Source organism: Dendropsophus ebraccatus, chromosome 5, assembly GCF_027789765.1.
Source record: "Dendropsophus ebraccatus isolate aDenEbr1 chromosome 5, aDenEbr1.pat, whole genome shotgun sequence".
Classification (NCBI taxonomy): Eukaryota; Metazoa; Chordata; class Amphibia; order Anura; family Hylidae; genus Dendropsophus; species Dendropsophus ebraccatus.
The window spans coordinates 34,139,597-34,283,775 of record NC_091458.1 but is presented as its reverse complement, the minus strand read 5'-3'; the positions used below and the strand labels follow the sequence as shown (position 1 = coordinate 34,283,775).

Genomic DNA, 144,179 nt, shown 5'->3' with positions numbered 1-144,179 from the left:
ACTCTTGGCTATTAGGCCATGATAATATGTGATCTGATAGAATCAGCTGAGAAACAGAGTTACTGGGAGTTCTAGATAGGATTGTGCGGCTCAATCGGTTATTGTCGAGTGATAATTCTTCTTTATGATCCCTCGCACATAGTATTGGAATGTATGCCTGCACGTACAGCATCCATGGAATTTAGAATTGGGTGAAGACTCTATGTCACATGTCTATGGCTCTGGTCTATAGTTCTACTCCTACACTACCTACATGTTCAAACTATTTACACCCTGGATCAAAGATGTAGGGTTGAGGCCTAATAGAAAAGTTTGCTATTAGGACATATTTTACCAGGAACACTAACAGCACTGGAACTCAATAGGTGGAAGGGTCATGATCATTATGATTTCCAGTCTATCCTGACCTCTTACCGCTCCTCATTTCTGAGGCTACATAAAGAAAGTCTGAGGCCAATTTAATAAAATTGAGTCATTTCTATCAGATTGAAGCTTCTTTTGTTTCTGTGTCTACCATTTCCCAAGATATAGGGATTCCTAAGAGCTGTATCATACAGGCAGATAGCTGCACCAATAAAACACCTACAAACCCTCCAAGTAATATGTCCATATATATATATATATATATATATACACTCACCGGCCACTTTATTAGGTACACCTGTCCAACTGCACGTTACCACTTAATTTCTAATCAGCCAATCACATGGCGGCAACTCAGTGAATTTAGGCATGTAGACATGGTCAAGACAATCTCCTGCAGTTCAAACCGAGCATCAGTATGGGGAAGAAAGGTGATTTGAGTGCCTTTGAACGTGGCATGGTTGTTGGTGCCAGAAGGGCTGGTCTGAGTGTTTCAGAAACTGCTGATCTACTGGGATTTTCACCCACAACCATCTCTAGGGTTTACAGAGAATGGTCCGAAAAAGAAAAAACATCCAGTGAGCGCCAGTTCTGTGGGCGGAAATGCCTTGTTGATGCCAGAGGTCAGAGGAGAATGGGCAGACTGGTTCCAGCTGATAGAAAGGCAACAGTGACTCAAATAGCCAACCATTACAACCAAGGTAGGCAGAAGAGCATCTCTGAACGCACAGTACCTCCAACTTTGAGGCAGATGGGCTACAGCAGCAGAAGACCACACCGGGTGCCACTCCTTTCAGCTAAGAACAGGAAACTGAGGCTACAATTTGCACAAGCTCATCGAAATTGGACAGTAGAAGATTGGAAAAACGTTGCCTGGTCTGATGAGTCTCGATTTCTGCTGCGACATTCGGATGGTAGGGTCAGAATTTGGCGTTAACAACATGAAAGCATGGATCCATCCTGCCTTGTATCAACGGTTCAGGCTGGTGGTGGTGGTGTCATGGTGGGGGGAATATTTTCTTGGCACTCTTTGGGCCCCTTGGTACCAATTGAGCATCGTTGCAACGCCACAGCCTACCTGAGTATTGTTACTGACCATGTCCATCCCTTTATGACCACAATGTACCCAACATCTGATGGCTACTTTCAGCAGGATAATGCGCCATGTCATACAGCTAGAATCATCTCAGACTGGTTTCTTGAACATGACAATGAGTTCACTGTACTCCAATGGCCTCCACAGTCACCAGATCTCAGTCCAATAGAGCATCTTTGGGATGTGGTGGAACGGGAGATTCGCATCATGGATGTGCAGCCGACAAATCTGCGGCAACTGTGTGATGCCATCAGGTCAATATGGACCAAAATATATATCCTACAACTACCACATGCTGGACAAATAATACCAGAAGATTATTACAAAATAACATTTTATTGAATCACAAAAAAGAACAATATTAAAAACCAATTAAAATGTTACCCTTGATCTAAATTTAACAGTGACCTGCAGCGTTGGGTGAGTGTCTCTGTTAGGCACCAGGTTTATATGTATCCTTAAAGTGACTCTGTACCCACAATCTGTCCCCCCCAAACCGCTTGTACCGTCAGATAGCTGCTTTTAATCCAAAATCTATCCTGTGGTCCGTTTGGCAGGTGATGCAGTTATTGTCCTAAAAAACAACTTTTAAACTTGCAGCCCTGTGTCAAACTGCCATGGCCTAGAGTGTCTGTGCCCTAACTTTGCACCACCCCTCCGTCCCTCCTCCCCACCCTCTTCTTCATTAAGAATGCCAATGGACTGGAAAAAATACACCACTTCCTGCAGGACGTACAGCAGTTGATAAGTACTTGTAGACTTGAGATTTTTAAATAGAAGTAAATTACAAATCTATATAACTTTCTGAAACCAGTTTATTTGAAAGAAACAGCTTTTCGCTGGACAACCCCTTTAACTAATATATAGCAAAATGCTAACATCATAGCGCTCTGGAATTAAGGGCGCTCTATAAATAAATAATAATAATAATCATCATTATCATTATCATCATCATCATCGGCTAGGAATAAACCAAAGAAGACATGGCTGCATATCTCCACTTCGGATACAACTTTAAAGGTTACGTCTTCCCACCCAGCTCCCGTCTTTCATTGAGTTTAGCAGTTTTGGCACAATAGTCCATGTCGCCCAGACAAGTACACAAATTAGAGCTTCTATAGTTCTCCTCAGAGACGTAGTTCAACAGAACCTGGATTTTGACCTTGATGTAAGAGAAGAATTCCTGCAGATGGATGCTGGAGTGGCCAGCCTGTATTTATCCCACTGACAGAATACTAATGAAGCTGCTCATGTTGAAGTTGGCATTAAGTAAATCACATTCCCTTGGCACAGCACAAACCCCTCTAATGAAAGCTGCCCGTGTAATTACCGGCTACAAGCTGGATGACACAAAGAATCCAGGGGGACGAAGGCTCATTTATTCTGTACGTGGCTAATCATGGGCTTCAAAGTCACCAAAGTATATATTGCTGGGTGCTCAGTCTATTGGTGGCCAGAGACAAAGAAGCCTGTATTTCTGAAAGTTAGCGGAGGTGTTAGGTGGAGATATTATACATAGCTAGTACCAACTTAGATTGCAGCTGTGGAGGCCGTATGATGGTTCATTCTAGCTAGAACAACCTGTGGTGCCTGATCGGAACCAGTAGTGGATTATAATAGGGGCGTTTCGGGCGGTAGCCCGGGGCCCTGAGCTCCTGGGGGGCCCATGACCACCCAAAAAGACATACTTTCAGTGGTGTACTGTCTCCTGGCTACACTTCCGCCATGATTTGCAAAAAATCACTGTTTTTTTATGGCAATTTTGCACAAATCAGGGCATCATGACATTATTTATCCTGTACAAGAACGCCCGGCTAGTGCTGCCATAGTTACAGTGTGGTGGGGGGGCCCAGGCTTGGTGAACAGCCCGGGGCCTATGGTAAAGTTAATCCGCCCTTGATCGGAACACTTGTGATTTGTTCAGATTGTTGTGAAGTTGCTTGTAATCTTCTTATAAGTAACCCTATTGTGACGGCGGCCATGCACATAACATAATGGTCATTACCTATAGATGTTTACTTAAAGGGGTACTCCGGCGATTTGTTTTCTGTTGTCAGAAAATCATATAGATCTGTAATTTACTTCTGTTAAAAAATCTGAACTTTTTGAGTACTTATCAGCTGCTGTGTGTCCTGCTGAAAGTGGTGAGTTCTTTCCAGTTTGACACAACACTCTCTGCTGCCATCTCTGTCTATGTCAGGAACTGTCCAGAGCAGTAGCAATTCCTCATAGAAAAAATCTCCTGCTCTGGACAGTTCCTGGCACAGACAGAGGTGGCAGCAGAGAGCACTGAGTCAGACTGGAAAGAATCCACCACCTCCTGCAGGGCATAAAGAAGCTGATAAGTACTGGAAGACTTCAGATTTTTAAATAAAAGTAAATTACAGATCTATATAACTTCCTGACTCCAGTTGATCTGATGTTTCGCTGGACAACCCAATTTGTTAGCTATGCTCTGGTGGATTCCTCAGGGTGGGAGAAATGTGTTGGGATAGGTGATGGGGTCAATGCAGAACTGATAGGTGACAGCTATCAATAAATAGGGCAGCATTATTTTATTTAGAGCGCATAATCCACTTTAAGGTGGGGTCATGAAGGGGGAGGACGGTGCTTCTTCTAATTCTCTTTTTGCCATATACTAAACAAGATACCCGTAACCCATTGGTAATTTATCTAGGGATATTCCGCCACAACACACCAATTGGGAGGCAATCAACTATAAGTAGAGTAGATATATTTAATCCATTTGCATGTTAGAAAAGTCGTCCCTCCTTTAGTGGATAGTATTGGCACCAGGGGCGTTATCTATAAGTTGGCCGTGCTTTTATAACATTTACCGGTAATGAATACATTTATTATCTTGTCAATGTTGTTTTAATTGGTATTAGCAGCTGCTATGGGGTCAACAAATGAGGGGGGCCTATCTCCACTTACTTATTATTCTTGTACTGTGACACCATGGGGGAGATTTATCAAACTTGGTGTAAAGTGAAACTGGCTCAGTTGCCCCAGCAACCAATCAGATTCCACCTTTCATTTTCCAAAGAGTCTGCGAGGAATGAAAGGTGGAATCTGATTGGTTGCTAGGGGCAACTGAGCCAGTTTCATTTTACACCATGTTTGATAACTCTCCCCCTATGAGTTTATTTTACCTAAATTATATCATCTTTTACCTTCTTGTGCTCTTGATTTTACATGGTGACTTTTGGATGTGTGTGCGCCCGATGCCATAGTGTACAATATCCCCATACAGTACGATCTTTGTATAATTCCAGTACTGGGTGCATTATTCCTGTGCCATGACGCACCAGAAGGGACATATGTTGCCTTTGGATCCTTTAACCTTGTTGTCTTTTTTAGATCGATTTTTTTTTTTATTTCATGTAGAAGATATTGTTTATTTTAGGCTACTGTATGTTCTCACAATGATTTTCAATGGCTGTGGACACACTGAGGAATTGCAAGGAATTTCAAGCTGAATCCGTGCTTAATTTATGCGTATTCTGCTTGAAATTTCTCCTGTAAAATATGTACAGAGAAATGTCCCATTGTGATCAATGGGATTTCCGCTCTGTTGTTCACACAGTGGAATTTGTGCACAGAATGTTCCACCGCGGATTCACTTTCTGCTCAAAGAATTGACATGTCAATTCTTTGGGCGGATTCCGCTAGAGAAATCCCATAGAAGTCATAGGGGCTTTACATTTCTGCTTTACGCTTGAATTCCACATCAGTTCCACTCGAATTCTACGCCAATTCTGCCAGAGCTTAAAAAGAGGAAATCTCAAGCAGAGAACTTTCCTCTTCAATTCCTTGCCTATCCCTCAGTGTGAACATAGCCTTATTATAAGTATCAAATAATGGCCACTGTTTAAAATACTACGGCGGCCGCTACTGCAATGATGGCTGCTGGTACATTATTCTAGGTAAGGTTTAACATGGCCGTTTTTTCACACCCTTTTAGGTGTGGCCATTTTAAAGTCCCATTAAATATTGTGGAAATGACGTTGAAAGGAAAGTGAAAAAAACAAAAACAAATGTGTGAAGAACGTAAAATAAGAGACGCTGTTCACGCAATAACGGCCACAAATTAATGACACGAACATTAATTTGACGGCCTCTGCGAACAGTATTTTAAATATTGTGTCAACCAACGGCCGTTGTTTTCATAGACTTCAATGGAAATAATTAACAACTGAAAACTACGTCTGTTTTTTTTTTTTTATTAAAATGGTGGCCATTATTTTACACTGTGTGAACACTGGATGATGAGAATCTTACTGCAGGTTATTATATATCTAAGGCTCCAGACGTGTACATCTGGTACTGAGGGAAATACATTGCATTAGTTGCTCTTTATAAACTCTTTCTGGCGGAAGAACTAAAAGTGCTTTATAAACAATTTCCATACAAGAACGTACAGTGACTAGCGGTAATAACCTTGTGATGCTTGTACATGATAAACACCATCATCCTACATAAAGTACATATCTGTAGGTGTTGTAAGATAACGCATAGCATCAGGGGAATCTATAAACAGAGAGCACTTTCCCTTGGGACTTTGCCTTGCTGTGTGGTTCACATTAGAACTGGGAAATAATTGATACCAATGCACCATCTAAGTACTACACGACTATCCCTGCCCTCTGCAGCATGCAGCTGCGTTCCCTGGAGAAGAATACGTTGCAGCCTGAAAACAATCCCAGTTCAGATCTAATTAGAAAAAATGTTGATAAATAATAATACATGAGTCACAGCATTGCTATCGCGAGTCCTGTGTACACACATTGTAAACCTTAAAGGGGTATTCCACAAAACTTTTCATATGTTGCTGCCCATGATGAGACTAACAATTCCTTCCATACTTGCTATTATCTGTTCAGTCTCCTTCCCCCAGTTTTGAGCTACTGCTTTCTGCTGAAGACACAAAATCTGCGTGTGAGCTGTTCACTCTGTCTCCCCCTCCTCCCTCCTGAGATCACTGATGTAAACAAGTCCCTGGCAGGCTTTATCTGCAACTTTGGAGTTTCTCTGTAATGCTAGGAGGTCACGTTGCTCATGAACTGTGATTATCCCTCCTGGCATTACAAAGAAGCTACAATAGCAGATAAAGCCTGCCAGGGACTTGTTTACATCAACCGTCTAAGAAGGGAGGGGGAGGCGGAGAGAAAATCTCACGCACAGATTTTTGTGTCTTCAGCAGAAAGCAGCAGCTCAGAACTGGGGCAAGGTGACTGAATAGATAATAACAAGTAGGGAAGGAATTGTTAGTATGGGAATGAGAAAGGCAATATTGTAGAGTATAACTCCGAATCCGTGATGGACAACATAACAGCAATGGTAAATCAGAGACCATCCCCACAAGTGGAATATCATGTGGACGGCATGAAGGAGAGTAAGAACACCAAGGGTGTGAGGAGGATTTACAAACAAGCTCTGATAGTAGACAGAAGGGAGAGCCCACAAAGGCTGGAGGGAGGGAGGAGAGCAGATAGAAGGCAGTCTGCATGGTAGAATCAAAGTGTAGAAGTATAGAAAAAAATACATTGCATATAGCACATTGTAGAGGCTGTAGAAGTTAAAGTAAGCAAAAGTTTGCATAAACACCTATGGAGAAAATGTGTTTTTGTTTGTAACATATGTAGAAAGCAAGAATAAAATTTGTTTCCAAGGTGTCCATGGCCTTTAGCTATGAACTGGGCAAACTGGACCACTGTGACACCACACTCAGTACTTGCTCCATATTGGTAGACACACACACATTTGGACATTTGGAGCGACCTTGTATCCTCTATCAGCAGAAATCCAGCTTCTGTACCTTCATGTGAGGTAAACAGTGAAAACCTCAAAGGTCTTTATACTCAGCACCCAGAGGTGACCCAAAGCCAAACCAGCTTGGTAGCACAGAAGGTCTATATCCATTGCCTATTGCAAAAACAAAGTGTCTTTTATGCCAATTTTATTTCCTCAGCCACTACTATTAACTATGAGCGACATCTCTGGTAGCCAATCAGGACATCTGAGAGGAATGGTCGGTGAAGTTCTCAATGGGCACTTAACATGAAGGGTCTGCCTCCTGGGCACTTGTGATAGCAGTGGGCAGGGATAAATATGTTTTTCTTAGTTATATAGCCAAAACCCACATATGTTTCAATCCTTTTATAAAGTGCTGTTATGTTTGCAGGCTCAAAACTGTTGACAGAATCTCTTAAAGGGTAAGAAACATCTCGGCAACATGTGGGTTAAACTAATTCTTTGCCATAAACAATAGTTGCCGATTCTGATTCTCCAGCAGAATACACGGACTAATAACTCTGGTATGTATGACACAAGGTTTGTAATACATTGCAGCTTTGATGGGTTCAAATCTCGAGAGATGTCTGACTGCCAAAATGTTATTTCCATTGAAAAGTTAGTAAGTAATCTTTGTCTGATCAGTCACCATGTAAAACATCTTAAAGTGGTTTGCTGGAGATGGGAACATTGACCTTATGGAGTCCATGGAAGGATGTGTATGCCGCAATGTGGGAATGTTTATCTCAGCTGTATAATGTTATAGTAAGGTAGTAAACTTTTAGTTGCTTAAAGAAGAGTACGGCTATAAACAATGTATGAGCCCCCTATGTGATCTATTGTCAGCATCATCCTGGTGCATCACTTGGTTTTGAATCCATGACACAGAAGGTCAGCTTGAGTGGCTTTGTATGTGTGGTGTCTGGTGCTCAAATCTGAACCTGGCTGTTATATACTCTGTGTTATTCACAAATAACTAAAATACTTAATGTTATAATGTACAGAATCTTCCAGTAAAATGTATAGAAAATATATAAGTGGCTTCTGGTGTTTGAGATTGATTTTGTCATGGTGGCTAGGAGTGGCAGTACCCAGGACACATGGGCACTGGTCCTTCAGTAAAACAGTAGTGAGGTGTAAGGTGGTGCAGGTGCGCCACAAGGAAGATGTTAAAGGGAACCAATCACCGGAAAAACGCATATAGAGCTTTTGAAATGTGCTGTTAGAGCACACAGCACACTTGCCACACGTGTTTCCATAGCCTCCGTGCCTTCCCCGTGTAAGCCGCAAAGTAACTTTATAAAACTGGCGCCCTGTATGCTAATTACCTGAGGTAGTCACCTGGGCGGTGTTCGGCTAGCAGGTAGTCACTGTCCCCTAGGCGTTCTTCCGCTGTAATCACGCCCCTCTGGGCGTGATTCAAATGGCTGAGTAGCTGTGACATTCTGATGCCTGACGCCGCGGCACATGCGCAGTGCAGCCGCTTCCATTCCGGCGGTACTGCGCCTGTGCAGAATAGCCTCGAATAGCCTGTTAGCCGGAGTTCGAGGCTATTCTGCACAGGCGCAGTCCAACCGGAATGGAAGCGGCTGCACTGCGCATGAGCGGCGGCGTCCGGCATCAGTGCGTAAGCGCGCAGACGTTGGGCACGGCGCGCTCCCGAATGACGCCACAGCCACTCTGCCATTTGAATCACGCCCAGAGGGGCGTGATTACAGCGGAAGAACGCCCAGGGGACCGTGACTACCTGCTAGCCGAACACCGCCCAGGTGACTACCTCAGGTAATTAGCATACAGGGCGCCAGTTTTATAAAGTTACTTTGCGGCTTACAGGGGGGAGGCAGGGAGGCTATGGAAACACGTGTGGCAAGTGTGCTGTGTGCTCTAACAGCACATTTCAAAAGCTCTATATGCGTTTTTCCAGTGATTGGTTCCCTTTAAGAGTCCAGCACTTAACCAGTAGTTGATACTTTGCTTAGTGAAAAAGTAGTATAACACTTAAGGCAGGCTACAGGTAGAGGTTTAAAATAGAGAAAGACTCAATAGCGAGGGTAGGGTCCCTTGTCTAAGTAGTATAGTACTCTGCAGGGATTGTAGTGTAGATAGTTGAAAGAAGAACATCTTGTACTCACGTATATATATATGGACTTAGCATATATGACTGCCTTCTGCCTACACAAGTTTGCAGACCGCCATGTGAGGTAGTACTAGTCCTAGGTCTCTGTCTCTAGGTGAAGCTCTCACTGAAGATTGCCCCAAGTGAACGAGCATTGTCAGTAAGATACGTCGGCACTTAGCAGCTTTGTCTTACTGGGGATCAGTCCCTCTGCCTCTCTTCTAGGTGGTGACTGTCCTGATGTTTAAGAAGATCCATGGCATAGACAAGGGTTACCCCACTTCTGTAGCTTAGCACTGCATTCTAGTGGTCTTAGTCTCTAGCGAAGGAAACAGCTTCAGTCCCTGTTAAGGGCTCTGGTGTCAATTTTTTTTCAAAAGAGCAGGGGATGAGTGGCTGAACATAACAACATGCACCTGGATCTAGAAAAGAGGTCCACTGTTCCCTGCTCCAATTTCCAGTCCTCCAGCCTCTTCCTGGACTGAGCGAGGACCTGGGTTGTGATGTGTCAGCCCCACCCAGCCAGTCACCGGCTCCAAAATGGCAATCAGAATAATCCCTGGATCAGCGTCCTATCACATGTAATCTAGTTCCCATGACTTATAACATTATATTTTTCAATTAAAGCACCCAGGCCTCCATTATTTTTCCTGAGCCGTATCTAACAGCATTTAGTGACTTGCTTTACATCAAGCCTCTTGGACACAGACACAATGAACATCTCCAGACCCTACTATTTGTATGGGACACGCTTGTAAGCATGCTCGGTGATCTCTGTGTCCTGTTCAAAGGTCATTCCACAGATAGGGGGAAGCTATTGTCAGGTGTTAACTTTTACTGTAATGCTATACAGATCACTGTCCCAGCAGCCCCTACAGACAGAACAGGAAGTCTCAGCTTAGGTTTAAAGGGAACCAATCAGCTGAGTCTCCGGCGGTAGCTTTAGATCAGGGAAAAGTTAGTTTTAATCCAGCCGGGAGAGGGACAGCAACTAGTCATCTGGGCGGGGAGCCACCTATGACTAGTCTCTGCCTCTCAGAGCACAGTGCGAGGATGATTGACAGGCAGAGAGGCCACTAACGGGTCTCTCTGCCTGTCAATCATGCCTGCAGAGTGCGCTGACAGACAGAGAGCCTCGACTAGTCACAGATGACCAGTAGCCGCCCCTCTCCTGACCCTTCACGATGGAATAAAACTCCTTCTACCTCTCTGTAAAGCTACTGCTGCAGATGCGGCTGGTAGCCTCGGGGAGCTCTATACTGTGCAGCTGAGAACCATATCAACACAATTGTGCTGATTGGTTCCCTTTAATCCTGAAAACTACATGATTTCAAGATTATTTTATAATATAGATAGTAAAATTGAAAATTTGAAGAAAAAAAACCCTGAAATTCCAAGTCATAGTAAAGAAGCACTTGATGTCTGGATTTATGGCAGAGCAGTTTGCATCACCATTCCCTATACTAGCATATATTGATTTCATCAGCCTTAGGAAGGCTGCGTGGGGGGGAACGTTAGAACTGCTAATCCCATAAACACACCACTGCCGACCTCAATCTTGAGACATTATAATGCCACCCACCCACCCTTTGAATGATATAGCATTAAGCCTTGGAGGTCCTACTTAAAGGTTGTTTTTTTTTTAATTGTGGCAGAACTAAACCACAGTGGGCAACAACAACTGGCAAAGCCTATAAGTAAGCCACCATCTTCGTAGACTTTTTTCTTCCTACATGATGACTTTTGTTAAACTCAAGCCAGTTAAATGAATGGTGCATCTCCCGCTGGTTGGTCTATTATGAAGAGCTTTCAAGTTTCCATTAAAGTCCTCTATATCACACACTTTAATTGAACCCCTAAGAGCCAGGTCCACGTAGAAATGAAGCAATTAAGAACAGACGTCGTACGTGAAACTCCCACGTTCCCATCAGTCACAGAAGGCCGAGTTGTAAATTGAACAGACATTTCTGCAGACAACATAAGCCGCCATCATTTGCCGACCTCCCACAGAAAATTGCCACATACAACATATCCCCCCATGTCTCTGGGCCAGCAGAACTGGAGAGCTCATAAGTATAGCCTGTAAGTGAAGAGGGATAAATACCGATACAGCTGATGCTTATGTAGGAAGAACTAGAGGAAACATGACACATACTGTATCTCTTCATAAAAAGAATTATGAGAATTAAGAATAGGTCTAAAGAGTACTTGTGATTTTAAGGAACTTTTTTAGGATCAGGTGTTGTGTGTGTACATATTTCTGAGCATAATATAACATATATGATCAGATTTCTGCTCTGCAGGCTTCATCTGTGATTTTCTGTTGTCCCTGAGCTAGAGCATAGAGCCTAGCCTTTATGATATCTACCATAAACTGTACACGCACAAGAGAGGGGATACTGCTCTTATATGTTTCCATACACACCCTAAGAAGTATCATCATCACGGAGAACATTATAGAGAAGTATTGAACAGTCTAAGCTGTGGCTCAAGCTCCGGCATAAGAGCTAATACTTATCTCTCTGCAGGCTCTCTTTGTGTCTTGGTTCGCTTCTAGTCTCTGGGCTCACTCTTCCAATCTCACTTCTCCTATGGCCCTAGACTTGAATAGCATTTAACGCTCCCTAAGTTACAATTTTAAAAAACTGTGAGCTCTTCAAGCAAAACGCGCTTAATCCAAGTTACTCTTAAACCAAGGTACCACTGTATTTACCTTCCTTGCTTCCCTGTGCCACTGTACTCACAGAGCCCCTGGTTCACCTGCGCAGTGCTTCTGGGTTTGGGGGTCAGCTTGTCACTCCTGATAAAATGTGTCATGTTATATCCTAAACATCTCAATAAAACATTAAAAACACAAAAAGTGGCTTCATATCCACCCATGTCTAGAGAACAAGAGTTGAACCACATTGTAGCCAGGTTGTAGCAATTCATATGAATCACCAAATATTGTGATATTGTGGTTTATTTAACATAGTGGGTGCATATAGCATTCCAGAGCGAGAGGGATCCCAGCTGTGTCTCCGTGCCTTGGCCGCCTTTCTCCACATACTTTCTCTGCTTATCACGTTATAGTCTTTTTGCCAAACCGTTTTTGCTGCAGCGGAGCTGGATCACACTTTTATCAGGCTGCTATTTTGAGAAGTGTGATAAAACCTCTAAAGTAGAGACAGTCGAGAATAACGGTAATAGTCTACATGTCAGATGCCACATACAGGACTATATCCTCTAAAGATAGCGGTGATTATGTACCAAATAACTACATGCCATATAGTGGCCGCTCTGTACATACTCGTGATAGGAGGACTTGTGATAAATGTATTGTTTTAAAGGGGAACTCCAGCAATCCTATAAAAAAATAAAATGCTTAAAAACCATAAAGATGCGCTCACTGATCCCCCACAGATTGATCGACTCCTTTCCCACTTGTTTACGCTGCTCCTAGCCTCCGATTCAAACTTTTATAAATGATCCCAGTTTAACATTATGGCACCTGACCGGGAAACTACACCTCCCAGCATGCATTGTGCCTCAGAGCCAACTGCCAAAACCCCACCCCCTGTCTTGTAGTATCTGCCCAGCCCTGGATCGATCTGCTTCTATTTTACCCAGTAAAGATAATATCTATGTTTCTATCTATCTTCACATCTATATAGATAGAAAAGAGAAAAAAAGAGATAAAACAACAATGTCTTCTTTTCCCTATACTACTCAGAAGAGGCTGTTCTTTCCCCTCCATTGGCCAAGCGATCATTATGTGATGTCATTGGTGGGCGGGGTTTCAGATGACTTGTTACAGCTTGCCTGGCAACAGACCTCTGTCTCAAAAGGGGGGGGACAGAGAAGTGGAGACACAATGGACCAGGAAGTAAGGATTTTCAGCAGCTTCAGGATGTGAGTCAGGACAAACTGACCAATTCATGTAATAGAAACCTATTTTAAACAAGCTTAGATTATGGGTGGGGATTGAACAGGGTTAAATCTTTCTTATCTGGAGTTCCCCTTTAACAGATTTACTGTATATGTAATCTTATAGGGACAGTATTACAATTTCTCTTCTGCTGTGTTTAAAGGGGTATTGCATCAAGTATCAGCCAACTCATAGGTCACAAATAGGGATGAGCAAATTTACAGTAATAACAAAGCCAAGCTTTTTATTATCTCTGCAATCTGCTCATCAGCCGGCTGCCTTTTTACTTATTGCGGCTTCTACCCGGGTGCTGGGAAAAGCTGGATCCTACCTGGGAAACTTCTCCCACTTCCTTAGGACTGGATCCAGGTCTGGGTTTGGCCATGTGATCACCACCATGTGTTACCGGGCTTAATCAGATTGTTATGAATAAAAACAGCAGTGATAAAGCCTGGTAATGCAGATGTTAAAGCCCAGACAGTCAATGCAGACAAAATCCCATAATCAATATGTACACAAGGAGCCTTACTGAAGTGTCTATCCAGTCCAGCCAATCAGATGTCTGTAAACAGAATATTTTATTTATATAGTTGATTTGTTTTTATATCTACAAAACCCCTATCTTCTCATATTATAAATTACAAGCACCCAGCACATAGGAGGATTTTCATTGACTTACTAACCAGAGTTTATAGTCAATGAGGATGATAATTACTGGTAAACATGATTGGATAGAAGGTGATTATCCTAAACCAAGAAAACACATCCTCCTTGATGTGAAAGCCTAGTAAAATCCGGAGTAATAACTAATACCCTTGGGGATAGAGGCGACCTGGGATTTGGCATGTTTATGTGCCTAGAAACCAACCAAACACTCTGCACAGCAAATTACAGTATAATCTGCAGATAGGAGACTGGAAGTATATACATTATGCAACGCCTCAATTACCACACTGATCAGCCATAACCTGAACTCAGCATGCGTAATACTGTGTAGGTCCCCCTTGTGTCATCAAAACAGCTTTCACCTATTAGGATATTGACTCCACAAAACTGGGGGGGGGGGGGGGAAGCAATTTAGTAGGGAGATTTTTTTTCTGATTTCCACTGATTTGCTACATTTATTGTATGGGTCAGTACAATTCCAACAAATTTGGATCATTTTATTAAAAATAAATAATAAGGCTATGTTCACACAACGTATGTTTTCGTAAAAGTACGCGGAACAAAAGGGGGCACAGGCGCCTCGTGTGATACCTTAAGAGAATCAGATGTTAGGAAAAACCTGATGGCCACTTGATTCAAATGCATATCACCCCGTCAGGGGTATCGCTGATCCGGATAGATAGATGGATCCTCCAGTGCCAAACGGCGTGTCAGCACGCAAGTTAATCAAAAAGATATAAGGTCTGCTGAGCTGGCTGTACCATAAAAGACAAGATACTCCCAAAAGGGGCCCGTATATTGAGACAATAAACAGCTTGAAAAAAAGGAACATATATATTATATGGATAGTGGTACTCACAGTATCAGCACTGACCATAAAGGGATGTTGAAAAGAAGCTCCAAAATTAAAAAGCAAATACAAATTTAATAATTAGATAAAAAATTTAAAATGTACATCAACTGAATAAGCACTGTATAACGCGTTTCAGGAGCGTAAAACCTCCCTTCATCAGATACAGAATAGTGCACTGTGATGACTTTTTTTTTGACTGTGTCTGTGTTGTCAAGAATGTGATCATTTAACAGTTTAGATAATTCATTGTGTTGTTTTTTTTTTTAATTAAAGGAGGCTTTTATATATATATATATATATATATATATATATATATATATATATATTAAAAACAATTTTTTTTAACCCTTTTATGGCCAAAGATCATTGATGCACGGATCTCCAGATCACACTGAAGCAGCGCTCTCTTCCTCACCTTCCTCACCAGCCATAACCCTTTTCTTTTTCCACCATATTGTCACCATATTGGTGTAGATGAGTTTTTTTTGGACAAAAAGATGCAATCCTGTTCACCGTGCAGGAACAATATCATTATATTTTAATAGTTTGGACGACTCCAAATACCAAATCAGTTCATTGTTACTTTTTCTTTTATGTATTTTTATTTGTAAGAAGGGAAAGAGGGTGATTTAAAATGTTATCGGGGAGGGGCTTTGTATCATTTTTTTAAAATGTTATAATTTTTTTTACACTTTTTAAGCCTCCTAGGGCGCGCACGTTGGGCGTCTCAGATTTAAAGGGCCAGAGCACCCTTGATTGGTTATGTACCCAATCACTTCTCCTATAAAGCTGCTCCTGCCTTCTCATTCCCCATTGGAGCCTCTGCATGCTTTTCATAATGTGTGGTTCCAGCTCACTCGAGATTCCTGCTCATGGTTCCTGTTGCCTGTAGTAAACCAAACAGGGGTAGCAACCTAGGGGTCGCCTGCCTCAGCAAGTCCATCCCCCCTTGTGGTGGGTGCTGGTGTAGACCAGCGGCTTCTTAGACTCCGTTCCCTGGTGCAGTTTACACCATCGCTAGCGGTGGTACATGGGACTCACGACGCCAGTTGTTACAAGTACCACTCTTGTGTTGGGCCTAGCATATCAGGTCTGCCTAATTAGAGTGAATGGGGCTGAGCTGCATTACTTCATATAACCTATAAGCAACAGTGTCTGGCGGGTGGATCTCATTTTTTTACCAATGCAAGTTTATGGTCCTTGACCAATTCTGGCCATTAATGCCCTGTAGTTTGTAGTTGGTAGAGGCAGGGGCATAGGCTAGGATTCACGGGGCCCCATAGCAAAAAAATTTTAAGGGGCCCCCCTCCCCTTAGTACAACACAAAGCACTGTGTGTATATAATCTATATCTATATATTTGTATATATATCTGCTTTACTGCTGGAGTACTGATAACCCCTGACCTCTGCAAGGAGCTCTGCACATTTTCCTTTCCTACTTGATTGCCAGCTGGAGAACAGAGGTCAGGGGTTATCAGAGCAGTGAAACAGAGATCTCAGTCTTCTGCTTGTTAACCCTTTTTTTGTGTTGCAGCATGTAAGTAAACATTGGGTCGCTTACACGCTGCAATACATAAGTGGTTAAGCAGAAGGACACACGCTCTTACCTTCCCCTCCGGGCCCCCCTCCTGCAGGGCCCCCCCCCCCCCCCCCCCCCCATAGCAACTGCCTACCCTGCCTCTATGGTAGCTACGCCCATGGGTAGAGGACTGGCATCCCTAGCTTTAAAACTGGAAGGTGTAAACTAATGTATAGATAAAGTTAGGTAACATAGAGATGAACTTAACCCTACTGTGGCCTATAGGGGGCAGCTTTGGTATTTTCTAATTCTAATAGCCAGTCCTACCTTTGCACTGTGGAAACAAGGTGACTCCTACACCTTCTTTTAATGACTTTCACTGACTGGTTTCACTAGACGGTTCAGCACAGAAAACAGGTTGACCAGGAAAGCATTACATCATACCCAGTCTCCGTCTTTGTTTGCATCTCTCCCAATTTACACATAATGGGTTCTCTACATTTACAGACCTGTCCACACTTCACCAGACAACATCTAATGTTCCTGGATAATTCACTCTAAATGATTTAGTTTTTTTCCGTGTTTCTGGCTCATTTCGTTTTACATCTCTTTTATAGCGCTGCCTAGTATTAACCCCTTCCCATCTCAGGTTTCCTTTACACCTCCTTGCCTTCTAAGAGCCGTAATGTTTCTAGCTTTCTGTTTAACCCGTTACTGACCACCGCATCGGCTTCTTACTGCAGTCACTACTGGGCTTTATTCTGTCCCCGTCCACTTTTTATGGCGAGGGCTGAATAAATGCTACCGCAGGAGATCAGCTGTCAGTATGACTGCTATATAAAAAAAAATCCCCCCCAGCCGTCCTTAATAATAAAAAAGCTTTATATTCCCCATATATAATAAACCGATGCATAAAACCACCTGAAAAACACAAAACCTATACATGTTTGCTATATTCACATCCGTAACAACGCAATCTATAAAACAATATCATTAATTATATAGCACAACACGGGCAGAAAAAAGAAAAAACAGCACCAAAATTGCTGTATTTTATTTTTTAGGGGTTTTGTTTTACCACATTTGTGATGTTTTTATTTTGCATTTCCCTTTACAAGGGATGGGAAACCAGGCATGATAGAAATTGAAGTTTGAGGCCAGCTGGAGGGCTTAAGTTTTCTGATTAGGGATGGTCCGAACCGAATTCGGTTCGGGTTCGTACAAACCCGAACTCTCGGTAATGATTCCCGCTATCTGCCCGCTCCGTGCAGCGGGCGGATCCATCGGGAGGACCGCCTGGAAAACTGGGATACAGCCATAGCCATAGGCTGTATCCCAGTTTTCCAGGCGGTCCTCCTGCTGTATCCACCCGCTCTACGTAGCGGGCAGACAGCGGTATTCTGATGCCGAGCGTTCGGGTTCATACGAACCTGAACCTTGGAGGGTTCTGACCATCCCTATTTCTGATCCCTGCCCTATACCAACCCCTAGGCCTTTTTTTCCTAGAGCTGTGTGAGGGCTTGTTTTTGTGGGATAACCTCTAGTTTTTATTGTTGCCTTCCACAATCCATGTTTTTGGGAGACAAAGAATAGCAATTCTGGTACTGGGTGATTTTTTTTTCACAGAGGGCATTTGCTATAAATGACAATAATAAATAACTTAACCATTACCAGTTCAAATATTTCCACATACAGATTTTTTTTATTCATATAATATTTTATTACTTTTTTTCTGTTTTCAAATGTAAATAATAATTTATACTTTGTCATCCTAGTGATTGTTTGCACAAAACACTGCGCTATAAATATATTATATTGTATTGTGACATGGGCACTTTGATGGGATCTGGCTGTCATCTCTGCTGGCACCCTGCAATTATGCTGCAGAGGGCAGAGAGGACTGACAGCCAGAATCTAACCATTAAGGCACCACGTTTTCTATTAACTATGGCACTCAGGCGGTTAAATGGTTGGAATCTTGAATCCCGGCTGCTAACAGAAGTTGTCAGCTGCAGTTAACAGCTCAGCCTGCTCCATACTTACTTGCCAGTATTATGTTATATGTGTAGATTAAATGTAAGGAAAGACACAAAAAAGATCAGTTATCATATGGTATATGCATATGTTCCCTACATTTATGTTGTAAAGCCTTACTGATACAGTACATATTTTTTACATTGTAAAGCCTTTGGACTTTTATTTCCTATTATTATTTGCACACTGAAGCATCAAGTAGCTGCTTTCTCTGTGAGTCATTATTTTCATAATAGCATCAGTCAGTCACATTCTCATATAGATATTAGTAGGCACAGACAGTGAGAAGGGAGGAGCGGGGGGTGCAGGGTTCGTCCAGGCTGCCCACTGAAGTCAGTGGAGGTCTGCTGCTGCCACTTTCTATTGCACAGTGTGTTGTGTTCGTGTCATTTCAACATGCTGAAAGACAAAGATCAGCACATCCTACAGTGATTTACTACATGCAGGGCTGTTTCTAGGGCTGGGCGAGCCGGGCCACCGCACGGGGCGCCCACAGCTAGGGGGTGCCCAGTGGCACCAGACAGTACCCGGCCACACCCCCGCATCATTAGAGCTTGCCCAGGGACCTGTAATCTAAGTTCCAGATCCCCTGGCCAGAGCGACCTTTAGCTTTGCATACCCACGCCCAGCTAAAGGAAACAGCAGGCTGGGGCAGAGACACAGAGGCTTCCTGTGCAGGCTGCCTCTGTAAGACAGGTGGCTGCCTGCACCGGAAGCCAGAAGAGGACGGAGGGACCAGAAGAGGAGCTGGGGGCATCAGGGCAAGAGGTATCTGTTGGGGGCTAATAAAAAGGTGGGTGGGGGGAATCCTGCACAGAGGGAGGCCCAGATAAGTCCCGATAATCCTGTGCCCCCCCCCTGTGATAAGCCCCGCCCTTAGCGCCAAAGTTTACAGGTCACCCAGCTCTCCTAGCATCCTGTATGTCAGTGTAATGGAGGTCACCCAGCTCTCGCAGCATCCTGTATGTCAGTGTAATGGAGGTCACCAAGGCTCTCCGAGCATCCTGTATTTCAGTGTATAATGGAGGTCACACAGCTTTCCCAGCATCCTGTATGTCAGTGTAGTGGAGGTCACCCAGCTATCCCAGCATCCTGTATGTCAGTGTAATGGGGGTCACCCAGCTCTCCCAGCATCCTGTATGTCAGTGTATAATGGAGGTCGCACAGCTTTCCCAGCATCCTGTATGTCAGTGTAATGGAGGTCACCCAGCTCTCCCAGCATCCTGTATGTCAGTGTAATGGAGGTCACCCAGCTCTCCGAGCATCCTGTATGTCAGTGTATAATGGAGGTCACACAGCTTTCCCAGCATCCTGTATGTCAGTGTAGTGGAGGTCACCCAGCTATCCCAGCATCCTGTATGTCAGTGTAATGGAGGTCACCCAGCTCTCCGAGCATCCTGTATATCAGTGTAGTGGAGGTAACACAGCTATCCCAGCATCCTGTATGTCAGTGTAATGGGGGTCACCCAGCTCTCCCAGCATCCTGTATGTCAGTGTATAATGGAGGTCACACAGCTTTCCCGGCAACCTGTATGTCAGTGTAATGGAGGTCACACAGCTTTCCCAGCATCCTGTATGGGACCTTTGTAGGTGGGAAAAGGGATGGAAGTTGCTGGAAGTGCAGAGGCCTGAGATGTTTGTCTGGCAGGTTCTAAAGAGATGAATTATAGCTGCAAGAAACCATCATGGAGGCCGGGGCCGGATGGAGAGGAAAAGGAAAGTGACGCCTCAGATCAAAGAAGATGTCACCTGTGAGTCGCTGAATAATGATTTTGTATTCAGTAGAACACTATTTAGTAGGAGCGCTTCACTGCTCTATGCCGCAATACACACACTGCTTCTTCCTAATAACCTGAATCTTGATAATAGCCCCCCTTCCTTCACCAGGGCTGAACTGAGTGTGTGTGTGTGTGTGTGTGGGGGGGTGCTTTTATCAAGATTCGCCCTGTTGGCAAAGTCACCTAGAAACTGCCCTGACTATATGGTAAGGGTTATAATGCTGCAAAGCCCCCTGACAGGTGAAAAGGCCAATCTTTAGTCCTCTGGCCAGAGGTCAATGGAACCTTTGGCTAGATTTGGTATATAGGCCAAATGTGATGTATATGTAGACCATGGTGCGAGCATAGTATAAATCCTTCTTATAGATAGAGTCAATGCATCATGGAGATTGAGATATAAAGATAGGGATTTATACATCTTGACCTTATCCATTGGTGTCCTGTTAGAATGCTGTAGTACGTCTGCCATCATTGTGAAACTATTTAATGGTGTTGATGGTGTTTGATTTTTCTATACTGACACTAAAGTGGTTCAGGCTCTGTCGTTAAAGGGGTACTCTGGGGAAGAAAAATTCAAATCAAGAAATTTATATAGATTTGTACTTTACTTCTATTTAAAAATTTCAAGCCTTGAAGTACTTATCAGCTGTTGTATGTCCAGCAGGAAGTGGTGGATTCTTTCCAGTCTGACACAGTGCTCTCTGCTGCCACCTCTGTCTGTGTCAGGAACTGTCCAGAGCAGTAGCAAATCCCCCCCAGAAAACCTCTCCTGCTCTCTACAGTTCCTGTCACAGACAGAAGTGGCAGCAGAGAGCACAGTGTCAGACTGGAAAGAATACACCACTTTCTGCAGGACGTACAGCAGCTGGAAAGTGCTGGATGACTTAATTTAAGTAATTTACAAAGCTATATAACTTTCTGACATTGGTTTATTTGAAAACAACTTCTTTTTACTGGAGTTCCCCTTTGAGGGTTCAATTCCAGCCTAGTAAGGGACAGCAGGTATCTCTCTAATGGCACCATTTAAGAAAAGTAAACTTTAGTAGGTTAAAGAGCTCTCCATCTAGTTTAGTCATTGGAAAATATATTTTTATTATGTTTTTTTTGGATGTCCCACACACTGCTGACAGCGCTTCCCCCATCATATAGCGCTGTCAGCAGGTTTACATTCATTATTGTGCAGGGGAGGGACGTGTGTAAATATAGTGAATAGCGGAGAGCCAGTGCTTGCTGCTTTCTACCTTCTCTGGTCACTTGTCTAGCAGGCAGCAGATTGCAGGCAGGGATCTGATTATCATCACAGTAATTCGCATCAGATGAATACACTCCCAGGTTGTTCTGTTGCTTTGGTAACTCTTGAAGTTATAAACTGTTTTGCATATGTATGGTGACCGAATACAATACCGCTTACTAAATAGGCTGCAAAAAATATAAAAATGCCTCCCAAACCCCAAATCATCCAGTTGATTTTTGTAGTCCTATTATTTAATAATAAGAAAACATGACGGATCGGGTAGTGGTGCAAGCAATGTAAACAATGTCATGACGCAAGCAATGTAAACGTTATGATGCAACAAAGTCAAGATGCCAATGGGAAGACTTGTGATTTTTAAATAGAAGTAAATTACAAATGTATACTGTATAACTTTCTGATAGCCTATTCAGTCACCACCATGTAGGTTTTCGAGGTCACCTGACCTTAGAGACACCATATCCAAGAGAAAGTGATTACAGGGAAAGGCAAACATCAAGGTAAGTCTATAGCATTCTTGTACTCAATGATGGAGACATTATATATTTGTGAAAAAAATTACTCTTGACAAAGTGGCCCTTAAAAATCTGTGGCTGAGAAAACAGACATCTTATAGAGGAGACTTCTTCATCTTATCTATATGGTGGTGACATGTATAATGACTGGTACATAATGGAGTCCTTTCCTCTCCAGCTTTATCAGAACCCAAAATCTCAAACCTTTAGATCGGCTAATTGTCCATTATTCTGAGTTATGTCTCAAGAATCGATGATTATCTGTCGAATGGCGAGACGGCTGTCTGTACTGAATAAGAGCACCGATACAATGTCAGAAGCAGATAAGTACTAGAAATACGTCCATTTAGACTGGGTTCACACTGCGTTATTGCAATCCTTTTTTTATTCATCCATTTTTTGCAAAAAACTGATGAAAAACGGATGGAAAAAAACGGATGCATTAGTGTGCATCCATTTTGATCCGTTTTTCCATTGACTTCCATTGTAAAACAAAAAAAACGGATCAAAACAGATCCGTATTTTTTTAACGGACACAAAAGTAGTGTCAGCTACGTTTTTGTGTCTGTCAAAAAAAAACGGATCCGTTTTGATCCGTTTTTTTTTTTTTTACAATGGAAGTCAATGGAAAAATGGATCAAAACGGATGCACACAAATGCATCCGTTTTTTTTTTCATGTTTTTGGCAAAAAACGGATTGCAAAACGCAGTGTGAACCCAGCCTACTTACATGTTTTAATGTTTGAAAAAAAAAAAAAAATTATATATATTTTTTTATATATATATATATATATATATATATATATATATATATATATATATAATCGTTTTTTTACTTTCTGTCAGTGGTAAAGTTTGGTTAATACAATCAGTTTTTCTTGAGAAAAATTCTCAACTTTTGTTAAAAAAAATTAGTTTTTCTCGATTATTATTATTACTTATTTTAAGCACCCTTTATTTCAGACCACTATATATGATAAGGGGTTAACATACAGAATGTATGAATTTAGTCACTGGATGTACAGGATCTATACGGTCACATATCTGCCAAAGTAAACTATATGGCCGCCATCTTGGGATATTAACGTTACTTCCCAGCTGTATCAGTCTGACATCACAGAGGTCATTAGGTCTTAAAGGGACAGTACACATGCAGATATGCACTCCTATGCAATATTTGGCTACATTTGTGAAATCACTCCTTCCAAGACATAGCCAGCCTTGTGATGTCACAGTGGTCATTTACCCTTAAAGTGTAGCTGTCATGACATATAAAAACATTTTTAAAAAGGCAAATATATAGTTAAGCTTGCACTGCATGTATGCTATCCATTTTGCTTTTGATTTACTGCTCCTCCAGTCCGTTTAGTGCCCCATTGTGCTTCTCATGCTTCAGCTTTGAGAAGCTCTGAGACTCTGAGACAGGCCTTTTTTATCAGTTAGTTTACTCATCTTCAGCAGTGCACAGGGGAGTGTATTGGGGAGTATACAGGGGCGTGTACAGGGGCGTGTATGGCTGCTGGCCAATCAGCATTCATCTTTTACTGGGCCAACTGACATCACTTTCTGCATTTGGTCTCTTTCTTTTTGTTGTTACTAAAGACCAAATGGCCTTAGTGATGAAGCCTCAGCCTTAGTGTTCACGTAGTGAGACATCTAGTGGCCAAATGTATAGCAATGTATGTCATATAGAAAATGGGCAAAGAAAAAAAAAAAGCAAAAATTCAGTATTTCAGTCATTTTAGTGACTTTCTTCTGGCCTCCAAAGATGATCTTGGCGTTTTTTTTTTTTCAGGGAAAAAACGCCATAAAAATAGCATACACATAAGCACTGGCGTTTTTGAGATGAACAAGCAATTCCATAAATGTCTATGGGAGATAAACACCACAGTTTGCCAAAACGACCCCCCCCCCTTCCCCTCAGCATGCTGCGTTTTAGCAAAACTGCCACAGAGGCAAAAAAAAAAACAGAGAGGAGAGAAAAATGCCACAGAAAAAACACCAGGGTGGCCCCCTGCTGCACACTGACGAGGTAGCCAGAATCCTGCTCCACACTGACGAGGGGCAAATACCCCGAAACTGCAGTCTGTGGATGGATGCCTAGCCTTGGTGACCCTTGTCTTATGTCGTTATACTCGCCACAGAGTTAGACTTTGACTTACGGGCCCACCTTGTCTGGAGAGAGGGATATCTGGCTATTCCCGTGTTTTGAGACTTGCAACTGAGACTCCACAGACCCCTTCTTTGCATAATTATGCATTTCCCTATATACATAGAGGATAAAAAGGGGTGATCCAGGGAAAAAAATAGTTTCAACTCAATTGGTGTCAGAAAGTTATATAAACTCTCCTGCTCTGGACAGTTCCTGACATGAACAAGAGGTGGCAGCAGAGAGCACTGTGTCAGACTGGAAAGAATACACCACTTCCTGCAGGACATACAGCAGCTGATAAGTACTGGAGGGACAAAGTTTTTTAAATGTTAGTCATTTACAAATCTATATAACTTTCTGATACCAGTTGATTTGACAAAAAAAAATGTTTTCACTGGATAACCACTTTAAATCTTAATTAGAAAAACTGAGCTCACTGCACTATAATAAATGTGAATTTACAACCGTAAATCATATTCAATGGAGAACTCCTCTAACCGGCAACCTGAAAGTTCAGAGAACTGCTTAGCCATTCATGTCACGGCCGGTCGGTGACACATCCTGATTTCCATGCTCTTCTGGAGACCATGCATGTGTCACTCACATTCACCGGGTGTCCTGGCAGGGTGTATTGATGTGTGCCCTCCCAGCACATCTCTCCCAGGACAGAAGGGATTCAGCACTAGCCCCACTTATGGGCCAAAAATAACTTCCATAGGGGGCCTGGGAATTATCCCGCAAGAGAACTTCATGTCTATCCGCTTGAGTTTCTCATTAACAGTATAAACATGTTCCTTCTTAACTGGATCAAAACACGAAATAAATCCGTTCAGGCATATGGAGTAAGATGACAATGTAGTGATGTAAAATATAGAGCCGAGTGTATTAATATTTAATTTAGAGGTCACTGTATACATTACACCTACCCACACATGTACCTTCTCTTCTATTCTGTCAAAACTCAGCAGCTCCCCCTGGAGGCTGAAACCTTGTCATTGCAGGTGCAAAAAAAAAAAAATAAGTTTTTAATGCAGGAATTAAATATTTTACATGTCTTAAAAGTGTTTACAGGTGTGCATAATATATTTAATATTAATTATTTAATCATTTAAATATTTAAGACTATAGAATATAATGTAACAAGTATCAGATCCCTGCTATACCAGTGGTCTCCCTAGTATATAGGGATTATGAATTGGAGATGGCTCACTGACTATAGGTGGCTGATCAGCTTTATAAATGCCTCATTGTCAGAATTTGTTCCGCATAGTATAAGTGCTGAACTTATAGTAAGATCCGTCTTCTGCATCTGTAGAGTGTATCATTCCCCTCCTTTACGCATTGTTCGTATATCTCGCTGCCATGCAGTGCATGACACAATCGCTTCGAGCAGGATACAAGGAACAATAGCATCTGCACATTCACTGAAAGAGGCTTTAGTATCAGAATAGCCAACAGAAGCTGCATTTGGGGACTGTAGAACAAACAGCTATACTGTGCCATAAAGATATCCAAAGAAAGTCCCTGCCAAGTCCTAGTATCAGGTTCTTTGCCAGCAGAAATTAAACTATGCATAATGTGATGATGAAGCAGAGCTACATGTGTTATTAGCTGTTTGGGCTTATTTATTGTGCAGTGTGATAACTGTGGATAGTAGAATGATTGCATTAAAGAAGCAGTCTGCGTTGTTTTTTTTTATTCTTTCCCCCCGCTGCAGGGTGGCACATATACTTACCCATGATGATCGGTGTCCCACGGCACAGCTTCAAGAGGACCTGTCACCAGGGAGGATGGCGTCGACCCGCCTGACCCCCCAGTGGAGCCCCAGATACCTCCGCTTTCCTGCAAGTCCCGCTCCTGGACCCGGTCACCGGACGGAGATATTGGCGCCGGAAGGTGAGCACGCGTTGTATGCTAATTACCTGAGATGAGTCTGATGCCCATAAGGAATGACTGGAGCCGTCGTTCTCTATGGGCATCTGCTGAGCGCGCGCACGGCTTCCAAAGGCGAGATCTCTGTCCCGGAACTGGATCCAGGTGCGGGACTTGCAGGAAAAGCAGGGGGGTCGGGCGGGCGTCATTCCAGCTGACAGGTTCCCTTTTATTATGGTCCTACGGCACCACTCCTGCAGACCCCACGTGACCTCTTCAGCTTAAGCTCTGCAGCTCAGGAGGCCGGAAGTCAGGGTCTACAATGGATTTCTATGAGAGCGTTCTCACAGAGATACATTGGAGACCCTGACTTCAAGCCTTCAATTGACCTTTAGGGTAGCTTCACACACACCGTATCGCAGTGAATTTTCTGCTGCAATACGCAGCAGATTTGATGTAAATAACTGAACACAGCATCAAATCTGCACCATCAAATCTGCTGTTGATCTGCTGCGCATCAGACGTGTGTGTTAGCACCCTTAGAAAGAAGAGGGGTCAGAAGAGCTGTAACATCACCACCAGTGGGATCTGAGCTGCATCGCAGGATCTGAACGAAGGCACACTGCCGGACACCATTCATTGGTAAGTATATGCACAAGCCTGAGGGGGGGGGGGATAAAAAAAAAAAACCAACAACCTGGACCGCCACTTTAAATTGTCTCTATCATGTCAAACATCTTCCCTCCATGTGGTAGCCGATGTGATTCTTAACATATTTGTAAGTCACTTCATCACTTCATTTAACAGAAATAACTCTTTAACCCAGAAATAACAGCTCCAAAATCTTGGCCACTAGGTGTCTCCATTCCCTGTAATCTGCTGTCCGCTGCCTGTTTCTAGAGAAAATCTGTCTCACAGTTATACCCTCAGCAAGTGGTGCTCTGTTCTCTGTGCAGGCATCTCTGAATGTCCAGAGGATTTGCACTATCCATGTAATATATATCAAGGCTTTCCTCTCATCTAAGTAGCAGCAGGGCTTAGTGTAACCCTTTCCTTACTCTGCTGCTGCTGAATTATTAACCCCTTCTTTCCCCACATACTATCTATGGTATAATATATAAAGCATCCCCAGCATAATGCCAGCTTAGTCAGTCATTAGGGTAAACCATTCCTTGTCCTGCGATTTCTTTCATACCTGCTCACAAAGCAGCCTGCAAAAACCCAGTGTAAGAGTAACCTCTTCTCCCCCACATGGCATCTATAGTAGTGTACTGTGTAACTCATAAGACGAACACAATGCAAGACTCTTCAGTGGACTTTCACCAGCACCATACCATGGCATATGTAATGTATGGTGAGGGAGGAAGCAACTATGTGTGTACTAATAGCAAACAGTTCAGCACTGGTCCTGCCATATGGAGTGATAGAGAAATAGCTGAGCACCATAGAGAGCACTAAAATATTTTTTTCAATACTCTTAGGGTAAATTCACACACACTTCTGCCAGGAGTTTTATGCATGAAATCCGCAGCTAATCCTCAATACACGTATTATTCTTATTATTAATACGTGTATTGCGGATTAGCTGCGGATTTCGTGCGTGCGGATCTGCCCGTGTGAATTTACCCTTAAAGCTTAAACTTGCAGCCGTGTGTCAAATTGGCGTGGCCTAGAGTGTCTATGCCCTAGGCCTGCACCACCTCTCCATCTTTCCTCCCCACCCTTTTAATGATTAGGAATGCCCCTGGGCAGAACTTCTCCTAATCACCACCTGTCTGAACACTGCACATGAGCCTTAACGATCCAGCACATGTGCAGTGTTCAGACAGGTGGTAATTAGGAGAAATCCTGCCTGGGGCATTCCTAATGATGAAAAGGGCGCGGAGGAGAGACAGAGAGGCGGTGCAAGCCTAGGGCACAGATACTCTAGGCCACGCCAATTTGACACAGGGCTGCAAGTTTAAAAGTTGTTTTTTAGGACAATAACTGCATCCAGGGCCGCTTTAACCAGAGGGCACATGGTGCACGTGCAACGGGCCCACTGGTTAAAGGGCCCCCCCCCCCCCGAGCAGGCCGGCCGTTGCTATGTGCGACCGGTGCGGTCGCACAGGGCTCCGGCCACCAGCCTGTCAGGGAGGAGCGCCATGGATGGGTAATCTACTTACCCCTCCATGGCGATCCTTGCAGGGCCCCCCCCCCCCGTCCGCCGCTGCCTCCATCCGCCCGCTGCTGCTGCGGCGCTTCAGCAGCAGCGATACTGACAGAGAGAGAGCCATTGGCTCCCTCCCTGTCAGTCACTCTTGTGGCAGCACTTCCTGCGGTCACAAAAAGGCCGCACTCTCCCTCTAGCGCCCGACGTCACTGGAGCATTGGCACGAGGGTAAGGGAAGTGCAGCCTCTTGTGACCGCAGGAAGTGCGGCCACAAGAGGGAAGAGAAGAGGAACGCGTGGACCTAGGTGAGTAAAAGTTTTCATTTTTTTCAATGTTATATGGGAGGGGGAGCGCATATACTATTGGGGAGCACAGGGGGCTATATACTATGGGGGAGCACAGGGGAGCTATATACTATGGGGGAGCACAGGGGGGCTATATACTATGGGGGAGCACAGGGGGCTATATACTATGGGGGAGCACAGGGGAGCTATATACTATTGGGGAGCACAGGGGGCTATATACTATGGGGGAGCACAGGGGAGCTATATACTATGGGGGAGCACAGGGGGCTATATACTATGGGGGAGCACAGGGGAGCTATATACTATGGGAGAGCACAGGGGGCTATATACTATGGGGGAGCACAGGGGGCTATATACTATGGGGGAGCACAGGGGGGCTATATACTATTGTGGGAGAGCACAGGGGGGCTATATACTACTGGGGAGAGTGCACAGGGGGTCTATATACTAATGGGGGAGCGCACAGGAGGGCTGTATATAACTGGAGGAGCACATGAGGGTCTATATACTACAGGGACACCTTAAAACTATGGAGGCACAGAGGGGTGTAACTATGTAGGGACACAGAGGGGTGTAACTACTGTATAAGGGTACAAGGGACCTAACTACTGTATGTGTTGGAGCCTAAAATATTTGTCTGGCAGATTCTGGAGAGAAGATTCACAGCCGGGGAAGACTTCAAGGTGGCCCAGGCTGGATGGAGAGAAAAAGAAAAGGTGACAGACTCTGATCGGAGAAGACACCCCCAGTGAGTCACTGGATGTAACTGCACTATGTTATAGGGTTGTAGTGTTAGGGTTCATGATGTGGCGGTATTATGTAATGGTATCATTGGTGATATCTTTCTGTTTTGTTTAGTGGAGTTTTTATGTAATATGTAATCACTGTATGGTGGAAATAGTGTTATAAGGTAACTACTGTATGTATTGGGGCTCTTGATACAGTGTGGGGGCAAATTCAGTACATTATACAATGTGCAGAAAGGGAAGGGGGGGGCCCACTCTTGAGGGCTGTGCAACGGGCCCACTAATGTATTAAAACGGCCCTGACTGCATCACCTGCCAAACGGACCCCAGGACAGATCTTGGATTAAAAGCAGCTATCCAGCGGTACAAGTGGTTTGTGGGGGCAGATTGTGGGTAGAGTCGCTTTAAGGGTTAATATACGAACAACATGCAGATTTTAACATTTTCTTACCCTAGCAATCCCCAATCACTTAATTATTCCTTATCCTGTAAATATTGGAGTACCCTTTTTTTTAAAAAAAAACTTTAATGCCTCTCTGTAGGAGAGAAATAAAAAAAATAAATTCTGAAATTATTGGAAACGATCAGTGCAAGTCTTAGTTATTTAATGAATCCATGCATCCAGTACCTGGTTATTAGTCACGTGTCAGCGGTTGCCCATGAAATAACATCTTTCTATTAGTCACAGAGGACACAGTCAATTAGTTACCAGGCCGCATAGTAAATAATTACCACAGCACCAGCGCTTGGCCTGACCAGAATAAGTGATTCATTGGGTAAATAGCGAAATGTTTTTTGTCATTTGGTTTCACGTAAATGACATCACTGGCTATGTGCAGCTATTGCTGTATCCTGGTACAGATCCTGCTTCTAAATGTATTGGTTGCAGTGCTGGTACTGTGTTTTATTACATTCACCTTACACTGTAATTGCCAATGTATTATACTATTGGATTGTGAATTTCATACTCAGCTAACATCTATTGTCAGAACTTGTAAGTGCCTGTGAGAAAGCCCAAGGAACACTGATAGTTAAAGGGTTTATTCGCAGTTACAATACATGGCCACTTTCATTCAAAACAGCGCCACACCTGTCTTCAGTTGTGAGTGATATTGCAGCTGAGTTCTAATGAAGTGAATGGAGCTGAGATGTAGTATCACATATATGGTGAGGCCAGGCGTGGTGCTTTTTGTGGAAGAAAGCTGCTACATTATTCTAATCCTGGATAACTCTTTATTAGAGTAAGAATTTCCATAGTGTATAGCCAAGCCTCCTTCATTGCTAGAAGTCGGGAATTTGGTTTATCATACATAAATTATACCTTCTAGTTTGTACAGACCAGCCCTGTAGGTGAGGTCTCCAGAACTGGACACAGTATTCCAGATGTGATGTCACTAGTACTCTATACAGCGGGATCACAATCTCCCTCTTCCTACTGGTTATACCTCTAGCTATACAGACCAGCATACAATTATATATACAGTCCAGCATACCAATATATATATATATATATTTTTTTTTTTTTTTTTTTTCTATTATCATAATTCAAAAACTACATACTAAATCCACCACAGAGTAACATACATTGTAAGAATTTAATTTATATACATATTTCTCTCTTCAATTTTAATTCCTTAGCCGACACCAACCTGGAGAGCCACTTCTTTCCATTAATATATATAAATAAAAAAAAAAAAAAAAAAAACACACACCCAATAAATAAAACAAAAAAAAAAGACAAAAACAAAAACCCTTTCCTCCTTTTTTAAACCGCATCATAAGAAATAAAAATAGATACACACACACACATATACCTACATACATTCTCATTAATAGTAATAACAAAACTAGAAAAAAAAAGAGAAGGGGAAAAAAAAAAAAAAAAAAAAAAAAAAGGGTTTATCCAGAAGGAGAAAAAAAACAAAAAAAAACAAACAAGAAATAAAAATAAATAAATAAGAGTTTTTATATAGGGAAAAGAGACAACTTCCAATTGTCTCCCCTGTGTTATGATAGTTGCAAAGTAATTCATGGTGCCTTGATTCGCACCCCCATATTTACTTAAAAAAACAGAGCACAGTGCAATATTTTTAATTATACGGGTCAGCTGAAGGTGGGACTAATGTGCGTATCTCACGCCCATCATTCCCCTTAGTGCCCCTACCCCTCACAACATTCATTCCTCAGTTCTTCCCTCTGCCCACCCAAAGAGTAGGGGTTAGGAGAACCGGTATAAGTAGTAGTTAGTCTCTCATACCTTGACACCAACTGGGAGAAAACATCCATAATGCCCCTCCCAATTGGTAATCCTCTTTTATTCATTCATACCTCTGGTATTATCCAGGTTTTTCATTTATTTTCTTACAACCTATACTCAGATTGAGCATTTAACTCTTCTCATTTCTTCTCACAAGAAAAGGGGAGGAGGAAAAAAAAAAAAAAAAGAGAGAAAAATAAATAAATAAATAAATAAAATAAATAAATAAATAAATGAATAAAAATTATGGATTAAATAATAATGATTAAAAAAAATATATATACATATACATACATACACACCCACAAATATACATACCTACATATATACCCACCCAGCATACCAATATATATATACAGCCCAACATACCATTATATATACAGCCCAGCATACCATTATATTTATACAGCCCAGCATACCATTAAATATATCAGCCCAGCATACATATATATATATATATATATATATATATATACAGCCCAGCATACTAATATATATATATATATATATATATATATATATATATATATATATACATATGTATATATATACAGCCCAGCATACCATTATATATACATATATATATATATACATATATATATATATATATATATATATATATATATATATACAGCCCAGCACACCATTATATATATATATATAATATATATTTAGCCCAGCATACAATTAGCTTTGCCTACTGCCTGGCTGCCCTGGTGACTCCTTTTAAGGCTGTTAGAAATCACTACCCCTAAATCCTTCTCTTCTGAAGTCTTTGCCAACACAGAATTGCTTCTCCTCATGTGCATTACTTTACATTTGAAAACATCGAATTGCAGTTTCCATTGTTTTTTTATTGTATTGTATTTTTTTTCTTTTTACTGACACCTCAGGGAATACCAACCCTATTGCACACTTTCGATCCAGTGATTTTTAGAATTTCAGGCCTTTTCTTTCTTGTTGCAATTTCAATGTTGTGGAGTATATATATACTATCTATCTATCTGTCTGTCTATCTATCTTCTATCTACTGTAGCCATCTGTATCTGTAGTAGTAGTAGGATATCAGAGCAGCACTACTTGGTAGCATCAGTTGGTGCCAGCAGATTCCTCAACCACGGGTACACAGTAGGGATGTTCCGAACCTGCCGAGGTTCGGGTTCGTACGAACCCGGACTCTCGGCAATGATTCCCGCTGTCTTAAACCTCTGTGGAGAGGGTGGATACAGCGGGAGGACCGCCTGGAAAACTGGGATACAGCCACAGCCATAGGCTGTATCCCAGTTTTCCAGGCAGTCTTCCCGCGAAAACATCAGAATAGTGATAACATGCCGCACAAACGCAACGTTTTGATAGCCTCTACGCTATAATTTTCAAGCGTGAAAATGATAGCGTAGAGGCTATCGAAACGCCACGTCTGTGCTGCATGTTATCACTATTTTGATGTTTTTGAGTTGATGGAATAAAGTTACACTTCACCTAACTTTTGGAGTGCTGCGGATTATTCATCATTTTTTATATCTATCTCTCTATCTATCTATCTACTCTATCTATCTATCTACTCTATCTATCTAGACACAAAAGTATTGGGACACACATTGAATTTAGGTGTTTCATTCAGTCCCATTGCCACAGAAATATAAAATCTAGCAACCCACCAATGAGTCATTCTGAGGAGCTCTCTGATTTCCAGCGTGGACCTGTAATAGAAGCCACCATTGCACCAATCCAGCTCCTGAAATCTCTTTTCTCCTGGATCCACCACCATTAGTAGTAGTATTGAAAAGTTGAAGTTTTTAGGAACAACTTTGACCCAAAGTTCAAAGTAGAGATCACGTAAAGTTTCCTAGCAAGATGGTCACAAACGCTCGGCAGAGACCAAACCTAATCTGACACCTGCAACAATTTCCATGACTGTCCTATTTATAGGATTTTCCGTAAAAGAATTTCTGCAGCTAATCTGCCACGTGTGACATTGTTTCCTTATAACCAAGAATTACCAAGAAGAACAGCTCAGCCTGTGGTTTGGGAAAGACGAGACAGTAAGAGTGACATGCTGAGAAATTGGTATAATTTATTTCCTATCTTATTTCTACATCTTACTGCACCAGCTGAGACCTCGGCTGTATCTTCTATCACTTGCTATACTGTAGAGCTGGGCTGATGTTTTTCCTACATAGCGGCACTCTGCTCTGTATGTTGTAGACCATATTCTGGATTCTTTATGTCTCTAGGATATCAAAGACATCCTAAAACACCTGGGGATTCTGGACAGGCCTCTTGCCGATTCCATTGTCTCAGGTCCATGTCTATTAGGGTCTGTTCCCACTACTGAATCGGCACTGAAATTCTGTGTGCTATGTGTTTCAATGGAAGGCCTCGTGCGCCTCCAATCTCCGCGCCTCTCCGCTCAAAAAATTGACAGCGCCGATTCCGTAGTGTGAACGGACCCTTATACTGAACAAAATTGGCCCATTCGGCACTCTTGTTTCTATCCTCTCACAAAACCTAAGTCCAGCAAGATTGCTAAATGAATGTATTCAGAGAAATATTTAACTCGACAAGTCCTACAAGTTTGTCTATGTTAGTTGTGATTAAAACACCCCATTAATATGAGCGAAAGAACAAATAAGGATAACACTGGCCCTATGGATTAGATATGTGTCATCTGAACCCACCAATTTCAGTGGGATGAACTAGTCTCATGTGTATGGGGGCCTCCTGATTGTCTCCTAAAGACAGATTTCAGAGAAAAGACGGATCAGGCATGTTGGATTTCAACTTCCTCATCCTTTTGTTTTTGGGGAGATAAGCCAATGAGAGAAGAGTCTGGCAATGGTTTCTGAGTATAAATGTATATGGGGGCCATGGTGGGAGATAGCTGGTTAGTCTTTTGGAGCCAATATGAACAAAAGACCACCCTCACCTCCGACATTTCCATCTGGGTGCATTATTTATTTTGGTCAGGTAAAGTTTATTTTAGTGGGACCAACACAAAGAAAACTATAATAAAAATCGAAAATCTGTTTAGGGTCTCATTCACACGTCAGTATATTTTTGCTGACTGAAATTTGTGTCCACATTTTGGCATCCGCAATATGCTAAAAAACCAACTATAGTGCACATCGGTAGCATCTTTGTTTGTTTTTTTTTTCTTTTTTTTTTTGCTGATACTGTACACTACAGTGTTCTGAACTAGCGCAGCGGACAGTTTGCAGATGGTTTGCGTATGTGGAGGCTTTAATAGATTTCTATGGGGAAATGTGGTGTAATTGCGGCGGGCTGCACGACGTGTGCCTTTTTTTTTTTTTACACAAATGCAGAGACAAACAATGTGGACGTGTGAATACCCTTATTGAAAGCAATGTGATCTATCTTAGCCTTTCTGTGGTTTCAAAAAGGATCAGCAATTTTTGGCAATGTTCACACACTGTTGAAATATAGTGGATAGCGCTATTTAATGGCAAATAATTGCTATGGTGCACCAGATTGTGGCCCAGTTTTCTTTAGTCCTCCCACTATGTGTGACCCAGCATTGTACACCAGGGTCCTGGAGCATCATATTACGCCTCCAGATTATAAATAGAATCGTTCTATTTATTTACAGACTCAGAATGAGGTTCTCATTTGTTTTCAAGTCAAATAATTATCGAATTTAAACAGAATTATAAAAAAAATATGTAAAACTTTTCAAAGAAGCTCCATGTCGGCCATGAATACAAAGTGTGGAGCGAAGCTGCTCTGTGACTGATTAATTGCGTCACCTGGGCACGTTCCCAACAACATGGAATTGTTGATGAAACTATGAAGAAATTCAACCGGAAAGATGGCCTCTGTGCCTGAACAATTAATGGTAAGTCATCTGGAAACACAGGCTACGCGCCTGAGTGCAACTGAGTGCAAGTTTTTAGGAACCACATTACAATACGTTTTTAGCTGCCGTTTAAATTCAGTGAAAATCCCCCCCAACTGATCAACTGTTTTTAAAGGGGTTATCCAGCACTACTAAAGCCCCTATTACAGGCGTCGGCAGCAAGCAGGTAAGTGCTGGGGGGGGAGCTGCCCGGGTGGGGGGTGGGGGGGGTGGGGGGGGTGGGAGCTGCCTGGGTGATCGCTAGATCGTCCGGGCAGCCCAAAGCAGATAGCAGTGGTCTGCTGCCGACACTCCTATTCCACGGAGCGACAGCAGCAGATCGCTGCTATCTAAGTCGTTTTGAAAGACAAACGACTGCAACGATCAGCTGATATCGTTCATGTCGGCTGATCGTTGCCTTCTATTACACAAGGCGATTATCGGCCGTAACGGCCATTAATCGTTTTGTGAAATAGGGCATTAAAACATGGCCACTTTCTTCCAGAGACAGCACCACTCTTGTCTTCAGTTTGGGTGAAGGTTTTGCAACTCAGTTCCATTGAAGTTACGGGAGCTTAAAGCGACACTGTACCCAAAATTTGCCCTCCCCCAAATCACTTGTACTGATGCAGTTATTGTCTTAAAAAAATACTTTTAAATTTGAAGCCCCGTGCCAAACGGGAGTATCTGTGCCCTAACTTTGCACCACCCCTCCGTCCCTCCTCCCCACCCTCTTCATCATTAGGAATGCCACTGAAACATTTTCCCCATGCTGAACATTGCACAGGTCCTTAACGATCCAGCCCATGTGCCGGGCTGCCACAGGTGGGGAATAGGAGGCAATCTGCCTGGAGCATTCCTAATGATGAGGAGGGACGGAGGGGTGGTGCAAAGTTAGGGCACAGATACTCCCGTTTGGCACAGGCTTCAAGTTTAAAAGTATTTTTTTAGGACAAAAACTGCATCACCTGCCGAACGGACCGCAGGACAGATTTTGGATTAAAAGCAGCTTTCCAAAGTGGTTTTGGGGGGGGGGGGGGGGGGGTCAGATTGTGTGTACAGAGTCGCTTTAATTGCAAACCGCACCTGAACGAGAGACAAGAGTGGTGCTGTCTCTGGAAGAAAGTGGCCATGTTTTTCTAACCCTGGATAACCACTTTAAGGGGGAGATTTATCAAACTGTTGTAAAGTACAATTGTCCAAGTTGCCCCTAGCAACCAATCCGATTCCACTTTTTATTCCTCACAGATTCTTTGAAAAATGAAAGGTGGAATCTGATTGGTTGCTAGGGGCAACTAATGGTCCTTTTACACGGAACGATTATCGTTCGTTTTTGTACGATAACGATCTCATTTGAGCGATAATCGCTCCGTGTAAACGCTGCAAACAACATGTTCTCAAATCGTCGATCGTTCGCAAAAAATTCGCAGATCGTTCCGTGTAAACATTCTTTCAACGATTTCACCCGTGTGAAATAGGCATAAGCGATTGCAAATCGTTTCATCTAAACGCTGATCATTATAAAAAAAACATTGTTCATTCAATATCGTTAATCGTGCGATCAGGCGAATTATCGCTCCGTGTAAAACCACCATAAGACAATTCTACTTTAAACCAGTTTGACAAATCTCCCCCTAAGTGCTAATCTCAATTCAGCAAGTTAGGCTGGGTTCCCACTGTATCTTTGCTGTCCATTGAACGTATCTGTTTAATGGCAAAAAAAAAAGATTGAAAAATGGATTAAGAAAAAAGCAGATTATAATACCATTATAAATAAAGCGGATCAAAACAGATTCTTTTTTTTTATTTAGCGTACACAAAAATGTGGTTATTCACTTCAATGGAGTTGCAGTACTGCTGTTTCTGAAAGAAAGCCGCAATGTTTTTGGATAACCCCTGTAACTCCCATGAGAGTTGGTCCAAGACTGTACATATGAGATAGCCATCCAGTTCCAGCAAGTGCCTATTATTATATAATTATATATATATATATATATATATATATATATATATATATATATACACACGTTACTACTGAGGGAAAGAAAGGGAAAGAGCAGAGAAAGGTGACAAATCTAGCTCACTATGTGAAGGAGCTCCACAGACAAAACATGGAGGCTAGTAGGAAGCTGCTCAATGTTGCATTTAAATTATAAATGCAGATGAACAATAGTAATAATAATAATAATGATGATGATGATAATAATAATATTAATAATAATAATAATAATAATAAAGTACAAAGTGTTCATTGTCATAGGGGCCCACACTAGGCCACCCATATCAAGAGACTGCACATACTGTATCCCGTTGCTATAAATGGCTGCTCTGTACTTGTATTAGGCAATGGGCCATCTATCTTAGCAACAGCCCTGACTATTGGGTGACCTCATGTCTTTGCTGCAGACAATACTTTTATCTGGAATAGCATGAAAATTGATTTGATTGACAGATTGAATGTCGGCCTTTGCCTTCCACAGTGGAAATTCTCATTCCACATGCAGCTGGGTGGCATCGTATGGTGATTTAATATGTATGTGCAAATGCATGAATCTACATGAAATAATTGTTCTTTATTCTGTATTATCACTAAATAAAGAGGCATCAGCAAACCGTGGACACGTTATTCCCCAAAGGATTCAGAGGAAACAAATCTCTTTTAAAGGAGCATATTTAAAGGGGGAGCACCTGAGTCCTGGTATTTCCTCCAATAGAAATACTATAAACGGCATAGGGTGGTTGTAGGGGTCTGCCTTAAATCTGGCTTATGGGTTTTAAATAATGTTTCATTCTCTTTAAAAGTAGCCTGTTAGAAGGTTTGAGCCATCAAAATTGCTTATAGCCCTAAACAGAATTCAGGAAAGGACTGGAACAATACCTCTTGTTTAAGGGCCCTATTCCATGGGACGATTATTGTTCAGTCGTTGGAATCTAAGCGATAATCGTTCGGTTGAAATGCAGTTAACGATTAACGACCGAACGAGAAATCGTTGATCTCTTTATAAGACCTGGACCTATTTTTATCGTTGCTTGTTTGCAAATCGTTCGCATTGAATAAGACGTCGTTCAGTCATTCACAGTAGTGATTAACGCAATAGCGCCGACAAGACGACCGCAAGAACGATCATAAGTAACGATTATCTTTCCATGTAAATGGGTGAACGATTTCAGGTCTTTCGCAATAGCGGCCGTTTGAGATCGTTTATTGTTAACAATTATGAAAACGATAATCGTCCCGTGTAATAGAGCCCTAAATCATGCAATTTAAGGCTATGTTCACACTACGTAAATTACATATTAATCACGGCCATTGTTGCCGATTAGCAACACAGCCGTGATTAATACTTTACTTACATTTTGCTGCAGCTAGAGGGAATCCTCGCCAGAGTGTATACACATAGTATACACTCCGGCTAGGATCGCTAGCGGCGCTGCAAAAAAGTCGCGGTTCTTCCCATCTTTATCAGCTGCTGTATGTCCTGCAGGAAGTGGTAAATTCTTTTCAGTCTGACACAGTGCTCTCTGCTGCCACCTCTGTCCATTACAGGAAATATCCTTATATAAAACCTTTACTGCTCTAGACAGTTCCTGACATGGAAAGAGGTGGCAGCAGAGAGCACTGTGTCAGACTATAAAGAATACACCACTTCCTGCAGGGCATAAAGCAGCTGATAAGTACTAGATGGTTTAAGATTTTTAAATAGAAGTCATTTACAAATCTGCCTAACCTTCTGACACTAGCTGATTTGTATAAATAAATAAATTCTCCGGAGTACCCCTTTAATTTGCAGCATAACTCCAATAAATGTTGGCTTTTACTGCACTGTAGCTTGCTGTTAATTTCCAAGGTATAATCTTCAGTAAGAATCACAGTATATCTGCCCCGTGTGTATTTGCGGTAACATTGCTCTATACATAATCTAGCTATGCCAGCACATTTCCTATATGTATACACCTGTCTGAGTAATAAGGTTTGTTCAGCAGTTTTCTAATCTCTTTTTATTACATGTCCCTGCGGAGCAGCAAAACAAGAACTAATGATTGTAGTAATGACCCCATTTCCATCCCCTGTAGGTGACTATGAGTTAGGGAGGCCGGTGATACTACAATGGTTAGTGTTAGAGGACACTGCTGACATATGGAGGTGCAGTCTGGCCTCTCTGGCCTGTTCACACACATTAATATGCAGCCTGAGTGTCAGCACAGTGTGGGATATGGACTAACATGCCTACATAGCACTCATGTGCCAGGCCGGTGCCCACACATTTCACTCCCGGAGACGCGGAGCTGTTGCTTGGGAAAGACAAGGGCCCTGTGCTTCTGTGGCCACTTTCCTTTCTTCTGAGCTATTATAAAGGCGGATGGTTTTGGCAGACGTCCTAATGTACTTAGGCGGTTATCGCTCCAAGAACATTGGCACCAGCTTACTTTTTGGCAATGACATCAGTGTGTGGAGGCATTATCCCAGTAATTGTGCGAGCCATGTGTACTGGGTGACTTTCTCCTCACTGCTGGGGAAGATATGGCATTGTTCTCCGCATGGAATAGAAGGTAAAAAAATGGGTGCCTTTACACAGAGAGATTTATCTGACAGATTTTTGAAGCCAAAGCCAGGAACAGACTATAAACAGGGAACAGGTCATAAAGGAAAGGCTGAGATTTCTCCTCTTTTTCAATCCATTCCTGGCTTTGGCTTCGAAAATCTGTCAGATAAATCTCTCTTTGTAAAGGCAACCTAAAGGCAGTTGTTTGTCATTCAACATGTTGAAAGACAAATGACTAATATAGCAACGATCTGCTGCCGTCACTTTGTGTAAAAGGAGTGGTGGCAGCAGACCGCTGCTATCTGCTATGGGCTGCCCTGACGATCCGCCCCCCTCCACAGCTCCCTGCGCCCCCCCCCCCTACTCACCCGCTCACTGCCGATGCGTGGAATAGCGGTGGCAGCGAGCAGAGAATGAGGAGCAAGCGAGCACTGACAGCGCTGGTTTGCTCCTCTCTGTCGCCCTGTGTAATAGGGACTTAAGGGTCTTTTTACACACACTGATATCGGATCAATTTATCTGCCAGATTTTTGAAGCCAAAGCCTCGCTGCTGGGGAAGATATGGCACTGTTCTCTGCATGGAATAGAAGGTAAAAAAAAATGGGTGCCTTTACACAGAGAGATTTATCTGACAGATTTTTGAACCCAAAACCAGGAACAGACTATAAACAGGGAACAGGTCATAAAGGAAAGACTGAGGTTTCTCCTCTTTTCAAATCCATTCCTGGCTTTGGATTCAAAAATCTGTCAGACAAATTTATCATATATCTGTGTGTGTAAAAGGCCCCTTAGGGGGCCTTTACACAGAGATATTTATCTGACAGATTTATTAAGCCAAAGGGATGGATTTGAAAATAGGATAAATCTCAGTCTTTCCTTTATGACTTGTTCTCTCTTTATAGTCTGTTCCTGGCTTTGGCTTCAGAAATCTGTCAGATAAATCTCTGTGTAAGGGTCATTTTACACACACACACACAGATATCTGACCAATTTATCTGACAGATAAGCCAAAGCCAGGATTGGATTTGAAAAGAGGAGAAAGTTTAATCTTTTCTTTATGACCTGTTCTCAGTTTATAGTCTTTTCCTGGCTTTGGCTTCAATAATATGTCAGATAAATTGGTGAGTTATCTGTGTGTGTTAAAGGGCCCTAAACAATAATATTCCTCCCCCTCCCTTCCCTTCTTTCACAGTCGTTACCCTAGTAGCAAGCTTGTATTTTCTACTCCCCGATACTACCTGGCACCCTACGGCCAACAATCGTCTGAAGTGTGATACAAAGTCCACTAGACCATTGGGCTGTTTGATTGACTCAGTACTGTGCTATGGATGACATGCAGAGGGAGAAGGGGGATCTTAATTTACAAGCTTTGCAAAGTGCTATGTGAACAGAAAAGAAAAAAGCAACAGCAATAGCACAGCAAGGAAGGGGTTACACTAAGCACTGAACTACTGCTACTGCTGCTGATGAGGCTGAAAACAAGCATTCAGACTATAGGGAGGAGACTGAAGCACTGTGCCCTGAGCTTATTGGTGGTTGAAGATGAGATGGAAGCTTTGATTTACCTTCCAGATACAGTGCAGATCATCTTCAGTTGGCAGAATGGATCAGCTTGCAGGTACACACAGCCCAGACTTACTCCTCCTCTCCTGCACAGAGCACATGCTAAGCTCCAGCCCTCCTTCCTGTGTCCTGTCTTGCTATGTATGTTACTAGAGAAGGAATTACAGGCAGTGAGCAAGATGGAGAAGAGAGACACCTAGTGGCCAAAATGTTGGAGCTGTTTTTCTAAGGTAAGGGGGATTTGTGGTAAATTAATTGATTTAAAAATACTCTATGGAGGGAAAGGTTTTTTGTCAGCCACATTGCAAAATTATTATCAGTCTTCCATCCACCATGTTCCATTTAAAACGCTAATGTTTTCTGTGAAAGAGGCTCCTTTATAACTACTCTAATTGCCATCTTACTGTGGCACCTTAAAGGGGTACTCCAGCAGGAATCTTTTTCTTTCGAATCAACTGGTTTCAGAAAGTTATATAGATTTGTAACTTCTATTTAAAAATCTCAAGCCTTCCAGTACTTATCAGCTGCTGTATGTCTTGCAGGAAATGGTGTATTCTACTCAGTCTGACACAGTGCTCTCTGCTGCCACCTCTGTCTGAGACAGGAACTGCCCAGAGCAGCAGCAAATCCCAATAGAAAAACTCTTCTGCTCTTGACAGTTCCTGTCTCGGACAGAGGTGGCAACAGAGAGCACTGTGTCAGACTGGAAAGAAAGCACAGTTTCCTGCAGGACATACAGCAGCTGATGAGTTCCAGAAGTCTTGAGATTTTTAAATAGAAGTAAATTACAAATCCATATAACTTTCTTAAACTAGTTGGTTTAAAAGAAAAAGATTTTCGCCGACGTATACCTTTAGGGTAGCTTCACACATACCGTATTTTCTGCTGCAGATCCGCAGTACATTTGACTAAATGAATGAACACAGCATTAAATCCACACTGTAAAATCTGCTGCGGATTTTACAGTGCGGAATTAATGATGTGTTCATTCATTTAATCAAATGCGCTGCGATACGGTACGCGTGAAGCTACCCTTAAGACAAATGGCACAACATACTTGCCAACAATCCCAATATTGGGGAGACGGTCCTACAAAACTGGTTACAAAGGAGCAGCGTTAGTGCAAATGAGGGTTACTGGGGAATTTAACCAGGCTTAGGAAAACATGGACGCTTTCTTCCAGAAACAGCATCTCTCCTGTCCTCAGTTTGGGTGTGGGTTTTGTAGCTCAGTTCTATTGAAGTAAATGGGGATGACTTGTAATACCACACAGAACCTGAGGCAAGGGTGGCGCTTTTTTTCCAAGAAAATTACCATGTAGGAAGCCAGCAGTATTATATAAGACATAGAATAGATGGGGCCCGGTTACAGACTTGGTATTGGGGCCCAGGGGCTTCAAGTTCTTCCTGAATATATTACATTTCCATAGATTACAATGTAATGTACCTCTCTCAGGTGACCTCATATTACATTCCTTTCTGATTAGATCTGTGTTAGTCAATATGTTAATTATCCATGTTTCCTGAGAGCGGGCCAGAACAGTGAGGCAATAGATCATCCACACATAGAGGAAGCCAAGCTCCGCAGTATGGTCCTGTGCCAGCGCTGTGTGTAAGAGGACACATAGAGGTGGTAAATCACAGGAAAGGTCCCCCCTGGTGAACCCAACTGGATGGGGCTGTGCAGAGTCTCCGCCATGCTTTATATCCTCCGATTACACGCAGACAGAGCGTACAGTTACAGGAACTAAACAGCTGTTCACAGAACATCAACCATTTACTCTTCACAGAACGTCCATAACATGCATTGTTAATGAAGAAGCCAATACATTCCTAATTTCATTTAGAAATATGAAAAAAATATGGACAATAACGGGAAAAGCTTAAAATGATATATAGCTATTATAGTGATTGTAAATGACAAACTATATAATAATACAACGCCAGTCAGGAGACCATCATCTATTTACTCCTTCTCGATTACTCAAATTTAGATTCTTCACTCATTGCCATGTTCTTTCTCTTATTCCTTTTTTTTAGTAGTATAGTAATTGGCATAGAAGTGATTTTTTTTTTCTGGTATTTGGTATGACCGAAAATCAGTAATTTTGTTTTTTTGGCAGGCTGTACTAGCAGATTTGTCACAGCAGCCATGGAGGTCTAGACAAGAACTCCAGCTGCCATGACAGACAGCCAGCTCACTGTGATTGAACCATCAATGATGCCCTATATAACTATATAGATGAATACTATTGATTGTGGCAGCTAGTGTCCCAGCACCGGCGTGCCACTAAGTCTTATTCCACCTGTCCAAAGGTAACTCTGTCACTTGTCACACTCTGGGATGATGGGTGTCATTTGGCATCATCACCACTTGGTGTCTCACTCTCCCCTGTCCGTTTGCACAGCTGAGGGTATGGAAGGGTTAACTTGTCTGTTGTTCTGTTATATGTTCACCCATTACTAGCTTGGGTGCCACAGACTCTCGTCCTATCATACTCTTCCCTTCTTTCCCTTCTAGCCCTTTGCCCATCCAAAGGGTTTAGACCTGGTCACCCCCATATAGGTGAGTTAGTTCTTAGTAGGAGGGTATTTTGTCTGGTGTATAGAGAGAGAGAAAGTCCTGCTGAAGCCTATAACCGGGCCTGGCCCAGGGCCAGGGCCCTTGCAAGGAGCCACAGCTTAAAGATTCTTTGAGAGACTTTGAGAAAACCACTATGCAGTGCTAAACCCAAAAGTGGGGTAGCTGTCACCTGGGTTCAACCTTGCCTGCTCCAGGGATTCTTCAACTAGTCAGGACTATCCCACACTAGGAATAGTCTGCAGTGGAGCAAATAGTATAAGCTTAAGTAGTCCATTAGATCTTGCCCATCGCTGCACCGTTATGGGAGGTTTACGGCGTGGGCTGGGTAGATCACTGACTTGTCCTCCTGTAGGGGTATAACACTGCATAGTGTTTGTAGTTATAATCTTGAAAGGAAAAGTCTCTGAATTCTCCATACACGTGTGTTTTTGACCACTACACAGCTGGTCTGGCCAAGTACAACAGGGATGCCTGTTCTGTGTGTGTCCTACTCCTAAGAGAATCAGAGAAAACTGACGCTACACTTCCTCTCCCCAAATGACTACTTCCTGCAGGGTATGTAAGAGTCCCTGTGAGTGGTGGAGAAGAGAGTGCACAAAGACAGAGGTACAGAGATACGTAGAGAAGAAAGAAGTATCTCCCCTGGTCCTCAGAATCACAAAATACAAAGAAGCAGTAACCCTATAGTGAGTACAGCCGTGCAATACATATATACAAGTTCGTACATAGAATACTGACATCTGGTGGCAAAACTCACAAACATCTTCATCACCACCTTACTTTTGAGTATAAGGCTTTTGCGACAGGTGTCAGACAAGGAACATCCGTGGTGGGACACCACATTATATTCTATGTTTGTGATTATTTTTTGCACTCATTTTGCCAGTTTTATATTGCACTGAAGATTTACTCAGTAAAGTGTTGCTCCTGTTTAGGTGCTGGACTCTGTGCTCATTACTCTCCGCTGCACCTATACCCACAAATTGTACTACCCTTTTACAAGGCCCAGTGCCAGTGTGTCTGGGGTGGGTATCATCACTCCTGGCCACCGTGACAAGTGCCCAACTAAAACACCAGAAAGTCCACTACTGTTACCAACTAGCAACCCCTGACGGGTGTCAGCTGCCGACAGCAGCCAGCACCCACCGAGTATGGAAGAGGCTTAGTTTCCCAATTTTATGTAACTAATAGAGATGCGCGAACTGGGTTCAGGTTCGAGTCTATCCGAACCCGAACTTTCGGTATTTGATTAGCGGTGTCTGCTGAAGTTGGATAAAGCTCTAAGGTTGTCTGGAAAACATGGATACAGCCAATGACTATATCCATGATTTCCACATAGCCTTAGGGCTTTATCCAACTTCAGCAGCCACTGCTAATCAAATCCTGAAAGTTCGGGTTCGGATAGACTCGAGCATGCTGGAGGTTCGCTCATCTCTAGTAACTAATAATTTGGTATAGACACAATAAGCCATACTGCATAATAAGGCCCTGTTCACACTATGGAATCGGCACTGAAATTCTGTGTGGAACCTCCCTGCGCCAAATCCTGCCCTCTACCAGTTTGAATGGGAGGGCTTGTGCGCCTCCGTTCTCCGCTCAAACAATTGACATGTCAATTTTCTAAGTAGAGAGGTGTAGAGAACAGAGGCGCGCAAGCCCTCCAATTCAAACTGATAGAAGGCAAGATTCATCACCTAGTCTGTGTGTGTGTGGGGGGGGGTGTTCGCAAGGAATCTTGGTGCCGATTCCGTAGTGTGAACTTGTTAAGGGTGGCTTGTAAATTAAGAGTGCCAGGACATCACCAAAGCGTCAGTGGGAGGACTGACAAGGTGCGTAATGTTTTTTGTTTTTTCAGTTTTAATTTATTAATTTTTTTTTTACATTTTTTTTTAATAGCCAGATAGCTATAACTTTCTGCATAGCTTGTTATAAGCTATTGCTCTCCTGTGTCAACCAGTTCAAGCCTGAAAGCTGCATTTGTATATAGAGCACATTGGTCCCTATAGTCCCTTTATGGAATATTAAATCGTTTATTAGGATTTGAATGTTAAACTACAGCCGTATACCTAAAGTCTACCATCATGTACTGTATAATAGGTTCTAGATCTATAAATGAGGGCTGCATATACACCCATTCTAATATCTACTATTGGGACAGCTCTATTATTATAGCACAACCCTATACCAGATATATATAATGCTATAATATAGGGTCCAGGTAAAAGTTGTCCCTTCTTTCTAGAAATCACTGGGTGTCCAGCTCCCCTATGGGACAGCCTCTTCAGTGTCAGGAGATGATGAAAGGTGGATTACCCCATGATAATAGAAGCCTCGGAGTGATCAGCCGTTACGGCCGCTCCTGTGGTTTTATTCTCATGGGGGAGGCTTTGTAAACTGAGCGGCAGAAGAACCAGTTAAACAGTAACAGTAACTTGGTTGCTAAGTAACATCCGCTCCATACAACGTGTTTCTATCATTTCCCGGTTTACTCATTGCACCTATATTTTGGTGTTAATCATATGTGTTACTGATTCTCATTGAATGTGTATATACTGTATATATCTACAGAGTATTTTCGCCCTAAACAAATGTGCATCTGATTCTAGCAGAAAACTAGATGTTCTAACAAGTGAATTATGATCTGATGGTGTATTAGGATCTCACCACACAGTATGTAGCATGTGCACAGTATATATACATGTAGCTACTTACTATATGAGTGGAAACTCTACATGTCAAAAGCCTATAGGCCCTCTGCTCTACTCAGCCAGTGTATTAGATGCGGTTTAAAGTGATATTGTCACCCATCCTTTTCCCGGTGATGTTGTATCAGAGGATAGGCGAGTCACTTGCTAGATGGTTGAGCCGGACCTTACAGGACAAGTGCCATGAAAAACTTTTTCCTATTAACTGAAGCAGATTACAAAGTTATATAACTCTGTAATGTGCTTCAATCACCTATCTGCTTCCCTTCCCTGTCTTTTCCCCCCTCCACCCCCCACCAGGAAGCGTCCTGACTCACACAGACCTAATTACTGTCGTCACCGTCACCAAGCTCTTCTCTCAGCTCCTTCTCCTGTTACAGCAGGGGCCGGTTGTACTTTGTTCCACTGTGGACAGTGTCTTGCTGGGCTGCTACGGGGTTCCTTGGGTTAGTGTAGACACGGATAGCCAGAGTGGTGTAGTGACCCTCCCAGACTGTTGGAACTGCCACCCACAGAGAGAGGAAGTGTCCCAAGGATGTGGTGGTTGCTGTGTCGGTGCGAGTTGAAGAATCACAGAGTCTCTTTAGCATAAATTATCTTGTTTTTACTTGAAAGGTACGGGATGTTGGAGGATGAGGTAGAAGAATACTTAGAAGAAGATGAGAATACTTGTGTCCGTGTGTTAACCTCTGAGTCTTCACACCACCTAATGCCCACCAGTGTCGGGTGACCAGTCCTATGAGGGTGACACAAGGCCCCAGACCTTGTAACCTGGGATGAGCGGAATGCTGAGGGTTCCTTGGTGACAACCGCGCTGCGAGATAGGGTTCCTAGGCCTTAGCAACTTTGCTCTATCCGGATCAGTTCCTAGCTTACTGCTGTCTGTGGATACTGTCCTGCTCTGTGATTCTCCCAGTCCATGGCGTGGGTTGAGGTTGTCTCTGACTTGTCCTCTCTTGAAAGGGGTTTAACACTGCATACTGTTGTGTAGCGTTACTGAGAAGAAACTGTGAGCTCTGTCTTTCTTCCTACCCATACGGGGTTCTGACTGACCCTTGAAAGTAGGGGACCTGGTAGAGGGCCAGGGAAAAGATTCATGCACTTCCTCTACCAATGTGACTTCCTTGCTCAGCATATCTAAAGTGCACTGTGAGTGGGTGAAGAATGCAATAGAAGAAGTAAAGAGATAAATGATAGGAGAGTAGAAGAAAAGATTCCCATAGGTTCCACAGATCCATGTGACAAACCAACAAACAATAACCCTTTACACATTTCAGCTGTGCAGGATCTGAATACATACATCTATAACAACGACACCTAGTGGCGAAACTTCATCACTACTTTCATCACCACTTAAACAATAAGTACAGGCTTTTACAAAGGGTGTAGCCAATAGCAACACCCGTGGTAGGACACCACATGTGCAGTTTTCAGAACCAATATGAAGTTTACATTCTGCACATTTCATATCTACCTGTATAAATCAGGCTGGGATTCATCCTCTGTGGCGCAGGCACAATAAAAGTAGATAGGGATCCGGAGACCTCACTGCCTAGCGGTGCCTGCGCCACAGAGGAGGAATCCTGGCCTTCAGAGCAGCCCATTCCAATGACATCACGGATATCACTTTAAAGAGGACCTGTGGCCTTTATATAAAACTACTGCCTAGCTATTCCCTAGTTATTGGGAAAGGTGTGGCTTTGTTGAAAGGAACATGGCATAAATAAGTTATCCAGGATTAGAAAAATATGGCTGCTTTCTACCAGAAACAGCACCACTCTTTTCCTGACTTTGTGTGTGGTATTGCAGCTCAGTTTCATTGTGGGGCTATGTTCATACAACATAAGTAAATTATTAATCACGGCTGTTGTTGCCGATTTGCAACACGGCCATGATTAATCCTTTACCTACATTGTGCTGCAGGCTGAGGGAATCCTGGCCTGAGTGCTTACACATAGAATACACTGCGGCTGGGATCCCTAGCGGCGCTGTAGAAAACTGATATGTCAGTGCACACAATAGAGTGTGCAGCTCCGGCCGCACGCTCCATTGTGTACAGCAGCAAATTCAGATGCGGGCGTGCACTGATGCGCCCGCATCTGAATTCAGCAGCAGTGAAGATCATCCAGCCGGTACCAGCTGGGATGATCTTCTCTGACACCGGCCATTCCGTGTCCCGGTCGGGTCATGGATCGGCCGGTATCTTATGCCATGTGAACATAGCCTAATACCGCATACAACCATAGGACAGGGGTGGTGCAGTTTTTGGACCAAAGAAACTATGTATTTATAATTCCAGATAATTCCTTAAAGGCTGGCCTCACACTGCCTTAAAATATTGGGAAAACACCAGTTTTTTTTTTTCTTTGCAAAAACGCCAGTGGCGTTTTAGAGGTCAATAGAATTTTCCGCTGTTTTTGAGGCTCTTTGGCAGTTTTTCAAAAGCGCAGCATGCTTCGAGTTCGGTCTTTTTTTGGCAAACTGGCTTTTTTTTTTACCATCGACTTCAGTGGGATTGTTATGGTTTTTTCAAAAATGCCATTGCTGTGCATATGTCTTTTTTTTCTGGCAGTTTTGTGGTCCAGCAGCTAGGTCACGTGATGGAGGGAAGAGGGAAAAAAAAAGTTCAGTACACAAAATCATTAAACCACAAAAAAGATTCTTCACACATACAGTAAAGTCAAAATTGCTAGAAAAAAATCCAGAAAAAAACGCAAATGCATGGAAAAAACGCAGACGAAAAGTGTAAGTAAGGGTACCTTTATATGTGTTTTTTTGCAATAAAAAAAAGCATCACAGTTGTGGTGCACAATTTTGACATAAAGTAAAGTAAGCCAACTATTAGGGTATATGCACACACTGAATACTCCGTGCGCCATCCGCCACACGTCCCTGCGCACTCCCACTGCCCTCTCCACCAGCTCCATAGACACCATTATATGCTTCGGCGGACTCCGCTGTCCGCCCAAAAAATTGTCTTGTGAGAGTATATAATGGAGCCTATGTGACAGGCAGAAATTCAGGTGGGAGCGCAGGGGAGTGGGCAGCGGATTCCGCGAAAAATTACTCCGTGTGCATATACCCTTAGATGGTCTAAACTTGGACTTGACAGATGCACCAGATTTTCAAACAGCCTCTCCAAGTCACTGAAACTAATCTGTGACAATGTTTGTTTTGTATCTGCTCCAATATATAGAGCAATGAAGGGGGTCATGATGTAGATAGTCAAGAAGCACCAAAGAATGGATGCTGCCCCATTTCCCAGGCTAAAATAGTGTATTTGTGTAAAGAGAATCAGTAGGTAGACACATTGGACTACTATTGGCCTAGACAGTGTCGGACTGGCCCACCAGAGGATCCTTCAGTGGGCCCCCAGCTTTAGAACCTGCACAAACACTGACTGACATGTTGTTTCTCACTGGCTCTTCATTGGTGGGCCCCCAGGATCATTTCCTCTGGTGGACCGCAGATGCCCCAGTCCAACACTGGGCCTAGAAATAAAGAAGGTGCAGATTCATATTGATTTGTGTTGCTTGTATTGATTATACGAGACCAATTGGCAATAATTGGCAAACTATGTGAAGTGCTGCGGAATCTGTGTGCGCTATACAAATAAAAGCATTATTATTATTCTGTTTTTGTAAAAAAAAAAAAAAAAAAAAGAAAACACTGAATCCATCTTAAAAAAAAAAAAAAAAAAAAAATTAGTCGGACACAGATAAAAACTAAAGGAAAACTACCCTGATTTGACTCTTTTGAAAGCGATTATTCCGTAAATCTCATTTTACATAAATATTGACACAAACTGTCGGAGAGACCAAGGCTGATGGTTTCCAGAGAACCGATTCAGGTTAAACTCTTCACCTGATGGGGCCGCTCCACTGTATGAAGCCTAGAGCTCAGGTTACACCACCATAGGCACCACTGTTACAGAATTTAAGCAGCATCAGACCAGATTATTTAGAAAAATAACTATTTCTTTTCTTTTTTAAAACAAGCTATCACTACATTTTGGAGTTTGGGCAGAAAGTCACATAATCATGGAAAGAACATATAAATTCCATACAGTTATCTTTGGTTGTATTCAAACCTAGGACCCCGATGCTGTACTGTGACATAACTAACCACTGAACAACCAAGTATAAAGGTTAGATTGCGAAAATCTCTTTTTATCTCTTCCAGTACTTATCAGCTACTGTATGTCCTGCAGGAAGTGGTGTATTCTTTCCAGTCTGACATGGTGCTCTCTGCTGCCACCTCTGTCTGTGTCAGGAACTGTCCAGGGCAGGAGAGGTTTCTATGGAGATTAGTAAACTAATAGTAAGCTAGTAAGGAGATGGCAGCAGAGAGCGCTGTGTCAGCCTGGATAGAATACACCTTTTCCTGAAGGACATACAGCAGCTCATAAGATTATCTGTTGGCAGATGTTCAGGAGACCACCATACATCTGGCAGACAGCCACAGCTGCCAGATTCAGCCAACTTTGGTATACGGTGTGTGAGCAATGTAATCCTCAGCTGCTACAGGACCGGAGGCTGGTAGAGACTTATTGCTGTCATCATTTTCAATGTTTTCTATGGAAACTGGAAGTTTAGTTTATGCAAAGCCATGCAAGGACACTGCAGTCAAATAATGTATGATATTTAGTGATGAGCGAATACTATTCAAGCTATTCAAATGCGTTTGAATATTTGAATGCCAACGCAGTAAAAATTCGATTTTTCCAGCCAATAAACATGCGGGGGGGGGGGGGGGGGGGCACTAGGAATAGGCAGGACTTTAAAAAAACACTAACTGTGATTGGCTGGCTAAACCATGTGACCTCCTGAATAAAAGAATAGTGATTTCAGAGTCGTGTCACTTGCTGGTTGGAGCTAGAGAGGGACAGACTGTATACCAGGGAGAGAGAGCTTTTAGGTGAAGTTAGGTAGGAAGGGACCCCCAAAAGCCCTTGTTAGGGCTCAAAGTATAAAAACCAGAGATTTAGAAGCTGTTGTGAGACAGGCAGTGTGTTCAGACATCTACTGATAGTGTATACGGCTGTATACTGTGAGTGTGGGATAATAGCTGTTATCTTGCTACTACTGATTTGCGCAGTCTGCGTCCTGTAAAGGCGTTGAAGAGCCCTTTAATTTTATTATCTTAAAAACAATTATATATCTGGTATACGGCTGTATACTGTGATTGCGGGATAATACCTGTTATCTTGGTACTACTGATTTGTAGTTATCGTCAATTTTCGTTATTACGCATTTTACACTGCACCTGATACGTACGCAAGTGCGTACTGCTAGACCAAAACGTACGCTTCTACTTTACGTTCATAATTTGTTAGCGAATCTTCGGCGGGCACTTGGGAAAATTGGGATGTTTTCTCATCACTAGTGTTAGATGCAGCCAGGCATGCTTCCACTGCTGTCCCATATGCATTCCAGAGATGTTGGCATCATTTCCTGAGCTGTCATTTTGCACTTGGTGACCTCCTAGTGGTTGAATATTGATTTCCAGGTCCCAAGTATTTTTGTCCCATAGAGTATAATGAGATTGGATATTCGTTCAAATATACGAATAATGGGAGCTATTCGAATCTAATTTTGAATTATCGAATATTTCACCATTCGCTCATCTCTAATGATATTATACACATTACAGCAGTACACAAGATGTGGTACTGGGGGCTCTGTAACATACATAGGAGGCAACATAACCCTGATCTCTGCTATGGGGCTCCCTCTATGTACAGCACAGCATACATGTACATGTACTGAGTAAAAAAATATGAATTTTTATGAAAACCAATTTAGGCTGGCTTCACACTACATTTTTGCAACCCATTTTATTCCTTACGTTTTTGCAAAAAACGGATTAAAAAAATGGGTGCATTTGTGCGCATCCATTTGATTCCATTTTTCCACTGACTTCCATTATAAAAGAACGGATTAAAACGCTTTTTTTTTTAACGTACATAAAAACATAGCTGAGCTTTATTTTGTGTAGGTTAAAAAAGGATGCGTTTTGAACCTTTTTTTTATAACAGAAGTCAATGGAAAAACGGATCAAACGGATGCACACAAATGCATCCATTTTTCCATCAATATTTTGCAAAAATGGATTGCAAAAAGGTAGTGTGAACCCAGCCTTACTTGCAAATTTTGCCTGAATAGTTCTAAGGATTTTTACAAACTCAAATACCATCTGGAACTAGCAGGATAGTGTTATGGAAACTGACGTTATTAAGAACGAACCACCTCCAGATATTAAGGAGCTGAAGTACCAGTTATGACTCTCTTAAGTGTTTCTTCTTGGCTATCTCAATTGCAGACAATTGAGCTCCAGTCTACTGAGTGTTCAGAGTACAAAATGTACAAGAGCCCGGTGTACAGTAAATATGCCAAATGCTAAGTAAAAAAGGAAAATCTACAGAACAAAATATAGCAAACAAGCCCTGATGAATGGTTCCAGGAGTGCGTTGATGTACGACAGGAGAAGGGGTTAAACCTACTTAAAGATTGAAACTTTTTTGAAGGTGACCATGCAAATATGACAAATGTTCCTGTGGTGAGCCCATGGTGTAGTGTTATATCGGAGGAGTGGCCGGTCACTTGGTAGGTGGTTAGGTGTGACTCCACGCCGGTGGTGGTTGGCCGAGATACAGCCGGACCTTGGAGTGCACACCGGTGTGAGGGCACGCCTGCTTTTAGTTTACAAAAGACTAGTTGTACCTTTTTCCCCTGTGGTCAGTGTCCTGCCGAGTTGCTACGGGGTTAGAGTGATCACGGATGGCCAGAGTGGTGTAGTGACCCTCCTGGACTATCGGAACCACCACCCACAGAAAGGGAAACTGTCTCAAGGCTACGGTGTGTGCTGTGTCGGTGGAAAGTGTAAAATCACAGAGTCTCTTTAACTTAAATAAGCTTGGGTTTTTACCAGAAACTGCTTGCTTGCAATAGGTTAAAAGATTATGATGACTCTCTTGATAAAGCACGTGGTGATACACTTGACAATAGTTACAGACAAATACTTGACAATACAGTAACTGAATCTTGTAGTAGGAATACTGTGTAGGATAAAGTCATGCCAACTGAGTAGTGTGCTGAGTGATACAAAGAAGCATACTAGCAGAGAGGAGGATGCCGCGAGAGTCTCAACCCAGGTAGTACTGTGCTCTGCCAGGATGTTGGAGGATGAGGTAGAATACTTAAAAGAAGAAGAAGAACACTTGTGCCTGTGTATTTACCTTGAATTAGTCTTCACACCACCTTATGCCCACTAGATTTGGCTGAACCTTGCTACAGGGTGACACAGGCCCCAGACCTTGTTACCTGGGATGAGCGGAATGCTGAGGGTTCCCTGCTGACACCCATGCTGCAAGATAGAGTTCATAGGCTTATTGCAACTTTGCTCTATCCGGATTAGTTCTTAGCTCTTTGGCTTAATTGTGGATACTGTCCTGCTCTGTTACTTCTCCTAGTCCACAGCTTGGGTTGAGGTTGTCTCTGGCTTGTCCTCTCCTAAGAGGAGTTTAACAGTGCATAGTGCTGTGTAGCCTTACTTGTAAGAAAGTTGTTAGAGGTGTACTGTCTTGCTTCCTTCCCATACGGGGTTCTAGCTAAGACTGGGCTGAGGTATGGGGACCTGCCAGAGGACCACTGTGGAGAGCTATCTAGCTTGCGTCCTTACTCAACAATGTCCAACACGAAGAAGACCTTTTTGCACCTCCTCCCCCCATGTGACTTACTTCCCTAGGGTAACTAATGTGCACTGTGAGTGGGTGAAGAGTGCAACAGAAGAAACAAGGAGAGAGGTGATAGGAGAGAAGAAAAACAGATTCCTACTGGTCTGTAGATTCAGGTGACACATATAGAAACAATAACCCTTTACATCCTTCAGCTATGCAGCTTTTAAATACACATATACAATACAGTGACATCTAGTGGAGAAGCTTTAGTACTACTTTCATCACCACAATAAGTACAGACTTATAACTGTAACACCCGTGGTAGGACACCACATTCCTGCATATGGGGAGGACGGGAGAATAATTATTTGACCAACAGTTATTGAAGGTGACTAGAGATGAGTGAATTTACAGTAATTACAAAGCGAATAGCTTCATTATCTCTGTCATCCATTCATCAGGCTGCTTTCAAACTGAATGCCGCTTCATGCTGCTCCTCTCCGGGGGCTGGGAGAAGTTTCCCAGGACTGAATCCAGCTTTTTCCAGCACCTGGGCATGAGCTGGACAGAGCCGCTACCTTTATTCCTAGTTCACTACTCTCATTCTTTGTTCACTCCATTGCTGCCCCCTCTCATCTATTTTTTTTAAACTTGAAACGTTTTTGCAAATAATGCATACAAAACAGACACAATAAGTACAGAAGATTTCTAATGCTATTCCTAGTCATGCATAGGTCTCCCTCTCATCTCTAGTCCCCAGTCCCTTACCTCCAATGACTAGGTACTGTAGAGTCAGGTCCGTAAAACCTAAACCTAAAAGACCAACTTACTACTCCTCTTCCACCCTGAGGGTGGGTTCGCACTACAGAACTCGAGCTGAGAATTTTTGCCGGATTCCGTAGCTTGTACCCATTCACAGCCGCGCACCTCTCCGCCCGTGCCATAAACACCATTTTATGCACGGGTGGATTCCGCATTCCGCCGAAAGAACCCGTGTGGGACACCAAAGGCCCTGTTTATGGGGCACTCTATGAATGGCACTGTTTATGGTAGTACTCTGTAGTTGGCACTGTTTATGGGAGTACTCTGTAAATGGCACTGTTTATGGGAGTACTCTGTAGTTGGCACTGTTTATGGGAGTACTCTGTAAATGGCACTGTTTATGGGTGTACTCTGTAGTTGGCACTGTTTATGGGAGTACTCTGTAAATGGCACTGTTCATGGGACCACACTGTGGATGGCACTGTTTATAGAAGTACTCTGTGGATGGCACAGTTTATGGGGGCACTCTGGCTTAGTAAACATAAGCAATCTGTCTGTCATGTGTAACCAGTAAGTGAGGGCAATGCTTATGTGCAAAAACTATTTAAAAAGGTAACATCAGAACAATGAATGCCCTAATAATCTCCCAGGAACGCTGTAATCACCCTTTTTGTACCCTAGTTCCTGGAATTGTCTGTATGCTGATCCTTGTTCTCCTAAAGCTGCACCATGAGAAGTTGCTCCAGACTGGTCTTTAGCATAGCTGATATCTTCCCACAGGCCTAGACTCTGACACATGTACATTGCAATGGACTTATATCTTGCACTACTGTAGTATCTTGCATGTCAGTGCACCAGGTGTCAGCTGTGGTGGGGGAGGGGTAGGTCATGATTTTTCTACAATCTGCTTGAATTTTTTTTTTTTTTTTTAGCTTTAGCTAACATGGAGGGTGGGAGTCTGCCTTATATATCTGTGTCCTGTAAAGAAACTTTCTTAGTCAACACCTGGTGAGACTAGTTTATAACCTTTCTGCCATACATTATATGGAGAGAAGTATTGGGACACCTACAGGAACATTCCTACCATCCCATTCAATATCCATAGACATTACTATGGCATTGGCCCCCGTTACAGGTATAGCAGCTTCCACTTTTCTGGGAAGAATTCTTGGGAATTTTTGCTTATTCACATTTGTTACGTCTCATTTCAGGCAGGCTGGTAGGGCATGGATTTAAAGGGGTATCCAGGATTAGAAAAACATACAGTAACTGCTTTTTACCAAAATCAGCACCACACCTGTCTTCAGTTTGTGTATGGTATTGCAACTTCAGTGGGGCCAAGCTGCAATACCACATATCGACTGAGGACAAAAGTGGAGCTGTTTCTGGAAGAAAGCCGCCATGTTTTTCTTCTCCTGGACAATCCCTTTAAATGTTGACTATTTCTGACTATGTATTATTCCTCTATAGATTGTATAGACTTCCTGAAATCAAATAGAAGGGTCTCCTGAGAGATGAAGAATCCTGGAAAGACTCTACAATGTTTGCTGACTGTATTTATCCTCTTCTCTGGAGAGCGTAACACAAACTGAGGTCAGCCGTGATATAATCAGGTCTCCCAAAGCTGCGTCCAGACATCTCCAGCTGGAAGCTGCCAAGAGCCGTCACCCACAATGGAAAAACGGTGTCAGGGCCCTATTCCACAGGACGATTATCGTTTGGAACGATTTCAGATTGTTTATCGATAACGAATATCTGACCGATAATCGTTCTGTGGAATAGGGCCCTTACTCTGTCTACAGTATATCAATCCACAGACACAACCAGGGCCACCTCAGATGCTGCTTTTTTATGACCTGTATTACAGGTATTAAGGTATGACAGGGTATAACCTACACGGTAATAAGGCAAGCTGGGGGCATACACTATAATGGAAATTATCACAAAAACGCATTTGTAGAAAATGCTAGCAGACTAGAAGACTTTATTGCTGAGGCGCCATGTGGCTAGAGAGGCGTGATGATGATGATAGGTCGGGGCATTATTTAGTTACACTTGCTGGCCCTTTAAGAGACAGGGAGAGAAGAGGTGTGCACCCTATAATAGACAATAAATAATCATCGTTTCTGATTTACATGCTGGAAAAAACTATCCGGAGAAGAGTTGAGACATAGGCGCCACCTGGTGTTCAAAATGTATATCAATGTATATCAATGTGCATGACCAGGCAGTAGCATCATGAGTGTCCGTAAGTGTAATGTAAAATGTTGGCTCTCAGGCTGCCCCTCTTAGGGCCTTATTACACAGGACGATGCAAAAAATCGTTAAATCGTTGGAATTTAAACGATAATCGTTCTGTGTAATTGCAGGAAACGATCGAAAAATCGTTTGTATGTCGTTGATCGTTGATTTAGATCTGAACCTAAAATTATTGTTAATCGTTCGCTGTAATTCCACATTCGTTCGCTCAAGTTCCACATTTGTTCACTAATCGTTCAGTGTAGTTGCACATTGTTCATAGTTTTGCTGGTATCAGAAGGAATAAACGATCGTAGTAACTATTGAAATAACGATCGTAGTAACGATCGTAACTAACGATTATTGTTCTGTGTAATATGGTGAACGATTTCAGGTTGATGATAAACAATCTCGTTTGCGATCGTTTATCGTTATGGTGCGTTTACACAGGCAGATTTATCTGACAGATTTTGGAAGCCAAAACCAGGAATGGATTTGAAAAAAGGAGAAATCTCAGTCTTTCCTTTATGACCCATTCCCTGTTTATGGTCTGTGCCTGGCTTTGGCTTAAAAAATCTGTCAGATAAATCTGCCTGTGTAAACGCACCATTAGTCGTTAATTGTTACAAATTATGCTGCGTTTACACGTAACGATTATCGTGCGAATTTGCACGATAACGGTCGAATTGGAACGATAATCGTACGTGTAAACGCAGCGAACGATCGAACGACGCACGTTAAATCTTACATCATGATCTTTCAGCAGGTCAGCAAATCGTCGTTCATCGTACGCAAAAAATTCGCAAATCGTTCCGTGTGAACAGTCGTTCGCCGATTTAACCAATGTGTGAGATAGGCTTAAACGATCGCAAAACGATCGCAGTGCGAATTTTCGTACGATATATCGTACCGTCTAAACGCTGATCGTTATAAAAAAAAATCGTAAATCCGACATTGCTAATCGTACGATCGGGCCAATAATCGTTACGTGTAAACGCAGCATTACTCCGTGTAATAGGACCCTTAGGGTCCATTTACACAGAAAGATTATCTGACAGATTATCTGCCAAAGATTTGAAGCCAGAAACAGACTATAAACAGAAATCAGGTCATAAAGGAAAGCCTGAGATTTCTCCTCTTTTCCAATCCATTTCTGGCTTTGGCTTAAAATCTTTGGCAGATAATCTGTCTGTGTAAATGGACCCTTTTGGTCCCTTTACACGGAGTGATAATTTGCGCAATCGAACGATTAGCGATTTCGAAGTAACAATGTATTTTATAATGATCAGTGTTTAGATGAAACGATATATCATTTGAAAAATTCGTTATTACGATTGTTTTAAGATCTCTTAAGCCTAACTCACACATAGGGTGAATTGTTCAAAGACTCTCAACAAAGCGATCTGCGAATTTTCAGCGACCGACCAACGACGTTTTTAGAACACGGTGAAAGATCGCGATGAACGATTTATCACTTGTCGCTTGATTGCACGCAGTGTTTACACGAGCGATTATCGCTCAAATGCGATCGTTATTGTGAAAATTTGAACGATAATCGCTCCGTGTAAAGGGACCATAAGATATGACAGCAGCAGATCACTAGGGTTCTAGCAGCTGGACCTCACAATTAGAGCACTCAGTGGCTGGCGTCTGTGTGCTCACTGCTCAGAACATCATCAGAAGAGCTGGGTAAGGGCATCATAAGGGCACATAACCAGCGTCACCAGGGCAGAACGAGCGCTGGCAGTGGACTTGGCAAGGAGAGGACGCTTTATTTTATTATATTACACCCCAAGCAGGTATATTAAAATGTGAAAATCAAGGGGGCATTAAAAATCAGTTCTCTCCTGAGCTAAAACAACTAGAACCCTGCCCAGTACTGACAGGACAAGAACCCAGAAACAGCTGTCTACAAGTGAATTTCTATACTTAAAGAGATTGTCCAGAGAAAATTAAAGGTGGAACTATCAGCAGGTTAGTCGAATGTAACCTGCTGATATGTCCCTATTGCACAGGAGACAATGAGAAGGAAGGCATGTCTCTTACCTTCCTCTTCGGCACCATTCTCGTGCAGTTTGTAGTTTGCTCTACGGTCTGGCAAGAGCGTTAGGAGCACTGGCCGCCGCCATAGCGCCGATCTGGCCAACCCGCTCCATTGATTATAATGGGGTGGGCGATGCTCCTAACAGTCTTACCGGACCATGAAGAAAAATACTAAGTGCACCAGAACAGCGCAGAGGAGGAAGGTAAGGTGTCTCCTGTGACATAACAGCAGGTTAGCTTCATCTAACCTACTGAGAGTCCCCCTTTAACTAGTCCCCTAGCCACAGGGCACAAGTAAAAGATTGGAGGGGTCAAACCCCCGCCATTCTCCATATTGGGCCCCTGGCTTACTTGCCGTGCCTGCGGTTGTGTTCATAGTAAAAAAAGATTTGGAGATTGTCAGGGAATATGGAGGTAGGACCCCCTGCATCTCTTACCTGTCCCCTATCTTGTGCATGAGGGAGAGGTTAATTTTTCCTGGACAACCTCTTTAGCCCTATTGCAAATATGATTAAAATCATACATATAATACTACTGCCACCTACAGGTGTATATAGCTCACTACAGGCAACTACTACAATTACAGTATATTCGCAGTGTACCAATAAAAGTATATGCTCATAGTCCTACTCCAGCCCAGAAGTCCTAAGTAACGTGAACAAAATATCTAGCACGTTGTACAGTAAAATCTGCCTTTTATCTCAAAACGATTAAAATATGCCAAAGGTTAGGAACAAAAACATGGCTCAACCCATTGTGACCATTGTCCGCAGCATAATAATATACAGGAGGAGAGGGTGTTACTATTCTATTTACACCGGCTTTTAGCATTCTTTTATTTTTATTTGTGGAAAACCACATCAAACAGCACGTCCAAGTGTTTTTTCAACTGCCCCATGCATCTTCCACTACATGAGTGCATATCCTAAGGTCGTGTTCCCATATGAAGAGGAAAGCATGCAGCCAAAATTACCCCTCCCCCCCATATCCATATCCGGCAATTTCACATGGCTTTTGGTGACCATATAGGGGTGCGGTTGAGACCACAGATGTGGGAACACGGCCTAATATTGTGGCTAGTTCATTACTACTTGTCTAATGCTGGGTTTACACGGAGCGATAATTTGCCTGATCTATGAACGATTTAGAAGTAACGATTTTTTTTTATAACGATCAGCGTTTAGACGGAACGATATATTGTATGGAAAAATTGTTCTGCGATCGCTTAAAGGGGTAGTGTGGCGCTAAGAAATTATTCACAGAATAACACACATTACAAAGTTATACAACTTTGTAATGTATGTTATGTCTGTAAATCGCCCCCTTCCCCGTGTCCCACCACCCCCACCCGTGTACCCGGAAGTGTGTGGTGCATTATACATTACCTGATCCGTGTCACGCATGTCCGCCATCTTGTGCCAAACGTCATCTTCCGATCCCTGATGCCGACCCCCCTCTGCCGCGTCATAACTGTGCTCAGCCGCGATTAGCTGAGCACAGTTATGCTCAGCCAATCGCGGCTGAGCATCTGATGACGCTGCAGAAGACCAACACTTCCGGGTACACGTGCGGGGGTGGTGGGACATGGGAAGGGGGCGATTCACATACATAACATACATTACAAAGTTGTATAACTTTGTAATGTGTGTTATTCTGTAAATAATTTCTTAGCGCCGCACTACCCCTTAAAGCCTATCTCGCACATAGGTTAAATCGGTGAACGACTGTTTACACAGAACGATCAGCGAATATTTTGCAAACAACGAATGACGATTTAAGAACATCGTTATCGTGCAAATTCGAACGATAATCGTTCCGTGTAAACGCAGCATTACTTTCTGCAATTTTCCCTTCTTTGAGCAGCATTACTCCAGTTGTGAAAAAAAAATGTTTTCAGATCAACTGGTGTCAGAAAGTTATATAGATTTGTAAATTACTTTTATTTAAAAATCTCAAGTCTTCAGCTGCTGTATGTCCTGCAGGAAGAGGTGTATTCTTTCCAGGCTGATACAGTGCTCTCTGCTGCCACCTTTGTCCATAACTGTACAAAGCAGGAGAAGATTTCTATGGACAGTTCCTGACATAAACAGAGGTGGCAGCAGAGAGCATTGTGTCAGACTGCAAAGAATACACCACTTCCTGCAGGGAATACAGCAGCTGATAAGTACTGGAAGACTTGTCATTTTTAAATAGAAGTAATTTACAAATCTTTATAACTCTCTGGCACCAGTTAATTTGAAAACCATGTTTTTCTCCGGTGTCCCCCTTTAACTGTGATCTGATTTTAGATACCTGTAAGAGAACAAAGGTATTTTCATTCACTGCCAGCAAGTGTCGCAAATGATAAGGTAATTTCAGTTATATTTATCTGCTGTCTAACTGAGTTTTGCTTGTATCTTTGCTCTACTGACTAATCTCTATTTTTGTCTTCTCCCTAAAAAGCAAAAGCCAGAAAACATTACACAAATAACTTACTATTTCCCTTTCCCGGAATAATTATATATTACTGAGAACATTAACTATATCTACAAAAATCATTACCAACTTTCAACAGCCGCAAATGAAATGCTCAGCCTACTCTCTACATGTTAGATTGTCCACATGCATGGAAAAGAAAAAAAAAGAAAGTGATGCATCAGATGGTACATTTGCTTTAACTTAGAAAATTCTCAGCAGAAAAAAACACCTGGTCCATCTAGACCAGGGATGGGGAACCCACGGCCCTCCAGCTGTTGCAAAACTACAATTCCCATCATGCCTGGACTGTCAAAGCTTTAGCTTTGGCTGTCCAGGCATGATGGGAATTGTAGTTTTGCAACAGCTGGAGGGCCAAAGGTTCCCCATCCCTGATCTAGACTTTTCTTTTTTATTTTAGGTTGTCATGGAAAACACGGCACTTCCTGTGATTTTTTTTTCTTTTTTTTTTAAGCTTCTAAAAACAGGAAGTCTAGCATTTCCCAGATCATCTGCGCTCACAGAGAAGGCAGTCATGTGATTGATGGACACATTGTACTCTGTACTGGTACAGAAACAGCAAAGAAGGTGTTGTAGTGTTCCAGAGTGGGTGTGCCACTACTGTCCTAGCACACCTGTCGTCAGGCACTATGGGGGAGATTTATCAAACATGGTGTAAAGTGAAACTGGCTCAGTTGCCCCTAGCAACCAATCAGAATCCACTTTTCATTCCTCACAGACTCTTTGGAAAATGAAAGGTAGAATCTGATTGGTTGCTAGGGGCAACTGGGCCAGTTTCACTTTACACCAGGTTTGATAAATCTTTATGTGTCTATATACTCTGGGCTAAAGGTTTGCGCTTTACTATTTCACCCTTCATCATTCTTATCTCACACACATCCACCTATCGCACATGGTGGGCAGTTTAGGGTGTTCCAGAAAGTTCCCCACCAATGGGAGATTAGTCCTATTCTCTCCTATAAAGCTCCCTGACGGTCCTAGGTGGGTGTGTTCAGATCTAGTGCTAATCAGAGAGTGTGAGAAAAGCCTGTTCCTGCTGGAGCTTACTCCAGGGCCTGGCCTGGAGGCCAGGTCCCCTGACAGGGACTCTATGTTGCAGCTGATTCTTCCAAATTATCTCTACTGTTCTATTATGCAGTGCTAAAGCCTAAGGTGCTGTTGTGGTGTTTTTCTCTTGTGCACCTGTCCTAAAGCTTTCCCTCAGGTTAACCAGTGAGACATGTTCACTGTTTTGTACCATGTGTTTTGTGCTGACCTATAGCAGGTGCTCTTTTCTGCCATCCTATCCTCTTCTGCCTCTCTCTTGCACACACTCATCCCCACCATTCACAGGCAGGTACACAAAGTCCCCTGTAGGAGGAGTTACTGGTGGAGTTCAGTCTTTCTTTAGCTTTCAGTGAGAGAGACCAGTCCACCACACTGTAACTAACACTAAAGGGATAAACCTTTGCCTTTGTCTGGGGTGACTATCCTTCCTTTTAAGTCAGGACTAGGGATGGTCCGAACCGAGTTCGGTTCAGGTTCGTACGAACCCGAACTCTCGGTAATGATTCCCGCTGTCTGCCCACTCCGTGGACAGGGTGGATACAGCGGGAGGACCGCCTGGAAAACTGGGATACAGCCTTAGCCATAGGCCACTGTATCCCGCTGTATCCACCAGCTCCACGGAGCGGGCAGACAGCGGGAATCTGATGCCGAGCGTTCGGGTTCATACGAACCCGAACCTCGGCAGTTTCGGACCATCCCTAGTCAGGAAGTTTCAGTCCGTCTGCAGTGGAGCAAAGTGCAGCTACAGCCGAAGTAATGCATTGGTATTCACTAAGTCATCTTAGGTAATCATAAGTGGCTAGCTACACCTGGCCCATGCTCCAAGAACTGGCACTCTGTGACCTCTCCGACAAGAGACGATTCGCCAAACTGTGAGTATGGGTATCTCTTCTAGCTCTACCACTTAGCTCAAGTGATCTGTGTTAATATTATTGTTTTCGTACCCAAGTTTCTATGCATATTTTTGTATTGCACTGAATCCTGCATTAGACTGTTAACTTAAGTGCTGGACGGGTCTTTCCTCGGCTCTTGCACCTACACCTGTTCTACGTCAAAGTCGTGGGTCAGTGTATCCGGGGTGGGCAATACCATTCCTGCCCACGATGACAAATGCCTAGTCGGTACACCAAACACCGGGCCCCCTGCTCACACCTAGTTACCCCAGGTCACTGCAGTGTGGTTACACACACCTCTGCCTCTATCCTGCGGAGAAGTACTCATCCTCTTTTAGTCATTGCTATATAAGCATAACAAGCTCAATAGTTTCAGCAGTTTGTTTTGGAAGCTAGCCATAGCTGACAACTCATTGACCTTTTAATGTCCATCTGGATGTTCATTTGCATTTACTTTATATAAACCGTCATGCACAACACACATTAACTAAGATATTCATTTACAGTGTTCCATGTACAATCCCATCAATGATAGACTAGACTAGACTAGACAAACAGGATAAAATAAAATCAAGAGGGTCACACTACTGCACTATTTCTGCTCCTGCATTGAGAACGCCAGAATTGTCTACACTTATAACAGTAGCTGTAAGTAATCCTAAAAGCTGACTTTAAGGTACGACATCTGGAGTTTTGTTATACCTTTATGTATAACTTGTGTATAATATGTATAATGTAATTGCGCACAAAAAGGTATCATAATACGGTCCTACGTTTCAGTGAATATAAAGCAATGTGTGAGCAGGTGGGTCAGTATTTTGCAAAAGAAGGTGGTAACTAATGAGTATGTTCAATATTTGGAAGGTTGTTACTGTTTACTCATTTTGAGGAATACGGATGTATTTTTCAATATAATAAAGTCAATGGGAAATCGTCCGTCAGGGCACACACCATATAGCACAACGGCCGTATTTTAACCTCAAAATGGGTAAACATAGTCTGATACTGGAGATCCGCTGACTAAGGAGAAACTTTGCTGTGGGAGAACCTAGGACAAGTGTGCATATTGTGCAGAAGTGAGAGGCAATGATATCTATATAGGAAATGTGTCAGACTGAAAAGAATACACAACTTCCTGGAGGACATACAGCAGCTGATAAATATGGGAAGACAAGATTTTTAAATAGAAAATTAGTCAAATTACAAATCTATATAACTTTCTGAAACCAGTTGATTTCAAAGAAAAATATTTTCGCTGGATAATCCCTTTAATGTAGCACGTTATTCAATTATACCTATTTTACAGCCGTATTTTGCTTTGATTTTATTAAGTGTGAACCTAGACCCCATATAAAGAGTGCCACTCATGCGGTTATCTCCTGCTTGTCCTCCATCTTGTGGCTGCAATGTCTGAGAATAACAGTACAAGGGTCAAAGGACCCCTAATAGATGGGGAACTCTAGAATTGGACCCTACCTATCAATATATATGGCATATCCTACAGATATACCATCAATACCATTTGTTACAATAACCTATTTGTCCTCATCCCACTAAACCAGTCCATCAATCAATAGAGAGATAAGTGTGAATATTAGTGAGTACTGTGTATAAACCCCTATGTCCCACTCGCACTAACAGTTCCACTATTCTCTTTTCTTAGATGACAGGGGTTATAGTCCCGGTTGCAATTCTTGTAGCCATACAGTGTGCTTTAGGGAATTGTGAAGTGACTACCAAACATAATGAATGTAATGCGGGGGTCCCAGGTATCCCAGGAACACCAGGCCAGAATGGTCAGCATGGACCACCAGGAAGAGACGGTAAAGATGGAGAACCAGGACCAAAAGGTGACCCAGGTATGATTCTCCGAGAGGGCAGTGAAAGCCGAAACAGATATTTCCAATATCTGTATTATTGAAGAGCAGGACCTATAGCTGTATTCATCTACGCTGAACAACCTGTAATGAGGATACAGAATGTTAAAAATTCCTGAATATAACATACCGCTTTGTCATTGCTTTTTTTCTAGGAACCCCTGGAGAAAAAGGTCCACAAGGTCCTCCTGGTAAAATCGGTCCTCCAGGGATTCCTGGGGCTCAGGGAGTTTCCGGTCGGCCAGGCTCGCCAGGCTTACCAGGACCACCAACATCAACGAAAACCTATGCATTCCATGTTGGGCTGACTTCTTCTTTTCCATCCATCGAGGGCCCCATTAAATTTCCCAAAATTTTTTACAATGAGCAAAGTATATACAACACAGAAAGCGGAAAGTTCCTAGCTCCAGTAGACGGTCTTTATTTCTTTACTTACCACACTACCGTCTATAGTAAAAATGCCCATCTTACCCTAAGACGCAATGGGGAAATCATCCAATACATGAATCATGTGATTGGATCTGCCACTAACCAGGCCTCTGGGGCCTCCATTCTAGCTCTGAAACAGAAAGATGAGGTTTGGCTGCAGGTTGTAGGAAGCAACAATGGTCTCTATGCTGATAGTGATGATGACTGTACATTCTCAGGATTTCTGATTTCATGAATCTGGAAGCTATGAAATCTGTACAACATCAGTATAGTAACTCAGCGAAAGAAAAATAGAAAGCACAACGGAAATCAAAGCTACAGTATATATTAGACTTTGTACTGTATACAATGATTATACAATAAAACAATTTCTAACAGGGAACTGTAGTATTTCCATCTGTTTGACATTTTGCCTGATCACAGGGAATATGCTTTTCGAGGTTTGGGGGGATCACAGTAGCTTTTTAGGATCGGACAACTCCTTTAACAGTTTGTGATGTAAACCTGACTCCGAAGGGAACACAAAGGTTGCATGTAGATTATAGCAGCTAAATAATAATAGAAGCATAATAATAATTAAAAGGGAGCCAATCACCTAAAAAAATTATTTTTTCTGTATATCTGGAAAGCAGCCATGCTATACAGATACGTTTGAAAAGCTTGTTATGGGATGTATTACAGTGGATTAATAGAGTTATAACTTTTATAGGTGATTGGTTCCCTTTAAAGGGGTAATCTCCAGAAAACAACCACTAAAGCTATGTAGCTGACTACCACAGGTCAGGATCCTAGAACTCCCAAGGGTAAGTTGTCAGTGCTGTAGAAAGCTCTAGCCATACTTGTAGTATTAGTAGGAAGGTATTCCAGAGAGTAATCTGACCAACCCAAACCTGACATCTCACTATCAGTTGGTGGTACTAGCATCACTCCTGGGCATCTCAATGTCTGGGGGTTATGTTAGACTCTTATCTTTTACTCCCTATATCCAAGCCCTTGCACGCTCCTGTCACCTACATCTCAAAAACATCTCCAGAATCCGCCCATTTCTCACCACTGACACAGCTCAGACTCTGACTATCGCCCTGATCCATTCCCGTCTTGACTACTGTAACTTTCTGCTAATCGGTCTTCCTTTCTCTGAGCTCTCCCCTTTCCAGTTTATCCTGAATGCGGCAACCATGCTCATCTTCCTCTCCAGCCCCTACACTTACGTCTCCCCCCTGTGCCAGTCACTGCACTGGTTGCCCATTAAATCCAGAATTCAGTTCAAACTCCTCACCCTCACCCATAAAGCTCTCCCTAACTCTGCCCCTCCATACATCTCCTCCCTCATCTCCTCCTACCATCCTTCCTGTGCTCTGCTAATGACCTTACACTAACCTCTTCCATAATCAGAACCTCACACTACCGACTCCAAAGACTTCTCTCGTGCTGCACCAGTTCTCTGGAACGCTTTACCCAAAGACTTCAGACTCATACCCAACACTCACAGTTTCATATGTGCCCTAAATACTCATTTTTTCAGGCTTGCTTATGACATTCCCTAAACTTGTCCCCTCTTCTGTTGTCCCCTCACTCTCTACTCTATATCTCTGACGTTTCCACGCACTTCATATGTTCTACTGGTAATGTTGACTGATTCTGTTCTTTCCGACTATGTACAATGGCTGGACCATGGGCAAATAAAGCACTTGTCCCTTGTGTCACCCTCAGTTGTAGTCTGTACACTCCAACGTGCAGGTCTCGTATTCACTTTGTATCTTTATTTATTGTAATTATTTGTGTAATATGTATATGTAACCTCTGTACTGTGTGTGGGAGTGTATAAAAAAAAGCACTGCATAATCTGTTGGCACTATACAAAAAAAATTATTATTATTTATTATTCTGTATAAGGCCACAACCATACAACGTCTTTTTTTGGGGTACTTGACGGGCGTTTTTTTTATTAAGACGTCCATTATTTTAAACCAATGGCCGTTATTTTAAAACAACAGCTATTATTTGTGGATTTGTATTTGGTTTGAAGGAGCCGCCATTAGTTGGGCACGAAATGATGGCTGTTAAACGGCCAAAAAAGGATGTTGTGTGGTCGTGGACGATTTCTGTTTAGGCAGGATTAAAGGAAAATCACCTACTAATCCCTTTCTTAGTTCCTCACCGCCAGCGTTCATCAGAACAGTCCCTTCAATGTGACTGAGCTGCAATATCAGACACAACTCACAGACAGGTTTGGTAATTACAGATAACGTCTTTAGATGCGAAACCATGTGACACCTCTGGTGTCTTTAAGCTTTATTAGGTCAAATAGACAAGCCTTGTCTTCAGGCAGCATTCCCGCATGCAGCTGAACATCACACTGCTATTGGTGACTGCATATGGGGTGTATTTTCAGAAGCATGCCGAGATCGCAAATGTGGGAATACAGCCTTAAGATAAGTAATAGGCTTACTTGCTGAACGTTTGGGTTTGTCCAAACCCGATCACATGGCATTTGACTCCAGCTGCCTGAAGAAGTTAGATGCAGCCCTAGGGCTACCAGGAGAACAAGGATACAACCTATGCAGTATAGTGTAGTGTGGCACTGAACAGCTGATCAGTGCAGGTCCTAAGTGTCAGCAGACCCGCCAATCACTGACTGATTAGTACATTTTGTCCTTTAATAAAGTTATGTTACTATGAAAGAAATGAAAAAAACAAACATATAATTTAATTCTCTTGAATATCCCTTTAAAAGGTAAAAAGCAAAAGCAAAAAAGCAAAAATAAAACAATGGGAAGGGTTTAAAAAGGGTCACAGGGTCAGCATTCTGTCAAAATGTTTATGCATAGTGTGGCATACAGCGGTGGGCGGAATTCCTTTTAAGTGTACGTTCACATGTACCGGATCTGCAGCGGATTTCTCGCTGCGAATTCACAGCGCTACCCGCTGCGGATCCCTGCCCAGTAAACCCTATGGGCAGACAAACTCGCAGCAGCATGCACATCCCGCTGCGAGTTTGTCCGTAGCCCGCCCCGTTAACCCCCCCTTCCCTGGGCCGCCGGAGCCTATACTTCACCTGCTCCAGCTTGCTTCGGGCTCACGGTGTCTTCACGGGGGTTAACGGGGCGGGCTGCAGACAAACTCGCAACGGGATGTGCATCCTGCTGCAAGTTTGTCTGCCCATAGGGTTTACCGGGCAGGGATCCGCAGCCGGTCCGGTACGTGTGAACGTGCCATAAAGGGGTTTTCCAGCGCTACAAAAACATGGCCACTTTCTTACATAGACAGCACCTGGCAGGATGCTGATGGTTACCTGTGAGGTATTGCTATACCACAGTGTGACCCTAACCTAAGTAATTTATTATACCTGAGAAAAGTATATAGGTTGCCCATAGCAACCAAATTCCGTTTGAAAATGAAAGCAGGAATGTGATTGGTTACTTTCATTTTCCCATTGCACGAGATTCTTCCAAAGTGAAAATAATACACATTTTATCATGGTACTTGTATACTATATTCCCAGGCTATAAAAGATTCATGAAAGACTGCTACTCGGTAAAAACTACAATTCCCGGCATGCAATGGTGCGATACACTGGATACAGTAACCAGCGAAACACCGCTAAAGGCGACCTCTCCTTCCTCACTGGTCGCAGTTGTTGTCAATCAAACATCCGGACCAATCAGCATCTTGTTGTCTGCCGCTGCGTGCTTTAGGCCCTCCCTCTGCTGCAGCTGTGTTCCGGGGTCACAGGGCTGCCGGAGGTTGTGTACATGTGTATGGCAGCCGGTGCCCTCTGCAGCCAGTCACCATGCTGTCCCTGCGGCGGCTCCTGTGCTCTCTGAACCTCCCCGCCGTTCGCTCGGTCAGCACCGGTTGGTCTCCGGTCGGTGCTGCTTTCAATGTGAAGCAGCAGCGGAGATTGGATGTGTTCGGCAAGAGCTCGGTGAGAGAATTAGCCCGGCTCCTGTAATAAAGCTAATATCCGGCCCCTACCACTGAGATACCCGAGTACCGTATATACCGTAATAGGAAAGCATTGCTGATGGGAAGTTACATGTAATCGCTAGCGCCATCTGTGATGACAATTGGAATTACAGACAACTGGTTGTGTAACATGATGATCTCCATGTAACAATGTGACATTACATGTGATTACAGTGCAGCTGCTTCATAGAGGCTATGCTGAGCTGCAGCATGCATGCCTCCTCCTCCCTGTACAGGGGCCAAACCTTCAGCCATACACGTCAATCGGTCATGGCAGGGAGGGAGGAGGCATGCATGCTGCAGCTCAGCCCAGCCTCCTTGACACTTGAGCTCTGAGCATGTTCTAGATCTGACATAATGTTTTATATATATACATATACCCAATCCGAAGATGCTGTCTAGTTTTGGCTAAAATGCTGAACGAATACAAACAAAAAATGTGTGAACTCAGCCTTAGACTAAATGATATGACTGAAGCTGACCATATTTGACGTCTATTACTGCTGCTACCACAATGTAGACTGTAGGTCACTATGCCCCCCCATGATGACTCTGGGGAATATGACATTGGGTCACTTGGCCTCTTCCTTACATAGTTTTGGTCCTGCATGTTGTGTTATGTCTTCTTCATTGTTGCTTGTTTCTCCCTACTTTCTAGGGCCTGTTTGGAGTTCCTGAGCTAAGTTCTCCGGAGGGATTTCAGATTGTTGAGGAGAATGCCCTGAGGCAAACAGAGTCCCTAGTGGAGAGAGTGTGCACTACACCTCCAAGTGCGGAGACCGTGAAGATGTTTGACCAGCTGAGCGATGAGCTGTGTAAAGTTGCGGACTTGGTGAGAGCACAACCCTATAGCTATGTTCCTCTTTGACAGTAGAGAGAATTATTTTGTTCAAACAGCATAGGATGCGTGCCCCTGCCGCATTTGGAGGGCAACGTGAGGACTCTTGTTTGAGCTGCTCAAGTGTCAAAGAGGTGAGGTCAGCCTGCTTAAAGGGGTACTCCGGCGGAGGGGCTATTTTGGGATCTGGCCGGGGAGGAGGTGGCTGAGAGAAAAGACGTCCACTCACCTCCCCGGATCCAGCGGCGGGTCCTGTATCGCGGCGCTCCGCTTACTGGCCGCTTCCTGGTGTCTGACGCGGGCCCGAGACATGACGTCTCAGGTCCTCTCATCCACTCAGTGACAGAGGCGGGATCTGAGCGGACTTGAAACGGATCCCGCCTCTGTCACTGACTGGCTGAGCGGACTTGAGACGTCACGTCTCAGGCTCGCGTCAGACACCAGGAAGCAGTCGGGCACCAGGGACCAGAGCGCCGCGATACGGGACCTGTCGCTGGATCCGGGGAGGTGAGTGGACGTCTTTTCTTCAGCCACCTCCTCCCCGGCCAGATCCTAAAATAGCCCCCCCCCGCCGGAGTACCCCTTTAAAGATAAACTATCAGCAGGTTAGATGCATCTTAAATGTCCCTATAGCACACAGGGAGGTGAGGATGACGGTCAGTCTATTACCTTTGTCCTCAGCGATGTTTTCGGGAACTTTGTAGTTTATTAGATATGAAAATGAGGCGGTTTGATGCACTGAGGGTGGGACTGCTACCCACCTCAGTGGACATCTCTCCGAATATAAATTTGTCCTCTGCTCTACAGTGATGAGGCTAGCGCACTGGTGTCAAACTTAGACCTTCCAGCTGTTACTGTACAGGCATGATGGGAATTGTAGTTTTGCAACAGCTGGAGGGCCGCAATTTGACACCCCTGGGCTAGAGCGACATCACTGCAGAGCACCTTCCCAATATTTATTAGTAGCATAGACTGGCCAAGGCAGTTCACTCCACTGAGGGTAGAAGTCTCATCCCCCAATGCACCAAACCACCTCATTTACACATCTTGTAAACTACAAAGTTCCTGAAAATGGCGCAGAGAATTTAAGTAAGAACATTCCTTTCCCTCATCTCCCTGTGCACTATAGGGACATATCAGAAGGTCAGATGCTTCTAATCTGCTGATAGTTTCCCTTTAAAAGGAAGGCTACATAAAGCTACCTTGCTGATGTGGCCTAATACGGCATAGTACACGGAATCGATTTTTACCGATGTAACTGCAGCCACATGGCAATACCCCAGTATGTTCAAAACCACCTTAAAATCAGTACGGAATCTGCTGTTTGGATGTAGACGCTGGTTTTCAAGTGTTTTTCATGTGGCTTTTTATGTTTGTTTGTTTTTTTCTGTTTTTTTTTAAAGCTCCCATTGATCTCATTGAAAAGCAACAAAGAAAATGCAGCCTCTTTTTGTTTTCATTTAAAGGGAAACTCTGGCAAAAATATTTTTCTTTCAAATCAACTAGTTTAAGAAAGTTATATAGATTTGTAATTTACTTCTATTGAAAAATCTCCAGTCTTCCAGTACTTATCAGCTGCTGTATGTCCTGCAAGAAGTGGTGTATTCTTTCCAGTCTGACACAGTGCTCTCTGCTGCCACCTCTGTCCATGTCAGGAACTGTCCAGAGCAGCAGCAATACCCCATAGAAAACCTCTCCAGCTGTGGACAGTTCCTGACATGGACAGAGGTGGCAGCTGAGAGCACTGTGTTAGACTAGAAAGAATACGCCAATTCTTGCAGGACATACAGCAGCTAATAAGTACTGGAAGCCTTGAGATTTTTAAATAGAAGTAAATTACAGATCTATATAACTTTCTGAATCTATTTCATTTGAAAGAAAAATATTTTTGCCGGAGTACCCCTTTAAGGTCCTTTACTGATGTCCTTAATATGTGCATATGACTATCACACTATATATTTTTTTACATTGCAGGCTGACTTTGTGAAGGTTGCCCACCCTGACCCTTCATTCAGAGAAGCAGCTGAGGAAGCTTGCAGGAACATAGGTACCATGGTGGAGAAGTATGTTCCCTATGTTCTGCTGTCTCTGTGTAGTTTGTGTAACTGTATGACTCAAGGGCCCATTACACAATGGGATTATTATCCAAATTACTTGCTAAATAAAGTGGTCATAAAAATGTCATAAAAATAATGGGCCAATCAAATGCTTTTTGGGGTTTTTTTTTTGCAACTTTTACCCCACATTGTATGGTAATCTCCTCTAGGAAGGGTTAAAGGGGTACTCCAGCGTGGGGGCTATTTTTGGATCTGGCCGGGGAGGAGGTGGCTGAGAGAAAAGACGTCCACTCACCTCCCCGGTTCCAGCGGCGGGTCCTGTATCGCTGCTCTCCAGTCCCCGGTTCCCGGACGCTTCCTGGTGTCTGACACAGGCTCGAGACGTGACGTGTCAAGTCCGCTCAGCCAGTCAGGGACATAGGCGGGAGCTGAGCGGACTTGAAACAGACCCCGCCTCTGTCAATGACTGGCTGAGCGGACTTGAGACGTCACGTCTCGAGCCCGTGTCAGACACCAGGAAGAGACTGTGGACCGGAGCGCCGCGATACGGGACCCGCCGCTGGAGTCAGGGAGGTAAGTGGACATCTTTTCTCTTTAGCCACCTCCTCCCCAGGCCAGATCCAAAAATAGCCCCCCCCCCCCCCGATGGAGTACCCCTTTAAAGCAGCAATGGGGAACCTTCGGCCCTCCAGCTGTATCCCTGTTTTCCAGGCGGTACTCGGGCTTTCTCCACCTTCCCCACGGAACAGGAAGGCAGCGGGAGTCAAATGCCGATGGTTCGGGTTCATACAAACCTGAACATCGGCCCTGTTCGATCATCTCTAGTCTTGAGCGCAGTTGCCGAACTGTTTGGTTTCAGCAAAATTCGGCATTTGACTCCCGGCATTGCAATGTTATGTCTCATTTATTTTGTTATTTCTGATCTTTACAGACTGATGTCAATTTTGCAGGTTGAACACAAATGTTGAATTGTGTGAAAGTCTAAGAAAACTTTTAGAAAACAAATCTGTCATGGATTCTCTGGACCCAGAAACCAGGTACAATATTCTTCTTTTTTATATGTGCAAAAACACTTTTAGAGGTAAGTATATATTATTACATTTCCCTTGTGGTTGATGTACAGTTAAATGGCTTTTTGAGAATAGAAGGAATTGATGGCCTATCCTTAGGATAGACCATCAATATCAGATTGGTAGAGGTCAGCCTCCTGATACCCCTACTGATCAGATCAGTGAAGGACTGTGACACTACTTAGAACACTGCGGCCTCTTTATCCCTTGGCTGACACATTCAGTAGCAGCTGTACCTAGTGTTGCAGGTTGTTCTATTTAAATTGCAGTACCAGGAATAGCCACCACCAAATGTATGGAGCTGTGTTTGATATAGGATGAAAACATTGCACACAGGTTCCATGGCTGCTTCAATCAGATGAGCTGACAGTTCTGATGTCTTCACTTTTCTCTCTTTCCAGGCGTGTGGCTGAATTGTTTTTAATTGATTTTGAAATCAGCGGAATCCACATGAATGAGGAAAAGGTCAGTTCATTCCTATGAGAAGAGAAATTAGTGTATTGCTTCTCTTTTCTGTATGCATAGCATTGTGTGATCTGACACAAATATACATCCAATGACCACTCTATTAGAGACACCTTCCCTTTCATGGTTGGAGCCTTTCTCTCTGGACATTGAACCCATGACCATATAGTGCAGCATTAATCATGTAAGTTTTTGGTGGACCAGCTTCATTAAGAATCCACATAAGAATGGCAAAATCCAGTGATCTGAATGACTTGGAAGACAGCTAGTCCTTTGTGCTAGACTAGCTGTGCCAGCTATTTAAAGGATCTGATCTCTTGTGGGATTTTCTTCTAAAAATGTGTTAAAGTGTCACTGTTGTTTCATTATTATTATTATTATTATTTTTTTTTTCTTTTTGCAGAAATCAATAGTACAGGCGATTTTGCGAAACTTTGTAATTGGGTTTATTAGCTGAAAAATGCTTTTTTATAATGAAAAAGCAGTTTAAAGCTCTCCCCCTTGTCTTCATTGTTCTCTATAGAGAGGGGAGGATTGGAGGGAGATGAGGCACCAAAACAGGACAACAAAGAGTTAATTTGCAGCTACATCACCGGTCTATCTCCACTGACAGTCAGCACTGACCTCTCTGACCTCTAAATACTGGCTTTCACACAACTCCCACTGTGTAATCCTTTGTGCTCTGCTCTCTGCTGGTGACTAATCTCCCTCCTCCCCCTCCCCTCTCCATAGAACAGACAAGACCCGACTGATGTGAACTATTCCAGATTTCCTGATAATGAGCAGTGAATGAGAGAGGGAGGGGACCTGGTGAAAGTCTTTTTGAATGCAGATAATGGCATATTTGCCTAATAAACCCAATTACAAAGTCTCTTAAAATCGCCTATGCTATTGATTTCTGCAAAAAAAAATTAAACAACAGTGACACTTTAAGGGTAGTGTTGTGTGGAGGGGGCACACCTTTTGGGTTTGGCCACATTCTCCAAACCTAAAGGCTCACCATGTGACTCCCCGTGGCTGCAAAATTTGGATGTCGCCCTAGGGAATCCTGAAAAACATGGATACAACCTATGGCTGTACAAGCCAAAAAGACAGAAATGGCTGCACATCGCACCCATAGCTGACACGAAAGCTTATTCTGCTACATTTAAAACCAACATCAGAAGTTAGTATATAATTTGGCCAAACCATATTGCCTCATGTACCACGTGCAGGTCTTCTGATACACATGAGTCCCTAACCAAAAAACATCACTGTGCCGATAAGCGACCACAATCCCCGCAAAGCGTGCGCAAGCAGAGAAGGGGGACCACGGAATGGCCCTGCAACCCCATTGTCACAGGACCAGACCCTAAAGGGCCCCCCCAGACCCCAATGGCTGTATCTATGTTTTCCAGGACTCTCTAGGGCTGCACACTACTTCTGCAGCCTCGGGGAATCAAATGCCTAGTGTTCAGATTCGAAGAACGTTGCCAACCCGAAAAGTTGAGGAAGAACATTCAGAAAAGGAGTTAGCGCAAACTGCACTAAGTACAGTACTGTGTGAATGTGGCAATAAAGGGGTTGTCTTCTGTCCATTATAGATGACAAGTATATCTGAACAGTTTTTTATGAACATCTCTATACCAGTTTTTCCCAGCTGTGGATACCTGATTAGTTTCCTAAGAAGACAGCAGCAATTGCTGTCACTTTTATCTAGGGATTTACTACTTCTACATCAAGTTAGAATTGGGAATTGGGGTTCCTTGTAAGTTAGAGGTTTGGTCCGAGTCTAATATGTTTCTTCCTTTCACTGCAGCGTCAGAAAGCCGTCAACCTGAATGTGGTGATTGCCGACCTAAGTAATGACTTCCTGCTGGGATCTAACCTGCCTAATAGAATTGACATGAGTGTTATACCAGAACATATCCGCTCCCATTTTTCTTGGGATGGAAAGTACATACAGATAGGTGGACTGCATGCAGACTGCCCAGATGATCTGGTAGGTGGATGTTTTATATGGCTGACACCTTTCAAAGTAGACTAACAACATTTATTTGTTGTAAGTTGTCACAAGGAATGGAGGAAATAGAGAAGCCTGTTGGCAGAAAAAGTCCCCCTGGTCCATCTAGTCTGCCCTTTTAGTATTTCTTATTATTATCTTAGGATAGATATATGTTTATCCCAGGCAGGTTTACATTCTGTTATTGTAGATTTACCAACCACATCTGCTGGATATTTGTTCCAAGCATCTACTACTCTTTCAGTAAAGTAATATTTTCTCATGTTGCTTGTGATTTTCCCCCAACTAACCTCTCACTTTGTCCTCTTGTTCTTGAGTTAATTTTTTTCTAAAAATACTTTCCTCCTGAATCTTATTTAGTCATTTAAAGGGAACCTGTCACCCCCCGTGCCAGGGTGACAGGCTCCCGACCCCCCGCTAGAGCCCCCTATACTTACCTGATCGCATCGGGTCCCTCTTCTTGATCCGGTCCGGTGACAGAGATTTCAGCGCCCGAACCCCGGCGCGTGCGCTCCTGAGATGAGTCCGACGCTCATAGAGAATGAATGGAGCATCGGACTCGCCATTCATTCTCTGTGGGCATCGGACTCCTCTCAGGAGCGCGCGCTTCGGGCGCTGAAATCTCTGTCACCGGACCGGATCAAGAAGTGGGACCCGGCCCGATCAGGTATCAAGTATAGGGGGCTCTAGCGGGGGTCGGGAGCCTGTCACCCTGGCACCAGGGGGGGGGGGTTTACAGGTCCTCTTTAACATACTTAAAGGTTTTGGTCATGTCCCTCTTTTCCCTTCGTTCCACCAGACTATACAGATTCAAATCCTAAAGTTTTTCTTGATATGTTTTATGCATGACTCTTGCTGCACCACACACACTGCCTCTTTATCTCCTTCTCACCGCTAAAGTAGCAGTCAACAGAATTATAATGGAGTCCTATGGAACTTCTGGTACAGCGATTAGTGGAAGTTTCATAGGACTCCATTATAATTCTGTCCACAGCTATTTTAGCAGTGAGAAGGAGATGAAGACGCAGAGCACATGCTGCTGTGGGCGTCTGCCCCTTCATTTTTACTAATCGGCGGGCGTCTTAGCACCTGGACCCGACCAATACAAACCTCTGGTCATATGATGCAGATATATTGTATTTAGTGCTGCATTTGTGCTGTATATAACATTTATAACAAATATAACATTCATCAGTATAGAGCAGTCTTGTGACCATCTCCTTCTAGATATATAACTCTCAGTGGTCATGTGACTTCATTAAAGCTATAGATTTAGTGATAAAGCAGACCTTTGTCAGTGGAGCTAGTAAATACTACTTTAAGCAGCCATAATGTCTGTCTGTTGATGCTTCACATGTCAGAAGCGAGTGAGTGGCTGGTCAGTGGTCCTGTTACACAGGACGATATCAGCCTAATGTGGCAGATAATCGGCCCATGTAATGGGGCCTTTACACAGAGAACAGTCCTGTAGCCCCCAGCATCTCCCTTCTAGTTTCTTCTTCTTAAATGACCTGTCACATCAGAGATACTGTATATGCTGGATTGTTCCTATTTATCTGTAACTTATTATTCATTTGTTTATTTAGGTTCGAGAAGCTGCTTATAAGATCTTCCTTTACCCCAACAATAGACAGATGACGTGCTTGGATGAATTGCTCAGTAGTAGAAATGAGTTAGCTCAGCTTGTCGGATATCCAACATTTGCACACAGAGCATTGCTTGGGACCATGGCAAAAACTCCAGGTAAAATTTTGGGTAGGAATGTGAAAGATCATGAACCAATATATAATCTTGCTGACCGTTTACTGTGTATATACTTATAAGAGACCTCCACCCAAAACATTTGTCAAAGGCTCTGTTCACACTGCTGTCAGGATTTACATGGAAAAGCAGCATGGTACACTTGAAATGACAGACCCCTTTGGTGTCAGACAGCTACCCTTGACTTTTGGGGGTGTAGTTTCAGTGGGAAGAATTGCACTGTATGCTGTGATTGGTGGATACAAAATGTAACCTAGATACATTTTGGGTGGAGTTATCTTTATGATTGACATAATATGGTTTAGCATCTTGATGTAGTGTTCACTGCAGGACTATTTTCTTGGATTTTCTAACTCTCTGTTTATTGTCATTGGCAGAGAATGTGATGTTGTTTCTTGAAAAGTTATCCAGCAAACTACGAGAACGGTGAGTTCATTGTCAGAGGGCCCAATTGCACCAAGTCACAATAATTTTAAATGGGAGAAAGCATGCCCGCACACAATGTATATTAGCTGCACACAGTGTAATGTGTGTGTGTATATATATATATATATATCAGAAGAATACCGCAGCACTCGTGAAATAGAATTCAACACAGCGTGTTTGGGGAAATAAACACGCTGTGTTGAATTCTATCTCACGAGTGCTGCGGTATTCTTCTGATTTATATTACCTATACCGGGTGGTCGCTGGTATATACCGCCTGGCACCACATCTGTTGCTACACGAGTGCTGTATTCATTCTGAATTTCTCATATATATATATATATATATATATATATATATATATATATATATATATAAAATATATATTCCGGTGTGTGTATGTGTGTATATATATATATATATATATATATATATATACATATATATATATATAGTATGTGTGTGTATATATATATATATATATATATATATGTATATATATATATATATATATATATATATATATATATATATATGTATATATATATGTATATATATATGTATATATATATATATGTATATATATATGTATATATATATATATATATATATATATATATATATATATATATATATATATATACACACAAAATCATTTTTCACCAGTTTTCTCCTGTGAAGGATCTGTGTCAATTGAGCTAATTGGTAGTGTAGCTGCTATAATTTTTTCCCGTATACAATGTATAGAAACACAGGAGAGGGCTGCATGGAGGACATTAAAAGGCTATGGTCACACGGTCTATGGTGCCGCTAGGGATCCTGGCCGGAGTGTATACTTTTAGCCTGCAGCACTACGTAAGTACTGCAGAAATCACAGCTGTTGTAGCAAAGGCCATGATTTCTGCGAAACTTACATAGTGTGAACATAGCCTAAGCAGGAGAAGCTGTGAGTCTCAAACGAACTTCATAAAAGAGTCCAGGTTACAGCGGCATAAAGAAGTCTTTGGGGAGGGAGGAGGGGAGATGAGGGGCTGGATAAAGTCAGAAGCGATTGCTTACACAGGGATACAGCTTGAAGTTAGTGATGAGGAAACTTCAGAAAAGTGTCCATGTTTGACCATGTTTCCAAATGCTCAGTAACCCAGCCTTGTAACCCAAAGGGTGGGTATTTAACTCCTGGCGTCTGAAGACATTGGATGCCGCCCTAAGGCTGTAAGGAAAACATGGATACAGGACTCCCTATGGCCCAGTTCACACTAAGCAAATATGTCGGAATTCTGCGGCGGAGCTCTCCGTCACGGAATCCCGCCGTGCTCAGTGCCCTGCTTTGAGGGAATAAAATGGCGCGCAAGCGTCCGCTCCCGCGCCTTTCATTCACTCAAAGCAGGACACTGAGCAGGTCGGGATTCCACGACGGAGAGCTCAGCCGCAGAATTCCGCCGTATTTGCTTAGTGTGAACAGGGCTTATGGTGGCATCCAAGGTCTCCAGATACCAGGAGTTGAATGCCAAGCGTTTGTGTTCTGCCACATGGCTGCTACTTGTGAGATGGGCTTGTCTTGGCAATCACTGACTGAAGTCGGAAAGTGAGCCAGAGTGTTCAGCAGGGGACTCGCAGTGCCCCTAGGCTTTCCGACCTATGAACATTCAGCCTACAGATTTAGCATTATTTGTTCTGTGCCCTTTTTTCTTGTTAAATTTATTTATTTTTTATTTTTTTTAGAACATTGAAGGATTTTGAAATGATGCTGGGGATGAAAATGAAGCTGAACCCCATGAATCCTGTAAGAAGGGTTTTATTTGGTGTATAACTGTACAAGACCACTTTGTATAAGACCACTTAGACCCTGTAAGATAACCCCTTCCTGATCTGTGTCGTAATAGTACAGTGCAGTGATTTACAGATGGAGGGGATTCTGCTCAGAAGTCCATTGTGGCCCCTACAACATGGCAGGACAAAAGGCTTGCTGTCGGTGTAAGACTAGGGTCACCTCATGCTTTGGCTGTACGTGGCCAGCACAATATTATTTTGAGAAACAATAAAATATAAAGAAACAGACTGAAAGTAGTCACTAGTAGAATTAATAGGCTCGCCATGGGTACTTTGTGGTATATGCCGAAATCTAACCTTACATTAACTGGAATGATACACTGCAATACACATGTATTGCCAACGTATTAAAGAAACAGTCATAAGATGGCAGGCCCAATTTCCCTGGTGGTACTGTAAACTTACAGCAATAGATTGTCATGTACCTGCACAGACATAAGGGAGGGATTTCTCTCACTGTGACAGTGACCTGGAGTGGGATCACATTATTTACTAGTCTGCAGGATTTTCTACATGTTCCTACATAAGTCTTCTATGATAGCTTCCACCTTGGCAGGGGAAAAGTTAAAGGACCTATTACAAGGAACGATTATTGTCCGTATTCGGATGATATTGGGCATTATGGCGGATAATCAACGTGACTAATAGCATAACATAGGGCAGTGAGAAGGAGAGGGTAGATATGGCTGATCTCATGTGGAAAAGAGATATTTTAATGCATTTCTCACTTTTAATTGCTACAAAGTAGGGTCAAGGGATAGGATGAGATTGGGATTTTTTTTTGTAGTTTAACTTAGCCCAGTGGCCTGAGACACATTCATAGAACAATGAAGTGACCCATAACTAATTATCGTTATACTTTTTCCATTAGGAGTTAATGCCGTGGGATCCCCCTTTTTATGCTGGTGTTTCGCGTGCAGAAAAGTAAGTTGGACTGTCATTAAAAGTTAATGGGGTCGCCCCCGTGTTCTTGCCCTTTAACCTTTTGACATGTCACAAAGACTTACAAAAACAGAAAAGTGCAACGGCAACGTGTAGGTGCTAGGACTTACAGTATATGTTCCCTCTGTCGTATACATGATAAAAATAACTTTAAAAAATGAGGTTCTTAGAAAACCTAAGGTGACCTCCGAGAGATGGTTCCTACACTAGCAGTGGTCTCTCTTGGGCTCATGTTAAGCCTACAAACTGGCCATGAAGAATTCAATATGTTTAAAATACCCACAGGAGATAGGTGGAGTGCAAGCCAACAGGATCCAGCCGCACCTCACACATATAGCATAATAAAAAGAAAAAAAAATTGCCAGCACACCAATACCACTGTTCACACTATGCACGTGCACGCTGCTGTGGCTAATATACAAATAGAAATGCACAATTTCACAAAGACTTGAAAAAAAATTGGTCAACTCAGACCTTAAATAAATCATTAGAATGAGCAGGATGAAGCACTTAGCTGTGCCCTTAACTCCCTGCTGCAATCTCCATCCATTAGCCCTCGCCGGGTTTCATTATAACTCTGTGGCTCTTATTTAAAGGGGTTATCCAGTGTTACAAAAACATGGCCACTTTTCCCCCTCTCTTGTCTCCAGGTCAGATGTGGTTTGCAATTAAGCTCCATTTACTTTAATGGAACTGAGTTCCAAACCCCACCCAATCTGGAGACAAGAGAGTGGAAAAAGTGGCCATGTTTTTGTAGCGCTGGATAACCCCTTTAATGCAACAGGACAGAGATAGCGGCAAGCTGGGGAGGGAAGCGCATAGACACATCTGTGACGTTTCAGAAGTTTTGATAAGTGACAGGGACAATTTAAAACCTATTCTCTATTCATAGGATAAGAGAGATGTATCTGATCTATGGGAGACCCTCTCCAATAACAAGAATAGGGGTCACTTGTCCCCTGTGGAGTGACGGCTGAGCATTGCTGTGGACATATCAGAGTAAAATGTATGGGCTGTATGCCGTATTTCCCTAGGTTAAGCTATAGTCTTTGTAGTGGAGGCGCTGATACTGTGTCTGATAGTATAATTTATATCAGTATATTTAATCACAATGAGATGTCATTGGTTATAGCTTAGAAACAACTAGTGACCGGCGCCACTTCAGACTTCAGACTTATGTGACTTACTATATTTATGGTTCCATACAAACTATTATGTTGAAGTAATGAAATTCTTCAGACTGCCCTAAATCAGCGGATACCTTATACTTTCCTTGTGCTGAGCTGTGGCACCACAGGACATCTGTATTAGATTTTCATCTCTTTTTCTTATAATCTGTGTTGTACAGCAGAGGGCGCCAGCACTCCATTATTTGAAAGTAAGTGATGGAGGACAATGATGGCAAATACTTGCAGTAGGAGTGTGGATTATATCAGTATCACATAGTGGCCAGGTATTTTTCTTTTCCAGTATAGCACTAACACAGTCCGCATAGCAGTCGCCGACTAATGTTTTATTACAGGGGTTGGCCAGTGGTGTTGTAGATGGGGAGTGTGTAATGCATTGGCAGTAATGGACAGGTTTGTACAAGTATAACTAACAATGTGCAGTTTTATATGTTGGTGCATGCAGTGGGTACTGTGGTTGCTGTGGTCACCTAATACAACATATGGATCAAAGAAAAAGAAGGAGGTCTGCTACACCTGTTCCATAGAAATGGAAACCACCCTTATCGAGTGCACTACTGTCCCGGCGCTAACGGGATAAAAATAGAAATCAAATATGTAACAGTGTAGTAGGCTCTCAAGAAATGGGTGAAATAATATTATAAATGTAGCTGTAATGATTTCAACAAATATTTAATACTGCAATTCATAAACGACAATAATCTAGAAGCATAGAAAAATAAAAATACAATGAAATAAAGATACACGTATATATCTGATAAAACGTCCACATGGACAATAAAAATATCCAATAAATGGTGGAAATGTATATATATAAATATACTAAAAAGAGAGCCAAGTGGTGAGCACCGCGCCGGGCCCAGCGCGGTCACCCCACTTTAATAATGGCAGTCCCGAGTCACGGTTTTTAACCTAGGCTCGTATTGTTGTTGAGCCGGTGTACTTGCACTTTAGATAAATAATACTCCTTTTAGAATGAGATCATGCAAGGGAGAATTAAAAGACAAGTAAATGGTGGTGGGATATCCACCTCTCACCCTGCTGGTGATATCATCTGCAGTCAAATGCGGTATTGTGATGGTAATCCGTGAACCAGTCTCTGCAGTCAGCTTGGGAGCCGTGTGATCGCGGTCTAGTGCAACTATGCGTTGAATTGAGTTGTTTGTGGCGTCCGCGTGGATGAAAGCGCGCGCTCCTTCCGGCTGATGTTGTGTAGGGTGCCAGGAAAATGTGGCTCCGGTTCGGGATCTGCGTTTGTAAACTTAGGTATAGTTTCTAGAAGGCTCTGTTATCCTGAATTCCCAGGACGCGTTTCAGGAGATCTACTCGCTCCTTTCCTCAGCAAAAGGAATCTGGATAACCTTTTGCTGAGGAAAGGAGCGAGTAGATCTCCTGAAACGCGTCCTGGGAATTCAGGATAACAGAGCCTTCTAGAAACTATACCTAAGTTTACAAACGCAGATCCCGAACCGGAGCCACATTTTCCTGGCACCCTACACAACATCAGCCGGAAGGAGCGCGCGCTTTCATCCACGCGGACGCCACAAACAACTCAAGTCAACGCATAGTTGCACTAGACCGCGATCACACGGCTCCCAAGCTGACTGCAGAGACTGGTTCACGGATTACCATCACAATACCGCATTTGACTGCAGATGATATCACCAGCAGGGTGAGAGGTGGATATCCCACCACCATTTACTTGTCTTTTAATTCTCCCTTGCATGATCTCATTCTAAAAGGAGTATTATTTATCTAAAGTACAAGTACACCGGCTCAACAACAATACGAGCCTAGGTTAAAAACCGTGACTCGGGACTGCCATTATTAAAGTGGGGTGACCGCGCTGGGCCCGGCGCGGTGCTCACCACTTGGCTCTCTTTTTAGTATATTTATATATATACATTTCCACCATTTATTGGATATTTTTATTGTCCATGTGGACGTTTTATCAGATATATACGTGTATCTTTATTTCATTGTATTTTTATTTTTCTATGCTTCTAGATTATTGTCGTTTATGAATTGCAGTATTAAATATTTGTTGAAATCATTACAGCTACATTTATAATATTATTTCACCCATTTCTTGAGAGCCTACTACACTGTTACATATTTAATACAACATATGATCACCACTTTAAGTCCTACCTTCCCATGATGAGGAAACATAACTTTATGGCACTTTAAAGTGTCACTGTCCAAAAACTTTTTACATGCCCTAGAGACATGACAAAAGTTTTGATCGGTCCGGGTCTCAGTGTTCAGACCCTTACGGATCGTGAGAACTAGCCGGGAGAAGACACACTTTCGGTCCTCTCCCCTTTCAGTCTCACAATTGGTACAGGTCTGAACAATCATCTCTGTGACACGTTAAAAGTTTTTTTTAAAACTGCAGTGACACTTTAAGTCGATCTTAACGTTTCAGTTTGAAAGGGATTATCCAGGATTTCATTACTATAGCCACGTTCTTTCAGAAACGGCGCAACTATTGCCATCAGCTTGATTGTGGCATTACTGCTCGGTGCCATTGCAGTGAAGGGAGCTGACTTGTAATACCATACACAACCCGATCACGGGGGTGGTGCTGTTTTTGTATGAAAGTAGCTGTGTTATTATTAATGTTGGATAACCCCTTTATTAAAGTGTCACTGTTTCATCAAATCAATAGTACAGACGATTTTAAGAAACTTTGTAATTGGGTTTATTAGGAAAATCTGCCATTATCTGCATTCAAAACGACTTTCCCCAGGCCTCCCCCCCCCCCTCCCTCCTCTCATTCACTGCTCATTATCAGGAAATCTCAACTCTTTTACATCAGTTGAGCCCTGTGTAACCTATGGAGAGGGGAGGGGGGAGATTAGTCGCCAGCAGAGAGCAAAGGATTACACAGTGGGAGCTGTGTGAAAGCCGGTATTTAGAGGTCAGAAAGCCTGGTGATGTAGCTGTAAATTAACTCTTTGTTGTCCTGTTTTGGTGCCTCATCTCCCTCCAACCCCTCCCCTCTCTGTAGAAACCCATGAAGACAGAGGGGAGAGCTTCAAACTGCTTTTTCATGATAAAAATGCTTTTTTCGGCTAATAAACCCAATTACAAAGTGTCTTGAAATCGCCTGTACTATTGATTTCTGCTGAAAAAAAAATTTAAATGACATTGACACTTTAAGCAACATGGCTAGTGTTCTCCATGGCTATTGTTCACAGCCTGCTCTGCTCTCTCCAGCCTAACCATTCTGTGTCTCTTCAGTAAATGGAAATTGCTCTTTACGTGGAGGAGCTGAAAACCAATAAACCTAATACCCCTCACATTGTATCCGGGTTAGAAAATCCCCCTTTGAACTAAACACTTCAGCAGCACAAATCTCCCCTGTATATAAATATTTAGCAGAACGTTTCATTATATCATCATTCAGCTTCATCCCTTTTAGTTACTGTATCCCACCCTGAATTAGAGCACCCCCCTCCTACTATGTAGTATCCCCCCCAGTATTCCTGCACACTGTTTGCTCACATTATTAGAAGCTGTTATGTCTCCAGGGGAGTCCTGTTCCCTCTATCGCTTACATTTCCATATTCTCCACCTGCTTTGCATTGCATTCTATAGAGCCACAGGAGGCCTATAAATTATAGCCGTACACCCATTCCTCAGCTTTAGTTAGTTGGCTTTGCTCTCTTCTCTTGCGTTTATCTGGAACCTGGGGCAGAATGAGTAACCTATAATGAGAACATGACTCACAGAGAAGTTACACAGCTCTGATTCTTCTCCACATGTCATTTTCGCTAACTATTCTAGCTTCAAGCCTCTAATCCTGTAAGTGCATGTTTAAGAAAATCTGGAAGCAGACATGCAAGGTCAGCGACAGCTCAGTCTTGGTAGCGATACGGTAATTGCTTGGCCTTGGGAAAGCTCAGGGCCATACAGGAAAATAAGTTACAACTAGTATTTGGAGAGCAGCAAAGGTAATGTGAATAAATCAGTGATGTGCTGCTCTCACCTCTATGCTGGGAGGCTGCTCCTGCTTCCATCTCCATTGCTGAATAAGTGATAGTTTTAGGGCTCATGCACACTGAGCAATAGACAAGGAATTGAAGAGGAATCCTCTCTTAATTTCAGCTTGAAATTCCCCCCGTAAAATATGTACAGAGCAATGTTCCATTGTGTTTAATGGGATGTCCACTTTGTTGTTCACACTGCAGAATTCTCGAGCAGAATTTTCTGCCGCAGATCCGCTTTCTGACCAAAGGCCCCGTTCACACTGAGCAAGAACGTCGGAATTCCGCGGCGGAGCTCTCCGCTGGGGAATCTTGCCGTGCTCAGTGTGCTGCTTTGAGTGAATGAGAGGGCGCGCGCGTGTCCGCTCCCACCGCTCTCCGCTCAAAGAAGTGACGTGTTATTTCTTTGAGTGGAGAGGTGAGGAAGCGGACGTGCGCGCGCCATCTCATTCGCTCAAAGCAAGACACTGAGCACAGCGGGATTCCGCCGCAAAATACCGACGTTCTTGCTCAGTGTGAATGGGGCAAAAGAAGTGACATGCTACTTCTGCTAGAGGAATCCTATAGAAGTCAATGGGACTTGAAATCTGCTTAAATTCTGCTTGGATTTGGCTCAGATTACTCTCAAATTCAGCTCCTATTCTGCTCCTAATCTGCCAGAGCCGAATAGAATAGGAATTTCAAGCAGAAATCTTTCCTCTTCAATTGCTCGTCTTTTGCTCAGTGTGCATGAGCCCTTAGGCTATGTGCACACTGAGGAATTCTTGAAGAATTGTAGAGGAAATTTGTCTGCTTCAATTTCCTTGCCTATTCAGCCCAGGCAGAATTCGAGTGGAATTCAAGCAAAATTTAAGCCCCCATTAACTTCTATAGGATTCCTCTAGCAGAAACCACCCAAAGAATTGACATGGGAGTGAGACCATTCCATAGACTTGAATTATGAGACCATCTCAGTCATGTGACATAGCGGTGGGATAGAACGTGTAGTAGTGCACACTTCTCCCAAGTCGTTTCAGTGATTAGTCAGACAGGAAGATTGTCTAAATCAGACAGTGCTGTTTAGCACCTACATAGGCGTGTTATGTACTTGCACAGTTTGTTTACTTAGGTTTACTTGAATGTGGCTGCAATACCAGACCCGGACTACAGAGTGGCGCTATTTCTCTGCATAATAAGCAGACCATTTTTGCTAATCTCATACAACCCTTATAATTCTTGGAGTATTAAAGGGGTTATCCAGGCTTAGAAAAACATGTCTGCTTTCTTCTAGAAACAGCACCACTCTTATCTCTAGTTTTGGTGAAGTCAGTGGAGCTTAATTGCAAAACCACACCCAAACTCTGGAGACAGAGTCATGCTGTTTCTGGAAGAAAGCAGACATGTTTTTCTAACCCTTTAAAGGGGTTGTTCACCAAGTTGTTTTTTTAATCAACTGGTGCCAGAGATTTGTAACTTACTTCTATTAAGTACTGGAAGACTTGAGATTTTTTTAAATCAGCTGCAGCATGCCCTGCAGGAAGTGGTATTTTCCGGTCTGGAGAGCAGGAGAGGTTTTCTATGGGGATTTGCTGATGTTCTGGACAGTTCCTGACATGGAAAGATTTAGCAAAGAGCACTGTGTCAGACTGGAAAAAAAACAACACTTCCTGCATGACATACAGCAGCTGATAAGACTGGAAGACTCAAGATTTTTTAATAGACGTAAATTACAAATCTCTGGCACTTTCTGGCACCGGTTTATTTGAAAGAAATTTTTGTTGTTGTTGAACAATCCCTTTAAGACGTCGCACTCTCACAAGTGTCAATATACTCCTCTCCGCCATGTGAAGATGCCGGCCCTGTTGGAAAGCCTTAAACAAGTGTGTCATTTCCATGTTAACATGTAGGGCAGTGATACTTGATGTCTTATTTCCTACCGTAAAATTAATTTCCCATCCTCACAGTTCTCTCAGCGCAGATGTTGCCCGTATTTCACCCGCCCCTGTGATATAAAACCATCATTGACTAAACTCATATGGTCGCTTCTTTAAGTTTGCCTGACCTTCTGCGATGGTCGACTTCAATATGGGGAGGGGCGTATAGATCGACTTTCCTGGCAGCGGCTGAAAAGAACAAGCTTTGCTAGAAGCAGATGTCAAACATCTTGCGGTTCGCTTTCTTTTGCCAACCAGAAGCTTATGTAACAGGCTGGCTGTAATTTTTATGACAATCGGGGAGATCCTTGTATTACGGGGATGAGAGTCGGCCTACCCATGGCAAGCTAATGAAAGGCACATGAGTCACATTAGCTCGGCCCGAGAGAAAAGACTTTTGAAGTGATGCGATGGAGGGAAGAGTCAGGAGGAGAGATCACAGCTAGAGACTCTCTCACCCCAAAATGAGAAAGAGAAATGACCCGGAAAGTAAGTTATTTCATCCAGCAAAATGTCTGGATTTCCTGACGCCTTGGGCTTACTGACTAGCTGTGATCCCGGTGATCATGTATTTAGCTGCCCTACTATAGCAGTAGGATTTAGGAACATGGAAGATCGTCACCAAAAAAGACCCACCTGGTCCATCTAGTCTCCTCCTATATTATTTCCATAGGATAGATATATGTTTCTCCCAGGCAGGTTTACATTCACTTACTGTAGATTTACCTACCACATCTGCTGGAAGTTTGTTCCAAGCATCTACTACTGAGGATTATTTTCTTATGATGCTTCTGATCCTTGCCCTACCTAATCCCAGATTGTGTGTCTCCTTGTTCTTGTGTTCAGTTTTTTCCTCTTGACCATTATTAAGTCCTTCAACTTCTTTAAAAGTTTTGATCATTTTATTAAGCATAAATGTGGCCTATGTATATACAGCCTGTATAGGTGTGCTGTTTGTATATACAGCCCGTATGGATGTGACCTGTGTATATACAGCCCGTATGGATGTGACCTGTGTATATACAGCCTGTATGGATGTGACCTGTGTATATACAGCCTGTATAAAGGTGACCTGTGTGTATACAGCCTGTACGGATGTGCTGTGTGTATATACAGCCTGTACAGATGTTCCATGTGTATATACAGCCTGTATAGATGTGCTGTGTATATATATATATATATATATATATATATATATATATATATATATACAGCCTGTATGGGTGTGCCATGTGTATATACAGCCTGTATGGATGTGCTGTGTGTATATACAGCCTGTACGGATGTCCTATGTGTATATACCGCCTGTACGGATGTGCTGTGTGTATATACAGCCAGTACGGATGTCTTATGTGTATATACAGCCTGTATGGGTGTGCCATGTGTATATACAGCCTGTATGGATGTGCTGTTTGTATATACAGCCTGTATAAAGGTGACCTGTGTATATACAGCCTGTACGGATGTGCTGTGTGTGTATATACAGCCTGTACAGATGTTCCATGTGTATATACAGCCTTACGGATGTTCCATGTGTATATACAGCCTGTATAGATGTACTGTGTATATATACAGCCTGTATGGATGTGCCATGTGTATATACAGCCTGTATGGATGTGCTGTGTGTATATACAGCCTGTACGGATGTCCTATGTGTATATACCGCCTGTACGGATGTGCTGTGTGTATATACAGCCAGTACGGATGTCTTATGTGTATATACAGCCTGTATAGATGTGCCATGTGTATATACAGCCTGTATGGAGGTGCCATGTGTATATACAGCCTGTATGGAGGTGCCATGTGTATATACAGCCTGTATGGGTGTGCCATGTGTATATACAGCCTGTATGGATGTGCTGTGTGTATATACAGCCTGTACGGATGTCCTATGTGTATATACCGCCTGTACGGATGTGCTGTGTGTATATACAGCCAGTACGGATGTCTTATGTGTATATACAGCCTGTATGGATGTGCCATGTGTATATACAGCCTGTATGGAGGTGCCATGTGTATATACAGCCTGTATGGAGGTGCCATGTGTATATACAGCCTGTATGGAGGTGCCATGTGTATATACAGCCTGTACGGATGTGCCATGTGTATATATACCGCCTGTATGGAATGCCTTCTGTGGGCGCAGCCGCTAGGGCAGTGGTAGACGACCTTTGGCCTTCCAGGTGTTAAAAAAAACCCTACCATTTACCATCATGCCTGGATTGTCAAAGCTTTGGTTGTGTAGACATGATGGAAATTGTAGTTATGCAACAACTGAAAGGCTATGCACTGTGCGGTCCTCTATCTGGTCTGCTCTGTGAGCTATAGGTGCTATATATATATATATGTGTGTGTATGTATATATATATATATGCTCGTATATATATATTAGCTCGTATATATGTGGAATAAGCTATTGAAGCTTTGGAGAGCTGACACTTACAGAACTATTAATAATGCTTTTATTTGCATAGCGCACACAGATTCCGCAGCACTTTACAAAGGTTTTGCCAATTATTGCTCTCTGTCCCCGTTAGGGCTCACAATCTAGATTTACCTATCTGTATATTTTGGGTGTGGAAGGAAACTGGAGTAGCCGGAGGAAACCCACGCAAACACGGAGAGAACATACAAACTCTTTGCAGATGTTGCCCTTGGTGGGATTTGAATCCAGGACCCCAGCGCTGCAAGGCTACTGTGTAACCACTGAGCTCCATTAGGATGATGTGTTTTTCTAGAACTAGGCTTGTGGTTTTTTCCATTGACTTGTCACCACTTCTGGCTGGCATCACTATTCAGTGGGACAAAGTGACTATTTTGCTTTTGTATGTAGCCACAGATGGAAACATGACCGTATTACTGACTACTACTTGGCACCCCTCTTTTCTTACAGCCTGCTAACATGCTGTTTTTGTCTTTTCATCTCCCTTAGGTATAACATAGAGCCCAGTTTGTACTCTCCATTCTTCTCCCTTGGTGCCTGCATGGAAGGATTAAATTCTCTTTTTAACCAGCTTCTTGGCATTTCTCTGTATTCTGAGCAGCCGGAGAGGGGAGAGGTGTGGTCGGAGGACGTCAGGAAGCTGGTAACTATTGATCTGTGAGAATGTGAAAAACTCCCAACTACTCATATTGACCTCATAGAGCAGGGGGTTAAAACTTGCAGATCTATGCTCATCGTATATTGAGATCCTGTGTTAAGATGTCATATGACATAGCTATGCAAAAGAAGAGCTAGTGGAGCCTCATTTAAGAGTCTCAAAACACAGGACTAGCCAGATATCCCTTCGGGAAGGACCCAGCCAAGGGGTGGCTCCTGTAGGAAAACCACCATATTAAGATGCCCTATAAGTCAATGTAATGTCAAGGGAAAAACCAAGGACAGGTATCCATCCAGACAGCTGTTTCGGGTTGTTGCCCCTCATCAGTGTAGAGAAGGATTCTGGCTAGGTGGGAGCAATGCCTAGTAAAGCCATAAGAGAAACAGATTGCTGATCTCAGATACCTGGCGCTGATACCTGGCCTTGGTTTTTCCCTTGTCATTACATTGACTTATAGGGCCACTTAATATGGTGGTTTTGGTGGTTTCCCTACAGGAGCCACCCCTTGGCTGGGTCCTTCCTGGAGGGATATCTGGCTAGTCCTGTGTTGAGACTCTTTGGTGAGGTTCCACGGGCTCTTCTTTTGCATGTTCATATTTCCCAGGGAGCAATGCACCTAGGATTTCACTGCATTAAGCGCTTTTACTAGCAGCCGGCAGTGTTATCGTTTGGCTGGTCTCCCTGAGATCAGCGATCTGTTTCTCATATGACATAGCTGACCTTGGCACAACCCTGTGATGATATGTCTCCAGGGCTGTGCTGTGATCTTAAATATTATTTTCTTAAACGTAAAGGAGCCTTCCTGCTCTATTTGGTTCTCAGGAATCTTCTTTAGTCTGAAAATCATAGTTTACAGTATTTTTTTTTTTCTTTCTCCTAGGCCGTTGTACATGAAAGTGAAGGCCTTTTGGGGTATATTTATTGTGATTTTTTTCATCGGGCAGAAAAGCCTCCACAGGTAAGCCATGACAAAGCCACACAAAACCTGTAGATTCTGGAGTGACCTCAGTTCAAGGGATGTTTAAGGGGTTATCCAGGTTTAGTAAAAACACAGATACACAAAACACAAAAAAGCGCCACCCCTGTCCTCGGGTTGTGTGTGGTATTAAAATTCAGCTCCATTCACTTCAATGGAACTGAGCTACAAAACCCACACCAAACTGAGGACAAGAGTGGTGCTGTTTCTGGAAGAAAGTGGCCATGTTTTTCTAAGCCTGAATAACCCCTTTAATGGCTTGTCTTCTCTAGGATATGTCATAAACGCCCTTTGGGATGCCCACCATGCATTATTACCAAGTAGTTGCAGTTCTGCAGTTCTGTTTGCAAGAAATGGATGCATTTGTCTGCATTCGTTTTGATCCGTTTTTCCATTGACTTCAATTATAGAAAAAAATTATCAAAATGCATCAGTTTGTTTTAGGGTACACAAAAATGTGGTTGATAATGTTTTTGTGTACGTAAAAAACATAGTGTGAACCCAGCCTAAAACTCTGCAATTTGTGTAGAAAAATGCCTGTTTTTGAGTCTGTTTTGGAGTAGTACTGTGTCATAATGAAGCTTTTTAGTTTTAGACGTCAGTGCCAGTTTAGAGTTGGTAGTACATTGACGGCAAAGCCTAGCGCATGGCTGACCCTGTTGCTACCACAAATCTGCCTTGGCATCTAGTCTTTGCCTCTAGGGATTAGTTTACATATGTCTGGTGATCCAGAGCTGCCCCTAGAGGAAAACGGAAGATGTAAGATACCAGATGTGTTGCATCCAGCATCCCCTTTAGTGCTATGCTCCATAGGCTGAAATGGGACAAGGTGCCAGACCTGTCAACTTACACGATTGAAAACCACTGGCGAAGGAAGGCCATGCCAGAAGGGACAGGCTGTGTGCAAGATGTACACAACAATGGGAAGAAAGATGATGATTATTAATGAGGCTCTGGGATCAATGTATGTAATATTATTTTATATAGGTATAGTTATTGTTGCATCCATACATCATCCCTTACGGCTGGGGTTCTGATTATTTAAAGGTGTCTAGCCACTTCAGAAAATAATGCGTGTATGCTGTGTTCCTCACTGTAGAGAGCTGTATTCATTGCAGATTTTCTGCTAGTAAGTCAATTATAAAATACGCAGAATATCTGTTTCGTATATAGTAAGTGTGCACTTCCCTTATGGCTGTAAGAGTGCATAAACTTCAGTCTTAAAGGGGTTATCCAGGATATCCTCATGACAAGAGAGGTGTTGTTTCTGGAAGAAAGCAGCCATGCTTTTCTAAGCCTGGACAACCCCTTTAAGGGTAAATTCACACGGGCGTCTCGCATAAAAAACCCGCAGCTAATCCGCACCTAATCCGCAATACACGTATTAATAATAATAAGAATAATAAATGTATTGCGGATTAGCTGCGCTTTTTTTATGCGAGACGCCCGTGTGAATTTACCCTAAGTCTTTCTCATTTCTAAAGACTCCAGTGACGGCAGCAATGTTATGTGTTTATGATTTCTTAAACAGGACTGTCACTTCACGATACGTGGCGGGAGGCTTAAAGAAGATGGAGAATATCAGCTGCCTGTGGTAGTTTTAATGTTGAATTTCCCACAGTCCACGAAGAGCTCACCAACGCTGTTAACGCCTGGTATGATGGAGAACCTGTTCCATGAAATGGGGCATGCCATGCATTCTATGCTGGGGAGGACACGCTACCAACATGTGACTGGTAAGAGCTGTCTGTATCTATACACCTTTCCATGTGAAGATCACTGCACTTTCCGGCTGTCAATCATCTTCTTTTAATAGCCCCATAGACCTATAATGGAGCCGCTGGGCATTGTGATTTTCGGTCTGGATCAAAAGACACAATCAGCTGAACTTTGTTTTTATTACACGGAGCGATTAATCTACTGAATCGGCCTGATTCGGCAGATTATCGCACCTAAGAATAGGGCCCTAAGTGTTTAGAGTACAATCCTATAACATCACAAGTATCAGATAGTTGTCACATTGCTGATTCTTGTTTTAATAAACGCTAAGTTATCCAACCCCCTGCCTTTAATCTGCTCCACTTTCTCACAATGCCTCTTACTCTGCATATTTCTATTGTGTGTTGTCATCATGGACTGTGTATAAGGGCTAATGGTTCACTGAGATTGTTTGTTCTGTGTCCTCTTTGAGGCAGATGTTCTTTCACATCAGAATAGAGGAGTGCATAGAAATGAGAGTTGGAAAAATAATAAATGTTTTATTTTTTTTCGCTGATACAGTGTAGGAGAATGCAGAAAAGGACCATCTGTTCAAAGCTTATGTGCTTGAAAGGAAACTTAAAGGGGTATTCCTACAGACTGGAATCATGTCACTTTATTAACTGATGTATAGGACCCCAAAGCACAGATTTAGCCTTTATGGGTACTATTACCCGGAACGATAATCAGCCGAATCGGCCCTATCCGGCTGATTATTGCTCCGTGTAATAAACACAACGATCAGCCGATGACAACAATCATCGGCTGATTGTTGATATAGGTTTGGACCTATAATTCTCAGCGCCGACCGCACATCGCTACGTGTAATAGCGGTGCGCGGATGGCGGCTGACGATATGAAAATTGCATACTTTACCTGTCCATGCTGCAGGGCCCCTCTTGCTCTCTGATTCTCCCCGGGTCCTGTGCGCTCCAGTTTCAGCCAATCACAGGCCGGGACGGCTGCGGTAATGATGTCCATGCAGCCCTTGTTAAACGATTATCGGGTAATAGGCCCAGTAAATGAGCACAGATCTAGCAGATTGGCGCTCGTTTACAGTTATTTTCATGCCCCCATCGGCCTGTGTAATACTACCCTATGGCATACACCCCCCAGGGATCTATAGCATGGGTTTGTTGTAGTGAATGGATCTGGCTACAGCTGCTGTTCAGGGCCAAAAATCATTGTTACAGACACCTCATTCTGAAATTTGGAAGGGGGCCCTGTCAGCCAGTCCCCACCAGTCATAAAGTGATGGCATATCCTATCATTATTATATCACTTTATGAAAGTTTAATGGAGCAAGCAAAACACTGCTCACACCCAGTATCCAGTGGCTGCACGATTTTTGCTAGTGACGCTGCAGTTTACATAGCAAAATCATGCAGTTGTTGGCCATTGCGTGTGGAAGAGGTTTTGTCTACATATGATAGCTTCACCATAAAGTTAGGGCTACACTGCCTCTCCTGCCTTCCAGACTGGGAAGAATACCACTTCCTGTAGGACATACAGCACCTGGTAAGTACTGGAAGACTTAAGATATTTTTAAACTAATAGCACGGGAACGGCGCCGAGGAGGAAGGTAAGACGCATACCTTCCTCCTCTGCGCCCAATAGGGGGCTATTAGCAGGTTACATTCATCTAACCTGCTGATAGTTCCCCTTTTTAATAGGAAATTAGGAATTGGGAGCCCCAGTACAAATTAGGGGGATAAGTGACAGTCTCTGGACAGCGCTGTGTATTATGTTGATGCTATATTAATAAGTAAATAATGACTATGCCCATTCATAGCAAATTGTCACTATTGATATCTACACTGATAATGTATGCAGGGATAAAATGCGGATTCACCATGGATATACTACTACACATTTAGGCCCAATGTCCTCTCGATGTGTTGATGTACGATTGTGTATAGTAGGACGATGGAAGTGGCCATATAACACAATGACAGCCTATGCTTTTCATGTGGGGCCAGTTTTTCCAGTGGCCCGCTGGTGTTTGGGAAGGGTGTGAACAGCCGAGTGTGACTCCACATCCAGCTGTGCAAATATTATTAGAGTTTCTGTTTTTACCATTTCTAAATAAACTTGCAATGGATGCTCCTTATTTCATTGAGAACTGTCAGATTTTCCACTGTAAGTTTTTAGCAATGCTTAATTCAGCGTCTTAAAGATGACCTGAATGAGTATATCTAGTGAGGGGAGAAGGTGTAGGCCCTCAGTCACACTGTACATGAGTATATGTAGTGAGGGAGAAGGCATAGGCGCTCAGTCACACTGTACATGAGTGTATGTAGTGAGGGGAGAAGGTGTAGGCCCTCAGTCACACTTTACATGAGTATATGTAGTGAGGGAGAAGGTGTAGGCCCTCAGTCACACTGTACATGAGTATATGTACTGAGGGGAGAAGTTGTAGGCCCTCAGTCACACTGTACATGAGTATATGTAGTGAGGGGAGAAGGTGTAGGCCCTCAGTCACACTGTACATGACTATATGTAGTGAGGGAGAAGGTGTAGGCCCTCAGTCACAATGTACATGAGTATATGTAGTGAGGGGAGAAGGTGTAGGCCCTCATCCACACTGTACATGACTATATGTAGTGAGGGGAGAAGGTGTAGGCACTCTGTCACACTGTACATGAGTATATGTAGTGAGGGAGAAGGCGTAGGCACTCAGTCACACTGTACATGAGTGTATGTAGTGAGGGGAGAAGGTGTAGGCCCTCAGTCACACTGTACATGAGTATATGTAGTGAGGGGGGAGAAGGTGTAGGCCCTCAGTCACACTGTACATGAGTATATGTAGTGAGGGGAAAAGGTGTAGGCCCTCAGTTACACTGCACATGAGTATATGTAGTGAGGGGAGAAGGTATAGGCCCTCAGTCACACTGTACATGAGTATATGTAGTGAGGGGAGAAGGTGTAAGCCCTCATCCACACTGCACATGAGCATATGTAGTGAGGGAAGAAGGCGTAGGCCCTCAGTCACACTGTACATGAGTATATGTAGTGAGGGAGAAGGCGTAGGCGCTCAGTCACACTGTACATGACTATATGTAGTGAGGGGAGAAGGTGTAGGCCCTCAGTCACACTGTACATGAGTATATGTAGTGAGGGAGAAGGCGTAGGCGCTCAGTCACACTGTACATGAGTATATGTAGTGAGGGAGAAGGCGTAGGCGCTCAGTCACACTGTACATGACTATATGTAGTGAGGGGAGAAGGTGTAGGCCCTCAGTCACACTGTACATGAGTATATGTAGTGAGGGAGAAGGCGTAGGCACTCGGTCACACTGTACATGAGTATATGTAGTGAGGGAGAAGGCATAGGCGCTCAGTCACACTGTACATGAGTGTATGTAGTGAGGAGAGAAGGTGTAGGCCCTCAGTCACACTGTACATGAGTATATGTACTGAGGGGAGAAGTTGTAGGCGCTCAGTCACACTTTACATGATTATATGTAGTGAGGGAGAAGGTGTAGGCCCTCAGTCACACTGTACATGAGTATATGTACTGAGGGGAGAAGTTGTAGGCGCTCAGTCACACTGTACATGACTAAATGTAGTGAGGGGAGAAGGTGTAGGCCCTCAGTCACACTGTACATAAGTATATGTAGTGAGGGAGAAGGCGTAGGCCCTCAGTCACACTGTACATGAGTATATGTAGTGAGGGGAGAAGGTGTAGGCCCTCAGTCACACTGTACATGAGTATATGTAGTGAGGGAGAAGGTGTAGGCCCTCAGTCACACTGTACATGAGTGTATGTAGTGAGGGAGAAGGTGTAGGCCCTCAGTCACACTGTACATGACTATATGTAGTGAGGAGAGAAGGTGCAGGCGCTCAGTCACACTGTACATGAGTATATGTAGTAACAAGAGAAGGTGTAGGCAATCTGTGCAGGAAGGTGTAGAGGGTTATTCTTATAACCACAGCAGACAGGTGTTACACATGTGAATGGTTCTGAGGTTAGCTAAACCACTGCATGTCCAATCTCTCAACACAATGTGAGTAAAGCACCTGTCAGAAATAACTCTTAATTTACTCATTGTGACTAAATCCAGAGAAGAATTCCTGCACAGCGGATTGCTTGGTCACTTGTAACCATTACTTTTCCCCCATTGAATTATAAGGGATCTGATTTCTGAGGTTTATAAGGGTTTTTACTGTATAGGATAGCAATACATATTGCTGAAATGTTTCTGAACATGTGACTCTTCTAACCATGTATGCTGGGAGTTGTGTAGTTTTCCAAAAGCTTAAAGAGGCACAGGAGGGGGGACATTAATCTTTAAGATACGGATGCAACAGGCTTATATGTTTCGTCCCCTTCAGGTTTTATAGATGGCATATTATGTAATTATGTGCATGTTGTGTTTGACATGTAGCTGCCTCTGTTCTTATTAGATTGTTTTACTGTTTTCTAGGCACCAGATGTGCTACAGACTTTGCTGAGGTCCCTTCTATTCTAATGGAGTACTTTGCCAGTGATTACCGGGTCGTAAACCAGTTTGCACGACACTACCAGACTGGACAGGTAAACACTGCAGGCATTATGCTGGGAATCAGCCATGCAACTGTTGCAAACTTCTCTTTTCTTTTTTTTTTTTTTTTTTCTTCAAAAGTCCAATTTCGCAGAAAAAGCCCCTTTTTCCCTTTTTTTTTTTTTAAATAAAATAAATGACTTGTATTTCACTCACTTTGCACCTCCATCATAAGGAGGGGGCATTAGGGCCTCATAATTTGGTGTTGGACAGCACCAATGCATTTTAAAATGTATCGATCACTTAACAAAAAAAAAACCTCTTCACATGTCATAGAGACGTCTCAAGATCTTTGGGGTTCCCAGCAATTATACGTTTATTACTTTTCCTATTTACTAGTTTCTCCATTTTACACATGTTAATACTTATTGTCTACAATTTCCTTTCTATCGTAGCCGTTGTCCAAACCTATGGTATCTCGTCTCTGCGAATCCAAAAAAGTAGCTGCAGCATCAGATATGCAGCTCCAGGTGAGTGAGTTCAGTTCTCACTAAATCTTTGCATTCATAGAGGAAAGGTTGTCACAATAAAAACTTAAAATACAATGAAGCTACTTGGAGAGGGCAACCCTTTTAGATCGGAACAGTATGGCACCTATTTACTTAGTAGTCACCAGTACTGGTGTGATAGACAAGGGCAAGTTTATTCTAATGAGTTCACGGTTGGTTTGTATATTCCAGGTCTTCTACTCTATGTTGGATCAGATTTACCATGGAAAACACCCCCTAAAAGGCTCAACAACCGATATCTTAAAGGAAACCCAAGAGCCATTCTACGGGCTGCCTTATATACCTCATACAGTAAGTACACAGTCTTCTTACTGGTTTTAAAGTGGTTTTCCAGGCTTAGAAAAACATGGCCATTTTTCCCCCCAGAAACACAACCCTCTTGTTTCCAGTTTGGGTGCAGGTTTTGCAACTTAGTTCCATTGAAGTGAATAAGCCTAATTGCAAACCCCCCTTCAAACTGGAGACAAGAGCGGTGCTGTTTTTTCATGTTTTTTTTTTTCAATTCTGGATAACCTTTAAGAAGGTTGTAAGTGTATAGGGGGAGATTTATCAAACATGGTGTAAAGTGAAACTGGCTCAGTTACCCCTAGCAACCAACCAGATTCAACTTTTCATTCCTCACAGACTCTTTGGAAAATAAAAAGTGGAATCTGATTGGTTGCTAGGGGCAACTGGGCCAGTTTCACTTTACACCATGTGTGATAAATCTCCCCCTTAGAGCTTATGTATTGTTTAAGTCAAGCTGAAAGGCTCAGCTGGGGTAGAAGGGACAGGTTTTCATTGAAGATATCCAGCTGGTATATGGAGTTGTACAAGCAGTGCTTCTGGGAAAAACTGTGGAGACTAGCTTTTCTCAGAAAGGAACAAGACCTTTCGCCCACTGCCACGTATGAGTAAATTGGTCAATAAGTCAATATTTGACATATAAAAAAACCCATTCCATCTTCTGGGGGCTGCCTAATGCATCTAAGTTCATCACTCTAAAGCGCTAAGGTGCCCCATAGCAAATAAATGGAGCAGTGGTCATTCAGGTGTATTGTGTGCTCCATTCATTGCTGGGACATTTGTGTCCCCATTCACAGGATCGGTGGGGGTATATTAAAAGGTCAGGAGTTATAGCGGTAAGCACAATAAAGCCATCTGCTTTACTATCCCCATGACAAAATGAGGAGTTGAGTTGGAAGGTCATTCAGCAGGGTCCTACCCCTGGATACCTGGTTTACCTCGGCCTGTGCCTGCAAGCAGGACTGATTTGGTCAGTGTGTGTGGGGTTACATCTGTCCTTGTATGTTGTATAAACCTGACACTTCATGCAGCAGCTAATGCCTCTGTTTGATTAATACGCCTACAGTTCCAGTATGCGTCACCCTGCCGCTTTGTCTTGCTCCCCAGCCGTTTTCTGTTTGTTATGATCTTTGTGGAATGAGTTTGATGAACTGCTCGTTTTTTGTCGATCCCTCTAGCAAGTCACAATAGTATAAAGTATGAATAATTGCGCCAACACCTGGCTTACGTCTAGAAGCCCCTAAGTGGTTAATCGGATGCTAAATTCCTCTCCACTTCCACTGAGTAAATACGCTCCAAATATTTACATTGTGCACTGTTCTATATGTATCAGTGACAGCTCCATCCAAACAGTCAAGTGCTCTGAACCGGACCTTTAATCTTCCCCCTTCGCTCTGTTAACAATAAGAGATGGTCCCCCTCCCCATTCATTTAAGGGTCCATTTACACAGAAAGATTATCTGACAGATTATCTGCCAAAGATCTGAAGCCAAAACCAGGAATGGATTTGAAAAGAGGAGAAATCTCAGGCTTTCCTTTATGGCATGATCTCTGTTTCTGGCTTTGGCTTCAAATCTTTGGCAGATAATCTATCAGATAATCTTTCTGTGTAAATGGACCTTAAAGTGACACTGTCACCTCCTTTTTACATTCTGACATCTCTACACAGGTGTAAAGGGTAAATTTAGCGTTTTTCATACCTTATTTCATATGATACGTCATGGTGCTTGTTCAAGTAAAAAGTGTCCTTTTATCAACTGCAGATTGTATTAAAGGGGTAGTGCGGCGCTAAAAAATTATTCACAGAATAACACACATTACAAAGTTATACAACTTTGTAATGTATGTTATGTCGCCCCCTTCCCCGTGTCCCACCACCCCCGCCCGTGTACCCGGAAGTTTGGTGCATTATACATTACCTGATCCGTGTTGATGGCCGTCCGCCATTTTGTGCCAAACGTCATCTTCAGACGGACGGCCGAATCGCTGCCGCCGTCCCCCCTCCGCCGCATCACAACTGTGCTCAGCCGCGGCTGAGCAGCTGATGACGCGACGTTTGGCACAAAAAGGCGGACGGCCCTCGACACGGATCAGGTAATGTATAATGCACCACACACTTCCGGGTACAAGGGCGGGGATGGTGGGACACAGGGAAGGGGGCGATTCACAGACATAACATACATTACAAAGTTGTATAACTTTGTAATGTGTGTTATTCTGTGAATAATTTTTCAGCGCCACACTACCCGTGGGCATGGCCTCGCGGCATTAGCGCCACTTAGCCCCGCCCACAACAGCACCGTTGGCCCCGCCCCCTCGTCGGCCATCGGAACAGGCTGGCCGAAAGGTCTAGGGCCAACTGTACGTTGTGGGCGGGGCTAAGTGGTGCTAATGCCGCGAGGCCACGCCCACTGCAGTTGATAAAAGGACACTTTTTACTTGAACAAACACCATGACGTATGATATGAAATAAGGTATGTAAAACGCTAAATTTACCCTTTACACCTGTGTAGAGAAGTCAGAATGCACAAAGGGGGTGACAGTGTCACTTTACGTCTTTCGAATCAAACACGTTCTCCAGCAAAGAGACATATTTTGGCCGAGTATTTCTGAGGTTATAGACTTCTCTCCCAGCAAGTTGTGAAGCAAGATTTTTTCCTAAAGTTTTATTCCCATCTTATAAAGTAAAGGCATATGACTATATAAATGAGGGGGCCACAGCGCTGTGGTAAGTTGTGTTTCTCAGCACATCAGAGTCTCAGCCACCCCCTCTACAGGGGACAGCAGGGAGCGCCGGGTATACAGCTTTACCCAAGTTCTGTGTACCAGGTCAGACCATCTTATACCATAAAGTCATGGTATATCCTAGCAATATGACTCCTCATACCTTCTCTTATGCTCTCCTTCCTTTCACTTGTTTCTTGCTCTGTCCCATTGTCTCCTACTCTGTCTTCCCTGCTCTTTCTGGCACTATGACTCACTCTTTTTCCTGCTCTGTCCGTCACTATCTCTGCTTATTTTCTCCCACTTTGTCTTACCCTGTCCATCACAGTGCCCTGCTCTCGCTCTCTCCCGTTTCCACACCGCCCCCCTACTTGCGCTCTGTCCCCTTGCCCCTCGCCCTGTCCCCCTGCTCGCGCTCTGTCCCCTGCTTCTTCTTGCTCTCTCTCGCTCTATCCATTTTCCGTTTATCTTTCTTGCCCTGTCTGCTTCCTCTCGTTCTCTCCTGCCCTCGCTTGTCATCTCCTATCAGTTTTTATCTCCTCTCTTTCGCTCGCTCTATTCCGTTCCCTCCCACCCTCTTCTGGAATACAATTATATAACTAAGGAGACATCCATTTTAATCAGGCGCCTATATGCTGCCCTATAGGATGTGTAGGATATGGGAGCCGCGAGTTATGTGCCGTACCCGCGACTTGATTCATAACAAAGAAGCCTGGTCGTCGACAGAGAGATCCCCATGGGGGCACAGAGGTCCCAATCCTGTGGATAGGTGACAAATATTTTTAAATCAGAAAAGCAAAAGAAAAACCCCAACGTATATAGCTTAGATGAAAATCTGCTGATTGTAATATATCTAATCTGCATCTACAGCCACCTAACATGTAACTGAGATGTTTCTTTGCGTACCAGTACAGCTTTAGGCTATGTTCACACTACGTATATTTCAGGCAGTATTTGGTCCTCATGTCAGGTCCTCATAGCAACCAAAACCAGGAGTGGATTGAAAACACAGAAAGGATCTTTTCACATAATGTTGTAATTAAGTGGATGGCCGTCATTTAATGGCAAATATTTGCTGTTATTTTAAAACAACGGCTGTTATGTTGAAATAATGGCCGTTATTTACTGTTATATGGCGGCCATTCACTCAATTTCAACATTGTGTGAACAGAGCCTTTCTGTGTTTTCAATTCACTCCTGGTTTTGGTTGCTATGAGGACCTGACATGAGGACCAAATACTGCCTGAAATATACGTAGTGTGAACCCAGCTTCAAAGTGAATCTGTCAGCTGCAATTGTACCTTATATATCCAGTCGTGCTTCCATAAGTCAGAAAAACACTTTTATTTTCTGATGCACAGTGTCAAGGAGGCGTTCTGCTGCAGGCTGTAACCCCCCATTCCCCCCCCCCAGCCAGGTCATGGACTGGCTGGTCTCAGAAAAGATCATCCCGGCCAGTACTGCAGTACCAGCCGGATGATCTTTAGCGCCGCTGAGTTCTGATGCAGGCCCATCGGGTGTGCGCCCGCATCATCACTCCCCACAGCACACAATGGAGCATGTTGCTGGAGCCGCTCGCTCCATTGTGTTAACTGACAGGGTTTTCAGTGAATAGCAGCCGCAGAAAACTGACATGTCCGTTTTCTAAGGCACCGCTAGGGATCCCGGCCTGAGTGTATACCATGTGTATACACTCCGGCCCGGATTCCCTCAGCCTGCAGCACTAGGTAAGTACCGCAGAAATCACGGCCGTGATTTCTGCGGAACTTGTGTAGTGTAAACATAGCCTAAAAGGGAGTAGTTGGGAATACTTGGATGCAGTGTCTGACAGAACAGAAAAAAAAAAAAAACATTGTCCCCACCAAAATAGTCAGAAATGGTGGCGGCGTCAGCCCTGGAACATAAACTGCAGCTATAAGAATTTAGAGTACAAGAACATTTACAAGCAAGTCTGTATATAAGTTTTATGTGTCTCTGCCCATTACCTTTTGACCTTCCACAAAGTAAACACATGCCATGTACTGTACATGTATGTCAGGATCACACTGACTGACACCTCTGAGGTGTGGTGTAATTATGGTACATTAGGTAATGCTGGGTGGATTTACTGCTGTCATATGAACCGGAGCAGATCAGACTCTAATGTACAAGGCAGATTGTGTCTGTCTTCAGTCTCTTGCAAACTGGTAACAAGAAATATATATATATATATATGTGTATATATGATATAATTTTATAATTTACAATGTGGTCTATAATCTATATGAGGTGTCCAATACACAGTAGGTTATAAAATCAATGTTTCATTGCCAGAGCCCCCTTATTCACCAGAGCCCTATTACATGGAGCAATAGTTGGCTGAAAGGCTGAATTAGGCCGATTATCGTTCTGTGAAATTGAGCCTTCAATCAGCCGATCATCGTCAACAATCATCGTCTTTTCATGTCTTTTGGTCCTCACATAAAAGCATTGGCCGCTGACCGTACATCACTACATGTAATAACGTGCAGCTGACAATTGTAAATAAAGTTCGCTATATGTAAGACAGGGGGTTCTCCACATATAAGTGTTAGCCTAATTCTAGGCGGGGGCCGGAGTGCTCCTTTATAGTCAGTGGCCGGGTTATCACAACCAGCGCACAATGCTGCTCCTTGTACAAATGAAGTCACTGACAAGACTAGAATTACAGGAGGATTGAGACGTAACTTTACCTGCTTATAAAAGCGCCCTAAGGACATGTAATAAAAATAATTACCGAGCTGTGAATGGAAAAGAGAAGGGTTTGATGGAGAGCGGATTTGAGGGAAGGGTGTCTGGTATAACATGGTGATGACAGAATAGATTACCCTGCCAAGAGGTGGAGTGTGGCTGTGCTTCCAGCCTACCACTCTATATTACCGCATAGACCTGGAAGAAGACATGAAGAGGAGTTACAGGAATTATGTCTAGGAAACTGGGGATCCGCCATGTTTCTGTACAGCGCCACACCAGTCCATTGATTGTGTTTGGTATTACAGTTAAGTGCCTGTGCAGCTCACTCCTATACATTTGAATGGTACAGAATTGTAATAATTTTGTCATTCTCTCATTTCAATTATGCTTGCAGTTTAAATGGGTACTCCAGGGAAAAATATGCTTCTTTAACCCCTTCAGGACCGGACTAAATTTTTTTTTTTTGCGCTTCTATTTTTATCTCCTCGTGTTTAAAAGGCCATAGCGCCTGTTTACCTACAGACCCACATGAGCCCTTATTTTTTGCGCCACTAATTGTACTTTGCAATGGCAGGCTGAATTTTTGCATAAAGTACGCTGCAAAACCAGAAAAAAATTAAATGTGTGAAGAAATTGAAAGGAAAAATGCATTTTTTAAAAATTTGGGGGGTATTTGTATTTACACCGTTCGCCCTGGGGTAAAACTGACTTGTTATATATGTTCCTCAAGTCGTTACGATTACAACGATATGTAACTTGCATAACTTTAATTTTATTTGATGGCTTGTAAAAAATTAAGACTTTTAAAAAAAAAATAAATGTTCCTTAAAATCGCTCTATTCCCATGCTTATACGCCCTTTTATCCTTTGGTCTATGGGGCTGTGTGAGGTGTCATTTTTTGCGCCATGATGATTACTTTCTATCGGTACCTTGATTGCATATATGCGACTTTTTGATCCCTTTTTATTACAATTTTTCTGGATCTGATGCAACCAAAAATGCGCAATTTTGCACTTTGGAATTTTTTGCCGCTTACACCATTTACCGTGCGAGATCAGGAATGTGATAATTTAATAGTTCAGGCAATTACACACGCGGCAATAATAAACATGTTTATTTATTTTTATTTATAAAATGGGGAAAGGGGGATGATTCAAACTTTTATTAGGGAAGGGGGTTATTTATTAATAAAAAAAAAACAAAACATTTATTTACCTTTTTACATACATACTAGAAGTCCCCCTGGGGTCAGGGTTATTCCCCTTGGGGGACTTCTAGTATGAGAAGTTATACTGCATAACTTCAATGAATAGCGGCATGACATGTCAGTTTCTCGCGGCGCAGCGAGGGATCCCGGCCGGAGCGTATACTATGTGTATACGCTCCGGCCGGGATGCCATAGACAGCAATGTAACGTATACATTCATATTAAAGGGGTTGTCCGGCGAAAAAAATTATTCACAGAATAACACACATTAAAAAGTTATACAACTTTGTAATGTATGTTATGTCTGTGAATGGCCCCCTTCCCCGTGTTTCCCCCCACCCACGCTAGACCCGGAAGTGTGGTGCATTATACTCACCGCATGTCGTGTCGTCCACGGTCTCCGATCGTCAGCAGTGACGTCTTCTTCGTAAGTTCGGCGGATCTTCCCGAGTGCCGGCCGCCCTCTGCAGCGTCATCCGAAGCTCAGCCGCGATTGGCTGAGCATAACTGTGCTCAGCCAATCGCGGCTGAGCAGCTGATGACGTGGCCGCGTCATCAGCCGCTCAGCCGCGATTGGCTGAGCACAGTGATGCTCAGCCAATCGCGGCTGAGCGGCTGATGACGCGGCCACGTCATCAGCTGCTCAGCCGCGATTGGCTGAGCACAGTTATGCTCAGCCAATCGCGGCTGAGCTTCGGATGACGCTGCAGAGGGCGGCCGGCACTCGGGAAGATCCGCTGGCCTCCCGAAGAAGACGTCACTACTGAAGATCGGAGACCGTGGTCGGCACGTGACAGGTAATGTATAGCGCACCACACTTCCGGGTACACGGGTGGGGGTGGTGGGACACGGGGAAGGGGGCCATTCACAGACATAACATACATTACAAAGTTGTATAACTTTGTAATGTGTGTTATTCTGTGAATAATTTTTTTCGCCGGACAACCCCTTTAATGACAGCTGTTGTTGCAATCGGTAACAATGGCCGTAGTTTTACAAATATATACGTAGTGTGAACATGGCCTAAGACAATAAATACTGGGCCGGGAAGGGATGAGAAGTGAGAGGAGACATTTCTACCACCACAGAGAATCCTTATGTCCCCAATGACATTCTATGGGGGGTATGTTGCATCTACATACAGAATATTGCCATGTCCCAGCTTCTGTAGCTGTGATACAGTCGCGTACATGTGAATCTTACTGCAAAGCATCCTGGTCCTGAATTTGCAGCCTTGTAAATACCGTTGAGGTTAATATGTTTCATTGCACAATAACACAACTGGAACATGATTATTTTTTTTGGTCAATTAACCTCTTAGGGGTGAAACAGTAGCGCTTCTCCTGACAGGGTAAACATCGCTGAGTGACACCATAGCTGACATAGTGATTAGCTGCAGCTCCTGAGAACAGGCAGCGACACGATCTGCACATGGCACATATCAAGCCCCGAGCCAATGACATGATTAAATGGCTGGAACATCTTAATCCCTCGAATTGTTACATCTGCCCAATGTTGCGTAGAATAACGCGTCCTTGTCTCTCCTGAGCCTGTATTACCTGTAATGTAACCTTCAGCTAAGAGATACAGATCCTGACGGGGCAGATTCTGCCTGTGGCCCTCATTTTTCTATCTTCTGCCTTACTTTGTAAAGAACGAGTCGAGGGCCTGAAACCTTAGCGTTGTTTTGTGTGTTCACTTTCTCGCTATTACTATAACGTAAGCAAGATTATTAAAAGAAAAAAGTATCCTTGTATATCATGGAACAGCGCCAGTGTTGTCCAGGGGTTATTTCTGGTATTGCAGCTTGGCCCCATTCGGGGTCATAGATTACAGGGGTTGTCCAGCAAAAATATTTTTCTTTCAAATGAACTGGTTTCAGAAAATGATATAGATTTGTAATTTACTTCTATTGAAAAATCTCCAGTCTTCCTGTACTTATCAGCTGTTGTATGTCCTACAGGAAGTGGTAGATTTTTTCCAGTCTGCCAGAGTGCTCTCTGCTGCCACCTCTGTCCATGTTAGGAACTGTACAGGAGAGGTTTTCTATGGGAATTTGCTAATGCTCTGCACAGTGCCTGATATGAACAGAGGTGGCAGCAGAGAGCACTGTGTCAGACTGGAAAGAAAACACCACATCCTGTGGGACATACAGCAGCTGATAAGTACTGGAAGACTTGAGATTTTTAAATAAAAGTAAATTACAAATCTTTATAATCTTCTGAAACCAGCTAATTTTAAAGAAAAAGAATTTAGCCGGAGTTCACCTCTAAATCAAGAAGCAATTCCCCATAGAGAACCTCTCCTACTCTAGACAGTTCCTGACATGGACAGAGATGTCAGTAGAGAGCACTGTGTCAGACTGGAAAGCAAACATTTTTCTGCAGGAAAGATTTGACACTTTTAAATAGAAGTAAGTTACAAATCTATATAACTTTCTGAAAAGAGTTGATTTGAAGGAAAAAAAGAATCTTTGCTAGATAACCCCTTTAAAGTTGGGAATACACATTGGACATATATCGGCCGATCCTGCTGATTTCGGTGGGGTTGGTTTACCATCTGACATGCATTGGGGGTCTCGCTAATCTGCCCTGATGATGATGGGGAGAGAAGGATTGAGCATGATGATGATGCGGAGAGAAGGATTGAGCATGTCAACTGCCTGATCTCTGCCAGTGACTTACCTCCTCCCATTCAGAACACATGAATGCTCGGATGAGTCAAATGTACATATATATGGTGGGATCAAGAAAGATATGTCTACAGTTGGTGCTTAGATTTGTATCTCATTTAATATCAGTCATGTTAAAATACTGGTGCCCCATTTGTTCCCATTCATAGCTTCCCATAGACTGAACTACTGCCCAGAGTTTATATGTAATGTATCTCTCTGTTTTTCTATAGGCCTGGCAGCTGAGATTTAGTCATCTGGCGGGTTATGGTGCCAAATACTACTCCTACTTGATGTCCCGGGCGGTCGCCTCCATGGTGTGGAAGCAGTGCTTCGTGAAAAATCCATTTGACAGGTAAGAGTCTCACTTTACTGCTGCTGCTATTCGTACAGGTTGAGCATCAGTGTAATCTATAATATAGATTTTTTAACTATAAACCACATCATATACTTTAACAGATCCAGATAAATCAGAGGATAATATGTATTTTCTGTATAATAAAAGGGGGCTTCCTGGACTTTTTCAGATAAATAGCTGATTGGTGGGAGCTACCCAGCCTGTTAGCCAAAACCATGGCACCCACATAAACAGTAAACAGATGTGAAAGCAGAGCGCTCAGTACTTAGTGTAAGGGTATTATTAAAACACAACGATCAGCCGATGACAACGATCATCAGCCGATCGTTGATATAGGTTTGGACCTATAATTGTCGGGCATCGCCCGTGCCTTGCTACGTGCAATAGCGATGCGTGGCTGGCGGCTGACGATTTGCAAAGTGCATACATTACCTATCCATGCTGCAGGGCTCCTTCTGCGCTCTGCTTCTCCCTGGGTCCCACGCGCTGCAGCTTCAGAGCGGCCCGTCTTATCTGACAGGCCGCTCAGCCAATCACTGGCCGTTGAGAAGCAGACCGCAAGAGGAGCCTGGACCATGGATAGGTAATGTATGCAGTTTATGCAAAGACTGCAAGGACATCGGTAAACGATTATCGGGCCGAGTTTAGAGTTATTATCGGGCCATGTAATAGTACCCTAATGGCTGTGCTGGGATACTGCAGCTCAGCTCCTATCCCCTTCAGTGAGAGCTCTGCTGCCAGGACTGGAAAACCCCTTTAAGATAAAGCATCAGGTTTACTTGGAAACCCCAGAGAAGACTCGTAATGCGTTGTGCCAAATCTAATCTGATCTCTGCTCTGCTACATTGACAAAGTGATTACAACATATAAAGACGCCAAGGTATTGCACGCAGAGAAATAACACTTTCCAGCTTCTGCAGTTTTAGCAAACGTAAATTTTACTGTGAGCCGCTCGACTCCCTTGTGCCGGACTGAGCATGTGATGACTGGGCATTCAGAGGAGTTCCATTATAGACAATTGTAAGCTATTGTTTAGATACGCTACAAATATCTCATCAGTGGGGTATGACTGATAGGACCCCCAGAATCCAGAAAAACAGGATTTGCTGCTGCCCTGTTCTTGTTGGATAAGTGTCTCTGCATGAGGGTGAAGAAAGACGACTAAAACAGAGGCCTCTAAGACTTCAGGGAGGGCAGATTACTCAAGCTATAGATACAAGAAAAAGCATACACAAGACAATCTGCAGGGGCAGCAGGAGAAATCACACAGACTGTGTATAAGGGTACTATTACATGGAACGATAATTGGCCCTATCTGGCCGATTATCGTTCCGTGTGATAAACTCAACGATCATTGTCATCGGCTGATCGTTGATATAGGTTTGGACCTATAATTGTCAGGTACCGACCGCGCATTGCTATGTGTAATAGTGGTGTGCGGTCGGCGGCTGACGATATGCAAAGTGCATACATTACCTATCCATGGTCCTCCTGCGCTCTGCTTCTTCCCGGGTCCTGCACACTGCAGCTTCAGCTAAGACAGGCCGCTCAGCCAATCACTGGCCAGGACCACCGCGGCCAGTGATTGGCTGAGCGGCCTGTTACCTAAGACAGGCCGCTCTGAAGCTGCAGCTCGCGGGACCCCACGAGAAACGGACTGTAAGAGGAGCCCTGGACCATGGATAGGTAATGTATGCAGTTTAAGCAAGGGCTGCAAGGACATCGGTAACAATGTTAAACTATTATCGGGCCGTGTAATAGTCCCAGTAAACGAGCGCCGATCTAGCAGATCGGCACTCGTTTACAGTTATTATCGGGCCCCCATCAGGCCATGTAATAGTACCATAAGTGTAGTGAGAGAGGAGAGAACACCCTGGACGGACTCAGCAGGAGGAGGGATTCAAACTCCTCTTCGTCAGTGCCTGTCAGGGTAATAGCCAGCCATCGTGCAAAGCAGGACTAAGGATTTGTGCTGATACACAAGAATAGGCAACAGCATCCTGGACGCACAGACCTTACCTGCAGTGTGTTTTATTGGAGGGAACACCAAACTGGGAGACGTGGATAAACTGTATTTGAGATTTGAGTTGGTCAAAATAAGATTGCATACTGAAACTTATCACAAATTTGTTGTTGTTTTTTTGTTAGAAACCTTTATTTTTTTAACATATTCATTGCCTTTAAACAGGTGCTGTGTTTATATTCATTTTTCCTGTAGTGGGATTACAGTGGAATTAAAGGGGTACTCTGGACAATTCATATTTTTTTTTATATTGCTGCGGTTGCTGAGAAAATAAAAAAACAACCCATACTCGCCCAACACGCTTCCCCCAAGGGTCCCTGCTGAATGCTCCAGCTCCTACTTCCTAGACGGACTTGTCTCAGCAGTGACAGCCTGCTCAGCCAATCGGTGGCCGCAGGGTTGTCCCGCTTCAGCTAGCAAGTAGCTTCCCCCTCAAGGGGGGACTAATGGATGTTACAGGAGGACCTCTGAGGGAGCGTGGTAGGTGAGTATGGGTTGTTTAATAAATTTCCCAGCAATATATAAAAAAAAAAAAATCTCAATGTCCAGAGTACCCGTTAAAGGGGTATTCCACTTATAAATAACTTTTGATATATTGCTGCCCATGGTGAGACTAACAATTCCTTCCTTATCTGTTATTATCTATTCAGTCTCCTTCCCCCATTTTTCAGCTGCTGCTTTCTGCTGAAGACACAAAAATCTGAGTGTGAGCTTTTCTCTCCCTTCTCTCCCCGTCTCTCCCTTCTGAGACGGCTTATGTAAACAAGTCCCTGGCAGGCTTTATCTGCAACATTGTAGCTTCTTTGTAATGCTGGGAGGGTTATTCTGAGGTCAAGTTGCTGATAATCTCACTGTGATTAACCCTACCAAACAGAAATCTAAAAACCTTATTAAAGTATTACAGTGTCAGGTAATTTCTCCAGAATGAAGGCTAGCAGTGTACCATTGGGGGGGGGGGGGGTAAGTTTATCTCAGTCGGGGAAGGTTAGATTGTCAGTACGTGATCCTCAGCATGCAGGTGCTGGTAACCGGATATGTCTTGTCTGTAGGGTGATGGGAGAGCGTTATCGAAAGGAGATGCTGGCACATGGAGGAGGGAAGGAGCCTGCGCTCATGGTTGAAGGTAAAGTAAAAACACGGTCTGTTTGATCTCTGTGTCTGTTCCATTGACCAGGGTGTGTGTTGGGCAAACAGCAGCTGTCGTGATTAGATGGATATCAGTAGTTTATGCCTGTTCTCAGCCAGGTGAACAAAGCTCCTCAAGGGCTTCACATATGAAGGAGCTCAACGCTCTCATTGCCGACCTTCTCACCTACCTAGTGTGTGATCTAACACACTATAACTTACTATGGTCGCCATCCTCTGTGAAGTTATCTTAGTGGAGGCCAAAAACAATAAAATATATGCTGGTTCTTAATATATGAAAGTTTACCTCCATTTAAAGTGTTGTTTAATTTTTATTTTTTTCCCCCCAGAAATCAATAGTACAGGCGATTTTAAGAAACTTTGTAAATGGGTTTATTAGCTGGAAAATGCATTTTTATCATGAAAAAGCAGTTTGAACGTCCCCCCCCCCCCCCTGTCTTCACAGTTGTCTATAGAGAGGGGAGGGGTTGAGGGAGATGAGGCACCAAAACAGGACAACAAAGAGTTAATTTACAGCTACATCACCGGCTATCTCCTCTGACAGTCAGCACTGACCTCTCTGACCTCTGAATACTGGCAGCGTGCCATTAACTCCTTAAACGCCAAAAAAAAAAACAGTAGGGGGAAAAGTGGCCATGTTTTTGTAACACTGGATAACCCCTTTAAGGTTTCCCACTGATTCAACCTTGGGCACAGAGAGATGGCACTGCACACTGGGATATACAGATGCTGAGACAACTATACGATACCAGGAGAGTATGGTGCTGGGGTCTGGATTCATAGGACCCATACATATTAATCTCCAGCCATTGTATACTTGTCACAGCACTTTGTACCATCCAGCAATAGCATCTCAAGCATCACAATGACTGAGTTTGCCTTTGAAGTGAAATCAAAGCATACTCTTTATTTGGGACCAGATGTACATTGTGTCATAATAATATACTGAAAAATAACAATCAGATGATAGAAACCACGAAGAAAAAAATTACATATTTCAGTATCTGGCTCCAATCATTTAGTCACCTTCCCTTTAGGCTATATTCACACATAGCGTTTAAGTAACTTTAATTAGCTCTATTTTTGCAGTGATTCCGTCAAAAACGTGGCAAAATGTGTGAACATAGCCTTTAAATGTGTCAGCTAAATTTTCTTTTACTGATTAGAGCCAGTAACTAAAAAAAATGTTTTTATTCTAATTTGTTTCTATTTTCTGACTGTAATTTTTATTTATTTTACTTTTTGTACATTATTATGGGGGCTGCCATATTGCCTGGGCTTAACAACATTTAGTGACATGCTTTACAGCAACACTTATGGACATAGATGACAATAGACAGACTCTGTCCCCTTGAGATGAATGTAAAACTTTATTGAGCGCGCTCTGTGATCTGTAAAGAGGCCATTCCACAGGGAGCTGCTATTGTCTTCTCTACCTACTGGTGTCACATGACGCTGTAATGATGTACAGATCACTTTACAGCAGCCTCCTCTTATCATCACAAACAGGAAGTCTCAGCTTAGTTTTAGCCCCAGTGGTGAGAATGAAAACTGCAATTATTAAGGATTATTTTATAATATAGATAGAAAAATGGAAAATTAGGAAAAAAGTCACCAAAAATTCTTTAAAAATATGTTTAACATAAAACATTTAAACCAGAGATGTCAAACTCAGGCCCTCCAGCTGTTGCGAAACTACAAGCCCCATCATGCCTGGACAGCCAAAGCTTTAGCTTTGGCTGGCCAGGCATGATGGGAATTGTAGTTTTAAAACAGCTGAAGGGCCTGAATTTGACACGTCTGATTTAAACAATAAGTCAAACAAACAATAAGTTTTCTGATTTACAAATCTGTGTAACTTTTTGACCCAATTTGTTTGAAATTTTTTCTCTCCAGCATACCCTTTTAAGGTACTGACATGGCAGTGGTGTTGCAGGGATCTGATCAGTCTTCACATACACAAACTGCACAAAGGATCCCTAGATGGCTGGAGTAAACCATCAGCCACACATCTCCTATTACAAGGGAAGATGTGCGGCTGACTGCTGATGAATTTTTGAAGAATGAAGTGATCAGCTGATGACCGACCATTTTCTAATTCGTCAGCCGATCACTAGCTCTATTACACTGGGTGACATTGAATTGTTTGTCTGATAATCGCAGAACATTCTGGAAAACCTTTTGTTAGAGGGCATTCACACGTTCCATGATTACAGTCCATGTACAGAACATGTGCTACAGACCGCAATCACAGATCTCCTGGCATCATGTAGCATTACAGGAGCTCCCAAACTGTTTAAATCTTCGCGCTGCTGTACTGATACAGCTGCAGGGGGCACCCTTATGTCCGATCAGTGCTGATACTATAGGTTTGTATAGGATAATGCTCTTTTGACAAAGTGATCAAATAACTGATGCATTTACAACATTATCCCCTATATATCTTCCAGTCCTATGGGTGCATTTGCTCATTCATTTGTATGGCAGTCGGAGCCCTCAGTGATGTTAGATCCGTTAGATGTTAGAGTCCTAGAGTTATATTCATGTTGTGTCCAAGTGTTATTGAAATTCTCTGTCTAAAGTGCAGGAAACCTTTGATCATTTTCCACTTACATTCCTGCGCACATATTCTGGCTGCTGCCCGGCTCTATCTCTGCCGACATCTGCTCTTCCTGTTATGTTTTATGTGAGCCCTGATTTTAGGGTTCTTTTTCCTCCAACTGTTCTAGCATAAGGTGTGTGTGTGTATGTATGTGTGTGTATGTATGTATGTATGTATATATATATATATATATATACACACACACCTTATGCTAGAGCTCACAGCATATATATATACACACACACACACACACATATATATATATATATATATATATATATATATATATATAAATAATTTTTTTTTTTTTTTTTTTTTTTTTTTTTTTATATACACACACATACTGTGCGGGTGTAATGCAGCCCCTACTGCTGTCTTTACCCCTAGTAAATAAATATATGAATGTGCTATAGCAGTGTCTGGCTTTATTACCACACAGATCTGTCTTTTAGGGCTCTGGTAAAGCTGGGTTACAGGTCCTGTAATGGCGACTGTGTAGGAACAACTGATGCTATAAGATGGATGACCAAAGAAACAAACTCAAGAATTGGGGAACTGTCTTTATTGGGAGTTTGTTGTTGAATTTTTTTTTATGTGAGCTGAATAAAGGCCCTATTCCACGGGTCGTTTAGAGGAGTAATATAGTTTGTATTCGGCCGATATCGACCGCTACGAACGATATTCGTCCCGTGGAATAGAGTGCAACGATCAGCCGACATCGTTCATGTCGGCTGATCGTTGCAGTCGCTTGTTTTTCAACATGTTGAAAAACAAGCGACTGATATAGCAGCGATCTGCTGCCGTCGCTCCGTTGAATAGGAGCATCGGCAGAAGACGCTGCTATATCCTATGGGCTGCCCGGACGATCAGCGATCCCCCGGGCAGCCCCCCCAGCAGCTCCCCGCCGCCCCTCCCGCACTCACCCGCTCGCTGACGCCGCGTTGAATAGCGGCGGCAGCGAGCGGGGAACGAGGAGCAAACGAGCGCTAATAGCGCTCGTTTGCTCCTTCAAACGACTCGTGGAATAGGGGCATTAGTCTGTCTTCCTGTTTTTTGTATTTTTGTTCCTTTTTTGCTTCAATTTAGCTTTTAAAGAGAACCTTTGGGCATTTTGGATCATTTTGTAATATTGGGTGCCCTGTTTTTATTTTATGCCTACCCCTTTCCCCCCTACCTGCACTTTTCCCTGTAAAGTCAGATGGATGGAAAAGTTACTTTAAGTGTGCGTTCACATGCACGGGATCCGCAGCAGATTTGATGGCTCAGAATATCAATGTAACTAAATAACTGAACACAGCATCAAATCTGCACCATCAAATCTGCTTCGGATCCTGTACATGTGAACGCACCCTTAAAAAAAAAAAAAGAGAGGGTATGAATGTTCAGGGGATGTGAATAGTTCTTGGACCCCCTCAGCTTAGCATTCACACCACACTAAGCAATGTACCCCACATCTCGCTGCCTCTTCTGTCCACTGCAGGAGAAAAGCTCCCTAGGTGCTTAAAATGGTTTCCATCCTCTGCATTGAGAGGGGGCACAGGGAGTAAAGCACTTTGTCTCGCACCCAGTCTAACACCTAGACCCAGAAGGGGTCCATAACGATGAAACAAACCTCTCTATAACATAGAAATAATGGGGCTAAGGGGCATAGCTTGTTGTGAACCCATTGCTGTTGACATCTTTGTATTTGACAATAGCTTCAGGGTATGATATTCAGAATGTGGCCCAATATTTCTCGTGATATTTTACTTAAAGTAGTCCTCCGCTCAAACGTTACTTTCATATGTTCCTGCCCATGGTGAGAAAATAACAGACTATTTTTCTGTGCTCCACAACCCCCTCCCCCGATGTCTTCCTATGACTTGTTCAGGTCCCCGGCTGAGCGATCCCAACTCCGCTTCCGAGACGGACTCGTCTGAGGGTGACAGTCCACTCAACCAATCACAGGCTATGACGCTGCCCCGTCTCAGAAGTGAGACCTGAACATCCCATAGGAGGACACCGTGGGAGGGTGGAAAGTGAAGAATAGGCCGTTTTGTATTTTCCCACCATGGCCACCCCTTTAAGTGTACTCCTTTTCATTTCAACAAATATCTGACATGTCATGGTGACATAAAAAGTTTTGATTGGTGGCGGCGCAGTCTCTGTGCCTCCTTTGTTTTAGCAGATGGTGGGGGGTCTCGGTACCTACTATAAAGCTTTGATTGCTATATTAGGGCCAGAAACATTGTAACATACAGATCAGATAAACAGTCACTCGGTACAATGTCCTCCCAGCTGGAGACATCCTTCTCTATATATGTCATTTCCACATATACATACACTTCCCACAGTGTTTTTCCTATAGCGAGTGACTCATGCAAGACAGTTTTTGTTTTATCTGGTTCTAAAATAGCGGGATTGTTTTGTTTCCCCATCTGTTGTAGATATCTGACCCATTGTCTGCCTATTTTATGGAGCTATGTTCTGTTTGGACCTCTTATAGACAAAACTAAACAGTTTGCTCTTTTAAAAATTAACTATAAACTAATTCAATAAACTAATTTTGACTCCAGGAAGAATGAATTTGTCTTATTCTAGACACCAGGGGATCAATAGATTTGACGCAATACACTAAACTCTGGTAATAGTGATATGGCCCTGATGTTCTGTCACAGTCTATACAGCAAAGCTGACAAGTCAACTAAGATGAGAAACTGTCAGCCTACCATATTAGTGGTACTGGATCTTTCCTCCTGACTTAGTGGAGTGGTTTTCATATATTAACAAGGGTTTACATTTGCTATAGAAGAATTTACTGACAATATCCCTGGCCTCCAGACATTCAGCATGGTGGGACTGACTTATTAGTTGCCCTTGAAAATGTTTGCCCTACATTTATTGATCATTCTAGGATAGGAGTTGGCAGCAACATTTGTTATTGAATATGTCAGGTACATCAGAGGAACATCAACGAGGATTAAAATTATCTTAATCCCAGGGAGACTCTGAGTGCGCAAACCTAAGATGTCACCCAGAGTTGAGCCCTGTGCTGAAAATGATGGGCGAGGTGCTCATTATATGATGAGGTTACTCTGGCTGGAAAAATAGTGAACCGTGATCGTATAGTAAACAATATGTGTAGATTTCACTGGGAAACTGACCTACATTATTATTCAGTATGTCTGATTATAACTTGTTTTGCACAGCCTAAAAAGTGGGAGAGAATGGAAAGTAAGTGAAATATACAGTTATGAACAGCAAACGTTAGTTCAATACACATATTAAAGGAGAAGTTTGGGCAAATAAAAAATAAGCAGAGCGGGCAGGGGGTGGGCATCCCGCTCCTCGATGGGAAGTCCCCCAGGGATTGGCCATCTCTCCTTATTGTTGCGTCACGACTCAGCTGACGGATGACCTGTTAAGCCAATCAATGACTGGGACGGGACACTGCTGCAGTCACTGACTGGCTAAGCGAGCTAAATTCCGCCCTTTCCCGCCGAGTCATGACATACTAAGATATAGAGAGAAAATTACATCCAGTGTGGTCGGGTAGCCCTGTGATGCGGTGCTGCGAGGGTAAGTATAGGTTCTTTATTATATTCCCACCTACCCACAGTGTAATTGTTAATTTTGCTGGACCTCTCCTCTAAGCTAAGCGAGCACGGTCGCACTGATTCCGCTGGTGTGGTCCAGCCTCCTGGTTCCCACAAACTGTGCCGTTTTGTAAATATGCAAATGAGATCAAGATGCTAATCTGTGGCAACCTTCTAATGACAATGAGAGAACTCTGCTCATCTTGCCTCAGCAAAGCTGAAAAGCAGCTACAAAGATGAAGTCTGTATTTTCTATATAAAAAGAGCTAAAATGTAACTAAAGGTTTATAATAAAATATGACATACGGATAACATGTTTTCTTGATACATTGCCTGTGTTTAATTTTTTTGTTTGTAATATAAAAAAGACAAAAAAAAAATTGAATAGAGAAGTGTTCACGCATTCATGAGGCCACATTCTGGGTCCTATGGATATATATACCATATGAAAACCACTATAACATCTTATTTTGGGCTGGCTTTTTTTTTTTTTAGAGCTTCTCAGCTTTTAAAATATGTTTAATAATAAAAAAAGTCTGATAATCCGTCACCTTCTAGATCCTGTTTCAGGTTAAAAAAAAAAAAAAAGGTATTCGTAAAAATGTAATTATGGCTTCACCTCAAAAACCCACTTAGATTATAGCGTGATGCCAAAAGTTCCGCTTTGGTTTAGGAGCAGAACATCTCTAAATATTTATCCTTGTGTGTAGAGCTATTTAGGCTTTTGGTGAAGTGGAGGGATGGCTCCATTCCAGTGGAGATTACGGCAGCCGAGCTCAGCCCATTATTCCGGGTGGTGCCTAATTGCTCAGAGTAGAGGAGTAGTTCATTAATGCATAGAACAGGGGTAGTTCACTCCTTTCAGACTCAAAGTAACCTGGTTCTGGAAACCACAAGCTAATCCAGACAGTACTTGTATGTGTGGACTAAAGGCCCTATTCCACGGAACGATTATCGTTCGTATTCGGCCGATATCGGCCGTTACGGACGATAATCGTCCGGTGGAATAGAGTGCAACGATCAGCCGACATCGTTCTTGTCGGCTGATCGTTGCAGTCGCTTGTTTTTCAACATGTTGAAAAACAAGCGACTGATATAGCAGCGATCTGCTGCCGTCGCTCCGTTGAATAGGAGCATCAGTAGCAGACGCTGCTATATCCTATGGGCTGCCCGGACGATCAGCGATCCCCCGGGCAGCCCCCCCGCAGCTCCCTGCCGCCCCATCCCGCACTCACCCGCTCACTGCAGCCGCGCTGAATAGCGGCGTCAGCGAGCGGGGAACGAGGAGCAAACGAGCGCTGAGAGCGCTAGGCATTAGGGCCCCATTCCACCGGACGATTATCGTTTGCATAATCGTTAACGATTAACGATCTCAAACAACCGCTATTGCGAAAGACCTGAAAACGTTCAGTCATTTCCATGGAACGATAATCGTTACTTATGATCGTAATTGCGATCGTTTTTCTTCGCTATTTATTCGCTATTGCGTTCGTATCTATTGCGAACAACCGAACGATGTCTTATTCAATGCGAACGATTTGCGAACGTTTTGCGAACGAGCAACGATAAAAATAGGTCCAGGTCTTATAAAGCGATCAACGATTTCTCATTCGGTCGTTAATCGTTAACTGCATTTCAACTGAACGATTATCGTTTAGATTCGAACGATTTAACGATAATCTGAACGATAATCGTCCGGTGGAATAGGGCCCTAAGAGCAATACTGAAGCTCCTGGGCCCCAAAGTAAAGTCGCTCCTTTCTCTCCATGTCATATTTTAAAGTCTATAATAGGCTCTCTCTCTCCAGCTATGTGCTATGTATAGTACTATTGTCTTCTTATGTGGCACTTTGGTCCCCCTCAGGCTCCAGGGTGCGACCTATACTGCTATGCCCCCTGGAAAGGAGAGGTACTATGTTTGGACAACAATGAATCAAACTTCACTGCAAGCCTTGCAGTACCTTTCACAATGTTAGTTTACTCTAGGGCAGACGCAAGGTGCGTAAAGGAATTAAAGGGGTTATGTAGCATATGTTGCTGCAACTGTGTTCCAATAGAAAATCTATACTTACCTAGCCCTAGTCCCCTGCTGTTTCTGTTTACCCCTGTCCAGTTCCTTGCTCTTTGGCTCTTTACCTGTTTCCAAGAGCAGTCACCGGCTGCAGGTCCTGCTCTATAAGCTTGTCTCTGTAACCGGGACCAGAAGAAGCGGTTGCACTGCGAAACTGCCGTAACCTACTTTTACCTGTGTAACGTCCCTGTTGTTTTCTATCACATGTGACTGCTGTGGCGGAAAATTGCCTAGCAAAATCTGACGAGCAATATCTGAGATGGTGAATGCTGCTGCTTTCATTCTCTGTTGAAAAATTATGTGACCTTTTATACAAAGGATTTGCAGTAACTGGAATACCCCTTTAAGGCAATAGAGAATTAACCTGATCTTTTTATTCATTTGATTAGCAGAGCATTTTTGTTCCAGGTCATCTTGTCTCTATATCGTGTTGTAGCCTGGGAGTAGGACATCATTTTTGCGTTGACATCTAATCCTGCGTTGCTAAAGATATACTGTTACTTTTTGTTTCTTGGCTTGGTCATCATGTTCTCGCCTTTGATCCACTTTTACTCCTTTCTACAATACAGTGATTTTTATCTCTGCAACAGACCCGGTGGGCAAATCATGTCATTACTTTAAGGGCAGACACTACAAAGAGTCCAGATGTGGGGGATGATTCTGCAATCCCATCTTATCGGTGAGATGGAGTATTTTCCGTGTTTCTGCAGCCCTGTTTCTTGGCTGAAAACAAACACTGTAAAAAATGGACACAATGTAACAATATATATAAATAAGGGAATCGCAGTGACACAGATATGCTGCTCTTCAAAAAAAACATTGAAAATGAGAAATTGGAGCACAAATGATAGAAGTACGGGCTGTATTACACAGCCGCAGCCGCTTAATGTCATAGATCAGCCCCTGTTCACACAGCTTGGTGATCGTGCATGATCGCTACATCGTTCATGGTCCTTTGTTTTAATCAGTCATTAGCTGTGAGGCCTTATGCACACGACCAGTAATTTTTTCATGTCCGTAAATTCTTCCCGTACAATGCGCTAAAAATCACGGATTGGGCATCTGTAGTTCCGAAAATCCGCTTACCCCCCCAAACATGTAACATCCTTATTTTTTTTACGGAAATACGGATGCAAAAAAGGTTACAACCCGTAAAAAAAATAGCGGATCCCATTGATTTCTATGAGAGAATCCGCCAAAAAATCTGGGTCCGCTCTAGGACCTGGCCTTTTTTTCAGGATTGGTTTGCGCCCTTGTAATCTACTAATCGTGTGACCAGCCCAATAGACATCAATGTGCACTAACTCGAGGACGAAAATACGGATCTGTAGATTACGGGACGTGTGAATAAGACCTGAATCTCCTATTACACAGGAAGATGTGCGGCCGATGAGTGATCAGGTGCAGAACAAGCGATTACTGATCTCTGGCCCTATTTCACATGGAGATGTGTGGTTGATGAGCGTTGATTTTTTTATTTTGACAGCTCCAAATCAGGTGGGAACAAGCGATTGTTAATCTCTGGCCCTATTACATAGGCCAATATTGGCCCTAAGATACAGAACTTGGCATGAAGACAACCCCTTTCTGTATACCCTGATAGGGCATGTGAGTGTCATAGAGGTGGAGTCCTCTGCTCAAGACTCTCTCCATGAGCCGACACGGAGAACCACTAGTGGCCATTATATCCAATATGACTGTGGTTGCATAAATGGCCACCTCCACAAAAATGCCAAAAACCCTTTAAGCAAAAGAAACCTTTTTATATTTTAGCTAAAAATATTTTTGCATTCTGAACCAGTCGCCTCCTTCCTTTGATGGTGGCTCCCAGCAGCTCTGGATGACCTTTGTATCATTACTTACATATGTAATACTTGTGGTCACCCCTGGCAAAACTGACGCATTGCACTATATCTGGTATAGGGCCTAAGGGGGCGGCACATGACACTATGATTATCTCTTTGAATCCTTGTGTCATGCACCACCCCATCAGCCCTGCTCCAGGCATAACACGGTTCTGCTCCTATAATACCCACCTTATACCCAAGTGTTTGGCACGCTCCTCTACATCACTGCCGCATTGCTTACTGCTTTATTGTGTGGATCATAGAGTCTTATGTAGTTCTCTTTGTTGGTCAGTTTAGCAGAGACAAGGACCTGACACTTCAGTGTACACACAACCATTCAGCTTCCTTCACTTGTCCCAGACTCATAAATCTCTGCTTTAACCAAGAGCCGCACTTGTCACCAACATAATTAAGTGAAATTGTTTCCTTTCATGAGGACCAAAACTTCAAAGCGGGGAAGGTGAGTCTCACAATGGCCCGGGGCTCGGGAGCGGCCCTTTTCTAGTCACTCTTGGCTCCTGAACTATGTTTTGAAGATTCCAAAGTGTCTTTCTGTAGTCCTTGGCCACTCGCTTATTAAACCTGGCTTCTTCTTCTCCAGGGATAGCAGCAGATTGCTGGTGTCTGGATGATTTATGTATTAAATGGGAGACGGCTATAGACCAGGTGTTAAAGGGGTTGTTCATAAGTTAAAAATGATGGCGTTCAGCTGCAATACCAGACACTGCTCCTGGGCAAGATATTAGTCATTAAAGTCATTTTAAATGTTTTTAAATCAAAATGGTGATTTGTAAATTCTACAAATCATAAATCACCTGCCACCTCTGTCCAAGACAGGAACTGTCCAGAGCAGTAGCAAATCCTATACATATACATCTGTCCATCCCCTTCTGTCGTGACCTGGTTCCATTCTCAGGATTACTTGCATTCTTATCTATTGTTGGTATTGCAGTTCGGCCCTAGTCAGGTGGATATAGCTGCAGTACCAAGCACAACCTGTAGTGGTGCTGCTTCTGCAGAAAGAAGATATCCCTTATGAATGGCAGGAATACAGGCTAGGTGGGCTGTGGATGATACCTATTGTGGGGCTTACACATGACTATCCGCATTCCTTGTAACAGGAATTTGTTAGTAATTAGATTTTTATTTAGAAGTCAGAGCTATTCCTGATACTATTGATTCTTCATGCCGGCACTTGCACAGAGCAGCTCGCTGCATGTAGAATGGAACAATCTGTATACGAGCTCGCCATGGCCCGCGGCTCTTTCCTCTCACTGCCTGGTGAGTCGCAGGCTGGTTGGGGGATGGCTCCCGCATTGTTTATTCAAGGATATAGGGCAGAGATTGTCGTTTTATTAAGCGCAGCCTATAATTATTCCCAGAGAATTATTGAAGGCATTTTTATTTTGCATGATGTACACAAGGCGTGGCGGTCCACAACCAGGTCATGTTTACTTTTACTTGTTTTTTTTTTTTTTTAAATGAAACGCCACATCAAAGCAGCAGAGGACTATGTAGTGTGGACCAGTTACAGTGCCAGCTTATTCCAGGCTTCACATAGTACCAAGCTTTTCCGGGTATTGGAAATGTATTTTTGCACTGAAGAGAAAACATTTAGGCCTCAAAAAAGGAAACATTTAACTGCACGCTAAAGTAATCTTCAGTGATCATTTCAAAAACTCAATGGATGTGCACTTCAAGGTGTAAATACAAGTTTTTAATCCAGCATTCAAGCTGCACATTCAGTAAAGGAGACTTACGACCCTATAAAACCAAACAATTATCGGCCGTACTTGGCTGATTTTCTGGCTGATAATCATTTGGTGTAATGGTGTGTTTACACACAGATTTATTTTACAGATTTTGAAAGCCAAAGCCAGGAATGGATTTGAGAAGAGGAGAAATCTCAGTCTTTCCTTTATGACCTGTTCCCTCTTTATAGTCTGTTCCTGAATTTGGCTTCAAAAATCTGTCAGATAAATCTCTCCATTATAGTCCACGATCAGCCGACATGCATCTAAGGATCGTCTGGGCAGCTCCCCGCTTAACTCTGCATGATGTCTGTGTGTGTAAAACCACGGGCAGAGATTGGAGGACATTCACACATCCCATAAAATTGTCCGCGATCGCTGATACGACTATGGGATCTGTGCCACGATTCTCCTTCGTGTGAATGAGCCCTAAAGGGATAGAGAAAACATATCTGGGTCTGGACAAAAATTGGAATTCACTTAAAGGGGTTATCCAGCGCTACAAATACATGGCTACTTTCCCCCCTCTCTTGTCTCCAGATTGGGTGGGGTTTGGAACTGAGTTCCATTGAAGTAAATGGAGCTTAATTGCAAACCACTCCTGAACTGGAGACAAGAGAGGGGGGAAAGTGGCCATGTTTTTGTAGCGCTGGATAACCCCTTTAAAGGTGACGTATCAGCAGAAAAGGACCTATTGTTTAAATCGAGTTTTGTGTTAAACATATTTTTTATGAATTTATGGTGATGATTTTTTTTTTTAAATTTTCCATTTTGTTTTCTATATTATAAAATAATCCTAAAATTTTGCAGTTTCTGACCACTAAGCTTAAAGCCTAAACTGAGACTTCCTGTTCTGTACAGAGCATTTCCCAGCAGTGTCCTCCTTATCATGACGGACAGGAATAGAGTGACAGGTGACACCAGTATATAGATAACAGAGGTGAACTATCATCCATGTTCCATAGGGCTTGCTGTAAAGCATATCACTAAATGCTGTTAAAATAGCTCAGGCAAGATGGCTGCCCTCCCATAATGATACACTAAAAAAAAGGAAACAGAAGTACTGGCACTAATGCACAGTTGCCATTTACAGAGAGACTGTTGTCAGAACCCGTCAGTACAGGATAAAGGCTTCCGAGGAGCTTGCAGACTATATTAGTAAAGTTGCTGAAACCTATAACATTGCCGTTATACATACTAATGCTGGATCTCTTTATACACAGGCATGCTTCAGAAGTGTCCGTCGGTGGATGACTATGTGGATGCACTAGTTTCAGATCTGGATCCAGACTTTGAGACTTTTATTATGGACTCTGAGTAGAAGATGAAAAAGAAGATAGAGCCGTGGATGTGTAATTCTGTGTAATTACAGTCACTTTATAATAAAGCCAGAGGCTATGTGGCAGGTCCAGTAGAACACTATATAATGTGTGTAGCCTCCTGCTAGGAGGAAAACAGCAGCAGATTAATGGGCTGACCATCTGATACAGGAAAGGGGAACCTTCGGCCCTCCCGCTGTTGAAAAACTACAATTCCCATCATGCCTGGACAGCCGAAGCTTTAGCTTTGGCTGTCCAGACATGATGGGAATTGTACTTTTGCAACAGCTGGAGGGCCAAAGGTTCCCCTTTCCTGATCTAATACATGGATGTGCTGGCTCCTCCAGCAGGAGAGACTTTCTTTGTAGCAGCTGTGGTTTATAAATGAACTAAAACTTTTAACCATTTCTGGACCTTAGTAAAAGCTATAGCCCAATGGTGTGCTCACGTGTACAGATTTTTGGTTGCAGTTGATGAAAACAAAGCCAGGAATGGATTTGAAAAGAGGCAAAATCTCAGTCTTTCCTTTATGACCCGTTCTCTGGGGGAGATTTATCAAACATTGTGTAAAGGGAAACTGGCTCAGTTGCCCCTAGCAACCAATCAGATTCTACTTTCCATTCCTCACAGACTCTTTGGGAAATGAAAGGTGGAATCTGATTGGTTGCTAGGGGCAACTGGGCCAGTTTCACTTTACACCATGTTTGATAAATCTCCCCCTCTATGTATTTTCTGATCCTGGCTTTGGTTTCAATAATTGCAATGGAAAATCTGTCCGTGTAAACACACCGTACAACACCACCGTTTCTACCTGGGACTTGGGCCATTTACAGCCCAAAGTACGTATTCACTGCCGGATTGCGGGCCATAATGGGTCTGACGTATTTTTTATCTGTAAAAATTACAGCCCTAAAATGAATACATATGTCCACGATCAAGCTGATTTACTATTGAGTTCAACAGAGCTTGAGTAGAAATTAAAAAAAAAAAAAAAAACTGGCGCACAGTGTCTCATTTTAAAAGACTAAGGGGGAGATTTATCAAACATGGTGTAAAGTGGAGCTTTCTCAGTTGCCCCTAGCAACCAATCAGATTCCACCTTTCTTTTTCCAAAGAGTCTATGAGGAATGAAAGGTGGAATCTGATTGGTTGCTAGGGGCAACTGAGCCAGTTTCACTTTACACCATGTTTGATAAATCTCCTCCTAAATTTCCAACTAATATTGTTGCCTTAAAATACAAATAGGAAATCTGAGAAGCCGCAGATTGAACGGTCCAGTATTTCATTAAACAGTGAAAACTGTAAAAATGGGATTGAGTTTGGGACCAGTGACATATCCGTGAAGGCGAGGGGGTCCCATTATATTGTTGGATGTTATTGTGCTGTACTGTATATAGTTTTCAAAATAAAAATTCCATAACTAATGTTTATCTATAGGGGAAAGGTTTAGAGTCTTTTGTCACGTGACTTTGTGAACGTTCCATAATGATATAGATGTGGGGAGTGGAGGCCACTTTTTATATTGATGTCATTTTAAAGGGTTAACCTAAAAATGCCTTCCAAGCCTAAATACTTCCCCGATGTAAGGAAAGTTATTAGTGGATGCTTTTTTTTGTTTTACACATCAATGGGATAGAGGACCTGGCACGCAATCTCCATCCTAGGTCAAGGTGTTAGATTGGGTTGCAGTCGGGGCTCTGCGTGGGCAGTCACACCCGACTCCCCTCCCCGCCTTATCTTGCTATGTGCACTGGGGCCCAGTCATGCTGGAACAGAAAGAGTATGTGCAACCTAAGGAATAGGCAAGGAATTGAAGAGGAAAGCTTTCTGCTTAAAACTCTAGCGGAATCTGCCCAAAGAATTGACATTTCAGTTCTTTGGATGGAAAGTGCATTCACGGCAGAAAATTGTGCTCAAAAATTCTGCTGTGTGAACAACAGAGTGGAAATCCCATTGCACACAATTGGACATTGCTCTGTTTATATTTAACAGACGGAATTTCAAGCGGAATCCAAGGGAAATTAAGAGTGGATTCTGTTTCAAATTCCTCGCCTATTCCTCAGTGTTCACATACCCAAAAGAGTCAAACCCAGACTGTTTCTGCAAAGTTGAAACAACATAATTGTCCAGAATGTCTTGGTTCTAAAGCATTAACACCAAACTAGGGGTTGAGTCTAACCCTATAGTAGTATTCCTCCTCCTCCTCCAACAAACTTAATAGTTAGTTCGATGGTCAGACAGGTAAAATTCTCCCGACATTTTACAAAAACCCAGACTTGTCCATCAGACACCAGATAAAGAAGTTTGATCCATTAGTCTCCACTGCTTCTGCACCCAGTGGCAATGGCTTGGACACCACTCCATCTGCTGCTTGGCATTGTGCTTGGTAACATAAGGTTTGCATGCAGCTGCTCAGCCATGGAAATAAAGCTCCCGGTATAATTTTTGTGCTGATGTCAATGTCGGGTGAGGTTAAGAACGTTGCAGCTTCAGGAGAGCATTGGCCTCTTTTATGCATTATGATCCTAGATAGTGATCCCCTACTCTATAACTACATGGTCATGGTCTTCATATAGTGGCTTCACTTCTCAATAATACCAATCACAGTTCCTCATGGAAGATCTTGGAGGGAAGAAATTGCATTGCACTCTGTACAACAACCCATTCTCTTACAGATGCTGGTAAAGGTCGCCTGCAATGGTACGGGCTGGATTTTTTACACCTGCAGCAATGGGACTGAATGAACCTCCTGAATTCTGGGGCCTTATAGTATTCCCCATATAGTGTATGCAGTTCTCTGCAGTTGTACTTGCTGGAGCCGTCTATGTATATTTCAGCTCGGTTATGCCAACATTTTTAATTTAACTTCACCGATCCTCTGCCCTCTACATGACCCTACTATTTTGCGGCTTTGGAATGTGCGGACCCAGTTTATTTCCATTGTGTGTCCTTCCATACTGGTTGTCAGCACTGGAAAAGATCAAGTCATCGTGGTTTCACTCATCACAGTAAATTACAGACTGTCTTACACACTGTCTGAGACGGATTTTATGTAGCTTTTATTTAGCGTGTATCAGACTATCAATGTGCCCACACCTGGCAGATGAATGGGCACTGCTCACAACAGCCTTATTTATATTTACTGAAAGAAACCGACTGTCACTTGGCTGATGATTAAAGGCCGTACAGGGTCTAATCCGAGCCGTCCCGCACAATGTCACATGGATTTAAAGGAAAAAGGTCAGGACAGAAAAGCTAAATTCTGAAGATAGCTTTGCTTTACTAAATTTTTAGAATTTTTTTTTTGAGACTAGAACTTTCTTTAATGAATGATTACATAGACCTGACTGCTGAGAAGGATTAGAGGGAGGGGAGTAGGGAAATCAATATAATAACCCCTCGTAGTACCCTTGTTTGGATGCCATAGGGAGAAGCACAGAAGAACCCCTCTCCCTAGATCCCCAAGCTCTGTATAAATTTATTAAAAATTTTATTGGTGTTGAATTTTGAACCTATAGGGGGGATTTATCAAACATGGTGTAAAGTGAAACTGGCTCAGTTGCCCCTAGCAACCAATCAGATTCCACCTCTCATTCCTCACAGACTCTTTGGAAAATGAAAGCTGGAATCTGATTGGTTGCTAGGGGCAACTGAGCCAGTGTCACTTTACACCATGTTTGATAAATCTCCACCATAGAGTTACCTACTTGTTCTAATACAGTCATACAGAGGTTGTACTTTAGTTGGATACTGTAGACACTTGAAGAATAAAAATGATAAAATACTGAATGCAAATGTACAGACGGAATAGAGATGAGTTCATCACGAGCAAGCTTGAGCCTGATTGCTCTGCATTTGGATACCGGTGGCTGAAGAAGTTGGATGCAGCCCTATGGAGTGCTGGACAACATGGATATGGCCTATGACTGTATCTATGTTTTCCCGGACTCCCTAGGGCTGTATCCAACTTCTTCAGCCACCGGTATCCAGATACCAAACTATCAGATTTCAGCATCAAGTTGTGCTCATCTTTTATAAGGAAGCTTTCTTTCTAGAAGTGATTGTCTGTACATATAAAGCCTGATGAACTCTGTATGACAGTAAGCGAGCTGTGCAGCCTCTGTGCACTGACATACAGACAATGCACACAGGGTTCTACCATGAGCCCTGATTAATGCTTCACATCTTTTTCTTGTGTTACTTTTTTCCACTTTAAGGCTGGGTTCACACTACGTATATTTCAGTCAGTATTGTGGTCCTCATATTGCAACCAAAACCAGGAGTGGATTGAAAACACAGAAAGGATCTGTTCACACACTGGTGAAATTGAGTGGATGGCCGCCATTTAATGGCAAATATTTGCTGTTATTTTAAAACAATGGCTGTTATATTGAAATAATGGCCGTTATTTACTGTTATATGGCGGCCATCCACTCAATTTCACCATTGTGTGAACAGAGCCTTTCTGTGTTTTCAATCCACTCCTGGTTTTGGTTGCAATATGAGGCCCACAATACTGACTGAAATATACGTAGTGTGAACCCAGCCTAAAGGGGTATTCCAGTATCAGACAATTGTTTTAAGTTAAACTATTACCCCAAGATATATAACTTACTAGTTATATATCTTGTAATATATATAATAATTATAATATATATTATAAGTAATGGTGCAGGCTTCAGCGTATTTTAGCTTGATTTATCTCTGACAGGAAGTTGTGTAGTTCTTTAATTTTCAGTGTGTATTGTCTACAGCTCCCCATCTCCTTTCTCTACGCCAAGATAACATATCACCCCTGCTGTCTCGGGAGGCTTGGCTGGCTAAAGCCTCACCCCCTGAGTGATGCCCCCACGGCCCATATCACCAAGTCTATGCTTATATCTATTTTTACTGGGATATTTAAGGAATAACAAGGTATAGTTACAGCATGCTGCCTTGTGCTGAACAATACCACAAGCAGAGGAGCGAAAAGTGAATACAGCAGCTTTTCAGACTTTCTGTGGGGAGAGAAATTCTGTTGTGTAGAATAATATACAGCAGCTCTGAGCAGGGAACTGGCAGGGGGTCTGTCCTAAAGAGCTGAGGGAAAGAAATGCATTCTGGGAATGGTATTACTGAGCAATTGCTCAACTAGGAAGCACAATGATTATGTGACATATGAAGAGACAGAAAACACATACATTGTTGGGTGGTTTCATAATGGGGGAGACGTGTATGCTTCTGCAGTTTTTTTTTTTACCTGATGTTGGAGTAACCCTTTAACTATCAAGCTATAGGAGAACCTTGAATTGCTGGCAACTGAGTGCACTCACTCCTATTGAAAATTATGACTTTATAACTTCTCAGCGGTTTTAACAACTACATAGTGACATCATGTAAAAACTTTAGATACAGATATATCCAAGACCTTCTATTTTATTTTATTATATGATATATAGATATATCCAAAACCTTCTATTATATATATATATATATATATACAAAACCTTCTATTTCATTAATGCTGATAGCACACCACACCACAAAATCACAATAAATGATACCGCCATCACCCGCTCCTCATGTGTGGCCTAGTTAGAGGGAGGATCTGGCCCTCATTCCAGACAACAAAGCTTATCACTTTGACACTGTAACAAATCCCCATGATGAATCTATATTGTACATTCGGTTGCCATGTTTCTAACACAGAAGGATTTAACCATTTCCAGTTCTCCCCCATCTTCAGCTCTTTCCTCTCAGATTCCATAGATTCGGCAGAAGTGGGCTGCACAGGATCCTGTCTTTTATATTTCGTATGAAGAACGGCCAAGCTCTTGAAGGAGAATGTAATAATAAGGAACTTTGGAAAGTGGTTAGTGTGGTCAGAACAAGGGTGCAACCAGACCCAAATTATAGGACGTTCTAGACTTATATGACATCTTTGGCGCCTCGCATTGTTACTATTGATGTTTTATCAAGGAAACAGGAAATAACATTGTAATAAGTTGCCTGTGATTGGTTGGTGAAAGAGAAAGTTTTAGGAGGTCACAAATCCATATGTAGCCAATTATAGAACGTGAAATACATATTTTTTGGGCGTTGTGCCCGTGGGAAATTCCTAGTGTATTATAGGACCGAAGGGGTTAAGTTTCATCTTGAAGATAGTGGCAAACTAGCATGTCTAATGATGCGTTTACACAGAGAGATTTATCTGACAGATCTTAGAAGCCAAAGCCAGGAGCAGACTATAAACAGAGAACGGGTTATAAAGGAAAGACTGAGATTTCTCCTCCTTTCAAATCCATTCCTGGCTTTGGCTTCAATAATCTGTCAGATAAATCTCTTTGTGTAAACGCACCATTACAGACCATGCAGTGAGACTGGGAAGAAAATATGTAGAGTGATTACTCTCTAGTGCCACCTATTGGAGGTAAAATCCTTGCAATTCATTACTTGACCTCTTTATAAATCCTTGAAATACAACTGGGAATTTTTATGTTTTATTCATTCATATGCATACGCGTACCCAATGGGAGAGGGAGAAATCTTTTTTTTTTCTGTGGGCGTTTTTGTCTTTTGGGTCATGGTGTCTGGAATTTAGAAGCACTGGGTTAAAGCATTGCAAACATATATAGTATGATTATGTAAACCTGAGCATAGTTAGTTAGTTAATAGGGTCCTATTACACGGGCCAGCTTGTTTACTGGACCTATTACACAGCCCGATAAGCAGGCAGAAAGGGCTTCATGGACATCATTAGTGATGTCCATGCACCAATTACCCAAACATCTGACACCTTCTGGTCTTCTCTCCTGTGCTCTTTAGCCTTCAGGTCCCGGAGGCGGCAGCAGCAGCAGCTGACAGTCCATTCAACCAATCACGGGACCGCCACAGCCTGTGATTGGCTGAGCGGCCTGTCAGCTGACACTGCTGCTGCTGGGACCGGGAAGCTGTGGAGCACAGGAGAGAAGACCAGAAGCGGCGAGAGGTAAGGTGTCAGATGTTTGGGTAATCGTCAGCCGTTGGCCGCGTATCGTTATTACTAGAGATGAGCGAATCGGGTTCGAGTCGATCCGAATCCGAACGTTCGGTATTTGATTAGCGGGGGCTGCTGAAGTTGGATAAAGCTCTAAGCGGGGGCTGCTGAAGTTGGATAAAGCTCTAAGGTTGTCTGGAAAACATGGATACAGCCAATGACTATATCCATGTTTTCCACATAGCCTTAGGGCTTTTTGCAACTTCAGCAGCCACCGCTAATCAAATGCCGAAAGTTCGGGTTCGGATTGGCTCGAGCATGCTCCAGGTTCGCTCATCTCTAGTTATTACACCAAGACATGCATTATTGGTGCTCGACTATTTTAGGTCCAATCCTAAACCAACGATCAGCCGATGATCGTTGTCTCCATTACACTGAGCGATAATTGGCCGATTATCGCTCAGTGTAATAGGGCCCTTAGTTGTAAGCTATTTAGGAAAGAGATAGGAACAGAAAGGAAAGGAAAATAATTAGATGAAATGCGAAAAGGCAAGGACCCCCTTATGCTTCCCAGGAAGATGGCGGGGCAGAAGCAGCAGCAGAGTATTGGTGGGCATAAGGGTATTAAACCTTAAAAACTAATGGGTAAGAGCAGTAAACTCATCATAAAGTCACAAAGGAAACCAGATTTTATCGAACTTATCGGATGGATCCTGTGCTCCCACAATGGTTTCTTCCATTCTACCTATCTCCCTCATTTCCCCACTCCATTTGGCTACGGTAGGTGAAGTAGGAGCTTTTGAGTGGCACTGGATTACCATTCACGCTGCAGATAGGAAATGACATATCCAAAACAGTATAAATCTTTAGTGTACTGACTCAGCTGCGCATCAATCAATAATCCCACATGATCACTGTTGCCTCCAGTCTGTAATATCCAAACATTGTTTTCCTAGGCTGGTTCCACATGGACATGTAGGTCATCAAACCCACCATCAGACTGGAACTGTAAAAATTAAAAAAAAAAAAGTAAAATAAATGCTACTTACCTTCTCCGGTCCCCCACAGCTCCCAGTCCAGCAACTTTCAGTACCATGCTGCTCCCAGCTTGTAGCTGGTTCCTAGATAAGGCAGCAGAGCAGGACTTGCCAGTTACTGGTCACAGTATTGTAAGCCCAGAAGCAGCTATAAGCAGCGGAGTACAAGAATATGCCAGACTGGGGGCTGTAGGGGACCGGAGTAGGTAAGTAGCATTTATTTAGATTTTTTTTATTTTCTGCAGTTCCATCTATTTTGGTCCAGCTCTGCTGCTTCCATATATTACATTACTGCAACTGAGCGACCATGTGATCAGCACATTATAAGACAATTATATGGCTTAATGTCTCACAGATAATGGTCTGTCCTGTGTCACATGACTTTTTCTACAGTACAGGATCTGTATACTGCTTCTGCTATCTCAAGGAGTCCATACACTGACTCGCTGCAGTATAAGGTTCATGCCTGAGAAGCAGCAGGGACTGGTAGGTACTAGACTGGGTGCTGGGAGGTCAGTGTCATTTAGGATACTATTACACGGCCCGATAACTGTAAACAAGCGCCGATCTGCTAGATCGGCGCTCGTTTACTGGCCCTATTACACGGCTCGAAAATTGTTTAATAAGGACTGCATGGACATCGTTAGCGATGTCCGTGCAGCCCTTGCTTAAACTGCATACATTACCTGTCCATGATCCAGGGCTCCTCTTGCGATCCGCTTCTCCCCGAGGAAAAATAGAGCGCAGGAGGAGCCCTGGACCATAGATAGATAATGTATGCAAATCAATTTACACCAAAGTCTGTCCTCTAGCTCATGAATAAATAAATTAAATAGATAACACCACTACTAGAATAAATCAAAATATGTTATATTAAAATCAAAATAATCACAAAAAACATAATTAAATCAATTCATATCATATCATCAAAACAACACATTTAAAATAGTACACATGTGAACTGCAGAAAAAATATATAGAAAAGTAGTGAGAACTACAAAAGAAAACTGGTGATAAATGCACTTCCAAGCACTATTGGAGTATAACTCCTATCATAGAAGTTAATGCTGGTAAAAGATATAGAGTAGTCCAGGTTTCAGCTGATGTAATATACTTGCTACCAACTTTGGAGTATAACTCCTATCATAGTAGTTGATGTAGGTAAATGATGAGAGAGTAGTCCCAGATCGGCTAATTTATAAGACTGGGTGACCTTTTGTCATACTAGGTAATGTATGCGTTTTGCAAATCGTCAGCCGCCGGCCATGCACGGCTATTACACGTAACGATGCACAGGCGGTGCACGACTATTATAGGTCCAAACCTATATCAACGATGTAGCCGATGATTGTTGTGTTATTACACTGAACGATAATCGCCCGGATAGGGCCGATTCGTCCGATTATCATTCTGTGTAATAGGGCCCTTAATTTTGGCAGAACCCTCCGCCCCGTGACATAAGGGGGGGAAAAAAATGTAATCCTGGAATACCTCTTTAAATAGCTGTGACTTTTCTGGAGAAACACGCCGGGGGGAGGTTGTGTACTCCTCAGGGACTGGCAGAGGGAGCACCTGTTCTAGGTGCCCAGCTGATTATCTCTTTGTACTTTATACAAAGTAAAGCCACTTGAGACAGATCTGGTTCACGTTCAATAGATGGGATAGATGAGTTCTCCACTTTGTTCTAATCAAGGCTGCCCTCAAAGCCCTTGATGGGATTATCTATTGGAGTACAATGAGTATAAAACAATATACAAAACACAGCATTTGATCTCCGCCTGAGAAAGCGTTTGAAGTAGAGAAGTTACGTAGCATTACCGGGTTACCGTATTACACACGGCTCAGGATCTCACTATGAATGAGGGATCGTCTGTTATAGTCAATGAGATTATCATTGGTAAATAGGGGTACACAAAATGAGTAATGACTATAAATATTAGGATGAACCTAGTGCAATCGATCACAAGGTTAGTTAGGAATTACCCATCATGCACATGGCAGCGTCTAGCATGCTCAGCTGCAGCACACATATCCCCTGCTGTTCTGCACTAAGGAGCTGCAGGGATCCTATGAGCCTGTGTACAATGATCTGCTGGGTGTATATGTCTGGGGAAGAATAGACCCCTACATACATCTGCCCCTATTGTCCTTCCTATAATTCAGTCTCGCTCGCTGAAGCAATAAGTTTATAAGTAGTAAGGAAAGACGAAACAATTAGATCTATTCTGAGAAGGCCAAGACAACTATGGGAGAGGAGGAAGAAGAGGAGGAAGAAGACACCAAGCAACAAGATGGATAGAGATGTCACAGGAGTCTTAGAGATGTATGAAGACCCAGGTTCAAACCAGTCGATACCCCAGCTATGTTACATCTGGGTCTGAGGCCTTGTTTGTGTTCATTGTAAGACGGATTTGGCAGAGCATTGGGGTTTATATTATAAACAGAAATTACAATACAGAGGTTAATGGAGCCTTAAAGTGTTACTGTCACTTTAAAAAATATATATAATCCTTTGACATGATCCCCAATGATATCTAGAAAGATCCAGAGGAAACGCACAGCTAAGCCCTTCTCTCCATGGCTCTCATACATTGCAGGAGATGGTTTCCATACGCTTAAAGAGGTACTCCAGAGGGAAAAAAAATCAGTTTAACTGGTGTCAGAAAGTATTACAGATTTGTAAATTACTTCTATTTGAAAACTGAAGCCTTCCAGTACTTATCAGCTGCTGTAGGCACTGCAGGAAGTGGTATATTCTTTGCAGTCTGACACAGCACTTTCTGCTGCCACCTCTGTCCATGTCAGGAAGTGTCCAAAGAAGGGAAGGTTCTCTATGGAGATTTGCTACTGCTCTGGACAGTTCCTGTCAGCAGAGAGCACTGTGTCAGACTGGAAAGAATATACCATTTCCTGCAGGGCATACGGCAGCTGATAAGTACTGGAAGGCTTCCATTTTTTAAATAGAAATCTATATAACTTTCTGGCACCAGTTGATTTGATTTTTTTTTCTCTGGAGTATCCCTTTAATATAGAATCCCGGAGTTAAATAAAGTTAAGCACATACCCATGCGCTTCTGCGGAATATATCTAGAGATGAGTGGGGGTCTGAAAACCCAGACCCATATAATTTTACATTTTTTAAAGTGACAGTAACACTTTAAAACGTTCCTGTGTATACATGGCTGCTTCCCTCCAAGCATTAATAGTAATCGGTGTCTTCTTTCAGCGTCCTCTTGGCGTGCTCTCCTCCCTCCGTTGTCTGTCCATCTGTGCATTTTCCTCCTTTATCTATTGTCTTCTGAGAGATTTCATAGATATTTCTGGTTATAAGTGGGATTTCTTCAGAAGTCTCCCTTTCTCACACGTCTTGTGGAGACAGTGCTTTCTCCTCTGATCTCTGAAGAAGTCCCAATCCAATCCTCTCCCCATCCTGTCTACCATCAGAAACATTCCCCTCTAATCCAGCCATTCACCACATATGTGAAAAACAGCAGGACTGCTGGCAAATCCACTGGCCATTGTTATATCCCACTGGAAGTATTGCATCATGGGATATAATCAAAATGGATCAGATGCACTGTGAAGGCCAAGTGGGTTTTGCCAACACTGATGCTTAAACCAAATATGGATTAGATTGCACCCTGCTAGCACAGAGTGAGCTTTGTGTTTCTTTGTTATGCAGCACACAAACCGCGCTCTCAATCTTTGCGGAGAGAAGCAGACACTATACCCTTTGTTATGTCTTAGAGGGGGATAAAAAAGAGGCAGTGTAGGAAGAGGAATGTGCTGCAGGTAGTAATCTTCAGTCACAAGAGGAGGCGCAGGGAGACACATGATTCATTTGCTGGAGTTGCTTGGAGGTATCTCAGAGGAATGCAGAGAAGTGCTGAAGAACTCACAGCAATAGAAAGGCGTAAAGCAACTGAAAACTCACACCGCGTAACAAGTAATTAACAGAAATAACAATATAAATACACGCACTCATACATATATATATATATATATATATATATATATATATATATATATATATAGAGGGCAGGGATGGGGAACCTTTGGCCCTCCAGCTGTTGCAAAACTACAATCTCCATCATGCCTGGACAGCCGAAGCGTTAGCTTCGGCTGTCCAGGCATGATGGGGATTGTAGTTTTGCAACAGCTGGAGGGCCTAAGGTTTCCCATCCCTGATATAGGCACACAATAATCAGCTAACAAGCCATCTGCCACGTTGGAAATTTCCGAATTTGCCCACAAATGATCTTCGAGAAAGAATGTTCCAAGAAAAATAGTTTGCCCTTCGCCTAATGTCATTGATCATGTCCGGCCACAGTACCTTTTTTAGTAGTCACAATTCCAGAGTATCATCTTCTTCTTCTCCTACCACTTTCTAAAAACTAAGTACTAGAGATCAGCAAAATTTTCAAAAGTTCGGTTAGGCAGGCTCCCTTAACTTTGAAGCAAAGTTTGTGTTCGCTTCGGATGAACCCGAACTTTTCTTAATCCCCTAAAATAATATAAATTATATTATTTTAGGGGATTAAACAGTTGCATACAGGTAGTTTTCTATATTATATGCCAGCTTTGCATAGATGCGATCTATGGAAACGAAATACAGCAAAATCGGAACGAAAATATACTGTGATAAGTAAATATATACAAAACAAGCTGGCAGGGTAGAAAGCAATTGGCATACATTGGGATCGCATCTATTGCTTTTTATTCTGCCAGTTTGTTTTGTGTATAGTTACTTATCCCAGCATGTTTTCCTTCCAATGTTGCTGTTTTTCGCTGCTGTTATTAAAAAAAAAAAAGCTAGTGGGGGACACCAGAGACCCATAGGGAAACACTGAGGGAGCGCAAACAGGTAAGCATAGGCTCCTCTTTTGTTTGTGTATTAAATTGTGCATCCGACACTTTTACAAACTATTGTAAAAAATTTGGTTCGGTGACGGACCAGATATTTTGCAAAGTTTGTAGCAGGTCTCAGTTTGCATATATCTTAGTACCAAGAAAACTCAATGTTTCTTTGCCCATCTCACACAACTCTCCCCCCCCCCTTATAATTATTACAGTTAATAGCTCATTGCTTTCATTGGCCTCATGAGTCCATTGTCTCAGAACACCCTTTGATTCATTTTTTCTACAAACTTGAGTCAATAAAAATGTGTTTGCCCTCATCTTTTTCTTGTCTCATTACTGTAGCATCCTTCTCCCCTTTGGTTACGGCACCAATCCCTTTGTCCCTAACCTGCCTTGATCTAAAACCTCACTACTAGAGCGGTACTCGAGCATGCTGAAAACCAATCGTTTGGCATTTGAATATTGGTGGCAAATGCAGCACTAGGGAGTCTTGGAAAGCAGAGATACGGCCAATGGTCTATGGCTATAGCCATGTTTTCCAGGCAGCCCTAGGACTGCATCCACCTTCCTCAGCCAGCAGTATTCAATTGCCTAGTGATCCAAGTGGAGCAGTAATAGTTTCTGCCCTGGCCTACTATCTCCTTGTCCTGTAGATGGTAAGCCATTTAAAGCCAGGGTTCTTTTACTCCGACCAGGTCTGTCACTCATTTAGCGTGTTTATTATTCTTATCCATAAAGTGCAGCTCCCTGGAATTAATGGTGTTACTGTATAACTTCAATAATATGAATGATAGTAATCTAGAACCAAGATATCAGCAGGAGATCCTTTAAGTCCCATAATCCGTGAGGTGGGGACGTCATTTATAAAGTGTGTTTTCCCAGGACCCAAATGCTCAATCAGATTACGAACTGGGGAATTCAAAGGCCAAGTCAACACCTTCAACTCAAACTAGTCCTGAACAATTTTTGCAGTCAGCCGGGTGCACAATAACACTGCCATGAAGGGATATATAATTTGATAATGGTACATATCAAATGACATCCACACAATGCCAGGACCAGACCACCTTCTTCCATTGCTCCATGGTCCACTTCTGTTGCTCATATGCCCACTGTGGGTATCTCATCATTGGACATGGGCATTCTAACTAGAGATGAAAGCCATTCTGGAAGATTCCATTAAATCTTTATTTAGATTAGTATAGAAGCAGGGACTCATGTGAATACTACGAAAGCTATACACTCCATGCCTGCTTAGTTAAAAGGGGTTATCCAGCGAAAATCTTTTTCTTTCAAATCAATTGATATCAGAAAGCTGTATAGATTTGTAATTTACTTCTATTAAAAAATCTTAAGTCTTCCCATACTTATTAGCTGCTGTATGTCATGCTGAAAATACTGTTTTATTTTCAGTCTGACACAGTGCTCTCTACTGACATCTCTGGCCGAGACAGGAACTGTCCAGAGCAGGAGAGGTTTTCTATGGGGATTCATAGAAAACCGAGATAGAGTTCCTGTCTCGGCCAGAGGTGGCAGCAGAGAGCACTGTGTCAGACTGAAAATAAAACAACACTTCCTGCAGGACATACAGCAGCCGATAAGTATAGGAAGACTTGAGATTTTTTAATAGAAGTAAATTACAAATCTATATAACTTTCCAACACCAGTTGATTTGGAAAAAAAAAAAAAAGATTTTCGCTGGACAACCCCTTTAAAGCCATTTTCTGGACAAAACAGTAAGGTTGGATTCACACAATCCGTGATCGCTCCATGGAAGTGAATCTCTGTTCTAATCTCTGATTCCCCCTGCAGCATAATGTATGAATATCATGCCGGGAGCTGGGAAGCTGAATCTGTGCGGCATTGGTGTAAAACAGCCGCAGAGTTCTTAACAGTTTCTCCGCTCCCGGCATGATATTGATACATTATGCCGAGTGGGGAAACAGTCCAGTCCAGGGATTCACTGTCCATGCTCCACGGAGAAAACACGGATCGTGTGAATCCAGCCTAATTGCTCTGATCAACAGGGTGCTGACACCAAAGCTACACAGTGAATGGGGCCAGAAGCAGTTGGCTCCTATCACTGTCTAGTGGTGGTGATGTGTAACTGCAGCTCAATAGCAGACCCGGCCACTACACCAAACTGAGAAGTTTCCCAGGACTGGATCCAGCTTTTCCAGACTCCGGGGGATGAGCAGCAGTGAGTTAGAAGGCAGCAGGCTGATGAATGGATTGCAGAGATAACAGAGCGCTTTGCTTCGTTATTACTGTAAGATCGCTCATCTCTTGGCACTACTTACAGGAATAAAGACTACAGCCAAAAGGCTGAGGTCTCAGCCTCTATAGATACTGGGCAGCAAGGCATACACTATCTCCAGAGCCTCTGCCCACCCCATCATTGCTTACCTTGAAGTAGCTCATCCTGTGTTCACTATATTTCAATATGATTAGCAGTATTGTTGGTTGTGAAGAGCTATTCACTATATAAATGAAGTATGTTATACTAGGATTCTCAGATCCTTCTCTCTACAGACACCTATGTAAACCACTTACTTAACAACCTCAGATTTGTGGGATCAGGGGTCAACCCTCCCTATAAAGAAAAGGGAGTATACAGAATCCTCAGCCTGAATACATCTCAGTGAGGAGGATCAAGTGTTTAGGATCCATTTCAGGTGTCAGTCAGTCGTATGTCACAAATACCATGAATAATCCTCGGCTTTCTTTACCTATTTTAGGGATATTCAGTTCACATCCTCAGTGTTTACATGCTGGAGTGGAGCAAAGTGAATCTCGTAAACCGCACTTAACATTGAAGGGAAAAAGAAATTTATGAGTCCTAATAGCACATAAAACATGGAAAATCTCTTACTTATACCCATAAAGTTATATTACAGGATGACTTGGGTCAAAGAATTTACTTTTACTTTATAGATCTCGTCAGATAGTTGTATGCAGTTACCAATAACAGAGCGGCTTCCGGTATACGACCACACTACCTGTAAGGTTTTTTATTTTATTTTATGTATTTTAAGCGTCTAAGGGAAAAAAAATGCCATAAGCATCAGAAAAAATGATATTCCACCTAATTTTTACAAATGAAAGTTTCAATATTGAGTTTTGTAGATCTCGACAGGAAAAACAGCCTTATTCGGCCAGTTCGACCTATAACACGCCAATTTTACAGCCCAAATAATGTACAAGAGACCTTTGTGTGAACACAGCCTGCGGCCAAGGCTCAACCTGGGCAGCAAATAATCACCGGCTAGAGAGATCAGCACTCGTTTATATGGCTCAATCCATCGTGCAGGGAACGATTGCTGGATTCCTCTTGTGGTCCAATGTGATCATAGTCGGCTGAACATATTTATCGGCTTATCCGATTTCTCCTTTGTCGGTAAATCGCTAACCCTGATTATTGCCAATGAACATTTCTGCCAGCTGATAGACCGGCAATATGACACGGCTATTAGTGACAATAATGTGGGACATGGTCTAAAAAATTAAAGTGGAGCTTTGATTGGCTGCTACATGAGGAGTGCATACATAATTTCCACACTGCTTTGTGAACTGGTGTTTTCTTTAAAAAGTTTCTTTATCCCCGGGCTGACAGTGTCTGCACCGCCCCACATGTCTTCTGCCCGCCCCACTCTCTAACCGATGCAGTACCTTCAGGGCCGCCTCCACCAGAATGATTGACAGCAAGATGAAGTAGGCAGCAGTCAAAGGATACTGTATTGGCTGGGAAGCGGGGAGGAGGCCATGCACTGACTGTGTCACAGACACGCCACTGTGACACCGTCAGCCCCAGGAAAACAAAAACATTTTTTAGGCACTGCTCATGTGATCGTCAATGGGAAACTGTCAGCATGGATATATACATATCCCTTATTCTCACACTCTGTAACCTGTTACTAGGTGTGAAGCTGCGCAGTGGACACACAGCTCTCTGCCATGTATAAATATGATGCTGGGAGAGCTGAAAGCGTTTAAACCTTTGCAGAACTTTACTGATACAGCTGGAGTGCAACACTCGGCTCTTTCTGGCAGCTCCATAGAGAATAAATAAGATGGCGGGTCATGTGCTGACCTGCGGCCCTATTCTAAACACAGGAGCTGGGAGGCATGGAAGTTGGACCCCCCCGCAATCTCTTACTCTGGATAGGGGGCAGGTAGGTTTTAGAACGTACCCTGAAATATTCTCAAAAAGTCACTGAGGTGCTCCATGATCCAATGTAGAACCGCTATGGAACCTCTGCAACAGATTTATTTTATTTTTTTAATTTGGTGTAGGAAACACTGTGGATTTTCTGCCGGTGATCTGCAGCAGATTTATCATGTGAACATACCCTTATCATTTTATTAGCAATGGGAGATATCAGAAATCTCTAGAGTCAGCAGTCTTTGGCTTAATGCCATCAACCAAGGGCGGCATAAACCTTGCGACAAAATCGTAGATATACAGTAGGTTCCGTGTTAAAGTTTTTACTCACAGACAGAAACATACAAAGTGCAAAAGTAAATTTTTCTTAATGTATTTACATAAAGAGATATATATATAAAAAAAGGGCAAAAAATACTCAGATTTACAAATAAGCAAATATCTGGAGGTTTCCATGAACCCATCGTGAATTTGCACTTTACATCAATATACATGACTGCAGGGCCTCACTGCCCATAGCAACCAGAGCTGCCATATTCTACACTGCACTGGAAACATGAAGGCAATTCTGACTGGTTGTTATGCACAGCAGTGCCCTGCGTTTCATAAGGCATTGTTAATACATGACGTCCATTGTATACAAAAAGCAGATCAGACTATACACTATATACAGAGACAACCGGCACGGGACTGTGTTTGTCCTTACTAGAGTTGATCGAACCTCGGGAAATCCTAGGTTTGATTAAACTCGAACATTCACGAACCTTCCACATTTGATTGCTGATGCCTTCCCGGTCCGTGGGGAAGGAGGAGAGTGCCCGGGTACCGCCTGGAATTCCGGGATTCAGTCTATTACCTAGGCTGAATCCCGGAATTCCAGGTATTACCCAGGCACTCTCCTCCTTCCCCACGGACCGGGAAGGCATCAGCAATCAAATGTGGAAGGTTCGTGAATGTTCGAGTTTAATCGAACCTAGGATTTCCCGAGGTTCGGTCAACTCTAGTCCTTCCAATGGATTTCCTTCATTGTACTGATGGAACTAACAATAACATCTGTCCGGATTTCAGGTCACCAATTCTAATAACCAAGTTGGGAATGCGACGGCGCATTTACATTTTCCATAGGAACAAGTGCTGACAACTGTGAAGAAGCCAATGCTTTAACACTTTACAATTAGAGATGAGCGCAACTTGAGCATGTGCGAGTCTGATCGTCCAGCATGCTAGTGACTGAAGAAGTTGGATATGGCCCAAGGGAGTCCTGGAAAAAATGGATACAGCCTATGGCATATGGCTGTATCCATGCCATGTTTCCAAAACTCCCTAGGGCTTTATCCAACTTCTTCAGTCACTTGTATTCAAATGCCAAGCAATTGGACTCATAATGTGCTCATCTCGATTTATTACTGCTACGTATGTACAAAGCCGTACTGGAGTGGACCATGCATGACCGAATATCTCGGACTCA

The 144,179-nt window shown here is 42.9% G+C and overlaps 1 protein-coding gene and 1 pseudogene across 1 annotated transcript; both read left to right on the top strand.

Annotated features, from left to right (window-relative positions):
• The first annotated feature begins 59,504 nt into the window (after window positions 1-59,504).
• On the top strand, window positions 59,505-66,409 carry LOC138794140 (adiponectin pseudogene; annotated as a pseudogene).
• Window positions 66,410-69,757: 3,348 nt separating this feature from the next.
• Window positions 69,758-126,259, top strand: MIPEP (mitochondrial intermediate peptidase). Its single transcript, XM_069972058.1, has 19 exons — window positions 69,758-69,995; window positions 70,695-70,868; window positions 72,849-72,937; window positions 73,882-73,968; window positions 74,403-74,466; window positions 76,265-76,447; window positions 78,055-78,211; window positions 78,607-78,655; window positions 80,378-80,438; window positions 81,357-81,409; window positions 91,452-91,605; window positions 92,501-92,578; window positions 94,128-94,332; window positions 98,781-98,890; window positions 99,293-99,367; window positions 99,578-99,697; window positions 109,240-109,361; window positions 112,437-112,510; window positions 125,602-126,259. Exons 1-19 carry the CDS (start codon window positions 69,861-69,863, stop codon window positions 125,697-125,699), a joined length of 2,088 nt encoding a protein of 695 aa, XP_069828159.1. The 5' UTR covers window positions 69,758-69,860; the 3' UTR covers window positions 125,700-126,259.
• The last annotated feature ends 17,920 nt before the right edge of the window (window positions 126,260-144,179 follow it).

Excerpts from the sequence above, each read along its gene's own strand:
- MIPEP (XM_069972058.1), top strand. The coding sequence starts at position 69,861 with ATGCTGTCCCTGCGGCGGCTCCTGTGCTCTCTGAACCTCCCCGCCGTT. Across the intron at positions 78,656-80,377 it reads TCCAGCAAACTACGAGAACG|AACATTGAAGGATTTTGAAA; the intron begins GTGAGTTCATTG and ends TATTTTTTTTAG. Across the intron at positions 91,606-92,500 it reads CGGAGGACGTCAGGAAGCTG|GCCGTTGTACATGAAAGTGA; the intron begins GTAACTATTGAT and ends TCTTTCTCCTAG.